Source organism: Channa argus, chromosome 16 (assembly GCF_033026475.1).
Source record: "Channa argus isolate prfri chromosome 16, Channa argus male v1.0, whole genome shotgun sequence".
Lineage (NCBI taxonomy): Eukaryota > Metazoa > Chordata > Actinopteri > Anabantiformes > Channidae > Channa > Channa argus.
This window is the reverse complement of record NC_090212.1, coordinates 3,666,540-3,810,718: the sequence shown is the minus strand read 5'-3', so window position 1 is coordinate 3,810,718 and position 144,179 is coordinate 3,666,540.

Genomic DNA, 144,179 nt, shown 5'->3' with positions numbered 1-144,179 from the left:
TGGTTTGGGTTAAAATGCATTACATATCAGGTGAAAGTAGGAAACAGACTGCTGTCTCCCACTTCAGAGTCCTCTGTTTTGATGCCCACCCATCCATCTCAACCTACTTCAATCGCTCTTTAAAATACATCGTTAACAGACATTCCTGCTGTTATATTTACTACAGTCACAACCAGTAACTCGCAGTTAAGAACATATTGCACTAAAAACAAAACAAACAATGCATAAAAAAAAAGGACAACCAACGCACAGATTTATGATGAGATCCTAGTTGGAGAGGTCTGGACAATAAAAAGTATAGAGTCTAAAGAGGAAAATGAAAACTGGAAAATGAAGCAAACTTCTGTTAAACCTTTAGTTACTGTAGATCTCTGTCATAAATCTTAAATATATTTAAAATATTTCCTTTATTGGAACTACTGGAAATGACTAGATCTTAAGACTTAGGCAGAGCAGCGTTTACAGTTGACTTCACTTTGGTCACCACTTATCTTAACATACTGTACCTCTATCACTGACATCTTTTCCACTTCTACCTACCTGCTCGTCAATGTAAAGTTAAGGTAAAGCGGTATTGAAGTACTTTTATGAGTACAAAAGGGCAATATCAGACATACCTAGCTGATAGCACCCCAGTGAATGGTGTGACAGACAAATAGGACAAATTAGTTGTTCATTTGAGGTTAAACACTATGAGAACATGCAACCTCCACAAAAAAGGCTCCAGTTAGCCATCAAGTTTGAACCCAGAATGAGAATGCTCCCCACATCTCCACTATGATGCCTCGTCACCCCTTGGAGGCTACAGCACATGTGGTTAACACAACATTAAAATATTATCTCATCAACCTCATGAAGCTAACATGCTTTTGTTAGCATGGTCAAATTTCCTTTTGATATATATAGGCTGTGTAAAACATTTGTTATCTTGAGAGCTGATGGTTTGCACATGGTATTGGAAATGGTGCACTGAGGTTGCCTGTGCAATTTAGCGGGGCCACACAGTTGAGCAAACTCAGTCAAATACATTAATTGAAGTCCAACATTCACTGTCCTTACAGTTAAAGTTTAGTTGCATAGAAACATAATTGTGTTTGCTCAACACAAGCATTTGCATTCCTTTGAGGACCACATTATAGTACTCTCAGGGTTTCACTTTAATGACCTGAATGCATACGCACAAGAGTGAGGTTGACGTAAGCAAAAGGTTTAAATATGAAGAAAACATGAGGGCAGAGTGGATAAATAGACAACAAAACACAAAAGTTACTGTCTAGTAAGTAATAAATAAAAACACAGGTCACAATACAGAGAGGAGTAACTTGGCAAAAATACTAAAGGATACGGAGAACAGAGGTCAAAAATAAAGATCTAAGCCCTCGAATAACTAACTGAGGCAGGAATATGAAACCAAAAATGACTCCATGCAGAGGGCAACGGAAAAATAACAGCAAAAAGAAACAGCTAAAACTGGCGAAAAACACAACAAGGCAGACTATGCAGGTCAAAAGCAGGGCTAAAGCTGTAAACCCACATGGACAAAATAACATGAAACATTTTAATAAGCCAAATATAGTAGAAGATCTCAGTCCAAAACTTGTGATTTATTGTTTTAGGCTCAAAACATATTACGCAACACAGATTTACGTTTTTGAAGTATTGCAACAAGATCAGATAAACTTCTCTTTCTGAGTTGCAGAGTGTATTAAAAAATTATCTACAGACTTTATTAAACAAAAATAAATATGGAAGCATAAAAACATCTTTCAAGACATCTACTCTGATCAAATGTTTCATCATTTATTTCACCCAGTAACTGTGTCAAACATTTAACTGTGTGAAACACTGAACCATTTTCATCACAACTGCTTTAAATTGAATCAGTGCTTCAGAAAGCTTTGGTTCCTCCACCCATATCCAGACCAGCTTACTAATGTGCAGTGGTAACAATAGATCCATGACAAAATGTAAAGGCAAACAGAGAGCATGGATTCGGAAAACAATCTGGGAGTTACCTGGAGGTCAGTCCTGTATAAATACTGAGGCCTCAATGAGAGGCTTTATTACAGCTTGACACGGGGTATGGCTCGTGACAAAGCAGGTAAGTGGGGGAAGAGAACATTAAATGGTTTTAAGTTGCAGAGGACGATTGGCCAGATGACTGTGCATGAGTGTGAACATAATGGAAGGAAAAGAAAAGGAAACGTTCACAAAATAGGGCAAAGTTCTTGGTCGTGACACTTGTTCTGAGGTAGCTACAGTTAAAACTCAAATCCTCTTTTACAGTACTGCATGCTGCTGGAAATGAAGGTGATGAGAACACTGAGCACAGTAAAGACACAAGCCATAAACCCAACACAATCAGCTGAAAGATAGTAAACAGCCCCATAAAGCTGACTGGAACCAGAGAGTTGGGAAATAACTGTGAGTTTGTCACAATAAGCACCATTCTCTTCTAACATAGTCATGCGAGCCATCATTAATATGAAATCATTGAAGTTATAAAAGAGGAAACATTGCTGATTGTGGATAAAAAAAACTATAGATCACCTTTAGATGACCCCTCATGTAAAAAAATAAACAACCTAAAAATGTTATTAAAGCCATAGGCTCTGTACAAAGTAAATCATAATAACTTCGAACTGAATATGACCGTAGCGCTGTTTCCTCAATGTATTAGATTTCCAATTACAATATAATCAAAGCACTCAAACAGTAGTTCTGTTTGAGTATGACAGAAAAGAGACAGAACCACCTGGACCACTGCTCATCTTCTCCAGCCATCCAAAATTTCTACCTTCTCATTTCTTGTTTAGGGTCGCTGGGATCTCTGAAGTCTAGGCCAGTAGCACAAGGAAAAGCCTGGGTGTATAGTGAGGCCAGTATTTTAAAGGGCTAAAAAAAAAAAAATATAGGCAAACTAATTCTCTCCAAAATGCACGTCTGTTTCAGTTTAAGGAAACTGGAGCACATATAAAGCAAGATGATCAGAGACTAAAATACTTATAAATCACAATCATTAGAGCAATTACACTCTTGCCATCTCATTCTCTGCCTTTATGTAGCTTGTTTGTCTCCTCACACTCTTTGCTTTCCCTATCCCCCCCCCCCCCCCGCTCATAAACACATGGTGACTGACAAGCTCTGCCAATTAAACACCCAACAAGTGACTACATTTAAGCTCTGAATCAATACATACTGTAATTGCCAACAATTTAATTACCCGCATGGTGGATACACTGACTTTTTTATACAACCAATAAGCAGGCTGTATGTGTAGTTACTGGAGAGGAACATTCAAAGCCAATTATGAACACATTAGCCTAGTCATGCAGGTGGGCACAGTCCATGATGATGGCTCAGCAGGCTGTCCATTATTTAGCTTTTATTTACAGCACACATTCATTCTATTTCATACAGTACCATTTGTAACACCAACAAAATCTTGCAAAATGCATCACAAAATATAATAGTCCTTTGTAGAAAAGATTACACCGAATTTGTCAGATGAGGTGCAGAGTGACACTTAAATCCCAAACACTCCCTCTCTTCTGAGACACCTGGGGTGTTGCAATAGTTTTTTTTTTTTTTCTTCCATACACCAGAAACTGACACTGGGAACAGTTCATATTCATATTGCTACACAGAGGAAGGTTAAATTGTGGAGGATTAGTAGAGTTCTGTTCATTATTTTCCTTCACAATTTTTTGTGGAACTTATTCCACAAAAAATATCGGCCAGAATCCAGACTCTACTGAATCCAGGTGTACAGAAGTCATTTATGAAATTATCTAATGAAATTACAATTATTAGATTAGTTGTTAACACCTCCGCAATGAGTCACTGTCTAACCCATTTCTTTCCTTTCACACACAGCTGATTTTTTTAAATGACTTCATCTGGGCCCAGAAATTGGTTTGTGATGGTGTGATGATGACAAAAGTCTGGGGGGACAGACAAACTGAGCATCAATTTTACCTTCTGCTAGTTTTTTTTTTATTTCATTCCTTTACCCTTATCGAGAACAACCCATCACCCAAACCCACCCTGCCTCCCAAAATTTATGTTGCTGTGAAACTAAACTGCAACTGCAAATATGTTTTCTGAGAAACATAATCACTTGGTGGATTATCTTTCAGTGCACCCAATTTTCTGAATGAATGTAGTGCTACGTTTACTGTTAGAAATGGAGTTGTGGTGGGAGTGGGTGGGGGGTATAAACAACTGACTGGAGCTGGACTCATGAGTCCAGTTCGTGGTTAGGCTAAGCCAATGAAAGCACTCTGATTAAGGTTAGTGAAAAACAGCCCGTTCTCATTCCCATGTGGCTTAAATGAGAAAAAGTCTACGTGCCTGTCCGGTAAAAAGGACAGAAGGAATAAAACAGAACTGCACACAAAATAAATAAAAATAAGACCAAAGGGTTACACACAAAATTTTCCATGTTTTTCGTCTTTTCAGGTGGGACAGAATAACGGCCACAGGCTGCTCTCCATATGCTGCATTTGTTACTGCTCTAAAATAAAGTTAGCTACAGACCCTAAACCACAGGAATAACAGGATAGAATAATAAAATAATAGAATATTAATAGTACTTAAGTTCATGTCAATTGCTTTTAATAATGATCCAGTCATGTTGATGTTCACACTAGAAATGTACCAGCTGTATTTTTTTTTATTATTTGCAGTCTTGTAGTCAAATATAGAATGTAAGGCTGCTTGTGTTCAGTGAGAAACATTGGAAGACAAGGCCATTTAAAAATGTATAAATTACCTCTAATAGATCACTGCAATGTCACAAGAATGTGGGTACTCCAGCTGAATCAATTCAATAAGGTAGTTTTATTCTTTATTACCATAATTATTGCTATAATGATGTCAGTCATTCCTCGAATTGCTTCCTCGCAGCCATTGTCTTTGCCTCGGAAATCTGGCTCTTGTCAAAACAATCCCAGCAGAAGAGCAGCATGGACGAGGGAAATGAACTAATAAGGAATCCAGTCTGATGGCTACAGTACACAGCTGAGTATAATAATCAAAATGGTCAACAATATCATGCTTTGTTCCTACAGGGAGGTTTCTACTCTTGCTAAACCAATACGGTTTCAAAAGCAAGAGAATGCACAATACATATGTACAGAGTACTGATTAACATTTGTAGAAATGCTGAGATGTTCCACCAGGTGTTTTATAGCATTGCAAGTCTAATTCGAATTCAAAGATCAAAGACATCAAAAACACTTCTTTTTCACTTCAACATTTGATGTTTTTGGACCAGGTTTCTGATGAATTGCAAGTCATTCCATTATTTTTCTCCTTTTTTTTAAACAACATTGCGACTTTTTTGAAAAAAATGTGTATTTTGTAATAGAGTTTAGTATGCTCGTAAATATCTCACATCTTAATATGGAAAGACAATGCCATAGGCAAAGACGAGATGTTTTTGGCTCACAGTTTTTTTTCTCACACAGCCCAGTTCTTTATATATTAGTTGGAATGAAATTAAAAAAGTAGGGAAGCTACAAAACCTACAAGTCAGGTAGGACAACTACAGAAAACATTGCATATATTGTCAAATAAATAGATTTATGAGTTATGCAGGAATAAGGGTGAGCCTAGGGCTCAAAAAAATATCAAATTAATCAGAGTCATTTAAATGTTTGTTTTTGAACAATGTTAAATATGCTTAGTTAAAATGTTGTTGGTCAACAAGATGGAGTAATGGCTGCTGCAACAGGTGAAGAAAACAAAGTACAATCAAAGAAAGTTAGGTGTAAATGTAACTAATTCCCCCTCCTCTTTTTCTTTCGCCTTTATGTGCAGACTTCACATTAAAAGAAAGTAACACCATTTCCATAGACGCCATAGTGTTAGATTTGAAGTGTAAAACAATTCAAGGTGCACTAATTAGAGTTTGTATGGCCATTTCAAACAGCATTTTTTTCTAACACTGTTGATTGGGCTGATATGGTCACTTGTTTTAACAAATATACTGAGACTTGTCTTTACTGCCAAAATGATAGCATTGCGTTGAAGTGAATTTTTATTATCACATTCATACACATTTTGTGCACTACCAGTTTAGGTGGATTGTATGCCTCTGCAGACCGTTCAAGCTGTAGTTTACATGCATGTCTGCCCAAACACACATTCTAATGAGTTCATGCATGAGTCCAATGTGCATGGTTGTGTTAGATGTAATGAAATTCCCCCAAGTGACTCTGATGTTTGCCCTTTTGAACACACCTTATGTCCTGCTGAATGCTGGTGCCAGTGATGGAAATTGTGCCCAAAAGTGTTTGGACCTAACTACAGATGTCCACATCAGTATAGTTAGACTGAAGCTTAGCTGAACATATGGAGAAAAAGCAACATAGAAAGCTGTGAGAATCCAGCTTTCTGTCATCTGCCTTCAGAACCCTACTCGTTCCTTTGAAGTGTGATGCTCTTTGTTAAGCTATTAGTAAGACGACTTCAGCATAACTGATCTATATGAATCTCATCTGTCTCGACAATCTGTGACCATGAACATAAGGCTGGCAAAGCAGACAGATTCTGCAGTGGCAATAAATCAAACAATCGGTGACCCCCAAATTCTTCTGACAAGTGTTGTGACACATGCGGATCTGACGTGAGACATCTTTTTGCTTATTTCAATGCTGCAAGGCTGAATGCTTCAAACATATGAGGCTTTGAGCTCCTTCTCCTGTCGCATTTCACTTAGATTTCTCTATTCAAGAAGCCTCCCTGACAGACATCTGATTTAGCCATCCTGTATTCTATGAAAAAAGTTATGACACATATAAGGCGAGTTTATTATTATCATGCTTTAGGTTCACGCCTAAATCTGCCAATTGTCTCATATTGGACACCAGCATTGTTCTTGGAATGATCAGTCCTCTACTTTGGTCTGAACATAAACATGTCACTACTGGATGGATTCTTTGAACATTTAATCTAGTACAATTATCATGGCCAAACACTTTTAAGATCAAATATCAGCACATTTCCTGTTATTTCAATCAACTGTGTTTAATGCTAATTAACAACTGTTTATTTGCTAACACTTTACTATGATGATGAACATTTTATCGTTCTATTATACCAACCTATGCCATTTTAGCATTGTCATAATGAACACATTAGCACACTAATGTTAGCATTTAGCTCAAACATCACACTTGTTGTAGTTTACATGCTGAGGAAGGGCAATCACCCAAAATATTAGGTCATGGTAGTTAAAAATTCTGGACTTTCATTCCTTTGAGTTATTCATGATTACAGCAGGATTTTATTGTCTGCCAACCAAAAACGTACTAGTTCATCAATAATCTAATCTATTTACAGAATGCCATAAAATTCACTATTCCTGCCGTTTATAAGTCTTCCTCTAGTGCCAGTAGGACAAAATCAAATGTGTGGTTTGCACACAAGACATCATATGTATTGGGTAGATGGGTAGATTTCCATCAACAGGTTCAAGACTATAAATAAATGAGCTTACAGTCTATAGTGTCCTCCTGCTTTCTTGTTGAGCTTAGGTGGATAGTTTATAACATTCTGCAATAAGATGTGTCATGGCTGCCATCTAAGGTGCTGATCCTGAAACAAAACCATAGGCAAGGGAGCTGTCCAAGGTGCTAATCCTCAGAGAGGACTCCTACTACTAAAAATACTGGGCTTATGCTACATACACGAATTTAATAAAAAAAAAAAAAAAGTTAAGTCTGCAGTTTTGAGTGTTTATAGTTTCTGGGCACCACTCTGTTAAATTAGACGTGATGAAGATGCTCTCACACTGGGGTCCTTCAAAGTCCTTAATTTTAATTTGTCAACTGATGACCAAAAACTTAGTAAGTAAAACATGTTTCAGGAAAGAATAATAATATTTTTATTATTAGTAGCATTAGAAGTATTAGTAGAGAATATGTTCTAAAACGAAACACTCCCCCTGAATGTGGCTTTACCACCCTGTATGACTTTGGATGCCAGGGTGTTGTCAATAGTGGGTGAAGTTTTTTTCAGTTTTTTATTTTGTCGACATTTTTGGATTAAATAATAGATTAGTTTTTACAAAATGTTTTGAAGTTTAAAGTCTCTGCAGGGCTATTTATTTTGTTAGAAATAAAACATACATTGAGTTGCACCTTCAAGATATTGTCAATTTTAGATGTGGTCAGTTTACGAAAATACAGTGCTACATAAAGGAGAAGACCACTGGACTTTTATGTTTTTAGTGCATATGTAGTACTATGATGAATTTAGAGCCTCAGGATTTTTGTGTCAATGCTGCACAGCGGAACGTGTTCTGCAGTGGATGCTCTTCATGCCACAACCCGCCCATTTTATCTAGGCTCGGGACCGGTACCAAGATCACCCTTGGTGGTTGGGCAGGGCCACACCTGGTCGGGTAGGATTCAAACCCATGGCCTTCTTCATCCCAAACCAATGATATAGCACCGAGTCACCAGGCCCCAACATGTTATTGTCTATAAATGTAATTGCCTATCGTTTCATTGATCCTAATCCAAGTCCTGCGATATACCAATTCCCAAGACAAGGGTAGTGATTTGCAATATTTGTGTTATTTTCAAAGCAAAACATACATAGACTAAACCCAGCAATTACTTGAATTTACTGTCATGTCTCTAAATTGAGAAAATGGTTTAGCTTATACATCATCGCACTGAAACCTGATTTTTTTTTTTTTTTTTTTTTTTGTCCTTCCAGCTTATCCCGTGAGTTCAGTGTCGCCACAGCGGATCATTTGATGTCTTGTCGATTTGGCACAGTTTTTTACGCCGGATGCCCTTCCTGACACAACCCTCCTCTATTTCTACAGGGCTTGGACCGGCACTGCACAGCTGGGGAGGGGATAGTTGTTCAAAAATGATCAAAAAAAACAAACCACACCACTTCACTGGGTGAAACCTGGTCTTTTTTCTGTCTCCGATTAAGCTAAAGTCACATTTGCATGTGATCTCTGCTCTGTACGAACTGCTCAGCTAGCGTCTTGTATTGCACATAACTACAGGTCTTGGACACACGATGTCTAGTGGAAAAGACTGTCAGAAGTGACTGATTCAATGAATTGTACTTGCTTGTACCAGGGGATTTGGGAGAGGAATATCAAGTCGGAAAATTTTAGGGACAGATTAAGCAACAGCCAATATCATGTTGTTGGCACAAAGCTCTATTCTAGAACTCTGGACTCTGACCTGATCAGGTCCCATAGGGACAAGTAAAGCAGTCAGGTTGTATCATTTATCTGCTCTGCTGTTTATTTGTTTGTACTCTAGACATTAAGCCCAGGTAAAAAATAACCACCTATGTACTGCATTTCAATCGTGTCTTAGAAATAAAATAATCCACGGGAGGACAGAGACAGAGACCACAAGAAAAGGAGAAAGTAAAAAAAAAATCTAAAGGTTCAGCTTGAATAGCTGATATTCATCATTTAAGATATGTCTACATCTGCATGAGGAAAAAAAAAGTGATTATCATAGACTGTCCAATCATTTACAACATTGTGTTTGAAATTTTAGATAAGATAGTCATGAAAGTTAAAGGAACGTTTTTTGTTTTTTTTTTTTAAATTGTAGTGTTGAAAATCAGTGTTTGCAATTATTTTTAGAGCTGCATTTTTGAAAATTGTTCCCTTTTGATTCTTCTTTTACTTTGGTGGTTTATGCTTTGAAATATCTTTTACCACTTAAGGGTATTAACCACTGGAGCACCATTAAGTTCTTAAACAAATACTAGCACAGCTTATCAAGAGGAAAAAATGCTTATTGCCCCCATTTTACAGTGAAACATGTCAAGAGGAGACATATTGAACAAAAAGAAATATCATTACAACTATGGCTTGGGAAATGAATGGATACATTTTTGCAATTAATGTAAACACTTTAACATCATCCATTAAAAGATAGCTGCTCTGCCTTCTTATAATGTGAACAGGCTGGTTTTTCTCAGTAGCTTCTCAATGTAAATGAGGACTAGGTCCTGTTGTCTCCAAGGACCTAAAATATTGACTTGCAGCTCGAAAGTAGATGTCTTCACAATTCCAGACGCACGGAAGACGGAGCACACCACAGACTGCTGTGTGGTGCAGCAATTGATATCACATTAGCAGCCAGCAGTTAGAAAGTATTGATGTTTGATAAAGTCCATGGAAAAGCTTTAGTACACTGAAACAGTGATACCACTAGCTGTGTGGTGTTGCTGAGACTCTGATGACCTCTGTCCACTGAGGCGCTGTTGCTAACTGCTAATTGCTAGCTGCTAACATTAGCAACGCTGAGCTATGGGGCACAACAGCGGTCACTGAGTGACAATAGTAAAAACAACAAGTGCATAAAAGTATAGCTAATAGACACAATGAGTGGTTTCTTCTCTCATCACTGACGTGTTCAGTGTGAACTCACCTGTAAATGGTTTACTCCGGCTCTGTTTCTGACCGTTTGCAGTAGACTTTGTGTGGATCTATGGCAAGCTTTTTTTTAACATTTAACAGTTTTCAGTTGAATATTCATAATTACATGTCAGATATCAAAATTTACATTTTGATTAGTTAAATTTACAGTGTGTACAAGATATCTGTAACGGAATTCTGACTAGTAAGAATAAACATTTAAGATATCTACAATTACATTTTGACTAGTCACAATTTCTTTTGGATATTTGTGCAGTATTGCCATTCAGTGGAGCGACAGAAATCAGATTTCATATACCTGACATTTATTTATGAATGTTCAAAAATTGAATTTAAGGTATCTGCAACTTCATATTAACCAGTCAGAATTTTAATTAAAGATATTCGTAATTACATTTTGACTTAAATTACAGCTTTGACTAGTCATAAATATATTGCAGATATCTCAAAATGTAAATCCTGTCTACCTAGTAAAGGTTATAAATGCTTCCCATAGTCGGTCTGGTCTGGCATCCTGGAGACCGAATACATTCGTGGCTCTGAAGTCAGAGACCTGCAGCTACTGCGATTGGCTGCTTGAGCAGCCAATAGAGATGCACCATTACACTGGACGTAAACCTGCAAAACATTTGAACTTGCAACTTTTTGGTTGAAAATACTTTCTTTTTATTGCATGTAGCAACGTTTTGCTATCAAATGTTTTTTTTATTGCACAATATTAAATAAGAATTACCCTCATATGTATCTTAGGATTGAGAAAATGGTCATCAAAATGACAGGATTATACATACATTTTTTGTTAACTAGCATCATACACAATGTTTATCGTCTCAGACCAACACTCGTTCTTTGCTGGAAAAATGGTGTGTCATCTAGGCCTGTCAAAAAGAGCTTTCTTCTGAGTCATGACATGTGGTTAAAATTTGTGACTTTTCATCAGGATCCAAAACTGCACTTGTTTAAATTAATGTTAATAGCATGAATGAATGCATTGTAATTATAGTTTATCACTGGGGGGCTGTTATTTTTCACCAAGTTTAAATGGAAATCATGACATAATAATCGCCTAAGTCCAACAGGAAATTCTTTCTAACCGCTGTTAATGCACCAGCTCAGTTTGCTCCATTTAAAATTTTAATCAAGGTGTCACGGTTTATACCAGAGTAAGTTATGGATGGTTTATTATGCAAACATTGTATGTGGCTCTATTGTTTTGAGGGGCCTTCCAAAAGTAGAACCAACTCATTCTGTTATGCTTAGTGTGACCAGAGGAAACAAAGTTTGGGCGGACTAAAATAGAATCAGTAGATTTGATGGAACTGTCCACTGTGGGAGTGCACAGGCTCTTTTGTCCTTTGATTGTAAGATAAAATGATCTGTGTTTATGCTGATAGTGTTGCAATCCCAGGCCAGACAGGATATAATCTCTCCCTTAAGTTGAGTGCTCTGGATTTACCTAGTGCCTACTTCTATTGGTAAATGTCTAGGAGGCATCACTTGCCTGAATCAATTCCTTTAAATGCTTTGCAGATGTTTGAGCCCCATAACTCTATCCTGTTTCTAAGAAAACAAATTTCAGCTCCATTCATCTCTAATCTAATTTTTTCAGGAATATCCCTAAAAATACGTTTGTACAATAAGTTGTCTAACCATGTCAAGCGGCAATAATGTTTATGCCTGCTCTGAACAGTCTAATTTCAAGTAGCATGAAGTGGGTTTAAAAGTTGAATTGTTGGTTTTACACACAAAAAAGAAATTGGTGGAGTGAGCGGATCTCAGATCTCAGGGACTAAAGATAATTGAAAGAGAACAATCTACATTTTCGCAACAGAGGATCATGGCCTTACACTTACTTACACGCCATTACCTCACACTTTTTCTGTAAATTGTTGAAGTTAATGGAACTATATCATCTGCGTAAAACAGAGAAACAAGAAATACCGTAGTGGACAAGAAGATGATTCCACAAATCCTCAAAATACACATTCTGGATGAAGAGTATTTCTTGCGAGGGTTAAGAGCTGGTCCGCTGTTCCACAGACAGGGTAGAAACCTTCTACATTTACCTTGTGGGAACACAGTAGTTGAATCAAGAAACGCAGCCATTGCCCAAACAATATGCATTCAAATATACTGTGGAAGTAGTCCCACATTGTGCCACACTAGGAGAACTCATTATCATGACCACAAATTAAATAAAGGCTGCAGGGGCTGCAGTGAGAGAAAAAAAATGGTCAATTTATATGCAAATCTCAACCTTTTACAGACAAGAGGCAAAAATAAAAACCCCTTTTCTCACAAATATTTTCTGCATTACATGTAATGATGTACACAACATAATTTGCTTGCCTGTTTGGAAGAGTTTTTCAGTGTACTCAGTAGGCCATCTCAAAAATGTCAACCTTTCCCATTTTTAACCCACTCATGTGAAAAAAACACTAAATAACCTTTCGAAATGATTAACTATATTATGACCTAGTTGACACATGCAAAGGAGGTCTCTCACTCCGCATGGTGTTATGGTGGCACAGAACAACGCAAGAAGTGGGGGGCAACAAAGCCATAGTTGTGTGTCAGAAAGGGTGTAAACTGTGCGTGTGACAGTCAGGTAGGTTTTAAAACTAACAGCTTAAAAAGGGACAAACAACATCAACTAAAGGGCAATCAACTCACTGTATATATTCAAGTGCACCCTATTGGTTTGTCTATATCAACAGTCTTAAAGCCAAGCCACCTTTAATAAAACATAGCCCAGGGCTCTCTGTAATTACACACATATTGGTACTGTCATGTCAATCTTACCACACACCAGTTTCAATTCTGTAGCACAGATTCACTACTGAGGGTGGTGCTACTCACCCTCATACACTCACAACAGATGCAACACAAATCAGCAAACTAAATGTGTAAATTGTTTGAAAGGTCCGACTTACAAATAACAAATACCTGTCTGAAAAAATCTTCACATCACCTAGGGAGAGGGCCAGTACCATGAAGAATGTTCAACCTAGTCGGACTCACTTGTGGTTGTCTGACTTCAGTGAGCCTACATATATTGGCCGCATGTGGTAAACCATATAATGAAGCTTGTTATTAAATGGCTGTGTAAAGCCTGGGTTTTCTTTACACCAATGGTGCATTCATGTCAATATGGCTGGCAAAAATTACATTTTGCTGTGAGAACTGAGAACAATATGCTTGCATAAATGGAGTAGAGTAAAAAGGTGTAGAAAAAAAACACTCAATTTTTTCATTAAATAAAGACTTTCCATTTTCTGAGTAAGTGCAAGAGTAAGCTTTGTACAAAAAAAAAAAATGTAACCTTGGATATATGGAAGAAAATGTATGAGTGATGAAAACATTTTCTTTTATTTTTAAACGTTCAGCAAAAGCTCAATATCAATAAAAAAAGTTTGACATTTTTAAAAACAAACAATACCAATCACTTACAAAAGGCTTTATATTTTAATGATTTTTAACATTTTTACTTAAATGTGAAAAGTTTTGAAAAAACAAAACCATTATCAATACTAAATTTTTATTTTTATTTTTTACAGACTTGGATTAATTGTATATATTTTTTTCTTTGTTTTTGGATTCAGTTTGAAAAGGTGGTATCACAGTCTCCTTTACTTGGGTTAAAAACTATTGTATGTCACTGAAATGTAGGAGAAACTCTGCAGCATTTCTACTTGTACACTTTGCTTTGCAAGGGATCATTCTTGCAAAGCAAGTTGTATCAGGTCCAAGGTTGGGTCAGCCTGAGAACATTGAGGTTATTACTAGTATCAGAGACACCACTGGTGTCACACATAAAAGCATGAAAAGATTTTGGGGATTTCTAAGTGATAAGTGAACAAGTTAACAAGCACTTAATGTGTACCATCTGATATTCAGAGTTGGCATACTGGCAACTTTCATACAAAATCTGTATGATGTTGAACAAACATCTTGTGCTACTGATTTCACAAAGAATCAAAGATCATTTATATTAGATGTGTATTAAACCTATTTCAGTTTATATAGTTTATATTTCACCTCAACAAAAACAACAACTAAACTAACTTCAATTTATATCTCTAACATCAAGGCATAAGGCTCAAAAAACATCAAGATAAAAAACATAATATTCTGTTAGAAGAGTCCTTTATTGTGCTTAGAACCTTTTGTAAAGAACTTTGTGATTGTAGTGGAAGAAGGGATGAGAGACCTTGACGGTCCTTCCTGCTGTCCTCATATCAACTTGGGTCTGTCAGAATCAAGCCATACTTCCAAACAGTGTTCTAAACTGGTGCATTTGTGAGGAAGCACACCATAAAGTAATGCTGCCATAATAAACCTTAAGCACTAATTATGCATTTGCAGTTTATTTGACTTTATCACCACTTGCACTTTTGCAGCATAGCGCATTTCATTGTCCTGAGTGTAGTATTATAAAGATATAACCAGGGAGGACATAACATTAGAAACACCTCAGCAATTCACCTCTTTGAATTTCATGAACCTATATTAGAAGGAACTACACAACTAAAGCTTAATTAATTAATTGATTTTTTAATACCTAATTTTTTTTATTTATTTTTTTTAAAAGGTCTCAATGTTAAATGATCGGTGTTTGCAAGAGTAACATGTGATTTACAAATCATAATATTACTAAAAATAATAAGCACTGAAATTAAGAAAGGTAAGTTCATCACTGAACTGCAAGACAAAGACACAACACTGGCTGGATGTCCACAGAGCTAAAATACACTGCTGACAGAAACCTCGTAGAAACAAAATCAGAGGCTATAATTTCAACAGTTTTAAATGAAGGGTTTGGACATATAACAATTTTTTAGTAACTAAATATTAAATGAACACTGCATCTCACAATGAGTAAAGCTGGCAGCTTATAGTTGTCTTGTCACATGAGTGAAGGACCAACATAGCCAATAACTAGCTGTAACAAACACGCTGATTAGTCGGAAGTTAAAATCCCTGCCCTCTCCATTTATGGACCCTAAGTTTTTGACAAACCTCAGTTTGCAAAACTGGAACACATAGTAGATGTGTCAAACTTTGGTTATGCACAGGGCAGAACAGAAAAGAAACAAATAGCTACCATCATCACAATCACCACTGCCATTATTGCCGTAAATATACATGCACAAAGGCCACAGAAGCACTCTCTGTTTCTACAAATATTCACCAAAACCAGTCCCTTACAAAATGTTCAGATCTGTACAATTTTTGTTAAAAATATGACATCATTTATTGCAGAATTATTATAGTTTTCTTTTCTCTTATGATGTAGAAATTATTCTGAATAAAAGTGATGCACAAAAAAATAGAGCAGAGTTAGAGATGAGCAGTTACTCAAGTAAGTCAATCTTTCACTGATTGCTATTACAGGCCAACTTATGTTATGTTGAGCTGCAGTGATGAAAAAGTGAGTGTTAAAGCATCATATCCATCAATAATTCTTTCAGGAATCAAGCATTATTCAAAATGTTATTTGATGGTGGGTCTTAATTCCTTTTTAAACTGTTAGGTGTTTTTAAGCCGAAGTGACCCTTGGAAAGCCTGATTAAAAAAAAGATTTTACGAATCTATAAATATATCTAAATTCTTTATTGTTTTAATTTTTTGTTCCTGTCAGGTCTGTGCTGAAAGAAGGACTCAGTTTCCTGTATAATGGAGACCTTCAGTCATTTCAGTGAAATTAATCATATTGTCAGCAATGACAACAGAAATACCAGAACCAACAACAAAGCTTCTGTACTCACATGTGGTTAGCTGTCACCTGGCAGCTTGGATTAGCTTGTTTGTCTTGGCCAAGACCTTCATCATTGTCTATAAACAAAAAATAAAAAAATAAAAAATTCCACCAATCACACTTCTCCACTAGTTGACATATTTCAACATTCCAAAATCCTTGGTCTACATACAGTAAATATTTTTCAGGTTGATCTTAATCACTTTAACTCCACCACATATCTCGAAATGAATGCTGGTGGCTGGGCTAAATGCTGTTGTGATGATAACAAAATAAACTAAACACTTGCAAGGTTATGTAGAATATGACAGAATTAGTTTGTCTTAACTATAAAATGTATATAATTACAATAGTTAAACACCTATTTTACAATACAGGAGATAAATCTTAATGCACCTGAGTTCTTGTGACTGACGGACAAAAATTAAATCTGATTAAATCTGGTAATTCTTACAAAAACATAGACCAAATATCTGCATAGGGGGTCAATTGTCAAGTGGCAAGAAAATAAAGACTCCAAAGGCTGCGAAAGATGACACACATTGAAGGCATTCACAGTCACTAGAGGCAGTTGTGGTGTAAAATGCTTTTTGGCCATTATTTTTGTCTGCTTCCCTCAGAACACAGCAGCCCCCTGGGACATGCCCTCAAAGACGAAGCAGGGGACAGTGCCCACTGTTCCTGAAGCAGATATTTTTTTTGCTAGCGTAGACCCTGAATTCGGATCCAAAGCATCACTACAGGCCTGCACACCCTAATGGATCTCCCATGGTGTTTAACAAGCTCGGAAACTAAGCGTGGAGGGATGGTATGCTGGAATGGAGAAGCATTCCTCCTTAAACAGCTTACGAAAAAGAAGCATCACAGGAACTTTTTCAGATGCATTGGGTGGTAGCGCTTTGTGTTTGAGTCCATTGTTCTTGACATTTCTACAGACCCCTTCCTGCTGTTGTAAAGGTTCTCAATACTTCAGAACAAGTAAGACTTGGTGCATGGTGGACAATGTTAAAGTCTGGGTTAAAAACGTTTTATTATCCACTGACTTTGGGCATCCATTTTACATCTTAACCCACATTGTGTTTCTATTGCAATATATATATTTTGTTTTATCCTTGTCATCCTTTGTATTTTTGCGTTGCTGAATACTGTGTCCCACACGTAATGTTGCATTGTGTATTATGAGAAGAACAAAAAAAGTGTTTTCTTTATGAAAGGTGAAACATACACTTCTTTACAATAGTTAACTGTAAATCAGATCCTGCCAATAAGGCATCTCGTTGTCAATACAGCATTAGCACATATCCATATTGGCAAGACTGAAATAAATATCTGTATATAAGAGTACTGTACTGTACTGCTGCAGAAAAAGGCCTTGTATAATTAGTTGTGATCACTTGAAAAACGCTAAATATGTTAAATGGAATCATAGTGATTTAGTATTTGCGCATTGCCATCAAGTAGTGTGACCTTATAATAATGATGCAGCAGAGGATGAGATACAGACATTGCCCTACTATAGTAGTAGATCCTACCATTCCCACAACCTAACCAATATTTTTAACAGGCTATGAGAGAATATAATCAGCCTCATGAAGGAAATACACTGAGTACACTAGAATGAAGCAAAGCCCTGGACAAGAGTGTGTATCCCAGCCTGCATACATATTGGAATTTATTTCATCGCACCATTTTAAAGGCATAAAAAGGATTTGTGTCTGCCATTAATGCTGCGTGTGTGACAGTCACTTCTAAAGAGCTTAAGCCCAATTGATGCCTTCAACATTCAAGGATTTTTTTAATATAAAAAGTGAAAATGTTGAATTTATTTAAGCAGCCCTACATTCAATTATTGATTTTCCTTAAACTCCACAATATTGTCATGTATTACATTCAATTTGACAGATGTTACTACCCAGTGATGTTGTACATGGTCTTAAGACAGGCTAAAATATCTTTGAGTGGACAGTCATACGGCAGCTTTGAATTTAAAGGAGCTCAATCATAAATATTTACAATAATAGACAATAAATACTGTGTGAAAAGCATTTTAGCATTTTCAGCAAAATGCTTTGATAGACCCACTAAATCAGTTGTACGCATTCAAACCCAAATGGCAGGTAAAATTAGCTTTTACTAAAAAGCAAAAAAATAAATAAAAAAAAATCAGTGGGTACTTTAAAAAGCTAAAAAAAAAAGTCGACTATTAAAAAACATGACTTTGTTATTAACTGTGGCTCTGTTGAATTTATAAATAATCTTGACTATCAATTTTAAAAAAAAAAAACTATACGGAAAAAATATATGGATTTGTGGATAATGCTTTAATTAAATATAAATAGTTGAGTTCTTTGCGCAAGTATTATTTATTTTATATTTAATAACAATGAAAACTATTCCAGCCAACTCACTCTTACTTGTCCACCATGATAACTCCAGCTATCACAGAAACATGGTCTTGAGCACAATGAGGAAGGTGGGGTTCCCCTCATTAATGTGCATCTGGTAAACTCAGTGCAAAGAATGGGATGACCCATATTCTTGCCCTGTTATCTCTGATTACAGAACTGTGACAGGAGCTTGATTAACTGTTTTCAGCCACAGTGTTGTGGGAGAAGTGAAGGCGAACATTTCACTTTTAAATGAGCCTGGTAGAGCTAAACTTGGAAGCATATATAGGAGCTATTCCTGAACACTGAAAACCGAAAAAAAAAAAAAAAATAGCATGGTTGAAAGGACAAACATAAACAAAAGACAAAGATGCGAAATAAGAGAACAATGAGTGAGAACTGTGCATCTACTCTGAAAACTTTCACGAGTCAACATGTAAGTAGAAGTCAAAGTGGAAGTTGTTGCAAGAGGAAGGATATTTGCACCGAATCTGTTTCAATAGAATGTGTGTCATTCAGTGTTCTGCCAAGGCAGAGGCTGCACTATTTGTGGTCACCGTAGAGAGGAATGGATTATTATTGTGCATCAAAGTGTGTCAGCATTCAACATGTCACAGTCAGAAAATAAGTAATTGCGAACAACTGCTGGAACATATTTTAACTTATACTATTTGAAGGGAAAAGTTTTGATATTGACACAAGTCAAAGCCTTGCATATTCAAGTGTCCTCACACTCAGGTTTGAGTCAGTAAGCGACAAATTGCTTGGAGTGTTTGAACACCCCTCAGAACCTGTAATGAGTGAGGGCTTATCAACAGGCAATCATCGGAGCATAAAAACATTCAGTGGGAATGAATATTCATACAGTGTAGCTGATGAATGTTTCTGACTGTTGATTGATAAGTAAGTTTTGCAAAGGGTCTCCAGTGCTCTGTGTATGAAGATCCCATAATTAAAATGGGATTGGTGAGGCTGTAGCAGAGGCCAGAAACAAGCAGGTACACTTCATAGTTTATATCTTTGTATCCTTACAAAATTGTATGTGCCTCTGACAACATGCAAAGCTTTTTTTGTTGTGTGTTGCCCTCTGAATTGCACCAGTGGTGGATGTCCTACAATGTGAGCAGGTCCGATTAACGGCGTGGCTGATGTCTAATTGCAAGTTAATATTGTTGTAGCATTACACATTTGAACAGAACAACAAGGAGTCCAGGCCCCTGCAAACCTCCACATAAATAACAGCGCCTATGTTGTCTGAATAAACCAGGCACCATGTCAACATTCAGTGTGAATGTGCTACACATGGCAGTTGATTTTCTTAATCTGGTCATTAACCATTGTCGCTGAATGAAAAGCAAGAGAAAAGAGTAAAAAGTAAGAAAGTAAGTAAGAAAAAAGTAAACAAAATGCATTTTCCATGCTGCATTTGACCTTTCCTGCCTATATTTCTGCAAACACAATGAACTTTATTAGTCACAGGACTTAAAAATAATGATAATGTCTAAATCACACACACACACAAAGAAGTCACATTCAGAAGCATACAGATGTTGCATACAGAAATTCAATTAAATTGTATTTATATGCAGTAGTGCCAAAGCATTACATCATCTCAAGGCACTTTCCCTAGGAAGGTCAAGTCCTTACAGAATTAGAGCGAAATTCTCCTTTGAACAAGAACTAGGTGAGAGTCGACAGGAAAACGTTCCCTTAACAGAGAAAGCCTCCAACCAGGCTCAGGGTGGGTGGTGGTCTGCCTCAACCACTTTGGTTTTTGGAGAGTCAAAAGAACAAACTAAAGAAAACCAACAAGAAACAAGAAAAGCTGGTCTTACTATTAAAAGTTCAGTGAATGACGAAACGAATGATCACATTTGTAACTGAGATGGCCAATGTTTCATTTTCAGTAACGGCCCCTAATAGATGCATTTGAAAAACATCAATAAAAATAGAAAATACGAGCTGGTGATAATACGAACGGTCTACTCTGTGTTGATACACATCTCAGCTGCTCTGCAGATTTAAAGGTTACCACTGAGCTACTGATGTTCTAAAAATAACTGTTTTCCCACTGACTGTGTCGTGCTTGTCATCCTGACATGAACTTGCAAGTAACTTCAATAGGATTCCAGTATAAACTGGCGGAGAAATCCGATAATGCAAAGCGATCATAGCTCAAAGCAGATACATTCACAGGCACCACCTGGCTGCACTCATTATTTTGCATATTATCCAAACATCAGGTGTGATTGTAATTTGCCTACTCCAAATGATGAGAGTAGTCTGGCTCAGAACTAGATCACAGGAAATCAAGGCAAAGTGTCAAAGTGTTACAATCGCAGAGCTTACTGAACACATGGGCCACAAACTGAGTGAATGCTCACAGTAGTGTCAAGATAATTAGACACATTTGTGCCTTTTTATAATCTAGACCAGGGTGTTCCCTTCTCTCTGTGCTCTGAATTCATTCCGAGACAGTGCATACAGTCACACCACAGTATAAAATACTCTGAATGATATTTACCGTCTCTTCATTAAGCCTTCACTGCTGCATTCTCTCCAATGTGACTATGTTAACTGACAGATTAAAGGAACACTTCTGGATTTTGTAACCCGGTCTTAATAGAAACTTGAGTGCTATTTATGCATATGGAACAAGGTGTTGCTCATAAAAGCTTTCATGCTTTCCACATTGTCCGAATTATTCCCACTGTAATGCGACTAGACTCACAGCATTGTCCTCTGAAAAATAGTGTCCATACAAATCTAACAGTCAGCAAACAGTGTATTTATGTTCATTTTGATCACTATTATGTTAATGGGGAATCTGAGTGACTCTTTTAACCATTGCTTGTTTCTTTCAAAGCGTATAGACATTATACATGTTGGCAGGAACAAATCCACATTGTCTAGAAGACAACTGAGGAGATGCTGGAGCGAATTTTATGTCACAAATATAATCCAAATGCAGACTGGCTTTGGATTTTATTAAATTACTTGTCATTAATTTAATAACAAGTTTATAAGAACTTGAAACCTACAGTTTTTAATCTGCAAAGTACAAATTTGTTCCATGTGCACATTGAGTTAAGCCGGTCACCTGAAACAAACAAAACACAACTTCAAAATCCTTGCAGGATGGCAGTTAATAGACTGCAATTTTTTTTTATTAAACCGCTGTATTTTAATAGATTCCTATTCCATTTGGCTCATGGACTGCTGAAATTTCATGTGAGTCTCAGGTGAATCTTAAAGTGCATTTTTTATTTCCATTGAATGAGGACTGTACAGCATGACTTTCAGTTGTTACAGTATAGTTAAGTTCCAAGTGAAAACATTGATTGACAATGTGGACAGCAGGAAAACGTTTACAACCAACAGCCTGTTCCAGAGCCAGAAACAGCACTCAAGTTGTTCTTAAGGCCAGGTTGAAAAACTAAACCTTAAATTTTTTTACCAAACCAGCATTGTATTGCCATTAATATTGTGACCTGACAGATGTCAATTGCTTTTCTGAGATTTAAATGAAAAAAGCTTTCATTCCGTGATGAGTTATTTCAGAAACATGATAGTACTCACACTGAAAACCCTTGTAATCTGTAGCACTTGTAGAATATTTAATACAGTGATACTTAACACTATCAGCCCATTTGAAGCTTCACCGAAATCTAACTCTGCTTTCGAATTACTTCTGAAATATAAACCGCACTCCAGATAAATATATCCTCCCCTCTTCATCAGAAAGAGACTTTAAAATGAGGAAATGAAAAGTTTCCAAATGTACTAGTAAAAATGGAACCCTTAAACCTCACATCTGAATTTCTGACCTTCCCTACTGCACCCGACAAGTTCTTAACCTTGAGTCATTACAGCAGTTCACCATGTTAGATGAACTCTGACAAGTGGCATGGGGAGGTGATCGAGAAGCGTAATGACCGAAGCACCAGAGATGTAGATTACACTCAAATCACCAAACAGCATCTCAGGCAGAAAAGGAGGCCAATTCTTTCCAAGAGCGCTTTGCTCCGCTGCCAAGTGTCATGTGTGGAGATGACAAATCCAAGACTGCCTATAAGATCTCTGATGAGCCAGGAAGTGAAAATGAGTAGAAAACAGTAAACAATACTGGAGGAAAAATGTTCCAGGCCTTTGGCACTGTAAGTGGTTGTCAAGGCAACACCCAATGAAATTGAATGGGAACTATGAGCAGCTCTGACACGGTCCGTTTTGCCTCATCCCAGATTGATGCATACAGTCTGTGTTGGAATGGTTACTGTTTTTTTTAGCAGCTCCAAACATTTGTTATAATACATGTCAGCTGTAGTTATCATTTAATGAGTTATTTCAATTAAAAAAAAAAAAAAAATATATATATATATATATATATATATATATATTATATATATATATATATATATATATATCCTATTATTTTAAACTTGTTATTTACAATAAAATATGAGCAACTAATCTGCACATAGTTGGTCATGCCTTGAGTGAAGAAAGAGCGTTTAAAACTAGTTTAAAAGGCTCAATGCAACCAGTGCATTAAAAATGTGTACAATAGTGTGGGTGTAAAATTTGAAAATAATCCATCAACCCATTAACTCTAACCGCTCATCCTGTTCAAGGTCACCTGTCGCTGGAGCCAATCCCAGCTGTAATTGGGTGAGAGGCAGGGTACGTCTTTAACAGACTGCCAGTCTGACTAGGGAAGTCAAGAGGTACTTTGGTACCAAGTGGATAACAAAAATCCTGAAAACACGATGGTACTTTTTAAAAAAAAAAAAAAATTGGTACCGATTGTACCGCAGTAGTTGTCATACTGGACACTGAATTTCTCCAGCTCTGCAGCATAATACATCTTACGGCTCACGTTAAATGCAGAGAACAAGAAGGAAGCTAACTTTACCAGCACAACTACATGTTGAATGCTCTGTTGTGATGAAAACATTTTGCGTTCAAGTCAGATAATCAGGGACAAGTTGTCCATTACTAATTGCTGCTATGCAAACAAGCCAACCCTATGTGAAGCTTTTCGGAGGCCTGTAAACACATAAAAATAAAAATGTTATGCCACTATAAAAAGGAAGCCGATTGTTTATTATATGCGGCACAATATTGTCTTGTTTTCAATAACAGTAATGCCGTCAGTCAGGCTCAATTAGTCCAAATACATTTTCAAGTTACAAGACGCAAGGTGCGTCATGCTGCCATTTTTTTTCAATAACACAATTTTAAAAAGCTGCATATTTTTATTGTTACTAGGCAACCACCGAATCGCTGTCCTTAGGATAACTGCTAAGTTAAAAACCACTATTTTTGTAAATTTCTGTAAAACTTTCTATAGACATTTATTACTTCTCTAAACAACTGCAAAAAATATAGACAAGTGGAGGTTACCTGCTCTGGCTGCTCTCCATCAGGCTGGACAGAGCAATGAAGATCCATGAGGGCACAGGAGACAGACAGAAGGGTGAGAGTAGGCCAGCTTTTCTAGAAGATTTGCCAGGACAGCAGTGATGTCATTGCTTTTTTTTTTTTTGCTTTTTTTTTAGGAGGAATCAGGACAGTCTGGCAATCTGCTGTCAATCAGCAGATCTCTCAATTCATCAGATGGGACAAAGGAACAAAAAACAATGTTTTTCTACTCAGTTTGTTCTGGTCAGATTTAGGCTCTTTTCAACTGGACACCTTCATTTCAGACATTTTTATTTGTAATAACAGAAGAATACATATAATGAATTCCATTGATTGATCAGTTTTATCCATTTTCCAAGTAAGCTATGACAGGAGCCGAAAACTAAAGCAGCTACATGAAATTCAATCATTTTAATATTTACACCTGTGATTTTCCTTCTGTGGCAAGTCCAAATCATTTCTGTGTAAAGAAAAAAAAAAATTAAAATACAGGAAACCTCACAATTCTTGCACGGTGTTTAGGTTTAGGTTTCTTTTTGTCTTGCTCCATACTAGAAAGTTAATTGCTTTCACCTGGCCTCCCAGGTGTAAATCACTTCCTGATTAGAAGGCTAGAATGAAAACCTGACTCCCCATCCACTCCACCCTCCACCATACCATTACATTCCCTAAACACTTTCCCATGATTTTGACTGACATTCAATTAGAGGTCTTGGTGTGGAAGAGAGGGATGTACACTGGTAAGATGAAGTATGAATTACAATACTTTCACTCTGACATCACTTTTTGCTGAGCATTATTGAAGCAACAGATCAGATTAGCAAGCACACATTTTGCCAAAAGCTTCTGAATATAATTTTACATCTTTTAGTTAAAGTATATAAAAACCTGAATAGAATGATTTGCATCATATACTTTTAAACTTATAATTGATAGAACAGTACAAATACAACATATCACATTTTTTAAATTAGGATTGTTTTTAATACATATGTCTAATTCTTGAAAAGTCAAGACAAGACTTATATTGACCTTTTTTTGAGCAGTAGAAACAGAGCTCTCAGTATGTCTTAATATGGACATCAGTAATACATTGGTCTAATATTTCTGGCTGACTAATATTTCTGACCTTAACAAGAACCATTTCCAAAACAATTTCTCTAACTGAATCACTTAAATCAAACCTCTGCACATACAGGATATTTAGCATTAATGTACAAGTTTCATGACAACAGGGGCAAATGCAAAAATTGATTTTTTGGGGGGATTGAGAATCAATAATGGCATAATTCCAGTCCTATTAATTGCATAGTATAATCAAGAGCCAACTTAACTTAAGCATTATCACATATGTATGATACATTGTTTTAAGTAGTTCACTTAAGGCATCGTGAGATCATCAAATTGTTTTATAGAATAAACTCTATTTCAGGATCATCAACGCAACCAAGCATGACTGCTGTTATTGACATTTCATAGACCAAAACAAACAGCAAAATGCAATTTGTAAGAAGAAGACGAAAGAGCTAGTGCACCGAGAGTGAGCCAGTTACCACAGTAACTAACTAATAGAGCAAAACATTGCAATTCATGGGTGATGGGTTGTTCATTTACGGTCAGCACAGAGTTACTGTACTAAAACCATGACATTGGATTGTGTTTCCATTATGTGTAATACCTCAAGTTTCACAAAGTAGACATTTTATATGTCCTGTAGCCAAGAACCGACAACAAGTAACCATGACACACACAGAACATTGGGTGTAATAGGAAAAGAGGTACACATGCAACGATCAAACTCATGACTTAATAATATTAGAAAATATTATTATGTCCATTACCTGGACATAGAAGTTGTTGACTTACTAAAGGCTGTATAATCTCTTTGTTGCTGTCCTTAAATGCACTAGTCACTCCTCCCCATCTTGGTGAGAGCGAGAACAGCGGTAGAGTGACAGTAAATGAGGACATGGAGTGGGTATTAGCGAGAACAAATCTGTAAATCTGAAAAATCCAGTGCTCTCTTCTGATTGAGACTCAGCAGATGCATTCAAAATCACATCCACACCTCAACACAAGTCTACAGGAAGAATTTTGTATGAATAAAACTGAAGCACACATTTCTTCTGCCTGCTCTTCCATGTCTCCTTTGCTCTGCAGATGTGTGTGTGTGTGTGTGTGTGTGTCACCCATGGTCAGAGAGATGTTCACACCTGAACCTGGATGCATGTAATGTTTTATATGCAAAGAAGTGATATTAGGTGTGGCAAGTCCAAGTATAAGCAACATAAGTTATATTGATGGGCAGTTTAAGTTTGAACCCTCTAATGTTTTTTGGGGGGGAAACACTGGATTTATTCCAGAGCAGTGTAAACATACAACAGGGTGAATACTTGAGGTCATTCTGACATTTTTATATTATAATTAAAAATTTTATAAATAATTTTAATATTACAGGATTGATACATGATGCAGCAATGCCCACAAGATTTCCTTTGAGTCTGTGCACATTAACTGTTATATAACAGATCTCAGTAATTAAAGCAGAATATGTTATTCCAATAATCCCAAGATCCTTTGAGCTACACTGCAGATCACTGTCAAGGATGAAAGCAGCAAAAGCTAAGCAGTGTCAAATTCTTCAAAGGAGTAAGTCATTTTCGAAAGAAGCCCTAACATGTCTCTCTGTGACAGTGTTACAACAGGAAAAGAACTTGACAGTGAGAGCAGCAGCAGCTCAGACAGGTCATGAATGACCAGGTAAAATCCTGATGGATATTTCATAACGTTTCTGACGTTTAGATGAAAAAAAGGACACTGTGATCTTCTCCACAGCACTGAGAATGCTCTTCATATCATTCAAATGTACATGTGCCTCATAATATGAGACATAATCAATCATTTGTCATTTGTCAAAAGTGGGTGGAATGCCTTCCAGAAAAAGCAATGTCACGTTAAGAAGTGTATTAATATGTTCATCAGTGCTTCAATATTCATTTTAATAAATTCAACTGATACAGCTTGGGGCTGCAAGAGAAGTATACAGTATGTCACTATCTACGGTGGCGTACAGAGCTAAAGGCACTGCTACCTATAAGACATCTAACATATGAGAACATTTGAAAGTTGGTGTTTGAAGCCATCAAACTATAAAAATATGCTCCTCTTGAAATAAATGATAACTATCTGTTATAGAGTACAGTATTGTGTTGAATACTAAAGTTCTGTGCACTCCACCTGCATTACAGGCTTTGAAGTTGCATCATGAATCTGCAACCACCTTTAGCCAATGTGAAGTTGTACTTCAAAGATGCATTGTGGTATCTTTGTACTGAAGTTCTAGGTGGATGTCTATTCCAGGTCCTCTCTTGCCTCTAAACCTTTACATCTACTATTTATCTAGTCATATTTAGCTGCATGAATTATACTCAATGAAATGGATAGAAACACATATCTAATGTGATGCAATGCTACATTAAACCATTACTTAAGATTGAACTAACATTTTTCAAGCTGCCATTTTAAAGTCAGAGGCCTTTTAAATAAGATATACAGGAACTGTCCCATTAAAAGTACTGACATGTACTGCAGTGTGAGGTTTAGGACAAGGTCCCCTTCGTTATTCAACAAAGTTTGACACCACAAAAGTGCCAGTGAGTCAGACTGAATATGTCTTGGAGGTGTGAGCAGTGCACATCTGATTTCAGCCATGGCTATTTTTTAGCGGACAGGAAAGAGGGAGACACATTATTGCTGTGGCCTGCACACCTCCATGGACTTGTTAGGCATCTATTTATACGAACACGTCATTATTTCACTACTAACTGGGTCTGAGCTGCCAATGTCTGATTGTTGTTTTTATTAACTTTTTGAAAGTGTGCCAGCTACTGCCAGACCCTAACAATGTGATCCCCTGTAGATTTACTTTGCCATCGCTGCTTTAACCTGTATCACAGGCAAAGAGGCTAAAATCGAATTGTACAAGAAGGTTTTTCATTTCTTATTATATAAAACAATTTGACAATATGAAAGGTGACGTGAGTCTGCACTGTATGATCTGCTTTAGGAAGCTTTACAGCAACGTTGAGCTCCTGTTTCACTGCCCAGGTCACTTTCACTTTTAGCCAATGTACACATGAACCTGCTCGGAACCAAACAGCAAACAGACACAGTCAGCAACTAGCAGATGATCATGGTGGAGCATTTATCAGGTGAAGAGCTCCTGTTGTTTTCCTAACTTTGCCCACAAATGCCAAAACACGGTTATTATTTACAGAAAACACTAGTGTTAGGCAGCTATTCAGGTAAAAATACATTTTTCCACACTCAGCTTGTCAGACAAATTTCTACATCATTGCCCCTCATTTTCCTCAGCCTGAGGTGAACGGTGTCAGCCTCAGCAGTACTTAGACTGACCCATGCTTTATGTGAAATGCCACAATAAACACAGTGACCTGCTCAGGCCTATCAAAAGCATTTTTGGTGTACAAAATCAAGAAAATATGCTTAAAAAATGTATAATGTACTTCTGACTTTTCAGACTTTTGCTTTGAAAGCTTGAGTTATAAAACTCAAGAGAAGATACGGTAAATTATTATCATATACATGTCGAGCTTTCATTCCCTTCTTCTGTCATCTTGACATGACTGTGGCGATCAGCAATGATTACACCTGAGTTCACCAGTAACATACAGACAGATAACTGATATTATTTGCACATAACCAGATTTTCATAATTTCCACTGACAAAGAGTAAATTACTTAGATTATTGTGATATGGGTATTTTTCTAGCATGGTCCTGTTTGTTTACTGTCAGATAATATCGCATTTTATTAGAAACAATAGCATGAAGTACAGAGCAAAATCAAATTATGTTCAACACTGTGCTGCAGAGATAAATATCCCGCAGTCAGCAGCTCTTTGCATCACATTAATTATTTGGCAAGGATTAGTGTTATGCGTGGAGGAAAGCAAAGTCGAGTCGTTTGTCTTAGGATTGGAACCTTCACTATGAATTAATTGTTCTCTATATGTGAAAGAATAGCAAAAGGATCTGACTGTCTGGACTTCATTTGTTATAATTACTGTGTCTGTGAGAATATATTCTGATGTGTGGGATAATTTAAACCATTTATCAGATGCTGTAGTGGTCAAACTTCACCAGTTCTACCAAAACAAGTGGAAGTGAGACTAGAGCCAGGAAGAGCAGGAAGAGCTTGAACTCAACTTGAGAAGTTTTTTTTGTTTTTTTTTACCGGTTGTTATTGCAGCAGTCTCGTTGCCTATGTTACTAATACATGATCAAATTAAAGATTACTAATTGCATGTCACTGAAGTACTATTTTACTAATGCTGGATTGTATATTACAAAAAGAAAAATGGCTTTCGGCTTGTCCGTTCAGGGGGTCGCCATAGCGGAACGTGTTCCTTACGTTTGTTTGGTATGGGTTTTTACACCGGATGCTCTTTCTGCCGCAACCCTCAAATTTTATCTGGGCTCAGGACCAGCGCCACGGTGGCGCTTGATGGCTGGACCACACCTGATGGGGTGGGATTTGTTCCCGCTGCCTTCTGCATCCCAACCCGATGTTTCTATTTACCATAATAGACATATACTAAGTATACACTTTTGTTGTCATAGCAGATTTTCTCCTGATGGTTACAACAAAATACCAACCAATTCCAAAATAGCTAATAACAATGAATAATAATGCATATTTTTGGTATTAGCCTTTGAGGGTAGATTGTAATTAGCATGTCCATGGTACAGCACTTGGGGTTTTGCATGCTAACAAGCTAAGAATTAATCCTTTCATGACATTTCATGATGCATACTAAGTTGTGGAGCTGATATATTTACTAGATGTCTCTATGGGCTCCTCTCAACTTGACAAACAGATCACGGGACCCGACCTAAACAGGAAATTGGACAATTCAACAACTTGATAGTATAGGTAAATTGGAATGTACAATGTTGAATAGAAACAGAGGGAGGTTTTTATAGCCGCGGAAGTTATGGCAAACTACCGTCCAATCTCCAATCTTTCATTCCTATCAAAGGTCTTGGAAAAAGCTGTCTTAGCCCAGCTCCAGGATCACCTCAAAAGACACATCTGTTCAAAAAATTTCAATCCGGCTTCTGCACAGAGACAGCCCTGGTCAGGGTGAAAAACGACCTCCTTATGGCTGCTGACCAGGGCTTCCCATCTCTTCTCATTTGTCGATCTCACTGCCGCTTTTGATACAGTTGACCACAAAATACTCCTCCATCATCTGCAGCATACCGTTCGTTTTACTGGCACTGCTTTGGGGTGGTTTAATTCCTATCTCCCAAATAGAGCTGAGTATGTGGCCCTAGGGGATGCCAAATCTCAGTCGCACTCGGTCACCTGCGGGGTGCCACAGGGGTCGGTTCTTGGGCCGACCCTTTTCAACATCTATATGCTCCCACTGGGCCACGTCATTGGCAAGCATGGAGTCTCCTTCCACTGCTATGTTGATGATACTCAGCTCTACGTGAGAATGAGCCGACCCCACTGACACTTCTGTCAACTCTCACCTGTTGCCTGGACATTAACGCATGGATGACAGAGAACTTCCTTCAGCTGAACAGCACCAAAACCGAAGCCTTTCTAGTTGGCACCACCCATCAGCTTCATTCCTCACCCATTAATTGTATCTCCTTTTCTGGTCACACCATTACCCTCTCCAACTATGTTAACAACCTGGGGGTCAAGTTTGACCCCCCACCTGTCGTTCAAAACACATGTCCAACACCTCTGTAAAATTGTATTTTTTCCCCTCAGAAACATAGCCAAACTCTCTGTCCCTCTGTGACACTGAAAGGCTGGTCCACGTCTTTGTCTCCTCCAGGCTGGACTACTGCAATGCACTTCTCATTGGAATCTCCAGCAGGAGCCTTTAAAAGCTCCAATATGTTCAAAACAGTGCCGCCAGGATCCTTATGAGGGTGCGGAAACACGAACACATCACTCCTGCTCTCTTCACTGGCTCCCCATCCACCTTCGGATTGATTACTAAGTCTGTCTACCTACCCACCAGTGCATCCATGGAAATGCCCCACAGTATCTTAAGGAACTCCTCAGATTGCAATCTACAACAAGACATCTCCGTTCCACCAACACCTATTGCCTCTACCCCCCAGATCCAAACTCCACACAATGGGGAACTGAGCCTTCTCAGCAGCTGCTCCACGGCTCTGAAACGCTCTGCCTGAGAACCTAAGGGCACCACAGACTGTGGACTGTTTTTAGTCAGTTAACAGTTAAAGACTTTTCTGTTCAGAAAAACATTTTAAAGAACATTTTATTTTATGTTTTATATATTTTTAGGCTTTACTTGTTTATTATGTTTTATACTTGGTCTTAACCTGCTTGTGTAGCACTTTGAGATTTGTTAACAAATGTAAAGTGCTTTATAAATAAAATGAATTATTATTATTATTAAGTACGCTAAACAACATTAGAAACCAGAAAAGGCATTTTAAAAAGAAAATGCACTTTGAATGCTACAATGCTTCAAAAGATTTTCCAAGCAAAGCTGCTTTTGCTAAAATAGCTGAAATGTTTACGATACGAATGTTAATAAATTGGGGGGAAAGAGTTACAAATACAGTTGTATGCAAATGTTTAGGACAATGTCCAGGATTTTCATTAATAAATATTTGGGTGTTTGAATCAGCAATTTCATTTTGATCTATCAAAGGAAATTGTAATATTTAACTAGTGAAATTAGGTTTATTGGATGAACAGAAAATGCGCAATATGCATCAAAATGAAATTAGACAGGTGCATAAATTTGGGCACCCTTGGTGAGCTCATTAAGCCTTGAACTTCATAGACAGGTGCATCCCATCATGAGAAAAGGTATTTGAGGTGGCCAATTGCAAGTTGTTGTTCTCTTTGACTCTCCTCTGAAGAGTGGCAACATGGGGGTCTCAAAACAACCCTCAAATGACCTGAAAACAAAGATTGTTCAACATTACTGTTTAGGGGAAGGCTACAAAAAGTTATCGCAGAGATATAAGCTGTCAGTGTCCACTGTGAGGACCACAGTGAGGAAATGTTTGACCACAGGCACAGTTCTTGTTAAGGCCAGAAGTGGCAGGCCACATAAAATATTGGAGAGGCAAAGACAAAGGATGGTGAGAACGGTCAAAACCAGCCCACAGACCACCTCCAAAGACCTACAACATCAACTTGCTGCAGATGGTGTCACTGTGCGTCGTTCAACAATTCAGCGCACTTTGCACAAGGAGAAGCTGTATGGGAGAGTGATCTGAAAGAAGCCTTTTCGGCACACACGGCACAAACGGAATCTCTTGAGGTATGCAAACGCACATTTGGACAAGCCAGCTTCATTTTGGAATAAGGTGCTGTGGACTGATTGAGTTATGTGCTCATAACAAGGGGCGTTATGCATGGTGGCAAAAGAACAACAAGAAAAAGAAAGCATTCCAAGAAAAACACTTGCTACCACAGTAAAATCTGGGCGAGGTTCCATCATGCTGTGGGGCTGTGTGGCCAGTGCCGGTACTGGCAATCTGAGTAAAGTTGAGGATTGCATGGATTCCACTCAATGTCAGCAGATTCTTGAGAATAATGTTGAGGAATCAACAACAATCAAGACAACAAACCAAAACACTGATGACCTGAATGTCATTGAACATCTGTGGGGTGATTTGAAGCGGGCTGTCCATCCTCGACAACCATCAAACCTAACTGAACTGGAGATGTTTTGTAAGGAGGAATGGTCCAAAATACATTCATCCAGAATCCAGACACTCATTACAGGCTATAGGAAGCATCTTGAGGCTGTTATTTGTGCTAAAGGAGGCTCTACTAAATATTGATGTGATTTTTCTCTTGGGGTGCCCAAATTTATGCACCTGTCTAATTTTGTTTTGATGCATATTGCGCATTTTCTGTTAATCCAGTAAACCTCATTTCACTACTGAAATATTACTGTGTCCTTCAGTTATTTGATAGATCAAAATGAAATTGCTGATCCAAACAGCCAAATATTTAGAAATGAAAATCATGGACATTGTCAGGGAGCAGAACTGAAGATTACCTGTTTTGTCTTGAGTAGATGTAACATGAAAAAATAAAAGTCCTGGAAACTGTAGAAATGTAAAAGCTGAGTGTAAAGTTTTTGTCAAACACCTGAAAAATAGTAGCATTTATATATTACTATGACCATTTCAAAACATCATGTTAATGTTGAAATATCAGTAGTTCAAAAGTGTCAGAACCGTATAGATCTCAATGTGGAGAAAGTTGAAAAGATTCTAACAATTGTCCGCTCAGTAAACCTGGACCTATTACTGCAGGTAGACTAAAACACAAACTCATTTTACAATTTAAAAGCAAAAAAGGATGTTTGGGTGTGTGTGTGTGTCCATGCCTGTGCGTATCTCGCCTGTGTATCATTATTTGCAGAGAGCTCTGAGGTTGATCACATGACTTGATTTAGCTGTGTCTGTTACCATGACAACAACACCTTTCAATCTGCTGAGTCACTCTCATTTGGTAAAGACAGATTATAAACTGCTCAGACTTTGACTCACAAAATGTGCAAAATGAGAAAAGGTATTTGTCCTATTAACAAAATTTGAAAAACGGTGATTGGCAGAAGGCTTCACCGAACAATCTATAATTTGTTGAGGAAATATAAAAGTTGAAAAAAGAAGAAGAAGAAGAAGAGAGTTGATAAAAGTTGAAGCTAAAAGCAAAAAAACTGTAAAAGATCTAAAAACGCAGAATACAAGGCTGAAGTGTCTCCTCATTCAATTTAAAGAGAAAAAAATTGCGCAAAAAAAGCTAAATCTTTTAAAAATTCTAAAAGATATAAGGAGCATTTTGCACGCATGTCCTTAATAAAGTGAACGTTTTGAAGCAGTTAAGGGCCAAACAACATACAAAATGCGGTATAGGTATTTCACACTAAACATACAGCACCTTAGCCTGGGTGGAGACTGAAACTGCCTCCCTGGGTGTGTTTAATTCACTACTTATTTACCACTAAAAAGGCATTGTGTACTTTTGAGGCTTCACTGCTGTGTTGACTTCCCCCTTACTTTAACATTAACATTTAACTAATTTAAATCACACAATGTTTATGTACTTTTTTGCTTCCAAAGCAGATTTTTTTTCCCTTTGCTGAGACATTGCTACACGTACGACTGTTGATTAGCAGAATATCTTTAAACTGGTGGCTTTACTTTATTTGTTAATATAAGTAACTTGTACAAAATAAAGTGGATAGGGTGCATCAAATATTTTTGTGAAGTTTTTTAGATGTTTTTTCTTTATTAATGGCATTTATAGATTTAAGCAAACACCCTCTTAGTGGGCACTGGGGTAACACCCCTTTTATTGTATTTATTTTGATTATTTTCATAGCATGGGTCATAAAACCAAGATCAAATACAATATACTGTAAATTGCTTAGCAGTGTCAAATACTGTATAATACTGTATAACCTTAATTTCATTCTGTCATTTTGTAAATTTATTCATGTGGTTGAGCCTGATTTCTTTGTAATGTCAGTAGCTGTTAGAATCTATATTTTCCATTCTCTCAGTATGATGGAGCATTGAGGTAGGTGGGAAAGTTTGGGCCAGCATATCAGGCCCATACTCCTTTCCTCTAACACTCCAATAATCAGGTGACCCATCGCATTCTGTACATTCTCTATGACACTGACTGAGCACTGCAGGGGACCTGAAATCAATGACCCTGTGTTTAAATTATGATCAGCAGCAGACTATTCATAAGCCATAGTCAGAAATCAATACTTTCTCCCAACAGAGATGATTATTGCGAGACAGAACTGAGAAGACTGTATGAGAAAATCATGGTGATATTAAAGGAATTCAAAACATACACATAACTGAGAGATGCCTTTTCCTTTCTGCTAGTGATCCGTAGGCAAAATTAGCAGGGCTGAAGACACAGACTGTTTCTGTAAGCATGTCCTCATTCCTAAAAAACTGCATTTAGTATAATGTGGTATGCAGCAGTTTGCATTTTTGAGACCAACTACGCTACAGCTTAAATTGCATTACACACTGGGTAGGTGACAAGAATGGTGAGATATCTTACAAAAAAAAAAAAAAGAAATTAGAAGCCACTATTCTCAAAGGGGGTGCAGCATGTGGCGGAGAGGGATTTGATGCATTGGTATCTTTGAGTGGTCTATTCTTCACAAGCTCTTCACATCCAGGTAAATGTCAAGAGGGGCACAAACAGATCAGAAGGTATATTCATATATGATGCATCATGTGTTCCCAGTGAAAGACCGGACCCTAGAAATGATCCGTTCTTCCATTTTGTTAGCATGTGTTTGCTTTAAATTTACTTCTCAGGTCAATGTAGAGTAATACATATATTATGTTATTTTTATTTATTTCTAATTGTTTACCACATGTTGGACCATCACATTTTCTTATACACCTGAGACCTTTTGTGCATGGCTCCCACTGTAGAACATCTATTTTCTTGGATAAAAAAATTTTGATTACTCTTTTCCGTTTTCTTTATTTAGATAATCAAATTTCCCTGAGATGGAAGATTTCTTTTGCTGGAGAATGCTGATAAGTTGAAGGTTTCATATAAAAAAAACAAAAACCAAATTAATTTAAATGAATAATTAAGAACAGAAAATACAATTCATAAAAAACATTGAGTCAAAGGGGGAGGTGGAAGAGTGTATAATGCTGTGTTATGGACAAATTACCATTATATGCATGATTTTTAAAAAGTTCTACCTATTGGCACACAAAGTGCTTCACATTCACCCATTGGCGCACGCAACCAAACACACTGATGGGGGAGCTGCTATGCTGCTGGCCAACGCTCACTGGGAGGAACTAAGTTGGGGTTCAGTGTCTTGCTCAAGGACACTTTAACATTTGACCGGAGTAGCTGAGGATCGAACCATCAACTGTGACAACTGCTCTACCTTCCTGCACCACAGTCGCCCAATACTAAAAAGAGGTAAAACACTAGAAAGGCTACAATCTTTTTTACACATATCAAATATTGAAAACAACACTAGTAGCAGCTGTGTAAAATAATAAAAATAGTAATGACAGTAATCATATATTAGGCTCTAAATGCTTTCTTAACCCAAAGGAACCAAACAATGTACTGTTACACAACACATGGTGCTCACAGGTGGATAATGCCATGACTTTTACCTGTATGTAGACACAGTACTATGTATGTCATTAATGTGAAGCTCACATACAGTCGTTTGTTGGCATTTTACTACTGTAGGTAAAATGTTTACCTTTGTGTTCAAGGAAACACTGACGGTTTACTGTCATAACTGCTGGTGCCGGTGTTTCACGTGATAGCAGAGATCACACTATATCAATTTTATTGTTAAATTTGAATCTGGGTCCATGTCTTCGTTGAACTTTAAGTAGGTTGCGTCCAAAATACATTCAGCCTAATTGGGTCTAGGAAGAGTACTGTTTTGATGCTGTGGGTCTGTGGTCTGGCTATCAAAATATATCATTCCCAATTTGATACAGCTGACTGACTATTTCATCTAATCACATTTGAATACATCATTGTTCTCACTGTGGACTACTCATCAATTGGTGGCATAAAACTACTAGTTCTCGCTTCATATCAGTCGCATATTATTGATGTGGTCTGATTAGTTCGGGTCTATTTTTGGCTTGATTTTACAGAATGACAGAGTTACAGAACTACAGAAAGACACAAAACGACTTCAAAGAGAAAGAAAATGACTGCAAAGGCCCGCAAAACAACTTCAAGGGGCACAAAATGACTTCAAAGAGACAAAATGGCCACAATGGGTCACAAACAGCCCCATGCAGTCGTAAAACAGCTACTAGCAGATGCAAAACGACTATAAAGTCATAGTAGATGTAAAACAACTGCAGAGAAAGACATACCAAAACGTAAAATACTGTATAAGAATTGACTTTGTTACTTTGGTGGGGGGGGAGTCTATAATGGAATAATTTATTTTACTTCTGGGCCATGGCTCATAGTAATAGAAAAATAAAGAAATGAATTAAGTTTTATTTTTAAAACAAAAGCACAGACATAAAACATACCACACAACTGGATGTTTGTGTACAATACTGGATCCCACTGCCCTTTTTTTTTTAACACTAACCCAAAATGTTCATTATTTTTTTCATACACCCTCGTCCATTGAATTGTTAAGCTCTGTCAGTTTTAATAAGCTTACTGCGCATAACATTCACTAAATGATGAATAAAGTAAAATAACTCTGGGAAAATCATTTTTGATGATCCCATATTTCAACTGGTGTAAACATACTGCAACAGAGAGACAACATCTTCGTGGCTTGCCACACTTGCTATCTAAGCCTTCGGCTGACCTTGATCCTGGGCTACAGGGTAACTGTAACTGTTCCATGTTAGCCACATTGACCAACAGCAGGTTTGACATTTTCACAACACATTTCATTGGATAATACTGATGTGGCGTGGGCATTAGTTATCCCTGGGTGGGGATATACCATATTTCATGTTGTATATTGGGAAAACTGTTACCCCTGGGCTTTGAGAATAGTAAAGCTGTGGCTAGAATTAATGTGGTGAACTAAGCTGAGCTACTGCATCTCATTCATTTTATATAAGAAGTGGTAAAACCCCCATGGGAGCACTGGAATCTAACAGTCATAGACAACTGCTAGTATTTGGGCCAAGGGAACTCTGGTCAGAGTAAGTGGAAATATATCTTATTCTCTTGCTCTATGATAAGTGGTAAGCCCTGAGGAGGTACAGAGATCTAACATGGGTCTTAACCTAAAGATAGTGTTAAAGGAACTATTCTGTGTCTCTCATCTTCAATCTTACAGAGAATTGGACGGTAATCTTGATAACACCCTCATATCTACCCATGCTGCCGAGCACCATCCAGGAGGTAATTAGCCTTGCTCAGCATAAAAACTGAAGCTAGCTGGTTCCATCCAAAGTTCAAAAATACACACAAGTAAAGTGCATTAATACTGACAATAATTATCTACATCTTGGTGAAAGGGTGGTAATGGTGGACGCCGTGTCTTTTTTCGGATCAACAAAGCAAAGTGAAACACACAGGTTACTGCTGAGGCTATATCAGAGAGAAACAATGAACAACTCCATGTGAGCTTTTGCTGACCCTTCATCTCAAAAAATGTCCAGATGTCTCCTGTTGACTAAAAAAGTATTAGTTTTGTGGCAGTAATGGTTTTGTAATACCTCTCTAGATGTTCACCCATAACCTCCCTCTTGAGTGGCCATTAGAGTGCTGCAGGCCCATACTTAAAAGCATTTTTGAAATGTTTAGAAGCTCCATCTGAAGCATGTGAAGGAATGAGTTTTAAAGAAGTAAAACTATGTACATTGTGTAGAATTGTATTTATTTATTTATTTATTTTTTGCAGATAAAAAATTGGGACATTTATATTCAGAAGCAATTTCAGCAAAGAACATAAACAATTTCAGCTGGGTAAACAAGATTTAGTGCAGGATGCGGCAGCTCCATTATTGGTCTTTTATGGAACTCTGCAACAGGTGTGTTTGTCCAAATTAATTAAGAATTGGCAGTAAAACCATGTTTGTTACCTTCATATTTTTTACAGTTATAGCTAAAGCTTGGGGCATGCGTCTAATATTAAACAGCTTGAAGGCATCACTGAATGAACACATGGCTCTCTTCACTGCCACAGATACACACAGGCCTTGTTCATGCGAGGGGCTGTTTTGGTAAATGATCTTGCATTAGAGGAATTGATTGGTCGGATGTTTTAATACTCCATCAGCACAAGATTTTTATTTGTTCAAATGGTCCTTGACGATAGATGTGAATTGCCTTTTTGATCTTTTTCCTTCTGTCCAGCGACTCTTGCTCTATGACCCCTTTCCCAAGGAAAGACCCCTGCTAGTTAGACAAAATTGCCAGAATGTACAGCTACATTATCAAATTCCATACTTACAGATAAAAGCTTAGCTGGCTCTATTTGCATCATAAAGACTGTGAGATGAGGTTGAGAGCTCTGAATCCTAATGACTGAATGCTTGGTTCATTTTGTTATGAGCTTTATGTCTTCGTAGGTTCGTGTTCTGGGTGAATTGGTTGCATGCTAACTTTGCGCTCAAGGCTCATTTGTTTTCTCCTCAGTGCATTGCTGCCAACAGCAACAAAGCAGGGAAATATTCCATAGAGATGAAACTCCCTCCAGTCTCAACACTGGACACATTACTATAACTGCACTGCTTTAAACACAATCTGCACTTGGTGCTGAATTTAAATCATTTTTGAAGGTCTTTAAAAGCAACGGAATGGAACTATCTATACAGGGTTATATGTGCATAGGACCACTCATGTATTAGATCATTTGAAGGTGTAGTAGGAGAAGTATAGAATAACAACATGCTTCAGTGATGGCCATGTAAAGTTAAAATTTGAAGTTTTTGTTTCAGAAGACTGCAAAACAGAGTGGAAATGGTCCGCACCCACATAATGGTTTCTATCATAATTAATAAAAACGCTGACATTTTGCTTCCTAATCACCATTAACACATCAGTGGTATCTGCAGCAATGATAGGTTTCAATGTCTTGCTCTTGAGGAGGTGGGGTTGAATCGCCACCTCTGCAATTGCTTACCACTCTAATTCTTGAGCTACAGGTGCCATTGGGCATCGTCTACATTATGTGCTAAGTAATGTTTAAGATATTAATTTACCTTCCTTTGTCCAGCCATGTTTTTGGGTCCAGTTCTTCAATAAGCCTTACACTTGCTCCTCATAAGAGACCACATTCTGTACTGGCATATAGAGTATTATGTGATTATTGTCGCTCAAGTGTTGACTTAACAAAATGCTGGTATTTTTTAACCACTGCATAAAGGTGACAGGTATTATTATGCTATATTATTGCTCAAAATCACTGTTCCTTGGATATACACAGAAAAACCCTTAATCATGATTCAAGACAACGCTTGACAAGACTTTTCCCAGTTCTTCAGTGTTCATTCTAACAAGTGCTGTGAAGCCCCTCATGCCCCCAAAGGTATGTCAAAAAAACACACAAGTAATTGCAGATCTGAGCTTTCCATGCATTTAAAATTTTCTATTTCTAGAAAAGGACAAGGACAGTGACTTGAGAACAGAAACTTTGAAGATGAATCACAGCCTTGCTGTGTTTTTTTTGCCTCATTTCCATTACAAAGCTCAGTCACTTTGTTATCACAGTTGAAAAATTGCAGACTTTTACAGAGCAAATCAGTCTATTTTTCTGGTGTTAACAAATGTCTCAAGTTTGGGCAGAAAATAAAAAAAGAGAATGAAGTGAGCACTTGGAACTAGTTATATCGAGACTGAGTGCCCCTTACAGCTAATTAAGCAGATACCATAGAGAGCGACATAAAAATGACAAAATATGAGAAATGACAGCCCCTTGACCTTGGTGAATGTTTTGTTATCTCCTTTAAAGACAGCATTGTTTGAAGCTATTAATTTCTAAAAGGGAAACATCTTCCTTTGCTTTCTGTGGGACTTTGTTTGGTATTCACTTTGAAATGTTAAAAAACAGACTTTGCATTGGTTCTAAAGCTGTACCTTTACTGAGTGAGAAGATTCCCAGCCACTGAGAGACTGACACCCCAAACCTTTAAAATGCTGAATCCTTTCATTCTCAGGCATCAACCCAGTCTCTCTTGGGAAATGCATACATGTTGATTTGAAAGAATGTGAAGACACTGTGAACCGCGTCTGTACAAACTGGTAACAGTTGGAGTTTTAGGAAGATATCACGTCCCAGGTGCCACTGAATTGTTCAAGTATCCACAGACAGCTCTGAGTTCATGTGGAGGGTAGTGTCACGAATAATTATACTCATGCAACAAGCTAGAGGCTACTTTATTTATCCATTTGTTGCTCATTTTGTACAAAGAACAGTAATCCCCACTTAATGACATAGAATCGGTGCCACTTTCATGTTTTTATGGTAAATAAGGTACAGTCAGCAGTTGGTTAGCTGAGCTTTCCAACTGTTGGGCACAAAGATTGGGAAACCTAACCTCAGTAATTTAAATGTTATATCAAGTTAATTGGCTACTGGCCGTGAAAAGCAAAAAAAAACCTCAACATTTGTTGACAAACGATTCAAAAAGATTTGACTGAAAATATCAAATAAGAATTATAAATGGAAAAACATATAATATACGTATGTCTATAATATGTATATATAAGTATTATTCTTATTGGTTGTACGATTAAGATACATGAAAGCTTCAAACAGGATCAATTTCCCTTTTGTTCAACATAATTCATTGCAGTGGGCGAAACAAACAAGAAAATGTAATTCGTGAAATGAAGGAGACAGAGGCACTTCACTGTCAGCGAACCACCTAATGGAGTAAAACTTTGCAGTTCATGGAGGGTTGGGCTGGTCATTTTGGAACAGTGCTGACTATCTCTACTAAAACCATGACAGTTACTATGATAAATAAGAATCGCTGGCTTTCTACACCCCCACCTCCGACACCACATCCTATTTTAACTGAGGTGGATATGTTGTGCTATGTTTAGAAATGACTCATACATAGCTCAAACCCAACAACTACCCAGTCCCCATAGTGGTATAGCAATTATCATATTCTAAAGCTTAGTTATCTGTCAACATAAATGCCACAGGGGCAAAATTAATTTACAAATTCCATCCACAACTCCAAGAGCTGAAAACCACTATTGCCAGTGTACTTTACCGTGTTACATGGGCTCCTGTTGGATTCAGTAAATTAAAATAAAAATAATTTATCCATTCATCCATTTATTATCTGTAACTGCTTAGCCTGTTCAGGGTCGCAGGGTGTTTACGCCTATCCCAGCAGTCATCGAGCAAGAGGTGAGGTACGCCCTGGACTGGTCTTTGGTCTGTCGAGGGCCAGACAGACAGATAGACAATCATTCACACTCGCTTTTACACTTACAGGCAATGTAATGTCATCAATTAACCTGACATGCAGGTCTTTGGACTGTGAGGGGACACCAGAGTACTCTGAGGAAACCCACACAAGCACAGAATAGTCGCAGTCAGCCAGGGATTCGAACCACGGACCTTCTAGCTTTGAGGTAGCACTAACCACTTAACCACTGTTAACCACGCACCTAAAATCATTTAATCTCATGTAACGTATTCACATTTATTTACTTTATCCAAAAAAGTACAAATTGTACAAATGTAGAAATTCTGGGCTCAATATTTTTTACCTGGATTTGTTCATACTCTACTCTGCCTGTCTTAGATAACATAAACACACAACATTTAACTACATGCACAGCATAATAACATCATTTATTGAAAAGAAGGCCAATACAAGATATTAGAAACAGTACATTTATTTATGCATTGCCAAAATGTAGGCCTATTATATGTAAATACAAAATTGACATTGTTTTATCATCAGTTATTGCCGTAACCCAATACTCAAGCATAAACATTTCCAAAACTTACTCTAGCTGCATGTCTTCATTATCTGGTGTACATGTGTCATGCACTTGTTCTGTGCACAAATTATTAAATGAGGCCCTTTTTAAATATCTGCCTCTGCCATATTCATTCTCCTTAATTTCAGCAGGAGTTGTTGACGACAGGTGATGTAAAAACCAAAGAGACGGTTATGATACACACTAGACAGCTTCTGCTTATCTCGATAGGCATGACGCTTTGCTGTCAAAACTGTTTACTGCCTTCTAAATAAATGGACCTCACATGAATGTGGGAAGAATATTATTGACAGAATAAACTGCAAGGAATTTCAATTTTAGTGAACCTCGTCGATGGAAGGTCTATGCTGTGGACCATGCTGTATAATGCTTTAATGTTTAGGTATATCAGTAAACACAAATAAATGCCCCTCTATTTTGTGGCTGCTGTATAAAAAAACTAAAAGTAATAGCAGGCAGCTACGGTTTGTCACTACAAGCCACAACTTTACACATATAAGCACAGGCATTCAAAGTGTCGTACTTTTTCACTACAGCATGTGGACAGTATGTCTACTAGTGTTGTTACATCAAGAGTGCAGCGTGTTCTCACCCTGAACCAGGCTCATAAAATCCAAACTGACTTTCTCCTTCCAGCCATCCAGAACTTCAAGAGCAAGTTGATCACAAGGAATCCCAGGGTAACATCTAGGAAACCAAAAGCCTCTTTTGCGTCAATGTTCAGGAGTCCACTGTCTGGAGAACGTTTAACAGTGGTCTGTGTATCTGTCTGTGTGTAGCAGAGTTGAAAGGATGAACTCAGTACTTTCCAAACAGAACATAGCTTCTTATCTACCAGCTTATTGGAAGAATGTTTAAATAATGAGAACAACAAATGTTTTGGCATGAATATGATGAGTTATGTTTTGGCAATGAGCACTGCACTATATTCTAAGGTATCCAAAGTACATCCTACAAGTGAAGCTGTGGTGTAAGTATAAATGGGCTTAAATCCCTGCAAGCTGCTGTGCTAATAAAACAGTTACCTGCAATGTTTAATAGGTTATTGGTGCAAAAAGGGGTCAAACCACTTACAAAATGCACCCATGTATATGCTTTTCTAATACATGCTGTTTTTAAGATGGGATCATTTTGGACAATATAACATTATAATTTTAAACAGGTCACAAAGTTTCAAGAAATCTGCTATTAATATGGAAATACTGATTAGTGCCACTTTGAGGTATGAATCTCATCTTATGCCACAAGCGCAACAATTATATTGTTTCTAAGCATATTCCTTATTTATAATATAAATCTTATACATATTATCCACATGTTAAATTAAGTATTTTCACTCAACACTGATTGCTTTAGAACAATAGTACCAGGTTGTGTTTTTGAAAAATGATAATCACTGTGATATTAACAATATTTTAATCTCTGTATCTCACATTAAAATGCATAAAAATAGACAGATGGATTTTGGAATAATTCTAGCATCTACTACTACTTCTACTATCTATTTGCTTGCCAACATCCAGCCCAGTCCACTGCACTTTACAGGCAACAATAAAAGATGGCATTCCTGTTTCCTGGGGCTGTGCAAAGTAAAGTATCACCCTCAATTTACAGCTTCCTTTCTGTCACAGCAGGGGTGGTTTGTGCAACATGGGTGAACCTGACAAGCTGCTGAAGTACTTTTGTTCCTCAGAGCCTTTTGTCCACCGAAAAGGAAAAACAACACTGTTTTCTTTAAAGAGCTGGCAGACTACGAATGCACAAACACCCATTCACTCTCACCAAACATCACGTCATATTCCCATCAACACTTAAAAAATCCTTAAATGTAAGAGTTCGAGATGTTTGACTTCTCAAAATGTGGTAATTTTGTTGCATCTTAGAGGTGTTTTTCAGTCAAAATAAAAATCTAACGTTTATAATTGGTTTTCATCTCTTCTTTCTTATATGTAGTCAAAATGTACCTGTGATCTTCTTTGAATCATCCACCCTTCCTGCAGGACTGCGTTCTGTCACAGCTAGAGAGCCAGAGATGGGTGTCAGGACCTTTGATGTTTCTGAAGTTGACAGGAGAGTCTCAGGGCATTGTCACTTCTCTCAATGGCATCTCTGTGCAGATAACAGCAGGATCTGTTAGCAGGTGCCATTCAAAGGTGTGTGGGAAGTATCTGCATTGGGTTGTCAAACCGCAGATGACACTTGAGCTAAATGGTGATCCCTGACAGGAGCCAGATGGGTGCCATCTCCATAAACTGTTCAAAGAATAAACAGAAATATACCGTGCTAATCTATGTTAAAGTATGATTGAAATTGACCAATAAATGAATGACACACATAGAAACTAACACTAAAGAAAACTAGCCTTCGAAAACAAACTATGATGTTTTTTACATTGACAAGAAAACACATGCAAAGTACTGACTTATCTTTCTATCTTTATGTCTCTGTCAACTGTTCTTACCTGGTTTATCGAGTAAAATAATCTGCTGAGAATTAGACAATGTAAAAAATACCTAACAATTCTATGAAAATGCTGCACTTAGCCAACATGAAGAGGTATAAATAAATTCTCACTCTTTGGTCTTTTAGTTTTTGGTCTGTCTTTCAGTAATTTCCAACTTTCCTACCCCTACTTCCAATCCCATTTGTTTCCAGAGAACACGTGAATATTTAAAGGCCCCTCAGACTGTGTTTTCTCATTCACGCTCTTACTACGAGCCTCAGGGTACATCATGAGCACGCATTGTTCTCCCAAAGCTTAAACCGTTTAGGTTATTTCACATGAAATAAATGTTGTTGTTTTTTTTCCTTGGTTTTGTCATTGGGTAATAGTGAGCCGGACTGTGTGGCAAAAATCTTGCTAACATCAGTGCATCAATCAGGTTTTAGGAATATTTCAAATGAAAATGTGATGACAGTTGCTTGGGATGTTTGCTCGTGTTTCCAGAACACTGTAGGTTAGGTCAGACCCAATCCACCATCAAGATGAAACAGATCAAACAGGGTTTTTCAATGTGATACTAAATATTTAATGCAGAGAAATTCTCTATATGAAATCTAGCTTTCAGGAGCTTTAAGGCAGTATTAATTGATTTTTGGTGCTTTGGGGCCAAAAACAAGCTCTAAGCAAAACATCGGGTTGTTAACACCTTTAGAAGTTGATGGATAACATGCTTATTTACACATCCTACATACTAAGATCCTGTTTACACTTGGTTTTAAAATGGGTTATAGTGATCCAAACACAAGTGTATCCTTGTTCGGGTTGCATTGAAGGGGAAAATGTCTTGTTTGTTTGACGTTTAATAAAACCGATAAGGGAGAACCAAAAGCAGCAAAGTCTCGGAAAATAGGAAAAGGCTAAAAACATTCTGTGGAGCTTTTGGAACAATTTTAAGGAATAGTAATTACTAAACTCAAACAGACATTAGTCTTTAGCAAAGGTTACTTAAGCAGGTGTAAATAATACATTTATTTGGAAATATTTTTAGTTACAGAATTAACACTATGTTATGAGCTAAAGTGTTTGTCATTGTGTCTTAATTAACACCTTCATCAGCAACTACCAGACACGTAGGTAATTTAAGATATTGTCATATTTTATTTGTACAGGCAACGTGTTCAATCTAGTTTGTCTTTATAATAATACCAAAAGGCAAATATTTAAAAGAAAAAAAAGTGCACTGTAGCCTAATGTAGCAGGGTGATAACACTGCAGACAGAACATGACTGATCACAAGCTGAAGTCAATTAACTCTGAGCTTTCAGCAGCTGCAGTGTGCAAAGTGCCATTGTATAAATATCCTTTCTGACAAGTGTGTGGGGAAAAGGAAACAGACTAAGCTTCAAAACTTGCCACTATTGCATCAGCTTCCTGACAGCTGTCCAATCAAATGCCATACGGAGAAAGTACACACTATCACTTAAGTTTAAGAAAAAATGGGCCTATAGGTGACAATGTACTGTGAGTCAGGAGTATGTTAAAAAAAAAAAGTGCTCTCATTTTATTTTTGGTTAATATTAAGGTTAATATTTTAGTCTATCAAGTCCTTTTCTCACCACTTCTCTAATCACATTTCTGTCCAAACATGCACTATAATTGTACTTTTGACTCGTTTGCCAACCTTTGAGCCATGTTTAGTTTGAAGTATTACTGGAGCTATATATAAAAAGTATCAGGTTATTCTGTGATACAACAGTCAATTAGGCCTCTGAAAAATTGTTGCCAAGACAGTGTTCGGAATATTGCAGTTTTGCACACAAGCACATCAAGGTGAGCAACATTTCAGAGAATGAAAAAGGCAGAACAATTCTGTGAGCCTGCTTCAGCACCTTCTACAGCTGGGAGCCCAGTGAAGTCTCCCCCAAACATGCTGATTATTTCAGTCACACTCATGCATGGATAAATATGTTTGAGAGGCAACACAGAAAGACAAATCTTATTTATGGCTGTGTATTTTGCCTTTGGGTAACCTACACTCAAGAATACTAATGAACCTTAGTTTAGAAACTACATGATGATTCATTGTGGTAAAGCAGATATCTATATTCCTGCACAGACGTATGGCTTTTAGGATCATTCTGAACAAATTCCTCAACAGGACGCCATTTATCCTCAATCAGCAACAGCAGCTGGAAGCCATAAGTCATTGTCTGAGCTATGGTGAGCACACATATCAAAAATTTCAAGACATGCTTCACATGACCACTGACATTTCTCTGCGGCTGAAAGCCTTCCAGACAACAGAAAGTTCAATATGCTCAACAAGGATGTCTCAAAAATTTTAAAGCTCTGTTCCTGAGGTCGATTGAGGTCCTCAAAGCTCTCCTGCTTCTCTGTGTGATTTGAAAATAACAAGCTTCTCGTGGGTCCTTCTCACAGGCTCTTATTCTGTTTTATGAGGTCTACGGGGCACTAATCACAAGGAATCATTTGCAACAAGGTAATCTCGAGGTCAGGCTGTCTTAAGGCCACCATCTCAGAGGGGTGCTAGGAAGCATAAAGTATTTCCCAACATGGGAACTGAGGATTTAGTTTAACACAGAAGTAATGGGCAGTTCTACTAACCTGTTAGTCATTCACAAAGACATTTCATTTCTGACAGGAACACTCTTACAGTTTGAGGTCAGTAGCACAAATAAATAATTAAACTTTCTTATTGGCCGGTCTGCTTAGTGTACAAAAGGAAATTCTGTTCTTTCTATTACAAAACTCCAGCAACTGCTGAATTTTTCCCACCTTCATAAAATAATAACATACCTATATCAGCCACAAGAATATTACCACATGTTTTGCAAGACAGGGGTCAGCAGTGTCTGACCAGTGTCTTGGTTGTGTTTAATCTCCGTAAATGGTCCTTTAAATTATTTGAAAAGTTTAAAAAGTGTTATGAAGAAAATGATATGAATAGAAAATTTTAAATGAGACTTTGTGAGATTTGTTTTTCCTAGCCTATACGTATAATATGCATCTGGTATTACTAAAGAGGTTATGTAAATTTGCTCAGTCACTCAGACTTCATTAAATATTCCCTGCAGATATTTTCATCCTGGTAAATGAATCCATCTATTTACTTTGTATCTATAGTCGCATGCTAAACCTGTGTTTCCTAATAGCTCGGTGAAACTTATACATGAGTCTTAAAATACTATATTTAATAATCAAATCAATGTCTCAATCTAATGTCACGTACTTGATTGAGATGGAGGTTGGGCATTAGGGCTGATCAGGACCAGGAGGGGTCATTAAAGACATCACAAAGCCATGAAAACTCTCAGTTTATACTGAAATGAAATAGTTCATTTAAGTGTATTTCCACATTTAAGGAAATACACTGGTTTCTTTCTAGACATCCAAATGGTCACAAATACATCTTTGTGTGTAAACAACTCACAGCTTTGTACTGTATGTGTCTGGTACTTTGCAATTCTATTCAGGTAAAGGTGCCCAAATTTTAGAGAACAGCAACTCAGAACAGAACTGAGTCAGGAAACAGTTAACAAGAACCATGCTAGAACATTGTTTTGAACATAGATCACTTTAAGGGTGTACTTGGTGGGGCTGGTCCAAGCTCAAGTCCTAGCTACATACATCATGAGAAGCCACAATGTTACCAAACCTTCCCGTGCTGTGATAACATTTCTGTGCAATCTTTGTGCACCACACTTTTATATCTAGAAGTAGTTCCAGTATATAACTGACCCCTAAAACCACTGTTACCCCTTGAAGATAAAGTGAAGGTGGAGGAATCACTGTTGAAAGAAATAAAGTATTTTATACATATTATATATGTATAGATTAAATTTGAAAAAAATAACACAACAGCTCAGGTATTAAACAATCAAATCACCTCAATCAGGTAACAAGGACACGTCAAGTCCCAGGAAATAATATTGAGACATTTTACATTGTCAGAAAAAGCACAACCACACAATAACATAATGTTTCATTGTGTGTCATCAGAGGTAGAGTAAGTCATGGCGAGTGGAGGAGGGGGCTGCATATCAAATATCATTGAATGGTGCATTAGAGCTACAAAACCTACACTGGTTTGTTTGAAGAAGTCCAGTAAAAAGATTTCGCAAATGTTGCATCACGTCTGTCTGTCTGAAGTTATACACACATATACAGTTATGCACACGTGCACACACACACACACGGTCATATTCTGTATATGTGCACAGGCAACACAAAAATACGAATTCCTGAGTCTCACTCCCAGTCTGACAATAGTTCAAACTATGGTTCAAAAGTTCTGGATCAGTGTTGTTACCGGAGCCAAGGTTGACCGTCATACTCCAGAAGTAGTGTCAGAGCCAGGCTGATTCATGCAGTCTCTTAGACTGCTCCTGTTCCTGAGCTGGTCATCAGGGGTTGAGGAGTGAAGAAGTGAGTGTGGGGTTCTAATGCCATTTATTTAGATTTAGATTATTTGATTGTGAGAGCAGCTACTGGGGCTGTTTATTTACCAAGAATTTCTCCCTCCTACACTAAAGGAGAAAAAGCATTTAGGACATGATTCAGACTCAAGTTAAGCTGCCATGGTTTGTGTACAACATGCTAATTCTGATAAGACTTGGATGAGTTTGAGTAACGTGTTACACCACACTGGAGGAGAAATTAAGCGAGGGACTAGCACAATGTACAAATGGTTGAATGTAGGCAACTTATGAAGTTGGTCAGTTTGTTGGTGACACAGCTGGACCAGTCATGGGTTATTATGCCTAACCAGAGCCCAGTCTTACAACTTCTAAACAGTTACCTCTAGAATTGCAGAAATCCCAGAAAGGTCTTCCTGTTGCTCTTCCAGCTTCTTAAACACATGTTGCTGCAGAAAACTAAATCCAACAAGATGCCTTATGCTCCTATTATACTCAACATTGTTCTATTCTGAATCAAGTGGTAATTGTGTTTAGTGTGGTGGTAAAAGCGTTTAACCACCATTATTGTTTTGAAAGCTATCCAACCTGCGTACTATACATCATGTTGGTGACATGCCTTTTTTGTTTAAGGTGTCTTGACCAAGGGCCAGTTCACCCTCAATGTAGGTTCCTGTTTGCAAAGGGCTTTTGCCCGATTCTCCACTGACTTGCAAAGAAAACACAACCCAACAACAGCACGTTTCCTTTTGGCCTTGAATTAGATATAGACAAGGGAATTCATACTTTGCCAGACATTATTTTGTAAGAAGCACAACACAGCCACATGAGACTACAACAACTGTTAATGATTTACATGATTTTTTTGTTAATAGTGATCCTGACCTTGTTAAAGAAAATTCTGAAAAAAGTGTAAATAGTGGCGTAAACAGCTCTACTATTTATAGTGATCATTATTACTTTGTAAATACTTGAATTAATTAAATGAGTAATTCATTAATTGAATTGATGATCTTATTATCAACTGTCCAAAGCGAAAGATATCGATTACGTGCTTAACACATCACACCTCGAGGACAACAGATTCACCAGAGGCCAGCTACTGCCAAATACTACAAAGTACTATAAAGTACAACAGCACAGACTTCACAAAAGACAGCCTTTACTTTTTTACATGACCCAAGTGCAGACCCCCGCTTCTAATCCTCTATATATAAGAAATTGTTGCCTTGTGTCAAGGTGGCAGATTACACTGCTCCTACTGCCCCCGTGTCCTATTATGCTCAAAATTACTTTCTGGCATTTCATTCATCTTGAAGATAATATAAATTATGTGTGAGCAACCTAAAGACCCCATACGATCAGATTACGGACACATCAATGAAACACATTTCACCTCTAAGATAGTGCCACAATGTGACTCATCTGTATGTAAATACAGCTGTGTGCCTCTGAACACTTTTTTTCTGTCAGACTGATTAATTCAACTAAGCAAATCACAACACAAATTGAGATCACTTTCACTTTTTTATGGCTGAACTTATTTGATGGAAGTAATAACTGTAATTTCATTACATGCCTAAAGAGATATGTGGATTGAATATGGGAGCCGTTCAAGGAAGGAGACGAAAAACCTATAAAGATAATTTCATTAAGTGAAGTGAAGCAGTGAAAGTGAATGAGTGATCTGAGAGACCTCCATCTTCGAGGCGCTACAAAAGAAACTCTGTTCTTCAAAGAGCTAGAGAGTCGCAAACTTACTTGTATCATGAGTGCAGACTAAAATAACTAATCCCCACCCCGTTTTTTTTTTTTTTTTTTTCTTTTTAACCAAATGTGCTTCATAATACAATTAAACAGACTCATAACAGGGGCCTTTTAGTGCACATCTCTATTGTCACTTTGTAACAAAACTGTTGACCTTGGAGTAGAGAGGGATTGCTGTTAACAGCTCCCCTGTTGTGTTTTTACAGCCGGGAGAAGAAAAATAGTCCAGGCTTGATTTGCTTCCATTATTGCACGTATCACATCTCTGCAGTGCATTGTCTGTTGCCAGGCTTGGCAGTGTGTTACATACACAGCTGGGGATTGTCAGTGTACAGCACTCCTGGGAGAGATGACTCTCGACTAACTAAATAGACTGGCCTTTGCTATTATGTTGGTTCCTATATAACCTTCATTATTTAGCCAACCCCTCTTCTCAGCAACACAGACCCCATGGCTTTTTTTGTGCTGAAGGTAAATCACAACTGTGACAAACATTTGGTTGGTTTTTTTTGAAGCTCCCAGGCTTTTGTTTGGCAGGACGCTGTGTCTTTGAGGGCAGCGTCATTATTCAACATCTGGATTTCACATCTAAAGATGGGCTCTACCAAATAAGCAGGCATCATCCTCTGAGCCACTACGGTTTGATAGGAATTTGTTTGTCTGAAGAGGATTAGCTTTCCCACTAAAGGACTAGATCAACATTTCCTTAATATCAAATATCCTTATTTACTTTGTTGCTGAAATCTATGTGAGACAATCGATGGCAGTATCAGATCTGTTCATTAAGTATGGAGCTATAGTCAGTACAGTCTTAGGTTAGACAGTCCAAAACAAGGACCAAAAACTGAGTAAACCTGTCAACTAGTAAATCTAAAAATCACATTTGAACATGATCCAACGCTAGTAAGCTCTATCAGCCACGTTCTACTTATTGCTTGTTCCTTGATTCAATTAATATAAAGATCACAATGCTGTTTTTGTGTTGTGCTCGCGTTTGATCACATTTTAGGTCGGGTCAAATTATCCTCAGGTCTATTTTTTGCTCAATGAGGCATGGTTTGCAGACAGTCACTGTATGTGTCAAGGGTCAATAGCATACATTTATTAAAAGAAGTTCTGAACCACTCATACTGTTAGAGACTAAACTCAGTAGCTTGCTCTAAGAGTTACTGGAAAAAATAAAGGTGAACTACTGTGACAGATGAGCATTAGCTTGGACCTAGGTGACTAGAATGTTAGTGCCAGCTCACCTACTCACCCTTTGTTCAGTGTGAAGGTGTCATTGTTTTCTGTTAGTCCTATTGATTAGTTAGTTGCTGTGCATCAAGAAGATTAATTCTTCATGTTTCGTTAAGTTGCTGAAATAAGTTGCTGCTCACCTGTGACATGACAACCCCGCCTCCTCAAAATTTGATTATTTTTCAACTAAACTGCAAATGCTATGAATAAAGGAAACATAAAGCTCTCTCCCCTTGCATTATGTATTTTTTTTTTCTATGAATAAAGTGCTTGTCCTTGCTGGAAGCAAGTCGTAAGGAGTTAGTTGGTATTAATGGGGGAGTACAAAGCACAGAATTGTCACACCACAGACCTGATTTTCCCTCCAGGGTCCCAGGTGTGGTTGGTTTTATACAACAAAAGCTTGGTTAAGGTTAGAGCTATTATGATAGAAAAAGAAATCTGGTTGCTGTAATGTGTGACTGGATATTTTTGCTGGCAAAATTGTATTAACATGTTCATATTTGCATTTAGGTGAAGTCAGAAGAAAATGTTGGATGTTCTGAACTATAAAGATTTCTAATAAAGACAAATAAATAAAGTATGGCCAAAAGAAAAGTTGGCAGTGTGGTAGGCGAAGGTGGTAGGCTTGGCATGGGGAGAAGTGAGGACAAAGGGGACTAAGTGGGTTCAGTAGTGTTCAGTTTACTAGTATTGACTGTGCTGTGAGAGTAGCCATAAATCACCATGCATCTAAATCTGCACATTAGAATTTGTGCAAATTAATTTAACTTTCTACTGCAATCAGGCCTTCAATCTTATGTTTTCCCTTCCAAGAGTTTCTCTCATTCTCACTACCCTCTGTTCCCACCACTTTGTTTACCTGCTTCTTTGGCTCCAGGTTTTTTATCGTCTAATTTCTCCATCGCTTGCCCTCTCTGCCAGCCAGGACTGAAGCCAGAGTAAACCTCCCTGCAGTAGAATACCTAAGTTACATGCAGGGATTGGCTGCTCATCTCACATCCTATCAAAATGTGATTAAAAAGTGTGGAGAAAGAAAACCAAAACTCTTAGCCCCTTTCCTGCATCGTTCAAAACAAGCTTTGAAAGCCAAATCAAAGATAAGATATGAGCTGCAGCACATAAGGTTCTCATGTGGTGCCTGCAGAAGTAAGAATGGCTGAAGTAAATTATTAGTGTAGTGTATTAGAGATTGTATTATCATTCTGCTGGGTGTGTGCAGAGATTTAAATTCTGCCTGATGGATGGCAGTGATTTGAGTTTTTGTTATGATCCTTAGAGAAGTTCATGCAGGTCATAGCCATTGAAGGTAAACTGAAAATTCCCAAATGAATAAAAAAAGATTATATAATTACTGCAGATGTGTAAGTGTCAGCCTTTGATACATAAAGGCCATTTCAGTTGGTTATGCATCATGAACAATAGTGCAAATACCTGATTCTGCGAATATTATATCAGCCAAACTAAATACTCTACTACATTAAACTTCTCATTAAAGAAGGTAGATTGTGATCCTGAACAATTAACCCACTGTTTTCTTTCAGTTCCATCATCATCCAAGATTGTCCAATTCGCCCCGCAGCCTCGTCCCACTTTGTATTCAGTCTTAATTAGCATCCGTTCACGTGCTGACACCTCAACTGAACAGTGAAAATGCAAAACTATTGTTCTCATCGGCCTGTGTGTGTTGTCAAATGATCCCATGGTGACCGACTAAAATATCAACGTGTCAGCGTGGGAATGTGAGAACGGAGACATTAGCATTTAGCTTAGCATCACAGAGCCCATATTATTAGACACATTGTTGCAAAGATAAATGATTTCAAATTATTTTATGATGTACTGCATTCACCAAATTTGAACAGAATAGGAGTGTTTACACATTATTCTTAGCTCTAATGTTCTTAGAGTCATGCAGAGATAAAGAGTAGAGGAATAAAATTGTTGTTTAAAGCAAATACAGTACATTTAGGGTGTAGCAACTGTCACAAACACAAAAATGTGTTAGTGTAAGATACTGTATGTATTAAGATTATTACTATGCTCTGTCATTCCAGAACTACACTGTGGTCTGAAAGATACAGCGGAATAATAAAATAAAAATCAAACAGTGAATAAAAGTTAAAGCAGTTCCAGTCATTTGAAACATTTGGAAGAATAAAATATGTGTACATATTGTTTTTTTCTTACAGAAATTCTACAACAAATTGTAATCAGTCAGTCTAAATTAAATGCAAATACAAAGCAAATGTGCAGGTCCAACTTGGATGCATGCATTCCATCTGCTTATTTCTGTGTGAAGGTATGATCATGAATGCTGAGTGATTTATTATGTTGTGATAGCCACACCATTAGGATCAAAGAGGGAAAAAACATTTAGATGTCTTATTCATCGTTCCCCCCCCCCCCCCCCCCCCCCCCCCCCTGTGATTCAGCCTGACATACTGTGAATCTTCAGAAAGTTTCAGATTTGTTCAAACTCTCACAAGTTGTGTGATGATCCCAGTTGCAAAAATGTGGATTAATTAGATCTTCATAACCTCTAGACTCGCTGTAGTGTGTGTGTGCTGTTCTATCTTGTTTCCAGTACTAAATGTCACAGGTGGACAAAAAAATTATAGTTCTATTGCAACGTGAACAAAATCCTTTCCTTTTCTTTTCATTAGGCTATTCATTTTAAATTATTGTCTCATATTTTTAATTACCATACTAAAGAGGAGACGGTGGGATTTTGACTGATGTGCTACTGAAGCACACCCTAAATATGCTGTTTCATAAAACAGATGGTAAAAATAATAGAGGGGAAACCACCTAAGCATTAATCCTTTTAGAAAGGACAAATTAATTAGCTTTAAAGGTCTTTTGACTTTGATGTCTTTCTCCTCCAACCTTTCATGCTGGTGAAAAAGACTGATGCACATCCCCTGAATGCCATGGCTTTATGTAACCATTTTCAGATCTCGATGTGAAATCAATATCCACATGTTTGCTTTGATGTAGTCCATTTGACAATTTTAGCATCCAGTCATCATTAATTCATCGGAGTCACATCCTCCGAGCGCTCAGCTGTGTGGACGCTCCACACAGCGGCTGCCTGTTAACTGAAAAGCAGACAAACAAAAAGATAAAACATTAGCAGTGATGTATGTTCTCTATGAAGTCTGGACGAATTGGAGAAGGGAAGTTAAAAGTATTTATTTAACTTTTAATAAATGGTGAATAAGATTGTGTGCAACATGTTCTCTGGAACAGTCAGCTGATGCTCTGAGAGCTACTAATTAGTGAAATATGGATTTACACCTCACAATAACCTTTAAGACTGAATTACAGTGCATTCTTTTACTTATTTTCAGTTTCAACAGACCATAGACTAATTCAACACAGCCACGTCTTACTTAAAGTAAAGTAGATTCACAAAAAAACATACATTTGAAGAGACTGAATATCTCAATTTCCTGCTAAATAATAACACTTCATTCTCTAGTTTTCACTGCACAGCCAGAACTGTTGTTTTCCTTTTTTTTCCCAAAGACATTTACTTTAACGATAAAGGCCTCAAATACTGCGAAGTAGCATAATTTCTAAAGTATTTCCTATCACTGTCATAAATACTTTTTCCTGCTTCCTGTACATACCAGCATTTCCCCCAAGACAATCCTGTGATCCATTAGCTACATGGTCTTCATGCATTTACAGTATAGTGGCTAAATGAAGCCATGCTGATGTATATGATGTAAAATATGGAACAGGCTTTTGAACCCATCTCTGTGAATTTAGAAACTTTATTGGGGGATTTTCTCACCCAATTAACAGCAATACAAAATATAGATTAATTAATTTGTTTCATGACAAAAAAATATTCTTCTTCTTGTTATATTATATTATATATTATATTATTATTCATATATTTAGACCAAAGACAATTTGGAAAAAAAAATCAAAAAAATACAGGACTGTTTTAAAGGAAACTAGAATTCACATCCAGTGTGAAACTAATGATTTGATTGGAATGTGAGTCATGTGAAGCATCTCATGTGTTTAAGTAAAACCTCTACTTTTTTACTAAACCAAACTTCTTTATTTAGTCCTTACACCTAACCATTTGTTGTGTTCCAGCATTTTTTACTTTTTAGGGCAAAAAGAAACAAAACAAATGTATTTCTCCTTCCACCATTCCGGTATCTGCCATCTTGATGCCAAAACTGTGCATTTCCAACAGACGCCTGCCTCCTACATGGGGGCGCTCTTACAACAAACTACCCTGTAGGTCAGATAAAAGGGTAATAACAAACAACCTCTATGGGTGTAAAGGTTGGAGAACTTGCTGACCAGCAGGTAAAATTTCCAAACAATGAATGAATGAAGCCCACAGAATGAATCCCTGACTTTGGTAATCCAGACATTTTCTGATTTATAACCTAATACCTGCAAAATGTATGACATCCCTATCAGCTTCAGATGTACTGCTAATGTATCTATCATGCTTTTATCCCAAACAAAACTATTTTTTAAAATATAACACTTGATTTTTTTTAAACCAAGTTCTAGAAACACGGCACAGCTCCACATTTGTCAGCCAATGAGAGTCACTTGCATTTTACTAGAATCACTTTTTCACGAGCTCTGGTCCTATATATTTATTTTTACTTCCGTGACACACACTGAAAGCATGACTCATATACACACACTTTTACTCACAGTCATATACAGCTGTATTTTGTGGTTTCTCATCCACAGAGTCAACAGTAAATTCTGCTGTAAGGGCCCTACCCAGTCTCTCAGCCACGATAGTATTAACACAATGAGATTTGTGAGCCCCTTGCTACAAGCAACAGGCAGGGGCAGGGGAGAACCAGCCATCCAGATCAAATGACTCACTCTCCTGAGTGCTATGTGCTGTCAACATGAGGGATGTCATCCTGATTTGTTTTGATTAGTGAATATAAATCTAAGGGAAACAAAGCAAGGAGGGAGAGCAGATGATTCCCAGGTTTACACTTGAGTACAGAACGACCCCAGCACAGGGATGTAGGACATGCTTTATGTTGTTTTTTGCTGCGCTCATAGATCATTGACCTCTTCATTGTGGATCTTTCCTCCCCCACAGCGAGAGCTGAAATCCCACTAGACCTGTATCCTAGACCACAACACCTTGAACACTAAGGTCTGTAAGCCAAGACGAATGTGATTTTTATGCAACTTGGGTTTTATGTGCGCCATTAAATCTTGTGACACAATTGCCCAATCCAGTGTTATCTCCAGCAGTAATCACTAATGCAGGTGAGAGGACAGTGCCAAGGCTGGGGAGGTTTTGCAGCCTTGCTCTAATGAATATTCACAGGATCCCAGTGTGCTTTGGTGGGGGGGCGGAGTCCTGTACATATGTAATTAAGTGTCTTTATATTGTAGTCCAACCACCTATGTATAATAATTGTGTTCTGTCTCGTCGCACTAAAATATGAATCAAGACAATTCAACATGTTCAAATACAAGGACTGTAACAAGCAGAGTGCATCAGCACTAACAGCTTAATTTGAAAGCCCAGTGATGAGCTTCCTGTGGGATAATGCTATCAGCTCATTCAGAAGTTGTGAGCTATTTAAAGTGGTCCAGTAATCAATTTTTAATTTCTTGGTTTTACTTGTGGCACATTTATTCTACATTAAGGTTTAGGTCAAGTGTCTCTCTTAATGGAACTGCAGTGCGTCCTCTCTGAACAGCCAAGGCATTGTTTTGTGCAGAGTACAGCTCAGCAGGGGGAGGGAGGGCTGGACACAGGGAATTGATTTCACGTCTCAATATGCTGCTAGCTTGAACTCCTCCAAGTTGCATATTGTTGCTTTAACCGAACCTGTTTCTATTACACTTTGTTGCATCAATTCACCAACTTTTCTACCTAAGCCTAAACCTTGAGATATGTTCATCACTTTTTCTATGGACAAATTGAAAAAGCACATTGAGGTGGTTGGAAATGCACTTACTGAGCTTGCAATAAAGTATCCTGAGGCAATCCTGTTGTCACGACAAAAACAAATATTGTAGGTACCAATAATTACACCAGATTTTTCACAGCTCACCAACCATTGCAGGAGGAGAAATTCCGTCGGGAATCTGAAGTGCAGTTTTCTTAGACCCACAGAGGAAGAGGTACTAGTAAGTTAAGGAGAGACATACTGCGTGGTTGGGTTGTAAGTAGAGGTTTCCTGATCCACGTTTTAGCACAATCTGATCTGATTTTTTCAAAGCTACAACATGTAATATTTGAAAATCCAGCCAGCTGCAGGATGAGGCTCTGAATCAATCCATACATCCTGCCAGGGAGGTTCTGTGAGTCTGTAACACAGCAAGTGCTGAGCTCCACAAAATGATTATATTACTGAACATATTTCAAAATATTTGAAAAACGTGACACTCTATAGTCATAATATTAGGTATCTATTACTAGCAGTGATCCTGTTTACATGCACCTGAGTAACCAGGTTACTCTTTGGTTACTGGAGAATGGTCTGTACACAGCAGAGCAATCTAATTTCTCCTCTACCTCAAACTTTTTTTGGAAGCATGACACAGACATGTATGGGACAGAAAACGCTTTTTGTTTCCTGAGAAAGCTGACAGTAACCTTTTTAATTAAGTTGATGTAAACACACGGAATCACTGTGAGAGTGATTCAGAGTAGAGCGAATGGTGATTAAACATGTCCCAAATACATAGAAACATCAGCTATACTGCTTATTCAAATACACTTTTCAGGAGCTACTTGATTTAAATACTTTAGGTCTTGGTACATTAATATTATAAGCTTATTTTTGATACAAACAAAATAATAACTGGGAGAATGTGACTTCTGTAGCTGACATGATGGGATCCTCCAGAGTCAAGATCCCTTTCGTGAAATTGTACAAAGTGAAGTTACAGAGTTTGTCTCACAATCAATCTTTGATTAGCTTCGTACAGACATCAGTTACAGTTACTCACAGATGTTCATAACTAACCTGCTGCCAGAGATGTTAGTCATTTTAATCACAGTTCTTTGCGATTGCAGCAATCAATTTAAGAAATCGCCCGTGAATTCTGTGCAACCTTGCAATTTAAAACACTAAAAAAACCTAAAAAACATTGCAACATGCCTTAAAAAATAAAGGTCTCCAACTTTCTGTTGCGACAGTAAACAATAAATGCAGCATCAATACAGGCTAAACATCCTACGTGTTTTGTAACCGGTATGTAGAATTAGGACTTAATTCCAGAAAAAAAAAATAAAAATTTAAGCTGACTAGTCAATGTTTGTATATTAACTATAGAACGAAAAAGTGCAATACACAAGCTTCCTAACTTTCCAAAATCTTAAACAAAAAAAATTACTAACTTTAGAAAACTATACTACAAAAACTAAATTTCACTTTTCCCCCACATAGTGTTTGTTTAATCCAGAGCCTGTGGTTTCTCTTTTGTTGCATTTACACAACCAACAAAATTCCAAAAGGCAAAGCCGAATCCCTGAGAGGCACATAGCCGACCCTAATGATGTACAGCAGCTTGATGACAAAACCACGGCCATGGTCCTGCATGATTGTGCAGTTAACTGAGCAATACGGCCAGATTTGGAGAAGTTTAAGTGACAACAGGGCTATTTCTGTTTTTGTGCAACTGATAGATGTACTTTTTTTGTTTTGCCAAAGGAGATTTGAAGTGAAGTGACCAACACAGCAAAGCAATATTTCCTCCCACTGTGTCACACAATTTAATTGAGGTGACAATATAAAAGTTAAAACACATGTTGGATTGACTATCTAGGATAATCAAACCTGAGATAAGGTAGGATGAAGTAAGATAAAATAGGATTCATAAAGCTAGACGTTGCTTGCGAAGTACCAAATTGGGAAAAAATATACATTTTCCTGTACTCTCTGTCCTAAGACTTAAAAAGATCCTGTAAAATTACTCCAGTGAATAAAGGATCAGACTAAGATCTGCTTCACATTAGCAGATCCTTAATTAATTAATTTATTCCAAAATTCCAAATTAATTTAACATTATTTTACTTTTCTTTCAGGTCTATATACAACAAAACACAAAGCAACAATGCAGGCACGTTTTAATCATTTAGTTTTTGGTCCAAAGTGATGTTTAAATAAGGTACAAGCTTATGGAAAGATTAAAACCATCATAGATAAAAAAAAAAGGAGCCTCAGAAATAAAGAGAAATTCACAGAAATTTGTCTTTTTATTCCTATTTAAATAGAAATTCACCTCAGCTGTCTAATATATTTACTACTTATGACTAGATTTCGATCATGTATTTTTTGCTGTGAGGATTATCGAGTATCTGTCACCCAATATCTCAGCTTTAAAGCTCTGACTAACTGACACTGACTCTTATTTGCCAATAAAGTGCAAAAAAGAAAGAATATAACAGTAGTAAAAAGATCCAGTATGATCATAAATTTTTCTGCTTGAAGTTGATAAATGATACTTGTAATTTAGGAATCTAGGAAGAAAAGAGTAGAAAGAAACAATAATTTTTTTTCTTGATTTGAAAACGATTCCGTTTTTAAATATCTAGCAGGCGGTAATGACATTTTGGAACCAGACATTTTGAATAGCCTATGATGTCAACTCCTGCCAATGTGCTGCTGCTTGATGTGTGAAGGATTCTGCATGTGAAGTAAATGCAGTGCAGCACTTTCATTGTGGCAGGAATCTCCTCCTGAACTGCCTCGAGTTAAAGTGAGGCAATTATCTGTTTCCTAACTTTTCCCTAACTATATGTGATCCCCTCACACTCACATGCCTCCCAGTGCCCAGCAGTTATCTGTCAAAGAAACTAAGAAATGAAGCTATTTTTAGCTAAACATTTCAACACGTTTAATTCAGGGGAAGCCCTGCACTAATAGGCTTGCATCTCAAAGGGAATGTGTTACCAGTTTGATTCTTCTGTGATAACCATTAAATTCCTCTAAGGACACTGAGCCGCCTTAGGCTTCTGGGCACGACAGTTCAGTTTATGTAAGGGGCCCATGTCTCCTTTTCTAAATGGCTATATGAAATCATAACACATCTGTGGGGGTTCACTGATTATGGAGTTAGGTGATGAAATGTCTGCAGTCTAAAGCTTGTGTTTCAGCCCATACTCCATCTGGCCCCGTACTATAATAAGCCTCTCTATTGTGACTTTATTGAGTGTGTCAATGACAGGCCACTGTAAGCTGAGCAACAGATCTGCTGATGGTTTGCAACTCACTGGTCAGCATCAGAGGTCAATGAAAGTCACAGTTTCTATAATGGACCTTTAAATGCTCCATCAACACATGCAGTGTGACAGAGTAGTAGCTTCTCTCTTTGGCTGTATTCACAGAGTAGAGGGAATGAGCCCGATCTCATATTTAACCCAGACCACTTTATGTTGCCCTGAACGTGACTCCAGTCTAAACTGGCACATTGGTGTAAAGGGGTCCTACACATGGTTTTAATGTTGTGGCTCATTGGGGTTTTATACAACTAAAACAGTGTAAAACCTCTTAATGCATGGTCCCCAGAAGACCTTTAAAGGGAGTCCTCTGGTGTCTGACACCAAGACTTCAGCAGCATACCTACATTTACATTTAGTCATTTAGCAGACGCTTTTATCCGAAGTAACTTATAAGTCAAGGAGAAAACATCAACGCAAAGGTGTGGAAGGGTTCTGTTTTCAGCAGTTTTCTGAATATTGGGAGCGAGTTTGCTGAGCGTGCACAGTTTGGTAGCTCATTCCACCATCGTGGGATCACTGAGCGGAAGAATTTTGCTTGGTGTCTTATGTGCAGTGCTAAGACCACTAGACGTCCTTCATTGGCAGAGCGCAGTGGACAGGAGGGACTGTCCTATAAGTTGCAATGTCGGGCCTTTAGCACATCCCACAGAAGCACCCTACACAGACAAACACATTTTGCAATGTGTCAGGACACATAATTGTGCTAAAAGAGGTCACTGCCATCCATAAAGGGTCGTCCCAGCCCACATAGTAATTTTGTCATTGATTTGTGCTACAGACCAGATGGGCTGTCTTTCATTTCTCACATATACATTATCAGTGAGCCTAGGGCACCCATGACCTTGTCAATGATAACTTTAAGCATTAACAGTACACTTGCTGCCTAATAGCTTCCATCTCCAGACAAATGCCAGAGTCATGAGACTGTCATCAACATTAGTCACTTCACCTGTCAGTTGTTTCAATGTTGTAATGGACAATACATATGAGTGAGATCCACTCACTACTACATCCTAATCAATTCAACATTAGTCATGATAAGTTCAAGTAGAGTCACAAGAAATTCACGTTTAATTGTAGTTGTAGTCTCAAGTCTTTAAACAAGAGTCCAACTCAGGATCACAGAGAAAAATTCTGTTCATGAGAAATCACGGTGACGATTTCCTTTTTAAATCTCTGCGCTCTGTGCACTATTATTACTTATTTAAAATAGCTGAAACTGTGTCTGTGTCATTCAGGCTTAATGCATAATTCAAGATGTATGACTATACAAGGCCTGCTTCTTAGTAGTTTTGGTAGACATATCAGAAACCCATACAATGTAGTGAGTTTAGTCAGTTATCCAGCTAACTTTGAGCTTAGCTCTGCTTTTCTAGTACCATAATCCCGGCCTGCATGGCTACGCTGCTCCGATCAGGTTAATTTGAGAGGATCCAACACAAATCTGTCAATAATCTGAGCACTGTCCCATCTGACCGGTGGAAAAATTGATTCACAGTAGGATCCTGACTTTAACAAAAGAGTTTAAAATCATCTGATTCAGGGTTTCTATGCGTCAGTCAGGTTTTAAAAACTGTGGAAGGGTGTCTCATAAATAACTAATGAATATTAAATAAAACTTTATTGTTTTTGTACAAAAAGGATTTATTATTATTCCAAGGATTATTTCTGATGGAATTCCTGGCAGTGTCTATGCTTTTACACTAATCACTGAAACTGGGAATAACTGTCCCGTCTGTCCTGTCCTCTCAGTCACAATACACATAGAGTATTAACAAAGGTTCCTTCTCCATCAGACAAAAGTTCAAATCACACTCAGTATGAGGACCAATAAAAATAACCCTGTTCTAATTTAGAGTATATTTTAGCCTTTAACATATAAAAATTGTTTCTACAGATTTTTATATTATATTCTAGTTACAATGTGATCATTATTTATGCAGTTGACCCAATGAAATTTTACTTTTTGCTTTTTGTGGTTTATTAATGCCAAACAGAAGTATGTTACACGGCCAGTACAATCACTGTCCTGTTCAAAAACAGCTAGCTTGAAGAAGGCTGCTCCAGTTTCTACCCATGACACCTGTTTGCGGTTACAATATTTTGGATGTGAACAATGACAGATGGGCCTGTCCCTCTTAAAGGCTGTCACCTCGGCAAAGTTAAGCTCTTTATCTTCTTATGACTCAATTTCTGAACCCCTTGTTGTCCAGCGAGGAGGCGTAGAGACACTCAGTAGTAAATGATTGCTTGGATGACTGTGGACACCTTCATAAAACAGGGGGTGTGGTGGGATTCAGGGAGTAGCTGTGCTGACGGCAAGTTTGAAAATGACATAATCAAAGTTAACCTTTATATTATGGCTCTGGGGGATGTATTTTGCCCAGAGCTTGAAGGCATTTTAAGTTACCATCCTTTTATTTTACCACCATCTTTGCTGAATCGCTGAGTCTATGAGTAACTGCCACATAAAAAAAAAGTGAATAACCTTCACAGAGAGGCAGAAGTGAGGAGTCCATGCTTTATAAAAATCCATGGTTTGGGAGAAAAAGACATTCACAAAGAAAGTGTCAAAGGCCCAGTAAGGTTCTCAATGAAAATATTGTTGGACATCTGCTCAGGGACGTTCAGGGACGAAGGCAAACTGACTTTTCATGACAACACTCAGGAGCTGTGTTGTAGCGAACTCAGGAACATAATCTGGCAGAGGAGATAAAAAGTAAAGGAGAAATAGTTATAAAATAAGCATTGTCATTGCAAGCATGGAAGGGAGGACTGTTTGTAACACAATGAATACAATTTAGAAATCATTTCAGTATTTTACAGTACTCCTGAGGGGGTGAGGTAATTTCAAAGGGGAAATCCATTCAGTTCATGTGAAATCTATAAACATTTCTATTTAGTTATGTGACTGGAAGAAAAGTGCTTTCCTTATTATTAAATCCCTAAATGCGAATAAACAAAGAAAATCTTGTTGAATAAATCACACGGAATCAGCCAACTACCAGAGCAGAACATGAGACTGAAACGTCCTGATGGGCTGCTGGCTACATGTAATGCATCAATCATAACTCTTCACAGGGAAGTAATTTTATTTTGAAATGTCACCTGTGGAGCAAGAGACAGTGTGAGTCTAAAAGTAATCTTAAGACGATAGAGTCATAGTGGTTGGACTGACATGTAGAGATTACAGCTGAGGCTCCTTGATTTCCACTCACCCTGACTGAGCACTTTATAAGGTATTAGCATCTAAATACATTTTCTTATTTTCTGAATGTAAGAGGGGCTCTTTCTCTTCTAGGCTGTGTAAGAATGTAGACATAGGTGCTAATTCAGCCAAGAACAGTTCCTAAAAACTCGTGCACACATATAGCTGGGTGTTGTCTCCTGATGTAGAACAGGTAAATTACTGCACAGTACCATTGTTTTTTATTTTTTATACTGAAATTTGTATTAAATTGCCACCTGAAGGTTTTTGAATGAGGTTTGCCCATCTAACCAATGACACCGGACCCCTGAAGACACTAAAACATGGTTCAACTTCTTCTATTGAGAGTAAAGAGGGAGCCAAGATTTTGCAGGTCATCACTGGAGCAGGGGGACTGGAGCTGGATAGGCAGTGAACAGGCAAGTCTTCCATTGGCAGGGGAGTGAGGAGGTGAGTACAAATTCTCTGCAGGAGAGCAGAGAATGGAGAGTGATGTAAGAAGAGAGGGGTTTCGAGGAGTGGAGCCAAGATGGCGGCAGTCGTGTGGTGGTAAGATGGCATCAACCATACACTTGGCATCTTCACTGCTGAGAGGAAGACTCACAGTAAATTACAGGGCAAAAGTAAAATCCTCTCCATACCCAGAACCATCCATAAGTTTATAGTCGGAGGTCCAAAAAGAAATCCACAATCCCCAATCTGTAATATTTGTCCAAAATCGTCATTCACTCATTCACAGGTCCAAATCCAGGTCTGATATTAACAGGTCCAAATCTGAAATGGAGAAACACAAACGATCGCAACTAAAGGGTCTGATGTGGATCAGGCAAAAGCAGAGGCCGAGCAGGTTTCAGGTCAGGCAGCTTATTAGTGAAGGCAAAAGAGTAAACTGCCTCTAAAACAGGAAATGAGTGAATCATGACAAAGACAGTTGTAATTAATTCTCCCTTTTTGTAACTTCATTCTGCACTGAGAGAAGCAAATTGCGAGGAGAACGTGGGTGGAGCCGAGCACTAGCTTCATATTAGGCTTAAAATAATAAGTACACTCATTAAGAAATTCTTACACTCTAAAATTACAAAAAGTTTTTGTTACAAACTCTATTGCACACTTTTATATGACATATGCATTTAAATAATAAAACAGCTTTTTCTTCACAGTCAGAGAGTTGTTAGTTTTTTTCCCTGTGTGAAAGAACAAGGAGGTGATGCAGAAATTGTATGTATGCTGGAACAGCAGAATGCAGGATGCAAGTCAGCATTTGGCTGTTACTTCTCAATTTAGTGTAAAAACTAGTTTGCTACTGGAAGTGTAACAAGATTTTGAAGATAGCTGCACTGCCCCCCTCTTATGTGTTAGTGTTAGTTAGCAACTTTTAATTGCTGCTGTATGATTGGCACACGAAGTGTTGATACTTGCCAACGGTATATCAACTGATAGGACATGCATTTGTTCAAACACTGCAGACTTTAGAGGTGCTAGAATTTTACTTGAATATCTTATACTTGAGAAATTCTAATATTAACACTACTATTATACAATTATGGAAATGGAAATGGGTGATCTGCTGTGGTGACCCGTAAAGGGAGCGGCTAAAAAAGGAAGAAGAATTTACAATCCTGGGCAAAAGTTTGAACCATTTTAATTTTGAATAAATAGTAAACGAAGAGTTTCTTCATCAATATAATATTTAAAGCACAATTAGCTTTATTCATTTCAGGATCCTCATCATTATTCATTTCAGGATCCTCATCTTTGGTTGTATGTTGCCACTATTCATTATTCAACCCTAGTTGCAATAGAAGTAGCTGATGCTGAACGTGGATTATAAATACATAATAACTAATGAATACCGTCTTGTTGTCAGCATTATGCACATCCTAGTCGTATAAATCTGACAAGCAAATAATCCTGATTCTTTCAAACTGGCATTTGCAGCCTGTCAGCACTATCACATGAAGTAATTACTGCCCTGCTCAGCTGCTGAACTGTATGTGAACTAATGGAGAGGCACATGTACTGCATACTGACAAACTACATGTGTATCATGCACACAGGAAAACAGAGATAGAGGTTAAATGATTTGTCCTTCTGTGACTGTGCAATGTGTTGCCAACTGTCTGAATGTTTGATTACTCATTGGGCATATGTCTGTAAAACTGATTATGCTGCATCAGAGTGAAACTCATTATGAATTATGGATGATTTTCACCCTCATAGATGAAATTCTGCTCAGTGAATCCAGCCAGAATAACATTGTTTATCGAGTTGAAGGGTCCTTGGGTTGTCTTCCCCTCATTCATTGAGCCTTGCAATTATTTTACAATCTGCATAACTTTAATATGAAAGTTTAATTAACACTGACGTAAAAACAAGGGGAAACATTGCATTACCAGCACCACAATGGAAATATGGTGAGAAGTTCCTATGTTAGATTTATTATGCTGGGCCCACTGATGCACAGTATTAACACAGATTACAATCACGTGAAACATCAAAGTTATGACATCATATCCACTTCTGGGATCATGTGAGGGACAATTTCCCTGACGACAGCCTAATGACTTTACTGTTCAGACTACTTTATGCACTAGTTAAAAAGCAAATGTGTTCAAAATAAACCATTCGTAAGACACGGTTGGTTGGTTTTGGGCGTATGAAAAATTTCACAAAAGTTTTCATGTTTTCATTCCATTCAACCAATTTTCACCAAACTATTGTGGTGGTTGGAATTTGTGAACCTTCCGCCTTTTTAGATAAATGCAATCTAAAGTTTGCCCAAGTCTCTAGTCCAAAAACTAGACTAAAGACAAAACAAAACCTGTATTTATTATGGAAAATCCTCATATCTTCAATATTTGTATGTGGCAAAACATATGAACCCATGTTTCCAGTAACTGGCGTGACACTATTTTGCATCATTCATTTCAACTAAGCACCAAATTAGGAGGATTTTAGCCCATTCCCTCCCATGAAAATTCAGATGTTGGTTGGCCTCTTTGCATGAACTGCCAGCTTCAGATCAGATTGAGGTCAGAACTGTGACTCTGCCATTAAAAACATTACAACCTTACTTCTACTTGGGTGAAGGGGAGTAGGTAGAAGAGTGTTCACGGTGGTTTGACTCCCAGTTCCTTCTGGTAACATGCAAGAAACTTAACCCCCTGTCATCGGTTTGTGTGTGAGTGGGTGAATCCGGAGCAACATTGTAAAGTGCTTTTGATAAAAGTGCTATATAAGAGGACCATCTGAACTTTTTCTGTTTTGACCTGTTGAGCTTCAGTGGATACTTTGTCATTTACCTGTAGATTTTGCTCAATGGTCCATCAGTGATGGTGAATTGTCCTGGTGCAGAGGTGGCAAAGTAAAACCAAATCATGATGCTGCCACCATGTTTCACAAATGCTATTAGATTCTTTAGATAGATTCAAATGTTTGTCCGTTCAAATTTAATACAGAAAGTCTGTCAACAAAACATTCTTCCAGTAGTTTTCTGACTAATGTGCATCATCTTGAGCAAACTATGGACATAATATTCCACAATATTCTCTTGATGGTTGATACACGAACATGGATATAAACTTACCACAATACTCTTGGGTTCCTTGTGACATCTTTGAATTTTACAAAACTTCTACTTGGTGTGAACTTACTTCATCGACCAGGGTTTCAGTCGTGTTGAATGTTCTGATTATAATTTACGCCCTCGTCTAAGGGCGTAAGAGTGCAACATACAAGAACAAATAAGACTGTTCCCTCCGGGTCCCTAAACCAGAGTCCAGATTGCAAAGTTGTTCAGAGACACTGGTAACTGATGCTATTTACATAATATACAATAAATACACAAGACTATGGCACAAGGCCCAACAATCCAATAATCCAACTAACAATAATTCAAAATTCACAACAACGTTCACAGGAGTTTGGAGGCCAAGGAGAGAGAACAGGTGCTGCTGCCAGAGAAGCCCGTCTAGCTGGTTGGAACCATACGTTTTTAAACTTCAGGAAGTGCACAATGGACCAACCAGCTTTCGGGACTGCCCCCGAATCCAACCAATCAGACAGGACACCTACAACTCAGACACACAAACAACGAGCACTCACTCTCAATCAGAAACATTCACACAAAACTCAAAAAGAGCAACAATTTAAACAGCCTGACCGATTGTTTTTGGTTTTCCTTTTCTGCCTGGAGAGCATTAAAAAAACATTTTTCTAAGGTCTTCACAAATCTTCTCCATAAAAGCCATGATGTAATTTCATTGATCGAAAAGCCTGACTTTAATTATTCCTCCAATAATTAATAATCCTATTATTCTCTTTCTAAATAAATGAACAAGTCTAACCTCTTTGTCTTGTTTGTTTGACTGGGTTTGTGTTTTTTATCTAGTGTTAAGACTTGCTTGAAATCGATTTACGTCATATTGATGCAGAAACACTGTAGGATCATCAAAGTTTTGTCCTGTATAGTCGCATATTTTCACTATTGAGTGTTGTTTAGCGATAGTCCCCCCACACAGGTGTTTTCACTTTGTGAAGACCTTTTGTCAGGGGTGTGAACAGTGTGTTCAAACAACACAGCTTATGAAGCCAGGAGTAGCAGAAGCTCCTATTCCTTGTATTTGGCTTAACAGATCCAGGCTCAAATGATAATAGTGAGAAATCTGTATATTCTAATCCTGGATCAGGTTATCTGGTTATGTTGGTCTTTAAAACCCATTTAGGAACTGGATTAGAACAGCTGGATTTTAATCATCTGTGATAACTATACTCCTTTATGACATTAACTAGACCAGATATATATAAACACTAGAAACCATTATCAGCTGCAATAACATATTCACTGATCTGACGGTGATTTGTTTCAATAATCTGTAAATCATACTCCAAGCAAGTACAAGCACAACACTGACCCAGGCACAGGTGAAAGTAAAACAAGAATAACAAAAATATTCTGCAAACTGGTGACTCTGTATCACTCCTATACTAACATTAGCTTAATGGTAGTCTGCATTTTGAGTGAGTACATTTAAAATGAGATATTTCTTTATTTTCTGAATTGTGTTTATCTCAATATTTACTTATGCACATGCTGAAAAAATGTGTGGGCAAACAGACATATAAGACATTTATAATTGATTAATATTAAAGTCTTTTTGTGGTGAATTTCATAAGACTATTACTGGTGACAAATGTATACATCATTAATTTATTTAGACAAATTATTTTAGAAACCCTTTCTATAATCGGCCTGGTCAGCAAGGAAGGACTTCCTAGTAAAACATTGTTCAAATCAGAGAAGCTTTATTTTGCTAACACTGACTAAACCAAGATCCGGTATCATTTAACATCAAATTATCCGGCTCACCTGTTAAATCATATTTGAAGAATGGGTCAGACCCGTACTACTGGGTCTATTTATATGCTGTGCATGTGACCAGTCCAAATATTCAGCGTTGGATCGCACACAACTTTGTAACATTTAACAATGGTGTGGACATTAAAATAAATATAAAGAAGACAAAATGGAGATGAAAATAAGCAGATCCAGAAAAGAGCCTGTAGTCACAAAAACATGCAGCACACTCCCTCAGCACTCAGTGATGCCAGTGAGGACCCACGCAGACCAATAACAAATGTTCACAAGACTGAAGCTGCATATTTATTTATTTATTTGTTTGCTTGTCAGGCAGCTCTGTCACTTCTTGAGATAAAGTGATGGAGAGAGTTTCTCTCTGCTGTGTTTATAGAGCTTGCAAAACTCTCCAGATTTGGGCATTGTGCTGTGTGGACTGGAGTGCGTGTAGAATGCTTGCAGCTGTGGTTTCTGCTAAGCTCATTTAAAGTAAAGTTATTATCACTCAACTTTAAAAATTTGTCAGAATATCTCCTGTGTGCATACAGCTGTGTGGAGATAAAGTTTGACAAGATTAACGGTCTTGCTGATTAAAGCACTGGGATGTTTGAGTTTTATTTTTTTAGTGCCATGTTTGCATGTTGGTCATCTATTATAAAAAGCACTTTTAATATTAGTTTGCGCATGGTAATACGAGTTGAGGTTAGATTCACAGCCTTACTGAGCATCCAATTCCTGCAATGACTATTATAAGACAGCAGGAAGATTTCAAAGCTGCAATATTAATATTTATTATATTACCATTGGATTAAATGACCATGTGTAATTGGAAGAGTGCAGTGATGAACCCACTCAGAATCACTCAGAATTCTGCAGGTTCCCTCAGGAATCTGGACGAAGCCTTTTAGTCTATTTTGGCTCAGCGATTAGGTTTTCTGGCTCGCAATCTACTACTCTCATTAACCAGCTTTCCAACAAGTGCATGGCAACTGGCGTACCATCAATATTAGTTTCTAGGTGGTGAACATAGGGATGTATCTAGATGCTGAAATGTCCAATATTTCCCAAAGGAGTATGATGGAGAACAAAACTACGCAAAAAGCAGAGGTAATGATGGGTTTACAACACGAACAATGATGATGTCTGCTCATCGTGCACTGTAACAAATTCAGTGTGTTTTGTTGCCCCCTATGCTGCCTCTAAATGGAGACAACAAAGTAACAAAACCACTAACCAAGTAACTACACTAAGTTTAATTGTGTAGTTACCAATATGTAAAATGCTTAATTTACAGACAAACAATGTGCTTTTTTATTTACTTTGTTCATTATTCACAATTCAAAATTTATTTTCCCCCAATTCCACAGTATTTCATGCAATTACATTGCCTTTAACAAATGATTTTAGGTTACACATGAGTCACTACATTTCCCTCCTCTCAACGGTTCCTCCACTGGATTTTCTACTGGAGAGTGACTCTGCACAATTGTGATTACATGTGAACAAAGGAGAGAGAAGGAAAGAGAAAAAAAAAGGTCATTCACAAGGTCTGATATTACTGATTTAATCAGTTCGGATTTTTAGTAAGCACTTAAAGCATTTCATTTGCTTTGTTGGAATTAAAGTGGTCTTAATATTAAATTGATATTAGCAGACTTATGCAGCAGGATAAACCTGGCATTTGCCTTGGTACCAGCTAATTTTATAATGGTCCAAGGATAGTTAGTCAGTTAACCACTGACTTGGATAAGGAGCCAAATATAATATCTGGACTTTGAATGGAAATGTATTTGTGTGGAGCACTGATAAATATTACATTTAAACATTTAAAAAATGGAAACAGTTACAAATTAAACATTAATATTAAAGATGCATCAGCTTGAGTTCAAATCATGTAAACAGTGAAGGCTGCCAGTTCACAGAAAGGCACATGCCAAGTGGCTGCAGAATCATGTTAAAAAACAAACAAGCAAAAAAAAAAACACAAGTTGTTTGTTTGTTTATCCATTAAACCGTGTTTGCCAGCTATAACCAATTATCATCAGTAGATTAAAAAGTGTGCATGTAAAAGACTGTGGAATAGACAAATTAACGTACGTTTTTAAATGACTTGCCCTTTTTCACCAATCACAGTGATTTAACTACTCGAACTGTTGCAATGATAAGCAGCATTTTACATTTCAGGAACTTCATGTTGCCCAGACAACTCTTTATGCTCATATTTACACCCAGGGGCTATTGATGTACAGCTGCATGTCTTTGGACTGTGGGAGGAAACCCAAGTGATTATCCAATCTCAACAAAGAAAACATCAGGCCAGTCAGGGAGTTTGAACCTAAGCTTTGTCTTGCAAACTATTCTACTACCATGCAGCATTAAAAGACAAAAGCATCCATGCATCGATTATCTGTATCCACTTATCCTGTTCAGGTTCGCGGTGGGCTGGAGTCAACCACTGAGTCAAACCAGCGCAACCATATTTGTACAATATTTGTAAGTGAATGTCTCATGACATGTTTTACCAGCTACTGGTAGGGATTAGTGTTGGATTAATGTTAGTATTAAGTATTTTTCCTTTTAGCTGCTGGTAAAAAGTTGTAAATGCTGTTGTTGGCATTGGTACTTTCTTGTGCATGGACTTTTTAGTCTGAACATCCATCAGAGGGATCTCTCTCACAAATATGTCTGCTGTGAAACATGCTGAGTCAGCTGAAAAGCTGCCTGACCTGGGTTTTAGCTAGTGCCAATGAAGCTGGACATGCACCAAAAGAGACTTCAGAAGCTGACTGATTGCCCTACATTGGTGACTTGGTGTGTCTTGTTTCCTGCTCACCTGGTGATAGACATGAACAACACATTTAATCATGGTAATGCTAACTTTTTTCAAAAGATAAAGATTTTTAGAAGAGAACCCAAGAAGCTCATGCTGCTTGACATTCTCTTGACACTCATTATCTCACAGTAAAGCATGGGAGAGGACAAAAAAGCTGTTCTTTTGTATTTTTGTCCTGTTCTTTCAGTTCTGTCCCTCATAAACTTGTTGTTTAAGAATTCAGAATCAGATTTATAGCGGTCCGTGAATCCGCGTGACAAGGAAGTGATGTTAATGCAATCCCACAAGGAGCCTGGCTAGTGCAGGCAGTCGCAGAGCAGCAGTCTCAAGGTGACCCCCACCTCCCATAAATCTTTAATCAAAGCTGAGGTCCCTGTCACAAAGGATTGTTTCTGCGGGTCATGCATGACTTTTGGAGCAGGAGGAGAGCGCACACGTGTCATTGTGTGTGCACTGAGCACATGTTAACATCCACTCTGACTTGTTATTCAAGGCACTAAATTAACAGCGTGAGTGAAATCCTTAAGAAATAACACCAAGGAGTCCGACGAGTGCTCAATGAATAATCCCAAGGACAATAAGTGAAACGTTTTATTGCTCTTGTGAGTTTCTTTCGGTTGGCAGATTTCATTATGTGTCTTAGTTCTCCCATAAAGGCTTCACTTACTGTAGAGCACAGTCCACTGCAGAGGATTTCATCGCTTCTCTTTATCATCCCAGAAAAGAATTGCCTTTGGCATTTCTAAGTGATGCATGACTTCTCTTGTATTTCTGTCTCTACTTTTAATCTCTGAAACTCACAGGCTGTCAGTCAGCATTTAGTCCTTCTCTGACGTGACCAGAAAATGTCAAATTTGCTGAAAGAAAATAAAAGATAAACTCTGCACATTGGAGTTCAGAAGTTCATGGTAATCTTTGCATCTTGGCAAACCACAGCAGACTTCATGACAGAACGCAAATCAATAAAAAGAATAGTTTTCCTTATGTATTTATCTCTTTTTTTTGCTGTTGTGAGAACTACTCAGATTCGTATTGTGTGAAGCATATGGCAGAATGCTTGTTTGTTTTCAACAGCGCATTTCTTTTGCATAAGTTGACGAGTTTCTATCTTCACACCACAGCTGAGAGTACATTTTGATTTGTACACAGGGTGCTTGGTTTTTAAAACAGATTAGATTTGGTTAAATTGTATGCTTTTATTTTGTTTTCGGGGAAATGTTTGTTTAGATGCCACTGAAATGGATCTGTTGATAGTTTTCAGTCCCTCCAAATGAAAGGTCGACAGTACGTTGCCAAATGTACACGGATTGTGTCATTGAACTGTGTGTAACTCCAAGACAACATGAACACAAAATTCGTAAAGGTGCAAGTTTAGACCATACTGGTGACCCTCGATCCTACTTTTATAATGGCTGGCACACACTTAACGAGTGTACAGCCCATTACGAGTTTGATTTGGATGTGATGACTAGCTGGACCTAGTTGGTCCTGGTTGGTGCTCGTCTGACCTAGTGAGCACTGAAAGATCGAGTGAGCGTGTTGATGTTTCTATCACTCACCGGCTGTTTTTAGTTATGTGATGGAACCTTTTTTTATTAGTTGCATGGCTCCGATGTGCTGTAAACAAAAAACTGTTTCCCAAATTAAAAATTTTATATCATGTTACGCGGATTTTCGGGCAATCTCCAGCTGTGGATAACATGTCTGAAAGGCCACTCCGGACAATGTTCGAGGCTGAATTCTACGAACAACGTCCAGAGCTCCTGTGTGAAACAGGCTTAAGTGTCACCAAGGTGGTACTTGGTGGCTGCGAGGGGGCCACACCTGGTGGGGTGGGACTCAAACCCACGGCCTTTTGCATTCCAACGTGATGATCTACCCATTGATCCACAAGGCTCCCTTCAAAAAAATAAAAGAAGTGTGTTCTGTGAAAAGATTGTAGTTTTTAGTCAGTCATTCTCAAAAAGATTATTTTTAACATGTTTAATATTCACGACTGGTATCAGCAAATATAGTAAGTACAGCTCTACCTGAAATTTGCTTTGTTATTTTACCTTCACTTCCCTCTGTAATCAGCCATCCTACTCATACTTTGCGTCCTTTATAGAATTTACCTGTAAGTGGATTTAATTACCTCAGTGAGGATATGTTGATGATAATGGACAGATAAGGGAAACGTTCCTAAACAAATCATTTTTTCTGCAATATTGAGGGCCCCCTGACCTCGGTGCCTGTCCTGTAGGCCTGTTCGCTAATCCATCGATGGCTAAAACTTCAGTTGTGGAAGGCAGCTGTACTGAGTTACACTGTAGTACATAAATACACATATTCAATGTGCTTGTGATAAAAACCAATTTGTGCTTTATGTGTGGTTCATGAATTTGCCCAAGTTCATGAGGATGCTGTACGTGCATCCCAGGCATTATTCAGAGAGGTACTTTTTTAAAATCAGCATTGTTAATATTGATATCATTAGGTGCAAAAAAAAAAAAAAAAAAAAACACTAACTAGATTTTCAAAAATGTTCATACACTTGAATCAACACCTTTAAAGTGGGTAAAGCCAATGTATCCTAATACTCTTGTATTAGGATACATTGGTTTTTGCTACAGTTTCAAGTAAAACGTCATGTTTTCTTTTACTATAACTTTTATTTCAAGACCAACCAAACTCCCACAGTCCTGAGATCTGTTTCACCACAGGCATTTAATCGATTTGTTCGTCTGGTCTGAGTTTGCTTCAGGGCTTTAAAATTAGTTTTACAAAAAAAAATTTACTTTTGGAAACGCCTCAGTCACAACATAGGATGAAATACACCTGTCTTGTTTTTTGTTTTTTAAAAATCGATGTATTTTCCGTTTGCTTTGTATTGTATTTATCCAGACAATAGTCTCTCAGTTTAATCTGATAGCACTGACTGTACCACAGGACCAAACCGTGTTGCCTATAAATAACCAAAGAAAAATAAGCTGACAGCAGTGTCTCTGTCAGTCTGAGACGGTGCATATGTTCAGGAGACAGCACCAATCAAATTGGTAGCATTTTGAAATGTCACATTGTTTTGATATGTCTCCTGAAAGGATAAGAAAAGAAAAAAAAAAAAACAGCTGAATGACAGGCTGGATAGTTCCAGCAACACTTACCTTTTCAAACAGGACATTTTGATGCAGATTCAGCTTGATTCTGGCAGGTGGAACAAGGGAAATAAAGCGGCATCCTGAATACTTCATTTATCATCTGCAGGCAGGGCCTTATGTTAATGCTTCCTTTTGGCCTCACTGTGGTCCACTTCAATCCAACACACAAGCCAGTGCTTATCAACGGTGGAGATATCACACAGCATCATCTGCACAATATTAACATCATCATCATTATCATGATTCAGTTGGATCCAAGTCAAGAATTCTGAATGACAGCCTGCTTTAGGACCACTTTACAAAAATAGATTAAAAAACATGTAATGGTTTTGCCTTTGAAGAGAGTCACAATAGTATCAGAACACATTAGTCTTCATGGTAATGAAGTGTGTGACACATCATTTTGAGGCTGGGGAGTTATAAATGGTCATAACATGTGTGCAAACAGAACACAGCCAGATCTGACAAGCACAGGAAGCCAAGGTGAGTTTAGTACTGTTGTACTTTTCATGATTTACTAGATTAGATGAGTCTGAAGCACAATACAAAGATATTAATCAGCATAATACTTCCCATAATAAGAGATGCTTTGGATAATAATAAAAAAATCAGTCTGAGGAATTATATTTGGACTTGTAAAATTTCAATTTCTTTGGAAAGGATACAAGTTTGATTAGCTGTCTGTTGACCATATGGAGGCTATAATTTGGTTTTATAGAGTTTAATCCAAATAGCAGCGTTTACATTACCGTTTAATACGTGTTCGTCCCTGATGCCTTTGGCATAAATAAGTCAATTAACAGAATAGCTCTGACTAGAGATTAAGGGAGAGATTTTTCATGCATCGCTAATCGTTTTCGGAGCCCCTTTCCTCATAAGAGGGTTCTCAGGTATGACATTTATATGTGTTGACAGAAAACCACTTCACTTGAGTGACCGGGTTAAAAACCGAGGAGTCTCTGCATGTAAACATAGTCAGTGAGCCATCTGTTTACCAAGTGAAATGGAAGATGCAGTATTTGGTCCGTATTTAAAAGGCACATATTATTTTAGAGATCAACTGCAATTTTTTTAGATCCACAAACAGAAGTGAGGCACTTTGAGCATGGTGAACTAAGACTTTCAAACAAGAAATGTCTTGGTTATTATCTATTTAAACCGTAGGCTACGTATCATACTGGTCAAGACCACAAAGGTGCAATGTTGGAGCCAAACTAGAAAAGACTAAATGACCATCAACCTTAATCTAAATATATGTTGACCGCTTATGTAAAATTAACGATTATGTTTGGTAGCTCCTTCAAAAGTCAAGAAGGCAGAGCTGAGAAACAGAAAGCTTTCATAAAAAACACAGATAAATAACAATGCATGTTTTTTTTTCAAAAATTTCAAAATTTTAGCTCGCAAATTTGGCTGCACTTGTACGCGTGAGTCAGAGTAGGAATCCCAATAACTGGACTGGTTCTTAACCAGGTATATTTTAATTCGCACTTAAAGAGCACGGCGAGTGAGATTAGCAGGTCTTAAAAGGTCGCAGCAGTGTTCAGATGCAGTCTTTCCTCGTTGTTGGCATGTGGCTGAGTTTGTGGTTTACCGTAGCTCCTCCACACACACACAGCAGACAGGAGGCAACAGAGGAGAGGGAGTTCTCATGTCTAGCTTTGTTACTGTACACACAAAAATGGTAGAGAAGTAAAAGCACAATAAACGCAGTTCACCAAGAAGCAGCTGTTGAACAAGCATTAACCTGCTGAAAAACATCCATCTCAGCCCCATCCACTGTTTAGCTGATAAGCATGGTGAGCTACTTGCATTACTTATTGCTATGATCAAACTAAAGTACAAGCTGGCTGCTTTAGTTCAGTTCGGCTTAATTTGTGACATATAATGAAGCTGAGCAAGTTCTTATCCGTGTCCCTAAAAATGAAGTGTAAAGCTCTGTAAAGGCTTCATATCACAAAAGTTAGGCTGAACACAATGGTCATCATTAGTACTCATTTGTACCCAAATAGCACTTTAGTGAACTAACGAGCTCACAAAATGATCAAATTTTATTTTGTTGCATTTGTGAACAATTATTGATCATATCAATTGCAGACCTCTAAAATGACTTGAATTGAATTTGCATCTTGGCATTGTGTATTGTCAAATACTGATTCGTTGACTAAAACAACTCATATAAATATATAACATTTGGTCTTGTGACATAACTTGTAATGTAAAAAAAATACAAAAACATTTACTTTGGCCAAATATGTTTACATTAAAGCTGCACTATGCAACATCTGGGTATCAAGGCAGCAGTCTGAACAAACATTATTTCTACACAAATTTTATATTCAAAAACAGTCTATAAACTATTCATTTCTATTGTGATTTGTGCAGACATCATGAAGCAAAAAACTTCATGCTAATAATTTCTTCCTCTTGGATACTGATTTTTTCTCAAGAGAAGAAGCACACTTTATAGCTTAAGACATACATTTGATTTATCATCAACAGCTGTAAAAACAGTAGCGCAAATTGCATTTGTCAGTGTGTATTTCCTTGTCTGATAATACACATTTATTGTATTATGCAAAAGTCAGTGTAGGTGACATAGATTATTGCATCCAATCCTTCAGTTTTTCTGAAAACTACTTGTACAATTTGTACATAATGTTTGGACCAATCTGTTTCAATATGGGGATTCATGCTTAGGGAGAGAAAACCCTTGAATCAAAGTATAAAGAAGTAGAAAAGTCTCAACAAGCCATTACCTCCTGTAAATAGAACCATCTGCAAACTGTGTGTTGCATGTCCTAGTTTTCCTGGCAATCGCAAAAATGTGAAATGTGGATTTTTGTAGCAGAAAGCTGAAAGTGAGCACCTGCACTGTCAGTTAGAATTAATCCTGAACTTTATCATCCCATAACTCAATGTCCTTGAAATAAATTGCAATCTCCTTTCACAGCCCAATCTTTATGGAAAACAATATACACTTTATGGGTTAAAAGTGCAGAGGTAAAATGGAAAAAGGGAAAAGGACACCTTTTCTGCCTCAGAATTGACTATATAATGATGCATTTCTTTACTTACAGTATTATCCACTCATGGTAATGTTCTGCTGCATCAAATCATAACATTGAACATAAAGTGCAAATGCTTGACACACTGTCTAGAACTGCTCATTGCCATTTTTCCTTCTATTTGATTCCTAACAAAAGCAATAAATTTCACTTCCAAGGGCAGTAAGTAAAGGTGTTTTCCTACAGCCCGTGGTTTCACGCTACTTGTTTCTACTCTACTTTTCAGAGTTCCTCAGAGTCTCAAAGCCACCTAACACAAACCCCTGAAAAGTTTTTTCATCCAGTTCCAATTGTGTGTGTGTGTGTGTGTGTGTGTCTGTCTGTCTGTGGAAGAACATTTTTGTCCTCTGTTTTGCATGCAGAGGCTGGCAGCGTCTGAGAGGGATGAGCAGTGTTGTGTGGGATGAGCTGGGTGAGGAATCCAGCATGTTACCATGTCAGCCGGCGTAAAACTGAGACCAGCAGCTTGTCAAATAACCACATGGTAAGAATTCAAATCTATGAGCATGGTTCTTTTGGGAATAACTATTGTTATCATCCGTGGCTGTAGACTACGGAGACCCAAAACTGTCTAAATGCAGACAGACAGGTAAAAATTCTATATTATAGACAAGTCTTTTTTATGAAATGTTAAAAAATGTGCTTTTAAATTTAGTTTTATATCTATTTTTCCTATGCAACATTTACTTATTCTTACCACATTTCCTATGTGCCTTATGCATAGAAGTTGCACATATCCATTCTAAATGTAAATTGTAAATTTTAATAGAAATAACGAAGCAAGTTTACTAGGTTTTTACAAAAATGGGGAGTTTACTGTCTGGGGTATTGTATTATTATACAATACTGAGAAGCTTGTTGCCTTCTCTAACTTTTTTGACTTGAACTTACCTAAATACATTACATTTTCACTTAGACCACACCCACTGTTGCACTCTACCAGCTGATTGGTTGATTCACTGGTCTCGACATGACCAGAGGTAACTTCATCTTACTAAAGCGTTTTCTGGTCAGCACATTGCAAACAATTTTACAAGACTTTTTCAAATACAATTTTTATATATGCTATGTTTTAAAGCTTTTTTCACAACATGTGTTTTTCTGAGGCTTTTAATTTGAAATAATTAGCTGAATACACAAATTATTGTAGCTGATTAAATTAAGTTTTAAAGTAATAAAACCAGAAGACTTTCCAGCATGCAATTTCTGAGATGTGAAACACTTCAGGGACTCTTTTTGTAGTTTGGAAAAGACATTTTTTTAGTGTGCATTAAGTTGTTAATTTTTAAGACAACAATAATAAGAAGAATACTAACTATGATAAAGGATTGTAGTGAACCAACTCAACAAAACTGTTGGTGGAGCATCAGACAGGTATCTTTCCCTTGTTTGAGCATAAGAGATCCAGTTCATTAAATTTATAACACAAGCCCATCGATGAAAACAGCTCACCTTGCTCATAAGCCAAAAGAGTTTTCTTGCAGATTTGTGGTCCACTGCACATAGACAATACTGTTTCTGCATCTGCCTACACCTGCTTGGTCCTTAAAAAGTGACTTTACTACGCTGGGAGAAAGTTTAATACATAAAAAATGTATTAAAAATTCACGTATAGTAAAAAACAATTTTAGTAGTTTGAGGCATAGGATCCTGGATAAATGGAGAAAAAAACTTTTGGTCAAAGTGGATTTTGCATTGCAGCACCACGAGTGGCTGAGATGCCGCATTTTACCCAGCTCTCTTAATGTGTCCATGCCCAAACCTCTTTAACTAGGTCTCATGCTGAAGCGAACATTTGTCATAAAACTGCTGTAGTCAGGGCACATAATGTGAGCCATATTGTCTGTTAGCTTTATATTGCATCACTGTATAAACCCTTCATTTATGGCTACTTTCAAAATAAAAGGTGGGACATATGGCTCTTTAAGGGGAGCTGGCTATGATGGCTCTGTTCCTTTCCAAGAGCCATTCAAAGAAAATGGCTTATTGTTCATTTACTTTTGCATATTAATTTTGAATATGTATATTCACAAATGTATTTCATGAAACACACACACACAAACACACACGCAGAGGGCTAAAAGGCCATAGTACACACAGGAGAAAGAAGTGTGAGCTTCATTTGCATTGCACAGAATCCTTCCTGCATGGTTGCATTGAAGTGTGACCATGTTTATTCGTGTTTCAAAATAAAACCGCTGTGAAACAATCAGATAAGAACGTTTTATTCTTCTGATTTATGGCTTTCTGTCTCACCAAAGCTGCTCCCAATGCTCTCACTCACTGAGCTGGGGAGGATGGGGCAACTAAATGGTACATTTAGGGACAGTGATAGACTTGCAAACAGCTGGTTTTTACTGTTCACATATGAGGGTGAGGGGTGGATATAGGATGGTGGTAAAAGTTGGGCACAATATTAAAAACGCGCCCACATAGGACTCAAACCTCTTTCTACCCACCTTCGAGCCATTCAAAAGAACCTGATCGTTCATGAACGTACCATCACTATTTTGAATCAATGTACCAAGTATCTGCTGTTACCATATAGTTGTTACCAGTTGAAATTCACAAGCTACTCAGCAGTGCATCAAGTAATTCAAGTTACATGTATAAGGTTCAAAACATGTCGCATGTAAATAGAATACATTCTGTCATTACCGGCTGCAACATTAATGTGTTGAACAAAGTAATGCATCACTAATTAATATAATCCAATAATATATTTATTGATATGAAAAAAAACATTCTCCAGAGCTTTTCTGTGCTACTGTATGGTATTGATACTTCTCAAATGTACTGCTTCCACCACTTAATGCTACACATTTGTTTTCAAATGAAAAAAAAATTAAATAAAAGCATGTTTGGTCATTGTTCTTTGTATTTATTATATAATATAAATTATTATTTATTGATGTATTCACTCCTACTGTAGTTCAAATTACCTAATACTTTTGTAAGGCTTGATTCTCAGTAGCAGACAATACATGTATCAATGTCGAAAGTGTATTTTTAAAAACTCAAATGTGACAAGTAATTACTCCAAAGTTTGTTTTAATGCTTTTGACAGTTACTTTTCATTTCCATTTCCTTTCCAAACACTGATGCTTGATTGTATTAGCACTGAACCAGTCATTGTGATGGCCTACCCCTGACACCTTAATTAAAAGAATAAAAGAAGGTGATTCCACTGGCAGCCAACCTATCAATCGCTGTTTATTCAAGACCGGTCATGGCTGTATAGAGGACTTCAGATCATAATCACCACACAGAACCTGCATTTACATTTTCATGAGCAGAGGCTCTCCCGCAGAGATCAAGTGCTAGCCTTGACTGACATGACCTTGTTCAGTGCTGTCAGTCGCTGGACATCAGCACATGAGAGGAAGCGGATGGTTCTTCTGTGTGGAGTGCATTTGAGTGTGGTCTCAGGGGTGTGGGTTTAGATGAATGATGTTTGTTGGATATGGTCGGTGAGGGCAGGCCTTGCATTTATTATTCCCCTGGCCTCATGCATTCTGCTAATGCTGAATTATTCAAATGCATTAGCATGCTTGAAAATGGCTAATAATACATAACCTGCTCTTCCTTTGTCAGAATCACACTTTTTCAGGTTATGTTGTTTAAAATATAAACTTAAACTTGGACAGTTTTCTCCATGTTCTGAAGATTTGGGGAGGATGATGCATTTTCTGAGATGTTGCTCATGTTTGCATTTAGTGGAGCACAAAGAAAGAAATAAAAATGCTGTTTGCTTGTTTGGATATGAGTGGAAGAGGTCATTTGAAAAAATTAAATTTAAGCTTCACTGTCTATTGGGACGTGTAGGTTGCAAAAGATTTGTTATGGAAATCATAAATAAACTATAAAGCCTAAATGGAACAATGAAACCAAATACATTTCTAATTACATACATGACTCAGAGCCTTCATATCCATCCTAGTTGATAAAATAGACAATGAGCCAATAGCAGAATAGAAAAATGTTACTGAGCATAAAACACAAAGTGCTTTAACTATGAAGGATTTTAATTGTTGTTGTTAGAGCCCAGGTCTGGATTAGCAACCAGGCAAACACCACACTGTGGCCACTGACCTCATGAGGCCAGGTCCACTGGGTGTTAGAAGGTTTGTGGTAATGTGTCTTTGGTTACATTGAGAAGGTATGGATGGATATACTGATCATTTTATTTTACATTTACATCTAAGGATGGAGTGGTTAGCGCTGCCCCTTTACAGCTAGAAGGTCACCGGTTCAACTCCCAGTCAGCTGTGGCCTTTTTGTGTGGAGTTCTCGTGTTCTCCCCGTGCATGTGCAAGTTTTCTCCGGGTACTCCGGTTTCCTCCCACAGTCCAAAAACATGAATGTTAAGTTAATGGGTGACTCTAAACTTCCTGTAGGGGTGAATGTGAGAGCGAATGGTTGTCTGTCTTTGTGTCTCTCTCTGTGTTGACCCTGAGATAGACTGGAGAGCTGTCAAGGGTGGACCCTGCCTCTGGAACAATGACAGCTGGGACAGACTGTAACAGCCCATGACCCAGAAGAGGATAAGCAGTTAGAGGTAATGGATGGATTCCATCTTGAGGAACGAACTACTGGGGCTGGTTGGCATTGTGGGGAGACAAGTCCTACACCGCTGCCCTCCTTGCCTCCCAGTAGATCTACCCCTGACTTCAAAAACACTTGATGGCAAAGCCACACTGACAAGACAGTTAATGACATTTCTGAATAGCTGAACATATTCTGAAAACAGTACATGGCAAGTCCACCTGAGACACATAAAGTACTGTGCAGTAGCTTAGTAAATAAAAACTGTGAAAACTGGCCAACAAGGTCTAGTGTAGATGTTCAGCTTTCAACACACACCTGTTTCCAAATCACTGCTACATTTCTTGCACTGTTATCAAATAGCCCATCTTCACCTAGGAAAGCTACCGAAGGAAACACCATTAGTGTAACCCTAAATGTGCCTCTGACATGAGCCTAACGTGACACAAACAGTGTCCTAAAGGACATAATGCCAATATGAGTGTCCTTCAAAATGTCCTCCTCAGCAGAAGCACATTTGTTTCACGTTCTTTTATGATGCTAAAACAATTACTGAGCCACACAGGGACGGATCTCTTTTTATGTTACTATCGCCTATGTTTCCCCCACAGACGAGTGTTTTACTGTGAAAGACAAGAGCAGAGAAAATCAGCGGGCACACCTGGCCACCATGTACCTTCACAGGTACGGTAGGGAAACAGAGATGAAGGTTGTTTAGCACACTTCAAATAATCCCTCCTCTTTCCTTTTTCTTCTTTTTTTTTCTCTCCCCCTTTTTTCTCCCCCCCCCCCCCAGGCTGATCCAACATCCAGTCGTTTCACTTTTTTTTCCAGGTGTAGGCGAGGTCACTAATGTTGAGCAGGCTCTCATCCCTCCCTGCTGGGCAAGAGCTGTTCTCGTTGGAGGGAAATACTACACCGTACTCGATATGCTGCCCACACCAGCTCACCATGCACGATGCTGCTGCGGTCTGTCCGTGTGTTTGTGTGGAGCCTGTGTGGCTAAAGCACTGCTTCAGGCAGTGAAAGCCTCCAGAGGGCAAGCTGTAATGTAGGAGAAGATTCAGCTGCCTCCTACTGGCACTAATGAAAATCCAAGGAGAAACGAAAGAGGTCCAAGGGTGCATGCAAATCAATATACACACATTGAGTCAACGGTATAAATTTGTTTCCATTAGCAGTTGCTTCTTTTCACCAGCATAATATAATGTTTTCTCAGCTGCTAGCAAAGCAGCGTTTAAGTGCATTTAAACGAAATGAAAGCTCATTTGAATTAGTCTGCAGCATCGCTTCTTCCATTGAACATCTGTTCTTATTTAGATTTTCCACCTGGCAAACGCAGGACAGGTCCTTAGTTAAAAAGCCCCACAGCGTCTATTCAAAGCTCCCCTGTATGATCCCAGTTTCAGTGTTTAATCAACAACCTCAACGCGCTCGTTGATATCGCTCATCTGTTTCATTTGATAAAGACCCAATGCCTAACCAATACGAGTTATCAGGCAACACATCATCGCACTCATTAAGGCAGACTGGAGGACTCTCGTTTTAAACCAAGGAAGGTCTCACGAGCAAACGAAAAATCATCATATCATATCAAACACTCATCTTGCATGCAGAGAGAATAATGGATTAAATAAACCACAAAGGCCTTTGTCTGGCAGTTGAAAATGTAGTCGGATGATCTGAATCAGGAGTATAAAGCTGTGATGCCCCGGTGACCTTTTCCTTTGTTCTGTGTATGAGCCTTTTGCAAAATGAAACATTCTCTATAAAAATGAAAATGAAAACATGAGTTCAGAGGAAACACATTTTATATGTGTAAACTGCAACAATTAAACAGGACAGTTCTCTGTCAGATTATCGTATAACATATATATAGTGTCCATTAGTTTGATGGATGGCTAAGCTCACGTCTTGGAAGAGAATTCTGAAAAAAAAAAAGAAGCTTCCTCTGTCACTTGAAATGGATCCAGCAACAAATCTACTTTTGTCTGAAACCTGAACCAACAAAGCATGAAAACACACCTCCAACACAAACAGTATATATAAGGAGCAGATCATAGCAGATGTTAGAGCAGCAACAGTAGAACACTAATTAATTTGATAATTATGTGGTGATAATTATCGATATCAACAGATGGGGAAAATACTATATTGTGATTAAATGTTTTTCCATGTTGTTGCATCATTTTGCATTGGTTGCATGCTGCAAACCCTGCAGAACGTGTTTTTTCTTTCCATTTTTTTTCTGTCCTTTCCCATTGTTCAAATCAAATCTTACTGACCTCTCTCGTTTCTTATGCTTCACTAGACAAAACTTTTATAGAAAAGTGCTCCTGTCACATCAGTCAAAATACCAGTGCACGGCTGCACCGAAAATCTCCAATCTGTAGATTCTACTTTATACCTTTAATTTCAAGTGATGCCTGAGTGTAAACTGCAACTAATGGTTATATTACTATTAACCATTTGCTGATATTGACGATTTGGGCTCACCAATCAACCTAACATGCATTGGACTTTGGGAGAAAACCCATTCGAGCATGAGGAGCACATTCAAGTGCTACACAGAAAGGAATTGAACAGGGAACTTCTAGTTGTGAGGCTGCAGTGTTAATCACTCCACCACCATGTTGCCCCCTGTAAAATCAAATAGAATCTAATAATGCAGCTCTGCCATGAACTCTACTTTTACAAACTGTCAGAAAGATGATCCTTTGACTGTGCTTATTTTTGAGGTCATGGTGTGTGGTGGAGTTGTACTAATGAATGAGGTGTATCTAGTGACCAGTATGTTTTACTCTCTCTTTATGCTTATCACACTTGATGAACTGATGGCCGATGACTCACCAGCCACTGGTCTGAGAACCCTGTTTCAATTATTGGCTTATGTAAACCAAATCTATAAAAACATGAGTAAATTATTTATGAACAATTAATTAAAGCTACAATCTGCACATTTTGCAAATCCAGCTAAAATCAATGCACTGTATCCAGCACCATGCCCCACTGCACTCCATCCAGACAGGTAACACAATATTCTATTTGATAGCACTACAATATTTCCTAGTCAACCAGAAATAACGCCAAATTGACATCTGGAAACAATTCCTCATCTCTCCCAAATGTATCTGTTTAAAGCAGTGCCAACATAAGCTAAAAAGAACTCTGCTATCATTGCTTTATTTTTTTTTTCTTCCTTTAATCCAAGACCTTGCTAGACTGTGATTCAGACATGGCACCACCTATAGCCTTGGTGTGAGGGAGGTCCCACTCCTAAAATTGGCCTTTTCAGATTGACTTGAGGGCAAGCTTCACATGTTGAAGTGAAATGCTCTGCAAACAAATGAATTTTAGAAACAGCACATTTTACTGTAACAGAAGCCTTAAAATTGAATTTCGTCTGCAGCCTTCCCTTCACATAGTGCTGCTACTGCTACAGAAAACAGATCTCTACAAAGTAAGATAAATTTATTAAAAATAAATTCACCCGATTCAAAATAACTCACCTAAATGGTTGGCTTCAAAAGTCCAAAATGGTTCATTGGCGATTACCCGCTACATGTAGTATGGAAGGTGCAGTTAGTGGTTAATCAGTGTCCTGGCCGAAAATGTTACCATGATCACCCCAAGCAGCATCATGCTATCAGGATACTTCTCTGGAGTAGGGCCCTGGAAAGCTTGAGCAGATGTAGACTAAAATGAATACAAATATAGGGACATCCTGGAGGAAAACCTGGTGCAGTCTGCAAGGGAACTGCAATGTGGAAGATCTGACTGCAAGCGTGAGATTAATGTTCTGGAGTATCCAAGCTGCGTCTCACCTGCTAAATGCATTCTCAGTACAGTAAGCATACGTGTGACTGTGCACATGGTCAGCTTTGGCATATTTAGCTGTCATTGCTGTCAACCACCTTAGAAATTAAAAATGAAGCTGATGATTAATTCCTTTGCATGCATAGAAAAAAAAATCTGGTTATTCAATCCAAATTATGCTTGTTTAAAAAACCGATTTCCATAATAAACAAATCGATATGTTTGGGCTGTTCCGCTGTGTTTATATTGAAGTTGAAATCTCCACAAGAATCCTGCTGAAGTCCTCAAATCCGGAGGAGCAGACGGATGAACTGTCATGCGAGACATTTTCAGCTGCAACATTCAGATATCAGTCAGATCTCACACACAGTCCACATCACTGCATAAACTATTCTGTATACACTGTCAACAATGCTGAATCCCATTTTCAGGCTTTTGTAGAAGCGTACATCATGACAATGCCCCCCCATCCACAGCGCTGGCAATTTTCCACACAATGCTGCACATCATGGTATTGAGGACAACAATAGAGCGAGGCAACCTTTCTGCTCCTTGACACTGCTGTGCAGGACCAACAAGTGCAGGGATGGACTCACTGACACAACCTAAGGCTCTCACACATTCCCTGCATAGAGAATGAAACATGACCTGCATGTGTTTATCCTGTGTATGAGCGTGGCTGAAATACAGTATGTGTTTCTGGGTTCAATGTAAGGCATCAATGCCTCCTCCTTTTTTATTCTCTTTGTGTCTCTTTTTTCAGAAGGAAGTTTGATATACTGCTTACCTGGGTAAGGGGTTATTCCTAGTGATGTATCTACACAGAATTATCTGACCTGACTGTCCTTACAGAATTTTATAGCAACGTTGAACTTGTTGCGAAGTTCTTGTTCCGAATTTTGCTGCTTTGGGTATCTCGTTGCCCTCGTCATCAAGAAACAGCAGGCTCAGTAGTTGGTGGAGGACAAAGAACAAAGAACGTTGAACATATATTTACTCCGTGGCCTTAAAATAATATTAAAGGCGAATGCAAAGAAATGTTGATGTTGCATCATATCTGCTGGCTGTCTGAGATGGTTAGCTATGATAGATTTAAGATTTTAGTGTTGATTGATTTAGTGACACCTGCTTTTAATGGTCTATTCAAATGACTCACATCCCAGAGTTTAGTTTTAAACACTGTTTCCAATAGTGAGGGGGCCTATGGTGTCTGTCAGGTGCCGTGTAGTTGTCTAAAGCCTGTTTCACATATAAAATCTGGACAATGTCATCCTCACGGGAGAAGCTCCACTTGATTTCAGTGTGTGATCAGCATGCACAGGAGGCAAAATATGATACTTACGTGTTTTGTTTACAGCACATCGGAGCCGTGCATCTAAAAAAAAACAAAAAAAAAATCAGCAGTCGCTTTAAATCCTCTTTACAATTTTGGACAAAACAGTGTGCTGCACGCATGGCCTCAGGAACGTAATACAGACATTGCCGTAGCGGGCTAAAAGGATAAAGTCCTGATAATGTCGCATTACATCTTACTTGGACATTTGTGTTCTCCTTTACAGGATAATATATAAAAGGATACACTCTACTCTGGATGGTCTGCCTGACAGTAACCTTGCAGAGTGTAGAGAGCCATCAGACTGGCTGCCTCAAGAGAAGAATAGGAGAGATTGGAATTCTTCCAAAGGCACAGAGATATTATTAGTTTATATCGTTTGTTCAGGGTCACCACAGCGGATCAGTTCGCATGTTGATTTGGCACAGTTTTTACGCCGGATGCCCTTCCTGGCGCAACCCTCACAAATTTCTACTGGGCTTGGGAGTTCAGTTTCTTGCTGGCATGTGGTTGGGAAGACTGGGGCACGAGCCTCCGGCCCTATCATCAGTAGGCAGCCACTCCACCACCTGTGCCACTGCCACCCCCACCTTTGTTACAATAATGTGACAACAACATGGAAGTCACCTGTTTACTTAAAATTTAAGTAATACAAATGTAACTGTAGTAGTCGACAAATGTGTCTTTTGTCAGGTCTAATCCAGCCAAGACGCAGGCTAAGTGAGAGTGTCATCAGCGACGTCTCTGTGAATTCCTGTGGCTCGAGGGTCTACCTCCTCACTGTCACTGTCAGAGCAAGGCAAAAAGCAGCCATTACTGTCCCCACTGAAGGGCTGACCTGAGCTCCTCACAGTGTCTCTCCCCATGAGTCCATTCAGTTCCACTTTATGGCATCTGAGGGACATCATATCAGTGTAGTCACCATCTTTCACCAACCAGTGGGTTGGGAAAGCTGAAGCCCCTTTTACCTGGGAACTCCCACTTATTTAAATTCATTCATTGGCAAACTGAAATAAAAGGTGGAATAGGTCCCCTTAAAAAATAATATGCATCGTCCTGGGAAAATTAAGGTTAGAGATTTTGATTCTTGTGTTATTGTTTATTTTTTATGTCTCTTTGCTATTAGTTGAAATGAAGACATATCTAAATCCTATAGAATGGATTTAAAATGCAAACTGATCTAAATTTACTCAATATTAACAGTAAATAATATGATCACATGTATAATGTGGATTTATAGATTATAACAATTGCCAGATTCTGCAGTTTACCTCAACTGTATAAAACTTTTTAGCTCCTTTTGGCTCATTTTCCTGCCTGCTTGACACCATGTGTGAACATGGGAATATTCTATTTTTCAATGATACATTTGTGATATCCGCCATAATAAAATAAATAGAAATAATGTCAAGCTTAAAAATATACCCACTAACAACCAGAACCTAAATTAACCCTGTCTGCTGAAATTTTCATATATGGTTTTTGTAAGGAAAATAATTGCATCGGGATTATTATTTTAATAATTACATGTTGACAATTACCATAAATGGAAAGTTGCAGAGAACATTTCATTGCAGTGAATAATTTTTGTTTTATTTATTCAAGTAATATTTGCATCTGAACATAATAATGCCGCTAAATATATTCTGTACAAAAACATTTCATTTTAGTTGCAATGGAACATAATTTTTAGAAGATAGGTTAAATTAATATTTATTACTATTATTCAGTATTATTTATTACATAGTTAATAAATGCAGTCTTCAAGTAGTGTTTTGTGTAAAAAGAAGAAGTAGAAATGCAAAGCAATAGGATTCTTTAAATTCAAAATGACAAGACAAGATTCAATGATTGTTAGGTGAATACAGCTTATGTGAAAACAATTTGAAAAAAGGTCCAGCTAAAAGGATGCAGCAGGCACAGATTCTGTAACCATTCAGTGGTTTTCAAACCAATAAAAGAATCTGAAGATGAATTCAGTGCACTTAGACACTATGGAACACAGAGTGCTACAACAGCCCAACCGACGGCAAGTAAAACCATGTAATAAATGTTCTTTATCAGCCTCAGAGAGAAATGTGCCGTATTCTGCAGGAAACACAGTGGCTGTGGCTGTAAATAATGAAATACATTAGATCAGCACATAAGGTGTGAGCGAGTGAGTAAGTGAAGGCAAACAGTGTTTAAAAAAGAACAAGCGCCAGTGTTATAGAATTTGAGCCCGACTACAAGGCACTGTGAGAGATTTGGCCTTTAGTTCATAGCTATAAGCTCGATCTTTTATGTGCTACCTGGAAAAAGGGTTATGTGAGTTATTGCTAAGTTAGCTGTGCTTCAAATCCAATATTGATCCGGTGATGTAGTGTATCTTTAGCTCCCCAGAATTTATTAATGTTTATTGCTGTTCTTCACCTGTGACATTTGGAGCTGCATATTGGGAGAGTGTCATTGTGTGTCTTCATGTAGCTTCTACATTTTCACACGTCAGATGTGCACACACAGTGGAGTTTGCCCTTTCAGGAGGAGCTCGCAGTGCAGGGTTTCCTGCAGCGCTGTGTAAACAGTCAGGGCTTGATGCCTGTCACACTAGTCATTGTGCATCGCAGGTTTTATTTATGTATTTATTTTTATTGTTCCCATAAAAAAAAAAGAATAAACTGACCACCTCACATTTGATCATTATTTTTGGGCAACATTGTAGTTTTGTATCATTCTCTTCAGTTTTGTTTAGTGCGATTAAAGCTACAATATGCAACATATGTTAGTGTTATCATGAGACTTCAATTTGATCTGCTCCGTCGCCGCCACCCTCACTCCCTCTGCTCTGCTACAGTCTGCTTGCACTCTGTTATATTCCGTCATTCAGTAATTGAAGTTCTCTGATTAGTTCCAAGGCTGAGCCTCAACCAAAAGCTTTTTAGACAGCAATATATCTGCCACTGACAGTACTGCTCAGTGAGTGTAGATCATTGGAGGTGTCTCTCAAAAATAAGATATACAATGGGTCACGTTTCTAGTAAAAGAAATTCCTAAAAGTTAAATGCGGTAGCTTTAGTGATAGCACTTTAGTGATACCACTGAGCCACCAGGGCCCCAGAAGAACAAAAGGCAGAAGCACTGTGGCAAATGTGCAAGTACCTTCCTCAAAGGATAACTTGGGCCATTTTCCAAATCAGCACTTACTTGTATTTCAGTAGGTGAAATGCACATGCACAGCATTTAAAATGGCATTTAAAGTGGAATTACGACACACAAGAGTGTGGAAAATACTGTATTTCCCCAGTGGAGCGATGCGTTTTTAATAGTTTTTATACAACAACAGAGGTCTGCAGCATCAACGAGCAAGTGAATCCAGGCTTCAGACTGACAACTAACCCAACAAAAACACAGAAGATTCACTGTTGGCTTTAGCCTATGTATGGTGATTGTGGACAGTATGATTTATTTAGAAAATGACCAAAGGTGCAGGTACTTGCACATTTCAAGTACTCTGCAACAAGTACAGTAGAAGTACCACTTGACACTCTATGGTCAAGTTGAATGACTAAATTCATACTGTATATTTTAAAGTACAAAAGCATCTTTACTCCACCAATAAAAAGGCACATTTTTTTAAACACAATAGATTTTGATCATGTTTGTTTAATTAATGTGAATGTGCAAGACTAGCCCAGAGGTGTCTGATAAACACAAAAAACTTTGGCAAAGAAAACTTTTTTTTAAATAAGTCAGATCCGTTACTGATCTGAACTGCTGTTGATTAATATTAATAATAATAAAGTTAATAATACAAAATCATTCAGTTATTATATTTATTACCAATCTATATACATATATAAAATTTTCTTACTTTTCTTCACTCTGCTACATTTCAAAACATTCTGCTCAGTTTTCTTCAAGTAGCTGTGATTATAAAGCTGCTTTCACACATGCACTGCCACCCTGAACTTCTCCAGACTTTACCTGGAGGAGCAATGCGCATATTTTCAAAGTTTTGCTACAAACAACACACTGTGTTTTCTGCAGCAGACTTTCTATCATGTTGCACCCTCACTGAAATCAAGGGGAAATTCCCCCAATGTGTACACACTTCTGCCGCTGACAGTCTCCCAACAGCATTGGGCAATGCCCAGACCTAATTCTCTGGACATTTTCAGGGTTCATACTGTATGTACACGAGACTTATCTGCACCTCTCCACATGATAGGATTAGCAGCATATTTCTAGTACATGAATATTCCAAAAACAGTTACAATGTGTATTTTTAACTGTAGTACTTGAGTACGTAAAGTTACCTTCAAAATGTGGTAAAATCCAAACAGTACAGCACTTTCTACTATGAGGTTTTACTGTCTCATTTCATCCATTGATGAAGCTGCCGCTGATAAGTCATCTACAAATCCATGAACTATTCAACAAAAGTCAAAGGAACATTTTGTTATTATTCCAAAACTAAACCACTCACATCACATTGTAATACCATGTGTACATTGAATTTCCAACTCAGTAGAAGATAGTTTGTAGCCATTAAACTGATTCAGCAGATCTTTAGCTATATTCTTTAGCTATATATCAGGCTGTCTAGCCCGAGGCCAGCCTGTTGCTGCAGACAGAATGACCATTTGTTTGCAGTTACCTCGACCCTCAAAGACATTAAAGCTGGTCAGTGAACCCCTCAGGGCTCTGTATTTATCTAGGTGCCATTTATCCTACGACAGTATGTACCCTCCCAGGTTTATCATCAAGACTAATATCGGCCATCACAGAGCCATTAACAAGCGACTTTATGTAAGGAGGGCAGCTAAGGCCCCTTTGGTATATTCAGTGTGTATTTAAGGAAAGTGAGAAAGGTCATGAGACTACAACTCAGCCTCAGACTGTTTGAAGAGCAAACAGAGCACAGCAGAGCTCTTAATTCAAGGAAGGAGATCAAGTGAATCATGGTAAATAAATAGCAGCATGTCCCAAACACTGATGCCACAATCATCTGCCACTCAGACAGGCTAAGTAGAGCAGAAATTGATTTCTCAGAACTGGTAAAACAGAGAGGAAGAAATTTTTTATATGCAGTAGGTCAAAATATCTACAGACTGCTACATAGAATATTTGAGAAAGAAATAAACATCCTAAATATTTGGAAACAACAAATGGATCAGAAAATAAAATGTGTGCACTGCAACACAGTAAAATGTACTCTAACAAATGTGAATAATGTTTGCGCAGACTGCTCCAGTCAAAAGCAGAGTAAGTTTGTCTGGATTCTCCACATTTGGTCCATCAGCTGGGATATGTTTGTTGTTTGTTGTTGTAGACTCTGTCAGCAGTGATGGGAGCGTCAGTACAACTTTGGTCAAGAGTAAAATACAATACATTATCAACAATTAGAGGGGTTATAATGCAGTTTTGTGCATGTGACATTCATGAGAGCCAAAGTATGACATAAATTGGAGCGCGTTATTTTTATTATTTGACTGATGCTGGAGTGGAGTGGACAGCGCTGCAGCCACACAGCTAGAAGGTTGCAGGCTTATACCCTGGCCTATCTATGTGAACTTTGCATGTTGTCCTTGTGCTTCCGTTAGTTTTCTCCAGGTTTTTCTGTTTTTTCTGCAACGCCCAAAGACATTGGTTAGGTTAATTATGGACTCTAAAATGCCTGTAGGTGTGAATGTGAGTGTGAATGGTTGTCTGTCAGTGTAAGTCTCTCCATGTTGGCCCTGAGATAGACTGGAGACCTGTCCAAGGTGGATCCCGCCTCTCACCCTAGGACAGCTGGGATAGGCTCCAGCCTCCTTTGACCCTATGCAGGATAAGTGGTTACGTGTAATGGATGGATGGATGCTGGTTATTGGAGCTTTAGGTTTCGTTGTCTTCGTTTTTATGCATGAATCACTACAACCTGAAAAAGCTGCATAGCTGAAGACTTTTAAACAACGAATTAGTATTTGAAAATTGCAGCAATGGATCAGATATTCTTGGCACCACCAAACTAAAATAACTAACCCATCCAACCATTTATAAACCAAACCTTCAGCCATGGTTCTATATTGAATCTCTCTGCTCAAAATTCTCCTGTATATGTTTCTTTGGTCACCCAGTTACAACGTGAACTGCTTGTGTGTACTGAAATCCTGGTTAGCAGGGCCATTCAGCTATCAACACCAGCTTTTCTGATCACTGTCTTTAGCTGCTCAAGATGTTGTAAATGGTTGGAGACATGGTTCAAGCTATAGGGAGATGGATAAAGCAGATGTTGAGGGGATTCCAGATAGATGATAGGAGAGGTTAGAGGAAAACGTGTGTGTTTTGAATCATGCATTTCTATACTTCAGCGCAGCAGGTGGGCGATAAGAATTTCAGAAGAGCGCAGGGTGGTTTTCCAATTTAAATTGCTGAAAGTCCGACTGTCATATTTAAATGTAGAGAACTCCTGGACGGAGACATAGTTGGTGTATTTGCCGTATATATGAGCATCCTACCAGATGTTCTTCAAAATCGGAGAAGTAAGTTCAACAATTTCCACAAGTCTGCAAAGAATGTTTCAACCTCACACTATCCATTATGGCACCAGTGCAGAAATGACATTTTGCATGTTAAAGCAACTTATCGTAGAGTTACTGAATCCAATTTCCCCTAAGTAGATCAGGATAATCCTCTGCTGAAATGACAGAATAAGTAAGTCTGGACATGGATAGATGGATATATAATCTTCTTATGTTGCAGCACAATAGCTGCAACTAGAAGCTCCATAGGTGACCAGTCACCTTTGCTGATGTCTGTCAAAAACCATGACAGTACTTAACAAGATGTGGGATCAGAGAGTTTTACCATCTGAGTGGCACTGAGGTAGATAGCATCAGACACAGACGACAGGATGTCACAGCAGATTTCACGGCATGGAATAAACAGCTGGTTCGTTATTCTTTTTGGGGTAAGTGTGAAAAATATCAACGTTGTGCTGTCGGTTTTTATGTTCGTTAAAGATTTTTTTTCCATGTACACTGGAGAGATATTTCAGGTTTTATCTTTACCCAAAAAAGCTCCAATTATAGCAATTTTAGAATTTAAAAGAATATACAGTGTGCAAAAATGATACAACAGGATTTGTAGGTTTCTGAAGTTCTGTAAAAATCCATAGTAAACAGGCACCTGGCTACAGAAGTTGAGTGCTCTATAAAAGCCTGAAATGAACCAGAGCACAGTGGTGGGAAGGAAATCTGATTTAGACCAAGAGCCAAAAATACAGTGGCTTTTCCTGTCATGTGGGTGATCTCTACTGAAGATGTTAGTCATTGGTAGTTATGAACACCCAGGAACCTGTGTAATGTATCCCTCTAAACAATGCTGCAGCAACATGTGTGCTAATGTGGTTTTCCATCATACTTATGTCTGTCATACAAAATAGGAAGTAAGTAAATTACTAAATAATTGCATACAGGCCGAGAAGGGAAATACTCATAATTAAATTACGCAGAGGAAGGACAAATCACTGCTTGCAACACTGTAGTACTGCATCAAACCTCTCAGAAGTTGTTAAAGTTGTCAAGCATTCTATTCTCAGACAACACACATGATTTACAGGGATAACAGGTATCTGCCACCAAACCTCGTAGTACTGTTTTAAACAGTGAGACCTTGATTTCAGGGGCAATGAGTGACCTTCTGGGATCACACGCGGCGCCTGAACTTACCATAAACACTACAGGATCGCCATTACAATCGTTACAATTTAAATCCAAACGAGCTTTAAACAGCTAAAATAGCTGCACCCACTTAGCGTTGATTAGCTAAGCCGAGCAGCCAATCAGAGTTGTCCCCCTCGCCAATGAGACTGCTGCAGATTCAACGTGCTGAATGGATGTGCTGTAGGGCATTTAGATGCTTATATTGTGCAAGTTTAAACACAAAGCTTTCTTCTTCCACAGCAGCTTTCCTGTGTGCACTGGTCCACAAAGCCCACGACAGAGTCAAAGAGTAACGACACAAACGGGAGCACAGCTCGTGCACATCCGACACGGGGAAAGTGTGCACACATCCGCTGACAAGCTCATGCACAGTCTCCCATAGGAAGCATGTTCAATGCTCACTTATGATAAACACAGCAGGAAAGAGCCTGCTAGCTTCTGATATAGGGCTTTTTTTGCTGCAACCCAGTAGATGACGAAATTTGGAAGCTGTGGCCTTGGATCAACTCACCACCACAGGCAATAATCTAGTTACCGTAGTTACAGTTGCTAAGCTATGACAGTTTTGTTTGGTGGGGGTTTATCAAATGGTCATTTTAGATTTTATGTTGTGTTTACACTCCAGTATGTTTTTTTCAGACTGAGGTGTCAGTAACAATCCTTTAACGTGCAATTTAATATTTGTCAAAATGTATTTTTTTTGTTGTTGTTGTTTAAGCTTGAAGGAGCTTGATGACTGTCCTCACTGCAGGTTCATGTCTGCTGAAAACAGCAGTCGTAGCAATTTTTGGAAAATTAGCCACTGCAGAGACAGATCGAGGCACTAACATGGGCTGAGGGCCAGACATTGCTGCATCGATTAATTGAATAGTCACTGCCAATAGCAACAGCTGTGAATGTGTGTGTTTGTGTGTGGGGAAGCTTCCTTGTTTGGTTAAAGCTGGATCAGTGGCAGCTCTCTGCAAGCACAGATGTCAGCTTCCTTTCTGCAATTTATTTCATCCTTTTATAGTCTATTGGCTATTAACTCATGTTTACTAGGATTTGCAATTAGTGTTAACATAACTAAATAATATTGTTTTGTACGTTTTGCATCATATTAAGGACTAAAAATAGAAACCATTTTTATCTAGATTGTCCTCCGCCATAGGTCTGCATGTCTCATCAACTAACTAATGACAAAGTGTTGGTAAATGAGTGGCCTGGGCTTTGTGACGTCCATGCACACACCTTTCCCTACATCTCGAACACATTTCACAACTCATCAGTGGAGCCGTGAAAGACAGAGATTATTCCAGTGCATTTATGAGGATCCTCAAAAGCGCCGCTCAGTTGCCTGGCAATCTGAAAGGTAATTGTCTTGTCATACACACTCTTCCACAAGGCTGTACTCACTCAACAGTGCACCAATCAATTGTATATAATGTCTCCAGAATAATCCAATTGGCTCAAGGACCCTTCATGATGCTGAAGATAAAGGAGGATAATGCCTTTCCAGTTCTCTCTGTCTCTGCTGCCCTTGGGCGCCGTGTTCCTCTTTGACCGAGTAGGTGTCACGCCAAGCCCTTCAAGCATAATCATTAGTGTGTTATTATTTATTATTATTCATTAACCTGCGGTCAGGAGGGGGTAGATAAACAGGGAAAGGGACTGTCCTCTCTAATGAGAGCAATAACTCTGGTTAAATGAGATGATTCTGACACAGGGAAACGTGGGGGGAGAATTCATTTGTAGCACAGTTGAGTCAAACTTTTTTTGCTTGAGCAATCATGACAAGACTCTTGGCAGATATGCCTGACTTGAACCTTTTAAATTTCGTTTTTTCGTTTTCAGTGATAGACTGTCTCAGGTTTGACATTTGCTGAATGTGTCCTAATAAATCAATTTATATCTGCTATATTAGAATCTGTTTCAGACTGGAATCTGTTACGTTTCATGCAGAAGAAGAGTAGTTTATGATACTCAGTCATTGTGAGAGCACTCATACCATTGTAAGATACCAGTAAGATGCCTCTACATGTCATTTGTACTAATATGGAGTCAGAAGGAAAATATGAAAAACATCCTGGCTACAATGAGTTCACAAACCAATCTCTCATTCAGTGTCAAGCCACTGATTACTATGGGGTCTGGTCTTATAGGAGAAGACAAAAGTAAAAACCTTCATGGAACATTCTTTTGCAATACGTGTGGAAATGTAATCTAGGATCAGATTAACTCCTGGATCATTTCACTTGATGATGTGAGCCACATGCTGTCTGTTTGGAATGCAGCATTTGATGCTCAGTGCTTTCTCCAGAGCACACGATAAGGAGTTTAAAGGCTACATTATATCATATCACTGATATGCAGATGATATCCAATTGTACATGTGTTTTAAGGTTCTTAGTCATGCTCAGCCAGTCTTGTCTTTGAGTAAGACCTTCGACTAATACCGGTCCATTAGCATTTCCAGTTACCAGGGTAAATGTATTATTGAATTCATGTTAAATTATTTGCTTGCATCTTTATGTATTATTGGTATTTACCTTTATTGCTTCCCCCTGGGGGTCAGTGTTTATGTCCCGATTTTACAGTCTGCATATCATCAAAAACACCATTATTTGTGAAAACATTCAGATGATCTTTTTATTTTTAGAAACCAGTCAATTAGATACCGTGCTGTGAAGAAAATATTCAGCCACCTTACATCACCTTTTCGTTTTGAGAATATTTCATACTTTCAGATCTTCTAACCAAATCCAACGTAAACAAAGGCCACCTGAGCAAACACAAATTAAAAGTTTAAAATGATAATTGCATTTATTGAAGCAAAAAGGGGATGTAAAAGAATATCGACTAGGCCTACAAGGGTACCGGACAGGAACTTACACACAGAAAGTGGTAAAAAAAACTAAATCAAAACTGTAACTCACAACCTCAACCAAAATCCAGTAGTGGGGGAAGATAACTAAACTAAAACTGTGCTGGGAAAACAGGGAAGCGGGACACATACATACAGGGAAAATGTTAAAAAAAATAGCAACTAACCAAAGAGGGGTGCACACATACTAAACAACCAGGATCAGGACTAGACAAAAACTAAAGGTTGTGTAAACACAGGGATCAGGCAGAACAGTAAGTAATATCATCAAGACACACTAGTGCAAATGCGACTTAACAGGGATAAATAAACAGAGCTGTAAACCAGTAGCACAGTGACGACTCATCCAGAAAGTCACATAAGATCGAGGGACAACATCCAAAGAATTTTAAGTCCCTCTTACCTTAACAAAGGTCAGTTTTCATGACTGCACTATCAACCATAGACATGGAGAGGGGTGAGGATCAAGCCCCTGCTACCCCAGAAGAAATTAACATGAGTTATTTTGCCACAACACACCTAAACCCCTTTCATACATGCAACACTTTACCTTAATCTGACAGCAGGTGAACATTTTCTTGTCTGAGTTACCACCCTAATCACTACTTTGTAAAAGTTGCAACAGCAATCTTACAATGTGGAAAATATGCAGAGAAAGAGCAGCAAGGGAAATCTGAGTGGATGACCAGCCCAATAAACAGTAAAACACTCGTCAATTTTATTGCGACTCTATGAAAACCAGATTATAGTCAATTTTTCTAAGAATTTAATTCTGCAATTTCAACATTAAACTCTGAAGGCTGAACGCATGAGTTCATTTACTGCAGCTCAGATCATCTGTGTGTTTTTAGTTAGATACACAGAGCTGAAACAAGTAAATGGCTGAAGTAAAAGGCTTGAAAATTCAATCATAGTCTGTGTGAAAGGCTTCTTCAAAGAAACTGAGCCCATTGTGTATTATAATAGAGTTTACTTTCTAAATATTGGTTTTTCATTAAGGGTAGATTATTTTTCACAACACACTGGTCCTTGGTTAACTTTTATCCTCCACTAAAATACCGTAAGTAAAAGTAAAACACAAGATCAATGTCTGAATGTGTCCTTTTAAAACTAATGAAGGCAACAGCGTTGTGAATCTAACGTCTAAAAATGACACCAGGTTATCACTTGTGTGTTGAGCAGCAATAACAAGACAATGATCCCAAGGTCTGCTGCCCATTCATTGTCAATGATAGGCCAGCTGTGCTGCTGAGTACCACCTGCTGTGCACTTTATGCAACAGGAGTCCAGCTGCACGACAGGGAAAAGTTGAGAAAAGGTGAACGTGTAGGCTCTGATTCAGCTTTATTTGGAGCATTTTGATTCCACTGGAAAATTAAGCAGAAAGTCCGTTTAGCACGTGATATGAATGAATTGTAAAGTAAAAGAAGGAAAAGGTGATTATCGTAATATCTAATATTATCTAAATAACACGCTCAGCATAACAAACCCCCAGAAGTGCAGAAACAGAATGTCTGGATGCCCGCTAAGACTCGACTTCAGCTCAAAAAAAATTAAATGAAAGTTTTGGAGCAGCCTCGACAAGTTTGGAATGGAAATAGCTTTAGATTCAGGGAGCGTTTAGATTTCCACTGTGCTTTTTGCCTCAATAGATAAAATCAAAAACTTATTTCTATGTGTTTGCTCAGGTTAGTTTTGTTTGAGGTTAGATTTTATTTGAACATCTAACTTGTTCAGGATGAAAAAAGAGAACAAATGAGGTGGTAGACAATTTCTCACAGCTTTGTATCTGTCACTGTGTCCTTACCTGCTTATTGATTTGTGACAGCACCCCTGATCTTCATCTGACCGTTCCTCGGTTTTATGACCACGTTTGAGCCACAACATTAGGTGACTTTTTACACACGTCATCTTTGCCATTTACAGTTTACATTAACACACAGACTCGACACCTCATTAGCGTAGACCTATGCTTAGAAGAAATTATTTAACATGCAATTTACTCAAGACAGACATCACTTTTCACATATTTGTTCCTATTTCTAACAAGTGTTTCTCTCACTACAGCAATATAGTAATTACATGACATACTTTTGACACAGTAGACAGCAAGTATTTATCTAGCAATTAGGATTTTTTTAATTTGTTAAATCATGTTTAAATCTATAATTACTTACTCAGAAACAAACAGACTTTGGTGATACAATTCTACGCCTATAATAATATTTTATTTCAAAGACCATAGTCAAAATTATTCAATCCCATTGAAAATTGGGTGTTTTTTGCAACATTTACCAACTTCCAGCAAGTGTAATTTAAATTATTCAACTCCTTTATGACAAGCATCTTCAGTTCTTAGTTCAGCTCCCTTTTGCTGTTATTCTATAAGGTAGCTGTAATTAAACCACTACTTAAAAAACCCTGTCTTGACCCAGGTGTTTTAGCGAATTACAGACCAATATCTAATCTCCCCTTTATTTTTTTTAAAATCCTTGAAAAAGTAGTCACAAAACGATTATGTGACCACCTTTACAGGAATAATTTGTATGAAGACTTTCAGTCAGGATTTAGATTTCATCATAGTACAGAAATAGCTCTGGTAAAAGTCACCAACTTCTCATGTTGGTGACTTCTCATGGCCTCAAACAATGGGCTCGAACTTGTTCTGTTACCTCTTAGTGCTGCATTCGATACCATTTAACACAACATTTTATTACAGAGACTGGAACATGAAATTGGGATTAATAGGAACTGCACTATATGTCCCCTTTAGGCAACATTATTAGAAAACACTCCATAAATTGCCATTGCCATGCTGATGATACCCAGCTATATTTATCTATGGAACCAAATGAAAAAAAATCAGTTAATCAATCTTCAAGCATGTCTACAAGACATAAAGCGCTGGATGTCCCACAATTTTTAACTTCTAAACTCAGACAAAAACTGAAGTCATAGTATTTGGGCCCAAAAATCTCAGAATGTTGTCCGACCATATTGTTACTCTAGATGACATAGGTCTGGGCTCCAGTACTACTGGAGAACGCGAAGCAGCACACTGCCTCTCTTTCAAAGACTTCTCTTCTCAGTTAATCAGTGTTTTTGATCTGGTGGCTCCCCACCGTACCGCAGCCTCCCAGCTCCTCAGACTGTCCCAGGCAACTCGCACGGTCTCTGACTACACGGTTTTATGATGGTTTGGCTGGTTCCATTAAGGATGAATTGGGAGGATTTGGAGAGTCTTATTGAGCTGGCCGCGTGGATCGATCGGCGTATAAGAGTGCGAGTCCGGGAGCGCCGCAGCTGTCATAATGTGGAACGTCGCTCTCCGCCCCGACCAGCGGGAGCCTGCATTACGTCCGAGCCTCCCCACCCCCCGGAGCCCATGTAACTGGGCACATGCAAGTTGTTGGCATTTGAGTGGCAGAGGCGCGTGGAGGGAGGTCTTTGTTTTTATTGTGGAGAGTCCGGACACCTCATCAAGTCCTGTCCGGCAAAAGACGGGGCTCGCCAGTGAGGGGGCACATGGCGAGCCGCAGTTCCCTACACTCATAGACTCTGGGTCAGATGGGGATTTCATGTCTTCGGAGATTGTGCTGAGATTAGGCACTCCTACTATAAACATTGACTCCCCTCTGGTGGTCAACACAATTAATGGGTCCCTTATTCACCGCATTACTGCATGCACGGTAGCTGTTAAATTAACTCTGTCAGGAAACCACTGTGAGACTGCCTCCTGTTATGTGGTCGATTCTGTGCAGCCCCCTGTAATCTTGGGCTTCCCGTGGTTGTGTAAACACTCCCCCCACATAGACTAGTCCTCTGGTAGAATTCTCTCCTGGAGCCCATACTGTCTGTTAAACTGTCTGCATGCTGCTACTGTGTGTTCTCCTTTGCCTAAGTCTTCTCCAGCTCCTCCGGACCTCTCTACTGTCCCTGCTGAGTATCATGACCTCGGTGCCGTCTTCAGTAAAGCTAAAGCACAATCCTTACCACCTCACCCGCCCTACGACTGTGCCATTGAACTCCTTCCTGGTGCACAGCCGCCTAAGGGCCACCTCTACCCCCTCACAAAGCCAGAGCGAGAGGCAATGGAATTGTATCTCGGGGAGGGCCTGGAGGCGGTTATCATCCGCCCGTCCTCCTCCCCCGCGGGGGCTGGCTTCTCTTTGTCGGTAAAAAGGATGGAGGACTCCGTCCCTGTATTGACTATCAGGGTTTAAACCGGGTTACTGTAAGAAATACATACCCTCTACCTCTCTTGCACACTGCTTTTGACTTGTTAAAGGGGGCTAAGATGTTCTCTAAACGAGATCTCCGCAGTGCCTACCTCCTGGTGCGCAATAGAGAGGGAGACGAGGGAAGACGGCATTCAACACTCACAGTGGGCATTTTGAATACTTGGTGATGCCTTTATGCCTCACCAATGCTCCTGCCGTTTTTCAAAACCTAATTAATGATGTACTCAAGGACATGATCCATCGCTTTGTTTTTGTCTACCTGGACGATATTCTTATTTTCTCCCCAGACTCGGTGAGCCATGTGCAGCATGTCAGAGCTGTCCTGCAGCGACTCCTGGAGAACCAGCTTTTCGTCGAAGCTGAGAAGTGTGAGTTTCATACCACCATGGTTTGGGCATAGGCTCACCTCCTCTAAGGTACGTTTTGTCTGGGATGAGAGTGCTGCTAAGGCATTCTCAGAACTTAAGTGACGCTTCTCTATCGCCCCCATCTTAACGAAGCCTGACCCCTCCAAACAGTTTATAGTGGAGGTAGATGCGTCGGACTGTGGGACGGGGGCGGTGTCATCTCAGAGGGCATCCGATAACAAGGTACACCCCTGCGCATATTTCTCCCGCAAGCTCAGTCCTGCGGAGAGGAACTACGACATAGGGAACAGGGAACTCTTAGCAGTCAAGCTCAAAATCTAGAATATATCAGAACTGCGAAAAGGCTTAACCCTCGCCAGGCTAGGTGGGCTCTGTTTTTTGACAGGTTCTGCTTCTCTCTGTCCTACCGGCCTGGCTCTAAGAACATCAACCCCGATGCACTCTCCCGGCAGCATCAACGTGGGGAGGACACAGGGACCTCCCCTGTGCCCTCCATCGCACTTTCTCGGCAGCATCAACGTGGGGAGGACACAGGGGAGGTGTCCACCATCTTACCACCGTCCGTAATTGTGGGAGTTACCTGCTGGGCACTGGAGTGCAAGGTCAAGGCTAGTCTAAACACTGCCACTATTGTCCCGTCTGGGTGTCCTACAGGTTGCCTTTTGGTGCCGCCTGCCTCACTTCCTCAGGATCTGAAGTGGGGACACTATTCCCGTCTGGCTTGTCATCCTGGGGCCACTCGCACCGCATTCCTGGTGGCACAGTGGTTCTGGTGACCCACAGTTTTCCTGGACGTTAAGGCCTTTGTGGGGGCCTGCCCAATCTGTGCCCGTGTAAAGATGCCACTGAGACCCGCCGCAGGTTTCCTACATACTCTGCCAGTATTTTCCTGGCCATGGTCTCACGTTGCCATGGACTTTATCACTGGGCTCCCTCCTTCTCAAGGTAACACAGTTATACTAACCATTGACGACAGGTTTTCAAGCTTGCCCATGTTGTGGCCCTGCCTAAGCTGCCATCGGCCAAGGGGTTGGCCTTTATCCTTTCTGAACATTTGTTCCGTTTACATGGTCTCACTGTAAACATTGTGTCTGACAGGGGTCCACAGTTTGTTGCTAGTTTTTGGAGGGAGTTCTGCAGACTCCTGGGAGTCTCCGTCAGTCTGAGTTCTGGTTTCCACCCTCAGACCAACAGTCAGATGGAACGATATAACCAGGACCATGAGACCGCGCTGCAAGCCTTGTGCTCAATGAACCCTGGCTCCTGGTCTTCTCAACTACCCTGGGCTGAATATGCCCATAACTCCCTCGTCACCTCATCCGGTTACTCCCCTTTCCAGGCTGCCTACGGTTACCAACCACCCCTCTTCCCCCACCAGGAGGTGAGGGCGGCCTCTTCTGAGCCCACTGCCTTTGTGCGCTGTTGCCAGCGTACGTGGAGAAGGTTCCGTACTCTTCTACTGAAGCGCTATAGACGCCGCACTCCTGCCCCGGAGTAACAGGTGGGAGACAAGGTGTGGCTGTCCTCACAAGATGTGCCTGTCAAGGGTGGAGCCACGAAGCTGCAACCCTGCATCTTCGGCCCCTTTCTTTTCACCAGGGTCATCAATCCCGGTGCTGTCCGGCTGGGGATTCCCCCCTCTCTGCGGATACGCCCTGTGTTTCACGTTTCTAAACTGAAGCCTTTCTGGGAGAGCTTCGCTTCTGGCCCCTGTTCTTGACCCTCCTCTTGTCTACACCGTCAACCAGCTCCTCGCCTCCAGGAGATGGGGTTGGGGACTGCTGTACCTGGTGGACTGGAAGGGCTATGGTCCAGAGGAGCGCTAGTGGGTTCCTGAGCGTCACGTCCTTGATAAGGACCTACTACCTAGTTTCACTGGGATCACCCTGACCAGCCCCGTCATCCGTATGGAAGCCGGACGTAGAGTGGGGGGTTATGTCAATGTCTTGGAGTTTTGTGCTTTTGTTGTTATTGTCCTAACCCTGTCACCCTCTGTGCAGAGTGGCCGCTCTCCTTCCCTGTCATTGCCTCATCCTGGATTGGTGCTGTGGAGGGAGGCACAGCTGCCGGCACTTGTCTCTGATTGGCAGTAGCCTCTTTAAGCCTGCCAAGGAGCTCAATATGCGTTGGTTCGTCTTGGGAATTCTTCTGCCTGTTCGGAGTCTCGTCTACACGTCTGTCTGTGTTGGCCCTCTGCAAATACCTAGTCTGAATTGTCTATGTTCTAAACGTTACTCTCCTTGTTTTGTTCTGTCTGTTTTAGTTAACTTTTGTAAGAAATTGGCGTCTTGTGTTAAGTTAACGTTATCCCTCTCTCTCAGAGGCGCTTTTTGTTTGTGAGACCAGTCTACGTTATTCCTAGTGCTTGCGAGTCTCCGGGCAGTTATTAAAACATACTTACTCCCTACTTTAGCCGGTGTGTGTATATTGGTTCTGCTTTTGGTTCAAAGTCAGACTAAACCGTAACAGGTAGAGCCTTTAGCTATCAAGCTCCTCTCCTGTGGAACCAGCTCCCAGTTCAGATTCAGGAAGCAGACACCCTCTGTACTTTTATGTCTAGGCTTACCCCCCAATGCACTGAGCTCCTTTCCTCCTCTTGACCCTCTCTCCTCTCACCCCACAATTGTCACCACTGTATGACATTAACTATGTGTGTTTTCTCCCGTAGTTGTCTTTGTCCTTCTGTGTCTCCCTCTCTCTGTCCCTTTCTGCAGGTGTCCCCGGGCTTTGGCGCTGTGTGTTTTCCACACCTGGTTCTGCTGGAGGTTTCTTCCGTTAAAGGGAGTTTTTCCTCTCCATTGTTGCCTAGGGCTTGCTCACAGGGGGAATTGTTGGGTTCTCTCTATACATCTTTGTAGTCTTGATTTTATTCTCTAAAGTGCCTTGAGATGACTTTGTTTTGAATTGGCGCTTTATAAATAAAATTTAATTGTTATGTCCTGCTGCAAGGGTGATGCATAGCCAGAGACCAGCTTCTTTTCACTGTCCTGTTCCCTGTGTTTAGTTTGTCTGTTTTCCTGAGCTTCACTTCCTGTCTCCAGCTTTTCTCTCGTAGCCCTTCAGCCTACTTCCTGTCTCCAGCTTTTATTTTGTAGCCCTTCAGCCTACTTCCTGTCTTTAGTCTCATCAGCCCTTATTATTTTCCCCAATCCCCTGTCCTTTTAAACCTGGCTTTCCCTTCAGTTGTGTTGCATGCCTCTGAATAGGAATCCCCCAGATCATTTTCCTCATTTGGACTCTTGTTTCTTTCTTCTGCCCATTCCCTGTATTTGTACTTGGGTCTGAGGTTTTTTATTTGTTTGTCACTGTTTATCTGCTTTTGTTTTACACTTGGTTTAATTTAGTTTATTCATATTTATCTCTTTACTGTTAGGCCAGTGCCTGTATGCGCCCACCTCTCTTGGTTTAGTGTATTCATATGTACAGTATCTCTCTTTAATGGTTCACTTTCCCCCACTGACCTGAAATGTCTGATTTGTTGTTTTTCATTTGGTTACTGTGTTTTTTTCCTCTAAGCTTAATATTGACCTATTGTTTTTTTGCAGATGTAATTAAGGCCTTAACTTTAACCAGTTTGAAAATAGGCAGCAGGGTTGTGCATCCAAATTGTGCCATGTGTCCATGTCATTGGCATAGCCAAACAGAGTGCTGTAATTGGGTAACTTGTTCCTAATGCCTCTAATGAACTCTGCTCATTTGCATGAATGGCATGCATGATACACCAAGTCATTATCATTCATAAAGCACCATGAAAATTAATGCACAGTAACTAATCTGCAGCTATGGTGTGTAAAATGATTGCACAATATTTGCGTCAGCACTGAAACCAAGAGCCAAACAGCAACAATGACATACTAATCACAACACTTAGACATGACTGATTATGTTTCATTTTTTTAGTTTAAGCAACAAGGACACACACGTGGGGCTGCTGAGGTCTTTGATTGGAAGCTGCAATATTATAATGAAAAGCCTTGATTCATTGTGCAGCACTGTCTGTCATTTTACTGAACTGAAACCTGAGCTTGCAAGAACAAACATAAAAATCATAATGTGTCTTTGTACAGCGTTTCAAATGGCAGAATGTCTGCAGCTCTTTTAGATGTTAAAAGAAAAACAGCTTTACTGTTTCAAAAGGAGTATCTGTTCACAGATCACATCCATTTTCAACACCAGTGGAATGAACTCCAACTCCACTAGAGCCCATGGTGCTACACAAAATCATATGAGCTCCTCCTCCTGTGACTGATGATCAGTGACAGTGTCTTCATGGCTTTGACCGGCTATAGCTATGGATGACACATGAAAAATAACTGTAACGGTACCTCTTGTATTTATAAAAGGACCTTTCTCTTAACATTTTCACAACCACATTTAAAACTTTTTGTCCTTATGCACTATAAAGTGAGGTAGTAGCAAGCTGTTCACATTGTGCTTCACTTTTAAAGAAGGTGTGAGTCTTCAGTATCAGCTTGATTGGTGCAAGGACAGGGTGCCGGACCAATCAGAGAGGGAACTGAGACAGGTGGCTCACAAGATGACTGGTTCTCTAGGCTGGATGCCAGACCAATCAGGACAGAGTTGGGCTGGTACAATAAGCCTTGGCCTCCAATCCTTGATAAGGGTTACACTTAAGGTTAAACTTACATACACACACACACAAACACGCACACACACACACACACACACACACACACACACATACTAGCTGGTAGGAGAGAGTCCAGGCCTCAAGGCCATAACAGTTGGGGGGGAAAAACTGTCTATGCCATATACTGTACAATACTAACTGTGTACATAGCAGAGAAATAGTACAACAATGTTATAGAGCCATAGAATGAACAGAAAGAAGGGATACATGTACTTTAAAACAGACGGAAGCTCCTGCTCAATGCTGGTTTCTTTTATCAATGGCAATGATTATTCCCTGACCTTAGGGATTGTGGACATTCTGATAAAGTATACGATCAATAACATTTTGCTGTGTCCTATTTGTTTCTACCTTAGAGCTTGCTACTGTGTCTTTGGTTGCTCACTAAATTTAGATAAATTCAGACTTTTCATTTCGATGAAGATTCTCAGTTATCCAGGTTATGTTAACCGAAGATTGAATCGTATCAACTTGACTTATTTCTTGGTTAGAAATGTTCTGCTACTTATGCAAGCAGCTTCATCAGTCTGAACAAACTGGTGAGGGAACCCAGTTATATCCTCCATTGTAGGCCTTTGTTGTGTGGATTTCTTACTCTATAAGTCGTTCACTCTACAGTCCAGGAAGGCCAGTCTGTTGTCATTGGAGTCCTCCCTGGTAAACTTGTTGTTGAAAACATCCGCACCTCCTCTGAAGCCCTCTTATTCAGATTGAAGAAGCTGCTTGGATAAGTAGCGAAACATTTCAAGCCGAGAAGAAAGAAGTCCAGTTGACATGATTCAATCCTCGGACAGACATTCCATGTTAAATTCAAGGGGAGTCTGTTTCTTAACTCCCTGGGTTAACATAGCAGCTGACACACCTCAATGGCAGTGTTCAACCATACTTTTGTGCTACACCAGCTAGTGCAATTTTGCAGCTTGGGAGTCTTTTAATTGTCCATCAGTTTTTGACCCCATCTGGAATTTGATGAGGTGACAGGTGGCACACTCAAGATTTCTTTAGTCACAGGCTCAACAGTAGGCCTATTGGAAAGATTGAATGGCAGAAACGTTCAGAGACACCTGGGACACAATTCCAAGGAATGTTAGCTGAAGAGTGAGCCTATTATGGCAAAAAGAAACATATATTTAAAGAGACATACTTCATTTTTTTCCTTGTTGAAATAAAAAAGCACACAAGTATTATCATTTAGAAAAAAAGATTTCTGCATACCTTGTCTTATGCAATATAGTGTGCAGTGTAGTCTTTCCATTATTGAAAGAAACCAATGTGAAAAATTGGAAATAAAAAGTCAAGAGTCACCCCAGTCTGACATTTTGTTTATACATGCATCCATGCATTGTGCATCCATCCTCTAACATACTGTAGCATGTCATCATTGGGCATTAGCTAGTCCTCGGGAGAACCCTGCCCTTTCTTTGCATCTGACCTTCCTCATTGAAAACTGTGATTTTGTTATTTTAAACTTCTGATATTTGGATTACCAGGTGGTAGGGTGTACCCTGCCTGTTGACCAGTTTTAGCCCCCATGTGGTCCTCTTAAGGACAACCACTTAATGGCTGATTGATGGATTCACCAAATGCTTATTTCTGCCCTTTAAGACAAAAATCTTTCGTTTATGTATTTTCTCAATGTTAAGTTGTGAAAACGAAATTGAAGATAAAATGTGTCCGCTGGGGGTACTGTTTAGCAACGAACTGACTGAATGACCATATTGTTTGGATGTTCCTTTTGAACTATTTTATGGTCATGTAAAAAAAGTTCTGTTGGCGTTTACTACACATAGATAACATAACATCTACTGGTATGATCTAGAGGGTTATTGGCCTTATGAGCTTCTCTGCTTTATGAATTAATCTTCCTAAATAACTATGATATTCTTATTTTCTGCTATAAAATCATATCTGTAAAACACTTTTAGAGTTATTGTTCGTTTGGAGACATGACTACATTGATGGGGCATATTCAGGTCATTTCAGCTAAGTGCTACATCTACAAAATAAGGGGAAAGTCAGATTTTTTTTTTTTGATTTTTTTTACATGAATGGAGATGCACACATCCCGCACCGTGGCTCTCTGTGGCAGTTAAACATTGATCAGGAGGAGGATTAGTGTGGACATAGTGAGCAATCTGGGATGTTGAAGAGGCTACATCGCTCAGGTTAGACAGGGTGGTGTTTTGGCAGTTTTATGTCATTAATGAATGTCCTCCTATTTCTGCAATGCACTCCCATTGTGTTATTGTGCACTACTTTTTCTATCAGCCTTTGAAAAAAAATCATCACAAAACCAACAAAAGGACCACAGCTTCTTGTTACTGGCTCTTAGCAGACTTGACAACTTGTCTGTCCTTAAATTTCACATATACATTAAACATTTATCTACAAACTTAGTTGACTTGTGTTTTGGACATCATACACAAAAGCTACCTCAGACAAGTCCTTTGTTGCTTAAAATTAAATGTTTCCTTTACAAGTACCAATGAAGAATGACTGACTGTGCCACGCAGACTGATAAGGTGAAATGATGTACACCGTCAGACAACTTGAACTTATTTAGAAGCTGTGATTATTCCTTCTTTATTCGGACTTTCTACAACAATCAGCCATTAAAGAAATGAATTGTCAGTCCTCTAAACAGGCAAGGGCACTTCATACAAAAAAAGATGACTGGTGATGTATGAATTCAATAAACGGCTCCAAATCAACATTGGTTCACTTTCTGTGAGTTTTCTATATAAAACGGGCAAGCGTCTGTTGAATCAGAATATAGCTACAGTGACTCAAACATCTATTATGCCTTACAATGGCTGAACAATTTGTAAGCAGGTTTCACATTTATTTTTGTTGCCACTGTGTCTCTTGATGTTTAAATTCCATCATTAAAATTTCATGTCCTTCCCACAGAATGCAAGGCAAATGTTGACATTACGCAGTGCCAGAGGATGAAGCATGCTCCAACTGGGTCTTTGCTTGAGTGACAGTCCAGCATTGATTTTTGTGACAGTGAGATAGTAGAGAAACAGTCTCAACCCTTCAGAAACCGTACACACTCACACACACCTACACACTAGTGATCACGGTTTTCTACTTTGATGGTCTTTACCAGCTAGATGTTCCCCACCAGCCGTGAAGGTCAATGGCCTTTTCTCCTCATAAAAGTACCGGCCAGATTTCAAGATGTTTGTCTCACTATTCGACTGCCTCTACAGGGGACTTTTAAAGGCCAAAAACACTGAAAATTGATAAATCTGTCTTTAAATGTATGAACTCTTTCAGAGCATTGGAGATCGTTCTCAGGCTGTGTTCCTGTAATATGTATTTTGATTATTTAGGATGAAAACTAGTGTTACCTGCCGTTTTGGAGCTTGGGGTTTAAAGGCGAGCAATTTCAACAGATCCCTGTTGGCTTGGAGGGGCGCTCTTTCAAAAAAGTGTGGGAGAACTAGTAAGGTTTACTTGTGATGGGTCATATATAGTTACGATGAGCAGTTTGTGCTGCTGTGCTTCATCTTATTCAATTTACCCCAAAATTCATTAAAGAAGCAAACAGGGTTTTCTAAATGAAAAGCTTTTAACAAAAACTATGCCTGTTACACACCTGAGACAACATTGCTGCTAACAATAAAGTTAAGGGGCAGTCAACTGGTTAGTTATACTAATGTTATGCTGGGGACACATCTGAAAACCAGCAAAGATTGTGAAAGACTGGACGGTTAACACATTAAACTGTTTCCATTAACTATGACAGATTCCTGGTCTCTGAGAGTGTGAAAGTGACACAAACCCAACGAGTGAATAAACTGAGGGCAACGCTCTTACCGACTGGCCAGTTAGTCCAAGACACAAGAAAACACAAGAAAAAAGAAAAGCTGCAAAATTATGAATGTGATGTGACGACGGACAAAACTCAAGGTAAATTACTTTATAAAACAATGCAAATTTCAGGTAAAGCTGTAGTTACTGTAGGTCATTGGCTGGTCATATTAAACCAGTTAAAAAACTCTGAGAATGACTGGCAGTAACTGGGGCTTAAGACTAAACACCAGAATCCTTACGCAGAAACAACTTACTGACACACTTACTTTCTCTGCCAACTGTGGGCACCAACTGAGCCAGACTGGCACTTACCAGGACCAACTAGATCCCACCAATCAGCCCAAAAAATTTTTACGATTGGCATGTGTTCTTGTTGCTCACACCATCATCTGAACGCCTAATGATGAAAAAGAAAGAAAAAAAAACTCCTCCAGGTGATGTCATCTGGAGGAGTTTTTCAGACAGAAGCAGAGGATTATTTTAATATAGTGAAGTCAGAGTGAAGTTTTGAAACATTAACGTATATTTACAACCTAAACTAAAGCCATAGAAAGAAATTTGTGAAGTCACCCTTTAGGTGTTTGCCGACCTTAAGCTGCTCATAGACGTTCAATATGTACTGGCCCCAAACTCCTGTTGTTGGAAGGCAACTGCTGGGGGACAAAACTGTTTTATTTACAAAGACAAGAAAATATCTTCTTTATGACTTCAACAGATTTACAATGGGAGTGATGACACTCTCTCTTTGCTAATGGATACTATTTTCTGGAGTAAAATCTATTTAGTATTTCACATATAGAGTACAGTAAATAAATAAAAGTGTTATATATTATATGGACTTATCTTATAATCAAAGTCTGACTTGAACATAGTTGTGATTCCAAACTGCCACAAATTAATGTACTTAAAATGTGAGTCATGTATATACAGTAAAATCATGCAGCTTCCTCAAAAACGGATTGTTATATTTTCCCTTCAGATTGGCTTGAATAGAAGCGTGTAAATAAAAGTCCAACAAATCTAACATTTTCCCATTGTCTCCACTAACCCTCGTCTCTGTGAGGTGTCAATACTAAATGATGTTGACAGGCCACATGCACAAGTTCACGGATGTGAGATAAATTATAAACAGATCTGAGTCACTTAGGGGCAAAAAGTTCAGATTTGGACCAATTTGGGGTTTAACGTGAACGTAGCCATACTCACCCCTAACTAAAAGTAAATTATATAAGCTGTTCTCCTGTTACATGCTTTCAGCTCAGTTCAAATCCTCTCATATCCAGTTTGCAGTTTCACTGTGAATAAATTACGCTTCCGAGAAAGTTTTGACAGGAGAACAGATTGTTTTAGGAAGTAATTAACTTTGATTCTTGAAGGGCATGTGATAGATTTTTAGGATCTAAGGCTAAAACGATGATTAAAGCCCTTACACTGATACAATGCTAACTCAAAGAGCAGTCTGCTCCGTGAGTGTGTATTGGGGTTGCAATATACCATTTAAGCTTGTAGAGTGACCCTCAGCTAAAGAGGGTCAGCTTCATTATGAGAGGTCATGGAAGCCTGGTTTAATGAGACCGTAATTGGAGAGAGTGCAATGGTATCATTCTTTGGTACTAATCCTAAATTACTGGCAGAATATTGAAAGTAGATCACTCCATTATGACCAGGGGCAACTGTGGCGTTTGGCAAGAATCTGTTTAAAATGCAGTTGGTATGTGGCCTACTGAAAAGCTGCAGACTCAAATGAATGTTAATCCTATGAAACATTTTTGCCTCCATTTCCACGGCGGCATCCGTCTCCCATCTATCTGTATTAAGGCTTGATCCAAAGGTTACCAGTGCTGGAGAAGCCTCTTGTGTTAGCTGGAGCACAATATGGACTGTATTTTACATGATGCAGAAGATCTACAGTAATTAATCTGAAGACATCTGAAGAGTTCATATTTAAACTGAATCATCATGCTGTAACGGAGACCTGTTTTTCCTCAGTGACTTAATCTGAGATAGAAAGAAATAATAAACAATAATCTTTACTACACTTACAGGATTTTGCAATATTTTCATATAATTTAAGTAGCTCAACTTATTTCTAGGAAAGTGTTGATATCTGAGATCCTTATTAATTCACATTAAAGAGGATATCACATTCCATTGTGTCCTGAGTTGACAGCATTGTCCCATGAGTAGTTGTCCGTTAATCATAGATTCATTCGTTAATAATTCAATAATACACAGTTACCAATTTTCTATAGAAAACATGACAATAACCTGTGTGTTTGCTTCTGGAGCGAAGCTTATCTCCATCAAGGTGCAATGTCAGCTCCATATGTCTGTCAGCAACCCTCACACTTTTTTCTTGAACATAGCAGCTTTCAGACACTGTCTCAATGTCACGCCTTTTCTTTGACTTTTTGAATATGTGTACTGTCGCAGAAGCAGCAGTTTTATTGCATGTCTCCAAATTGAGAGAAGCAACACAATTTATGCATATGGCACAATGTATGGTAGATGTAAACAACATTTGTATTACTGCACAGCAGACAGGTGGGTGCTGCACACAGAAGTTATAAAACAAGTGAATTCACGCTTCTATCATTGTTTTTGTGATAGTTACGTATTTGGACCCAGAAACACAGAACACAGGAAGAAGGTTTACGAATGTGTGCCAATAAGATCCATGGGTGACAAACGGTGATCTGAAGGTTGGTGAGTATGTTTTCAGGATGGCAGTATCCTGAGTGGTTGGCAGGAAGACTGGACACCCAGGACAGAGAGAGGCAGGTGAGTATAATGTTTTCTTCAGAGGCAAAGATGCAGATAAAAGGGAAAGGATGCTGAGTTCAGCTGGAGGGAGACTTGAGTAGGTCAGGAACCAGACAAAATGGAGGAACCAGGAGAGGGGTAAGATGGCATACTAGAAATGAGAGGCAGGTTTCAGGTGAGTTTCTGTGAGAGGGAAAAAGCATACAGCTCTTTAACAGTTTGTTAATTTCCATGTTTAAAACGCGACACCACCAACATTGTCAACTTGCTTTCTATGGCTTTAGTTTAGTGTGTAAATGTTTATTAATGGTTTCTAAAATTCAAATGTTTCTCGGCTTCTAGTTCATACGTTTTTCATCGTTGGGAGCTCAGATGATGTCATTTGTAAGAGCTCTGGAAAAGCAAGTTGACCATAATTACAAACTCCACAGCGTGAGCAACAAGATGACATAGTCGAACCTGAAGGTTCCTCCAAGTGATGTCATCTGAGGGTATTTAAAGCAAAGCAAGTTAAATATCAGTGAAAGCGTCCTTTAACTGATTTACCGCCACGTGACTCAAGTAAAGAGCACTCATACATGCTAAATCCCAATTATTAGTCTCCTTCTTGTTTTGATCATTTACACAATACACAGTATGATGTTAAATGGAACATACAGCAACATCAGTTTGTACTGATGTTTGTAAATGTGAAATATTTCAATTTTCCCACAGCTGTCCATGTGCTGCTTTGCTTCCAGGGACAAAAAATTAAAAAGACATCTTGAGGGACATGAATAAGTAGCTTGCAGAACAGATTACATCCCTCACACTGTTCTGACATCTAAAGGCGAAAACAGACAGAGACAAATCTACCGTCAAATCACTGACCTCTCGTTTCCCTCTGTACTGCCAGTCAGCGCTAACCAGCTGAATTTTAATGCGTGTTATATGCTCGCCGCGGCAGAGGCGAACATACCTTGGACGATGTTGTAGATATGTAAGCCGCTCGCTGTCTTCCCGATTTTCATGTTCCCGAAAATGCAGGCTCGACAGAGCACTGGAGGTGTACAGAGGTAAGAGATGTAGCTATCCGAGCACAAACCGCCTACAAGGTGCTCTGACCTGCCCTCATGTCAAATCCATCCAACACCTCAATTTGTTCTCACAATTTGTTCATATGCTTCAATGATTCATTTTACCACTGACCTCTAATTTTAACTGTAAACTACAGGTCAGATCATATGATCATTTCTAACTGTGGTTTGAATTTACACCTTTCTTTCTCCCCAATATATAGTTACACTTACAGTGAGCAATAACATGAAAACCTGTGTATAGAAATCAAATGCTTTGACACTGGCATTGTGCCGGAGCAGTGTTGAGCCCTGTAAAGAGCATCTGTTGGGTTTTAATTATGCAACATACATCACAGCGCATCTGTGAGCTCTTCTCCACGTGTCTTTACGTTACTAATTTCTGTGCTCTGTCCTGGACATTTTTTAAATAGTAACAGATGTTTTAGGTGTGATACAGCCATCCATTTTGAACCGAGCCAATCTGTGTGCGACAGCAAAAAGTAAGAAAGGAACAAAACCTTCCTGCTGCCTATAAGTGCCGAGCATGAGCGGCATTTCGCTTGTTTCCCCTCTTCTGATTTATTTACCGTAGTATAGTGGACGGTAATATGTATCAGTCTAAATAATACATTGCCCTGCCCACGACTTTTAGTGGCAATCAATTATTCAATGTTGTTTTGCTCCCACTCCCCATGTTCCATAAGAGTTCAAACTACTATTATAGAAAAACTGACTCCACCCCCAGATTTTCTACTTACTCAGGTTCTATGCATCACCAATGGAGATAATACAGGAGAGGATGATCAGGGTATAATAATGTATTTTTCTTCTGCTCCTCATTATCTGCACAGAGATTTTAGATGGAGGCTTTAACGCAGGCTAAAGGGGACAAATTAATATTTTTGTTTGTTTTTTTTTAGACCTGATTAAGTTAAGGCAGACGAAAAGATTGAAAGATGAAATCTAGGCATACGCAGCATGTACAGTAATTGCACCAGGATTAAAATTTCCATTACAATAATGAAAATATATTGACAATTAACATAAATGGCAACGCACAAATATATTGATATTAAACATTTCAACAAACTACAAGAGTACGATATCTAGTTTGTCTGAGTGCAGTGTTATTACACTTGGTTGTGTTTAGGCACTCACAGCACAGAAAGATTGTCCTCTGGCTAAATAGATAAAAGATAAAACATGATTCAACACACAAGATGTTTATTAACCTCTAACAAAAATGCTTTTATTGCCTAAACATACGCACACATTGGACTCCAGAGTGGCTCCAGTCTGTAGTGGGACATTCCTGGAATTTATACACCTACCAACTAATACCTTCCATTCATCATCTGCAACCGCTTATGCTGTGTAGGGTCGTTGCAGGCTGGAGCCTTTCCCAGCTGTCATAAGGGTGAGAGAAGGGGTCCACCCTGGACAGGTCTCCAGTCTATCTCTGGGCCAACACAGAGACACATACACAGACAGACAACCATTCACACTTACATTCACACCTATGGGCAATTTTAGACTCACCAGTTGACCTAACATGCACGTATTTGGACTGAGGGAGGAAACCGGAATATCCGGAGGAAACCACAACACAACTCCAAACAGAAAGGCCACAGTCAGTCGGGGTGTGAGCCTGCAACCATCTGGCTGTGAGGCGGCAGTGCTAACCTTTTCACCCCAGCATTAGTCTAATGATAAAAATAATTGGAGCTTCAGTTTATGTCATACTTTGACTCCCGTGAATGTCACATGCACAAAATTCCATTGTAACCCCTCTTTCACTCTTTACCAAAGTGGTGGGGGGACTGACGGTCCCACCACTGCCGACAGAGCCTACTACTGGTGTATTTCTAAAACCAAACATGTACTTTAAACATAAAGTCCCCCATAAAGTCCCCAAAAAGAAAGGCCGCAGTTGTTCTGGGACATGAACCCACAACCTTCTAGCTATGAGCCTGATGACTCACCTTCGCGTACCAAATCTAACACTTTGAGAATTGTTTTTACCCACTGTCATCAGACCTTTAAATTGGATAATAAAAACTACTTCAATGACCACAAATAAACCTTCAATGGAAAACAGGGAACAAACTTGTGAAAAAGCAAATGTTTTAGGTCTTTATTAATAAAAACAGCTGGTTAGACAATTTGGACAGCTTCGAATTGAAAAGCTCCTCCAGATGATGTCATTTGGAAGAGAAGCATAGAAGCATAGGAGTATTTTAATGCATGAATGCAAAGGCAGAGGAGAGTTTACATACAGACCAAACTGTTTTAATCTAATGTGTCACAAAAACCTCAAGATTACTTGGATTAATACAGTTCATGCAACAAAACTAACAGTGAAGTTTGCTGAGCATATGCAGGGTAGCCGTACAGGTGTGCTGGGAAGGTTGGTTAACCTTTAGGTTTTTAAAATGCACGTGGTTTTGACGAATGTTGAAAGAGTACATGTAGTAAAAGTAGGTGGAGACTTCCAACAGAAATATCCAGTGCGCTCAGCAGTGGCTGGTAGCCAGAAGAGGGAATGAAGCCAAGCGGGACAGAAGTACAGAAGCAGAATACCAAGTCATGCTTTTTGAAGTACTCCATGATGAGCACCCTCAGTGATAACAGCACTCTGTCTTACTGAGGTCAGGACGAAGGCATCTGTATGTGATCTTGCTATGAAAGCACCCTGTACCCTTTGGCCCCCTGAAGATTTGTGAACTGCTGTATGCAGTAAACTATCACACAGCATAAGGCTGAGGGTAAAGTAAATCACCGCCTTCCTTGCTCTTTAACACAGAGTCAAGGTCAAAGGTCACAGCTATCTGCATTTTGAAAGCTGATTGAATCAAATATTCATAACTATCTTGCAGGCAGCTTAAGTCTCACATGTTTGTTTATTTAAGACTGCATTGTGAGCATAGTGCGAGGTTGTGCATACAGATCACGAGTGAATTCATTCAGACATTTGCAATGTTAATGCGGGCATCGAGCTCCTCCGCTCTTCTCCTCCCGTCTCTCAGAGGAGAGCGAATCAACAATTGAATTTATGTTGACTTAAGATTCGTTTCAAGTTCATCCAACTAGGATAAAGAAATAACTACAGATGTGAAGAGCTTACAAAGTAGAAGAATATTATAGTCTCTCCTCTTCTCTTTGTTTGAGGATCCATGTGTTCCTGCTCCCTATTGTGATTCTGGAATGACTTCAAACACTGTCTCTTGCACAACTACTCACTGCTTGAATCTACTTCCAAAATTAATATTCACAGGCTGTGTGCTAAAAATAAGGCTGTCCGGCTTCTTTCATGTCCTAAATGTCTTAACAACAGCAATTAATGAAAAATTATGTCAAGCATTGTTCGATACACTCAAATGTCTCCACCAAGCTAACTAGCAATAAGAACAGAATTCAGATATTATTTTGCCAGGTTGCCAAAGCTTTTTCTGTAGCCAAGGACTCAAGCTAATGGCCTGGTGCCCGAGACATTTTCCACCTCCTCATGAAGTGAAGGTGAGAGGAGTGGAGAGATCCTTCACAGCAACGTCAGCATCCATTTTGCAGCCTCGCCTCGTGTACTTTTGAACAGAGGAGGGTGAAGTATTCAAAATCTGTACTTAAGTAAAAGTACAAATACACAAATAAAATGTATCTTTATGAAAGACTTGAAGTATTAAAAGGAAAAATACTTTTACTCTTTACTCTGTAGGTAAGTGCTGCTTTACCTTTTGTTGTTAAATATCTGTAAATCTTTGTGGTTTTCTACTAAACTCACTGACCATCATAAAGTGCTTTTGAGCCTTACAGATCATTTCATGCTGCCATATGCCATTTGTGACCTCTGCTATGCATGGAGCACTTACAGTTCCCCACTGACTTTTAGTTTTCTCAAGGTCAAATCTCGTTTAATGGCTAAAACTAGTTTAGATGTCAGCAAGACCAATTCCCTGTAGCCTGCATTTCTACACGCTGTAGGGCCATGGCTTGTTCAGTGGAGCGGTGGAAAAGCTAACTTCATGGCTTTTTTTTAATAAATTTCCCCTTGATCTCGTCGACAGCGTCACACCACTGGCACTGACGCATATTATGGTCTAATTTGGACAGAAAAGAAATCACAGAAATAATCCGTAGTTTGAATGTTGAGCATATTTTCTAGAAACCTTGCTGACCTATTTATGAACTTATGGAAAGTGGGCTGTATCTCAGATGTTTGCAATGTCTAAAATAGAGGTGTAGGTACAGACACAGCGTTGGTGTTCTGGCTATGTGTGTTATACAAAAAACAAAAAGAAAAAACAGCAGTGTACCCTAATGAGCCACAAAATTAGTACCATCTGGTGGTCTTGTTACAGCAGACAGGGGTCAGCTTGTGCACTCTGACTGGTCTGCGCCATGTGAAAACTGTGATGCACTGCAGGCTCCAACACATGTGAATCAGGCGGTTGTATGTGAGATAAACCTGGTATTGCTTTCACAAAGGTCTTTTTTTTCCAGGTCACAGTTTGATGATGTCTTCAACTGCTTTTCGGACTCTCACTAAGCTTGCTCACTTTTATATCCATCTGTTATTATTGTCCAAAGGAGAATAATAACTAATTGCTCTACTCTGTTGTGGCCGTCAATGCCTCAGGAGTGAGTAGTTCCAGTAACCGCTTGCTTTTTGTTCAACATCAATTTACCACATCAGTCCTGGTTGGGGACACATATGAGAGAATCAAAATCATTGCTGGGGAAAACAATTCCCTCTGAATGTCTGTGATGGAAGTTGTGGTGCAATTCTATTATGAAAGCATTTTTAAAATGACTTCTCTTTTTGAAATGTACGACCCAGGTGCAGAAAGCACAGAAATTTGGTCCAGCTCAAGCTTGATTCTTTTTTTTTAGGAAAAGGATCAAGAAAATACAGACATGAAAAATCAACATGCCAGCAAATCTAATATTATTATTTTAGTGTTTCAACATAATAAATGTTAAAACACAATCTGCGTTGAAGCATAAAACAGGCCAGCGCAGAATTTGGTGAGTTAACAACAGCTGATGACCACTGCTTTAATCTACAACATAAATGTCAACTGTATAGTGTCTGTTTAACTTTTTTTTATGTTTAAGCTTCAACTGTTTGGTCAAAATTATACAATGGCAACCAAGGTAACTGTTGATGTATTGATGTATTGCCTTAACTTTATTCATATTTAACATATTCCCAAAGTCAAAATTTGTATGACCAGTGTTATCCATCATTAAAGCTATATTATGTTGTCAGCAGTAAAAAGAAAGCAAAAATTAAGCAGAAGGAAAAAAGGTGAACGCAACTGTCTCAGTTTACTAATTATGTTCATAATGGAGGTTTAACTTCCCCACCTACTTTGCAGAATACCTGCCACTTACAGTAGTTCCATACTGTAAATATCTGAGCAGCATCATCAGAGGAATGCAACACCCCGACCACAAAATTCATAACCATCTAAAACAAGCCTGTGCTGCTTTTGACATACGGACACATCTTTCAAACTCTGCACCTCTACTCGCAGTGGAGGCTGCCATCTATAAAGCTAATTATACAGCTGTGAGGACTGGGTCGCATATACAGTCACCACCTGGCTGCTGGTGCTTACAGAAGGTAGTTGCTAGGCCACAGTCATTGAACAGCAACTGCACCAGTTTGGGCGTGTTATCAGGATGCCATAACAAGTCTTTATTGTACAACTCCATCTGGGCTGCCAGTTTGTAGTGGGGGTCAAAAAAAAAGCAGTAATGTCACGTGTCTTTGTCTCTCATGAATGGAAAAAGCTGCCATTAACCCTTCCACTTAACAGCAGCTCTGCCACACAAGTACAGAGCAGAGGATTATGAAAAAAACTGCAAAAAAAGCAGACACAGCCCGACCTGACCCTACTAATCCAGAATTCACATGCACAAAATGCAATAAAATCTGTGGATCATGTAGTGGACATAATAGCCATTAAAGAACACGCTGTAAATAAGGAAGACAGTCATGATCAAATGTGATAAACTATTGAAAGAGAGTGCGTTAGTATGCAGATCTACATGTTACAACTCAAAGAACATTGTAGCTGTGTGCTTGAGGGCAAGATTGTGAAGTTGAAGCCATTCCAAGACAAAATGTGACCTCTCACTGACCTCTGCCTGTGTCACAATGCATAATTCTTGTTAGCTTACTTATTACTTGTTCATCCATTTGTTGTTTTATTTGAATGCACTTAATTCTTCGGCCTTTCTATGAAATATTTTTCAAAAATGAATAGTTACTTCCATTTCAGTTCAATGTAAATACCAAGTAAATTTTTTTCAGCTGCATGGATCTTGTGCATCTTGGTAATAGATGTTCACATTTAGAAAAAGAAATCTAGGAATAATGGTTTTGTCGATTATGAGCAATTAGCTGTGCAGGTATGACAAATACACTTATAGTGATTTAATTACATCAATTTAATGTTTCAATGGAAACAGTGCTTTACACTTTTTGGTAGCAGCCCACTCTGCCATTGTTAAGTGCTTTGGTGTATTTGTATTATCCACTGTGTGTTCTGTGCCATCAATTTCAGGTTAATAAGCTCACTGAGGGATTGTCCATCTTTCCTCATCAGAGAATGGACTCTAGCCCTCGGTTTATGTGGCAGTTTCTCTGTTCAGTGCTAATGGCAGTCATGCGTGGGCACAGTAAACATCTCATTAAATTCCTGTTTTCAGGATGAGAGCCAAATGTGTGTGCGCTTTAGGTTCACAGGCCTCCAGCGATCCCCGACTGATATTCTCCCTGAAGGACAGGAGGGTAGAAAGTAGGTAGTCCTCCCCGAAAAAGTCTGGTTGCTTCACAGGTTTGCAATGGTAATGACTTTGCTGAAATGTGGATAGATGCACAAACGTATTGGCTTCAACCAGCAATGCTTGCCTCTTCCTCATCCTCTTCCTCCTCCTGAGTTCTGCAGCTCTCAGCAAAGAAACAGGGGGGAGGGAGCCATGAAGAGACAGCCATCAAAATGAGTGCATCTCACCGCACTGTTTGCTGATCGCAGTGTGCACATCAGCGTGCCCAATCACACTGCAGTGAATCTGTGCGGAGGCCTCAGTGTGGAGCGGTTTAAAGTAAACAAACACCACTCGCCTCTAGCAGAGACTGCTGGTGGCTATGTACACCTGGGATGTGTGCCAGCAGCACTCCTCTGTGTCCACAGTTGCCTGCTGCTATATTCAAATGTCTGTTGTAGGCTGCTCATGACATGCAGATATTAGCTTTTGTTGTCCTGCCATTATTATACGTACAGTAAGAATGAGCTGGTTTGATGCATATCGGCAGACAAAGCCAAAACGACAGTTATGGCATTGATGGGTATGATGTTGTTCCCAGTTGCTCCCATGCTTCTAGGATAAGGTAAGCTCCCAGTGTAAGTAAGAGTTGGCCCATTTCATATTTCATGAGGCTGACAGGTACATACGGATATAATTTTGTCCTTGGAGACATACACACATGATTTATCGTTAGGTCACTTGCAGGGCTCCATGGTGGAGATGGATGAAGTGGTAACCGGTGACAGCCTGTGAAGTACCAACAGCTGTGGTTATGAGCGTACTTGTCGATAAAGTCCTCCACAGCGTGTTGACGAAGCAGGTCAGCGACCGTGAACAGTCATAACCGACCGTGAGGGCCAGCGTCGAGATGAAGGAAGCCCCACGTTTGAAGACAAATGGAGATGGGTGGCAGATTTATTCTGCACTGGGGTGAATTGGGTGGTCATATTTGAACCACTTGTCAAAAAGATTGGATGCGATGACAAGAAAAAGTGGGATGCATATTTGCTCGTGAGGGACGGTGGCCATTTCTTTGCATTAGCAGGGAACTTGCAAGGCCTTGTAAAAATGATGCAATTTAGTGTCACGCCTCTTTGAAATGAAGGTATGTGTTTTAGCTGGCAAGACTGGAGGATGAGACACTTCAGTCTGTTTTGCCTCATGCAAAAATGCCCTGAGACATTTTCCAAACGAAAATGTCATCCCATGTGAGCTGGCTCCTGAGGACTGCAGGATTATCATCGCATGCTAAAGCTTTGGCAGCATTGCTGAGTCAGACGTGGGGGGGGCTCTGTTATTATAAGGATCAACAGCGTTAGACCCCTGGCTTCTGACCACTTTGATATCCTTAAAACCTGCCAAACAGAACACCACTCCGTCAGTACATTGTAATGCAAAGTGAGAAAAATCAATTTGTTCTCAACTACATTGCAATCAGCATCATCAAAGCATCCATCCCCAAGAGTTTGAGGACCATAGAGAATTGGATTATAGTAATTAAATCATTCGGACAAACATGGCTCTGCTGCTCCGGAAAAAAAAGCCTTAAACATTATGTTATAAATGTCCCCATGGGTGGCAGGGGCGGGGGGGGGGGGCAAATACATTGGGATTTTAAGGTGCTCTGATCAAATTAAGCCACTCTTGATTCACTCATTTTATAACCAATGTCCAGCAGTCTCGTGAGACGGGAACTCCATGGAGATGGATACTCCAAAATAAAAGATAATAAGGCCTGTTAAATCAGGATTATCCCCCTAATCTGGTTTGTACTGGCCAGGGAGAGCAGTGTCCTCTCAGCTGAAAAGGTTGCATGCATTCATTTACAGACACACTCTGACATACACAAGACGGCCGTGCTGCACTGCCACCTAGCAGCCAAAGAAGACATTTTAGTTCACTGCAGGAAACTGTGCTCTGTATCTGAACTTTGAAAAAAAAAAAAAAAAGAGTGCAAATAATTCCTTTTTAAATCTAAAACCAGCTTTCTGATTGCTGAATATAATAATGAAACTCTTGTTTTGTGTCTCTTCTTTCCTCACCTTTTTTTTTATCGCTCCTGTAGCTCTCTGCATTTGACACACACACACACAAACACACACACACTGACACATACTCGACAATCAGTGGAATTCCCCTTCAGGGATTTTACTGCTATGCTGATTAAGTATGCTGCAAAGATCAAGTGGGCAACATGGCAACTAACATGACGCACACTTTGAGCAAGCCCCTGCTTTGACTCACCAGTCATGCTCTGGGAGAGGTTATGTTTTAAAGGGGCGGGTCTGGGCTGCCCTCTCTGTAGGACAACATTGTTACCTTTTCCAGTCCAACAGTGGCCGCTGCCCCGGGGAAACAGTCGATAGCAAATGTTCAGCCACTTATTCACTGTTGTCAGCTGTCAGATACAGCGGATCAGAGCTAACAGGGCTGCACATGGCTGACATATCTTAAGGACTGGTAACGGGTAAAAATGCCATGGTCCAGGTTATGGGAAGGGTGGATGGACAGAGGGCAGTCAGACAATAAATAAGTGTTGATGATGTTTAACATGCAGATCACTGCTGGCTTCTGTGTTTTACTATGTGATTGATGGAAAATCAGGGGAAAAAAATAACAGTTTTTTTTTAAATTACATTAAATCTGTTCCATATTTTTGCTTCACTAATAAGACAAATGATTACATGTAATGTAAACTTGTAATAATAAACGCAGTTAAGATCCTTATAATGAGTGTCATTCAAATCAACAGTCAGCGAATTTGTGTGCAGTTTCATGTTTAACAGACAAAAGTAGTATGTAATGGTTTAAATGAGGAGTTCTCTTGTCAGACCAGCAAAGTTAATCACCTGGTGCAGCTCCACAGCCACAGCTGCAAGGAAAACTGAGCACTGGCTCTGTACATAGTGGAAGTTCATGTTAAACCCAGGTCTCAGGCTCGGTTTTTGTTTCTACTGCTTGTTTTGAATATGAGTTCAAGGGTTTGGCAAGTTCCTACTGAAAAAGGCCCATTAGGTTTAACTAGTTCACACCAGGCATGGTAATGCTTTTCTAGACAGAACTCACCTCCTGAAGATCCTGCTCTGCTTTCAGAGCAGCTCTGAGCTCCTGATGGCAGCTAATTGCTAGTTTTTAGAACTGGCTTGTGCGTGGGCGCGACAGTTGGTCATAACGTGTGCTTGTCTGAGTGTCAGTTAAGCTTGTGTTTTTAGGTTTGTCAGTGTTTGAGAAAGGGATGAATGTGAAGAAAGAAGAGGAGGAAAAAAAAAACTTGACAGGAATCCCAAGCTGTAGACAGTTTCTCTGGATAATGTGATGCTGGAATGGTCTGCATTAGGTATTTGGGGCACATCTGTGTCTGCATAGACCAATGGGCCAGGTGCATCATTCAGTCCCTCTGTTTGATCCATTCCCTTCATTTCTGTCCAAACCAGAGCGGCTGAATTTGACATGCGGACACTTTGCATGGTGCTACTGTGTACGAAATAAAAATACCAAAAACTAAGGAGGCAGCCATCGCATTTCCATGGAGTGCATCATGGAAACATGGCGTGATACAGGAATTACTTTTCATTTTGTGAAATTGCACACATTTCCTTCCACTTCTTTCCCTTTCTACATAAAATATGAAAGCCCATCTGTTGTTACTGAAACGCAGTGGAACATAAAATTTTATGTTATGTGAAAAAACAGTCTCACATTTGTTTGCTACTTTCACCATTTAGCTCATTAAGGTCATTGCATGACATTTAAATAATTAAGATTTGAATCTCAATATACTGCTGCTATACAGTCATCAAACTCAAATTTATATTATATTGCAGACATACAGTCAGTGCAGGTCTTTGCAATAAATATTGAATTTCCTCTAAAACATGAGATTTTACATTTGCAAACACACTCATTGTTTCCATGTGGATCCTATACCAGCTGTCAATGTCCAAGAGGCGGGACACACTATGGACAGGCTACACAAAGACTTACAACCAGTAACACTCACACCTGGGTAATTCAGAATGATCCGTTAAGCAAGCACACAGAAAGGCTACATTCGGCTTGTGGATTCAACTCACTGAACTCATCAGTCAGTCACAAGTGTTTCCAAAGCTCTTTTCTCCATTTCTCCAATGCTGCCACAATGGTTCATTACTTTTCAATGCCCTGAATTTTAAAGTAACGTATTTCAACATGGAATATTTTCATTGGAGGAAAGCACGCTAGAGCACTAAAGCAAGGAATCATTCCCAAAATGTCTATTCTTTAATTATGAGGTTATGCAGTAAAAGTTCTTGAAAAAGCCCCAAAATCAACATGCATACATAAAAAAAATTTAAAAAAGAGAGAAAGACACCTTATCTGAGGGAAACCTGAGGAAAGCTGGACATGAGAATATTTAGACCTCAGAACAGTGGCAACAGCTTCATGTGCTAATATTTATTTAGTTGAACTAACAAACAGTCGCAACGGACAATCAGCAATATAATGTCCAAAGAACTGATGTCGAATCCTAAAAACGTAGGCAAGTCTTCAGTAAAAAATGTTGTACTTATAAATATTCCCACCTGGTGCTTAACAAAGTATCTAGAAGTTTACGGATGTTAAAAAAGATCTCATGTTCTTAAAATAATGGGCTTCAAATCCCTCGTCGGAACAAAACCCAGCTGAGCGGTGAAGTTTAGTTTCCATTCTCTCTTCAGTAAAGCGTAGCTGATGCCACATATGCTTGGGTCCAATCATATTCACTTGGGTATTAGACATATTGGCACACAGACCCGACCCAACAACCGCAGCAGTAAAAATAGACCCAACCTGACCTGATTTAACTGAGCAGAATTTGGAACTTATCTGGCCAAAGAGGAACCATAGCGACCTCTATTACACAGTACACGCAGAGTCTGTGTCAGAGCAGTGAAGTAGAAGTCATTGTTTGGTGCATTGTGTATTATTGGGTTTCATCTATGTAAAACAGTGAAAACATACAGGTTGTACTGTTTTACTGCGATATCCTTACACTTGACATATTGCAGCACTGTCAAACAGTTTGTACAAATGTGTCAAACTTTTTAAAGTATTACACTATACAACAGAAACGCAAACTAATTTCTCGATTTCTGTCTCTATCGCTCTTTTCCTAAACAGGCTTTCTGCCATTTCTTCCATTCTTTGAGTTCTCTCACAGTGTCACAGGCTCCCCAGTGCTGTCTTGCTACATGTGCTGGAGTATGATTGAGCAATACTTTCCTTCTCTTTCACCCCCTTCTCTCACACACACACACAGACACACACACAAGCCCGGCGTATGCATCACCTGCATACCAATTAGAGTTCAGATCCCACGTGGCTCATATTCAGGAATGAAAACCAGCAGGGCTCCAGGCACATCAGCGCCCTGGAGTTGAGATCTATCCTTACTCCTTCTCTAGAGAGACCACTTAACAGTCAACACAGGGTTTTTTTGCAGCCCCCGGATGGCATCCAATGTGGGGCACTGATTTCCGTCACAGCTTAGTCATCCAGAAACCTGTGCTCTAATGTCTGCTCTCTCCCTCTCTCTTTTTGAGAACTTTAGTTAGACCTGATCTAGGAGACCATCCCACTGCTCCTTGAGAGTGAAAGCCCGGTGATTGGAGTGGCTGGTGTGAAGAGGATGGCCTGACAGTAAGACTGTTGAGGTAATCATCACTGGCACTCATGCACCTGGGCCCGAAGTAAGTTGAGACATTTCACATTTGACTGAGATCATGCTTGGTGTTGCTTATCAGTCTCAAACTCTAAGCTGCAAAAAGAACTTCTATTTAAGGTGAATAGAATTCATATCGAAGGAAATAGTAGTAGGGCTGGTGTGTGTGTGAAAGTTTTCACCATTTACAACGTGGATAGACACACGCATACACACACACACATATACACACATACAGTAGAATCACAGTTTTTAAATTTACATGTAAAATCTCTGTGGACGTAATAATGATGTGGGTCAATATGATCGACATATTAACATGTACTTAATTGTGCAATACACAATGGCCAAGACACAAATGCAGGTTTATTTAAAAAATAAATATTTGTTCTTACTTTTAGGTTTTAAGTACATCATGCATGTTGCAGATCTATGTGAATCAGAACCTGTTGTCTCTGAACAGTTTATTTTTTATCACCTAGCACAGATGCTGCTCTGTGCTCACATATTGACAGTGAGATCCTTTAAAACAAAAGAAGCAAGTCAAGGATTTAAAGGAGAAAACGCAGATTGTCTCTTTTTACTCTGTATTTTTCAAAGGCTTTCTAGAGCATTTAAAATGTATTGCTGTTCATAATAATGCATGGTAATTAGACCTAGATTGTTTTAGTTTTACTGTCACTGCTGTCACATGTAGTGGTTCTAAAAGATCCAGTTTGCAACTGACTGGTGGAAATATTGGAGCATTTTGCAGGTAAAGAGGCCAAAATAGAGCTAAAAGAAAGCAAATATCAAAAAGTTGATGGCATGGTGGTGCAGTGGTTGCTGCCGACCATGGCCTTTCTGTGTGTGAGCCCGCTTGCGTGGGTTTCCTGCGGGTGCTCCGGTTTCCAGTCCAAAGACATGCATGCGAGGCTAATTGGTGACTCTAAATTGCCAGCAGGTGTGAATATAAGCGTGAATGGTTGTCTGTCTGCAAATGTCTCTCTGTGTTGGCCCTGTGATACACTGGAGACTGGTGAACATTTCGCCCTATGTCAGCTGGGAATAGCCTCCAGCCCCACTGTGTCAGATAATAGATGGATAGATTAAATATACTAGTTGAGGAGATATGATGGTGCAGTCATGTAAGGATGCTGATAAAATACCATTACACCAATAATATATCAATAAGCACATGAATTAATGAAACAAAGGTTATTTTTTTTATATTACTTTTAAGACTAATTTGCTTCATCAGGACAGACTTCAGATTTAGATCTGAATGTTGCCAGATCCATGATTCCAGACCAGGAGCACCTTTTCCCAAATGACTAACTTTGCCTACAGTATGGCTTTTTCCTGGGGCACCACCCTCAGGTAATTTCTCTCCATTTAAGAATCAAATCCATTAAGAGATTTAATTTCATGGTGCTTAATGAGCATCACAGCCTGAATCACTGTAATCTGCCACTGTGGAATTCAGTACATACCACAGTTCATCATAGTTTACGCATTGTTCTCTGTTAAACAATTTTTGATTCCTTACACTAATCCTGCCTCTTCTCCGTATGTGAGAAACATTTCATTGGCACACTCTCACATGCAAATCACAAACCGAGTCTTAATGAATGCTTGATTAAAGGCAGGTGCAGTGGGAAGGTCAATCAGCAAGAAATGCAAGACAATGCTAATCTGTTGTCTGCTACAGGTGCCTAGTTAATGTGATTACGCTCAAGGCAATTTTCCTATTAAATACATTTTAGTTCTAACAAAATAAAACATCTAACTGTAAATCTAAGTTAATATTCAATTCACAACTCCATTATGTAACAGTTCAATAAAAGCTGCTAACATTTAAAGCTAGAGATCCACTGCTGCTTTGTAAAACACAGGCTTCTAATTAACTCGAACATTGTTTCCGTTGCTCAAAGCAAATAGAATAATGTAAAGTTAATTTAGTAATAAGTTGTTAATATTTCTTTCATTTATTATTTCTTTTAATTGTGCAAGAAGTTTAGTTTTAAATGTTTTCTCTTGGAAACAGCTTGATATTTCCCCCCATATTTTACACACATGAATAAAATGACATGTATTTTATAGGCTGAATGCAAAAAACATTATTATACTCATCTCTTCTGATGTAACTGTCATTCCTGTTGCAGCTCTGGTCACACCTATGGTATGCAGTATATTTCTGCTAAAAATATATCTAAAAGAAGTACAGAAATGTAGCGTTAAAGCAGCTAATTTACTGAACATGTCAACATGAGCGCACATAGGCTGGTAATAGAAACATAATGTCAAGTCTTCTTACTGGGTGACCTTTTTCTGCTTTTAATTAAATTATTGTACACTTTGGCTGTGTTTTTTTTTTTCCTTCACATCAATGACTATATGTTTTCAAAGATACATGAGGAATAAGATGCCATACTGCCTTGTTTTAGCGTGTTGGAGAATCTCCCTTTCTCTCAAATTCTCCCCTTCAAGTCAGTACCTCATCACGCTGTGAGATGATCAGGATGCCTGTGTGACAAGATAAGCATCAAAACCAATGATGGCAAATGATGCTTGAACAAAAGAGGGCCTTTTCACACATTTGAAGACGAGATATGCACCACATTTCTACGCAAAGTCACTTTTTTCCCGCCCTTATTTTTCGGAGGACAGTTAAGTGGACCAGTGGTTCTGGCCTTGCCTACACACAAAACAATAGTGGACAGCGGTTGCTGATCATGTCCACTATAAATACGACTAACAGACAGATTTTGCTACACGGGGAACTGAAATGATGTCCTAAAATGTGTTTAATGGCATAATCCACACCTTTCAGTTCATGGCTCATTACAACAAATGAAAAAGAGGTTTGTGAATGACTTGCCCCCCATTTCTTTGTTTAATTCAATAGAGCAGCGGTACACTGAATTAAACTCAGAGAGAAGTACAAAGAGATACATTAGTCATTTAAAGCAGCAGTCTGGATGCTCCACAAAGTCACTTCTCACAGCCTGTTGGCAGCTTGTTATTCAGCCTTTGTGGAGCAAAAGAAAGCTGCACTGGGACTCCCAACTGGCACATGTCAGCTGAGGAGCTCCAGTTTACATGCTCTTCTCCTAACATGACAGAAATTTCTGACTTCTTCTGTTATTTTGAACCTCTTGTTATATTCCCATGTTGGTGTAATATTTTCAACGTCATTTGAAAGGCGGCGTGATTTGCATTCATTGCAGGCCTGCTCCTGTGAGAATGTGGCAACAGTTGCAATACAGTGGACATAAGATAAGAAAATTCATGAGGCTGAACTTCTATGTGTCTCCATGAGCATCAAACCATCACAGAAAATTCATGCAAGAAGCCCCATCACATGCATCTGACCTCATGAGGGTAATACTGTCCCCTCTTCTTCGGTCTGCATTGCAGGAAGTTCCCTCATGGTAATGGAGTATCATCATCAAAACCATATTTAATTACTGTATATTTTTTAATAAGTTGCGATTGAAATTTAAAAAAAAAATAAAATCTGGGAGACATTTCTTTGCTCTACGACTGCTTTAAACAATTGGAAGTAGAAAGAAAAACAAACTCTGCTTAACTTTATCAAAGTTGGTTTTTCCCCTCACATTTTTCCACTAAAAAGTGTCAAATGTCTATGAATTGAGAGTTTTGCACACTGGGGAAACGACAGCAGGAGCAGAGCAAACCAAAGACACTCTTACAGAGACCTCCTGTGGTGACAGGTGCGCTAAAAGAGGAAGCGCACGTTTTCTCCACTGTCTTAACATTGATGTTACAGCATCCTCAAAACTATTAACATTCAACATTCACCTTTATTTAGACATTTACATGCACTTTGTTTGATAGAATCATATATTTAGGGTCCAGCATATGTCTTCCATGTCCTCCGCTAAATGTAAGAGAAGCTAACACTTGTGTCTTAGCAGTAGTGGTATTTCTGTGTATGGAGGATAACAATGTGGACCCAGTTGGGGTCCAGTGGAAAAGCCACATGTGAACCATACTCAAGGTGCAGCATAGCAAAGGGCCAGTTGGTACATGCTCTACATGATACTAGGCTCAATAGATCATGTCGTGTGAAATAATGTGTACGTTACAGAACACCTCTTTTGCTCCAGTCATATTTACTATGGCAACTATCTGCCTCCTGTCTACTACATTTTTTAATTGACCACACCACTGGTAGCTGTGTGATAACCACTGAAATCATGCCATTTAATGTTACGTTAAAACATGAATCAGCTGCAGATTTTTGGGCTGCATGTTATGGATTGTGAAGATACAAAAGAAGATACAAAAAACAAATAATACCAAACCACCTCTCTGTTTTCGCCCTATCGCTAGAGTGTCATGTGTATACAGGAAAATACAAAGTAAAGTGCAAGTGAAAAATCTAATATTCAGACAAAGATTAAAACTTACAGAGCTGCAAATGTAATAAAAATGTGAGATGGTGCCATCCTAAACCATATCTGTATCACTGCACACAAATTTGATTATCAGATGTGTTCACCATATTCAAAAAACATCAAGTTTCAGGCATCTTATCTCCCAGAAACAAAATGCACTTAAATACATCACTGTCATAAGGAGCTGCAGTGAAGAAACAAGATAAACTCACTGATCCAATGCAAACACTCAGAGTAATTGACAGAATTTGACTCAGAACTTCCCTTGCTCCGCTTGTGATGTATGGAAATGTTTCATATTTTTCCAAGATGAAGTCCCTCTTCTCTGCTTGATATCACATATAGGTTGAGTCTCATAGTGTGTGTTTTTTTTTTTTTTTTAATCTCTGCTGCAGTTTGTTTCTTGGCACAGGCTATCTTCTTCCAGCATATGAAGAGCACCTCTAAACTGTCTGAGAGCATGCCAGACATTTGGACAGGTGCCTGAAGTGGCAGCATGCCGATTCCAGCCCCCCCACTCCCCATCCCCCACCCCCCCCAGAGGCCTTGCCTGCATTTGATGTGCTACATTGGACGCCATGCAGTCAACCATGCGTTCACAGGCCAAGCTTTGGAACCAAAATCGTCCTTCCTCTCTTCTGAGGAGGAATTCCTCAGGGCCGGTAAACAAGTCTGCTTGTTAGTGTAACTACTGCAAGCTTTCTGTCAGAGATGTAGGAAACAAAAACTTGCTCCCACCTCCCGTATGCCACAGGCGAGTCTTTTCACCAGGTACGTGCGTTCTTAGCAGCTTCATTGTGGTCTAATTTATAAAATCCTGTATTTCTCTGTGGAAAAAAGTTTATCATTCGAACTTTTCCTGCACAAATGTCTCTTCTGCTTTTCGCATCAAACCGAAGTCTTTTTTTTTTAAGACCTAAGGGAATGCACCTAGTTAGTTAAGAGCAACATCGAAATATGCGGCTTCTGCTTTCAAATAAAGCGAAGCTTTCTTCTGTGCTCCAATTTAAACTTCCATGAATAATGGATATATTTATCAGGTAACTTCAATTCTGAATGCGTGGAAATGCAAAATAGTTTCATATACGGTACAATGATAATAGATGGATACAGTAGATATTTATAGTTCTAACAAATGTCCGAACCTAAATGCCGACATTGATCATTTATCCATATACACTGGTACGACCCACAAAAGCATTTGTTGAAAAGAAACCCCCCATTCTAGCAGACGCCTGTTAAATTTGCACCCCTTTGCTGTCAGGCACCAAAAAGCAGCTGACAAAACCAAATTTTTAGTTCTAAATATTCCAAAAGGTTGAAATACAACTGTGCAAACATACCATGTTTTAATTTTGTTTAGGCTCAAAGACACGTGTTAGGTTTAAACACCAAATAGATATTGTTAACTTTTAGTTATTCCAAACAGACAAACTCCTGTTCACAGTGGAGAAGTTGTCTGCTTTGTTGACCCAACCATCCACCATGACCACCTGCTATTTTATTAGGGACACCTCTGCAACTCCTCCTTAATCTTTCCTTTGGGCTGTTCCCTTTCAGGGGTCGTCACAGTAAATAATCTGCCTCCATCTAACCCTGTCCACTGCATCGTCTTCTCTCACACCAACTAACTTCATGTCCTCTCTCACTACATCCATAAATCTCCTCTTTGTTCAGCCTCTAGACCTCCTGCCTGGCAGCACCAACCTCAGCATCCTTCTACCGATATATTCACAGTTCCAAACATATTCCAAACCACCTCAATCTGTCCTCTCTGACTTTATCTCCAACACATCTAACATCAGCTGTCCCTCTGATGTCCTCATTCCTGATCCTGTCCATCCTCGTCACTCCCAAAGAGAACCTCAACATCTTAAGCTCTGCCTCCTGTCTTTTCTTCAGTGCCACCGTCTCTAAGCCGAACAACATCTCTGGTCTCACCACCGTCTTGAACACCTTTACTTTCAATCTCGCTGATACTCTTTTATCACACAACACACCTGACACTTTTCTCCACCCGTTCCAACCTGCCTGCACTCGCCTCTTCACCTCTTTGCCACACTCTCTGTTGCTCTGAACCTTTGACCCTAAGTACTTAAAGTCCTGCACCTTCTTCACCTCTGCTCCCTGTAACCTCACCGTTCCATGGTCCCTCCCATTGACACACATGTATTCTGTTTCGCTGCGAATAACCTTCATTCCTCTGTTTTCCAGAGCAGACCTCCACCTTTCTAGATTTTCCTCCACCTGCTCCCTGCTCTTGCTGCAGATCACAATGTCACCTGCAAACATCATAGTCCATGGAGATCCCTGTCTAACCTCATCTGTCAGCCTGTCCATTCACCAGAGCAAACAAGAAGGGGCTCAGAGCCGATCCTTGGTGCAGACCCACCTCCACCTTGAACTCCTCTGTCCTTATTGATACAAATATCTAATCAGGCAATCACATGGGAGCACATAGGCATATAGACATGGTCAAGGTGATTAGCTGTTTAACCTGAGTATCAGCATGGGGAAGCAGGGTGATTTAAGATACTGTGAACATGGGCGGGTGGAGGTAGTGTAAGGGTTTGGAGGATATTTTCTTGGCACACTTTGTGCCCTTTGGTATATATTGATTATAGTTTAAATGGCCCTGCCTAGCCTGGTACTGTTCCTGACCATGTTCATGACTTATGACCACATATCCATCTTGTCGTCTTGTCAAAATGTAGTCAAAATGGTTTCTTCAAAATAACAATGAGTTCACTGTACTCAAATGGCCTCCATGGTCCCCAGATCCAGATCCATTGTTGCAGTTTATAGTTTGAACAGCCTCACTGTTTATCACTATGGCTGTTGCAGAGCAAAACAGGGTGAATGCATTTGCAAACTTTTATTGTGAAAAACACAGTCGGTTTTAATGTTGTTACCAGCATTAGCACTGCCAACATCGGTTTATTAAAAAAGATTTAGCAAAACTTTTCAACAAAAAAAATTGTTAAACATTTCCTTGATCTCAGAATGCTTTCTGTTTCGGACATAAGGCGACAGAATACTGCTAAGCAAAAAATCCAAAGACAAACAAGCTACTTTTGAGAAGAAAGTAGCAGTTTTAGGCACAGTATATGTTTTGTAGGACGAAAATCAACTGTGTTAACAATTTTAAAAGTCATTTATGATAAGTTACAGCACAAAAAAAATAAATAGAACTCCAATAGTAATTCCTAATATAGTAATAGTAATAATAGTAATTCATGAAGCCAAATAAAAGATGGTTAGAGGAGCCTGTAACTGGTTGATCCACAATTAGCGGCATTGTTATTGCTTTTTCTAATGGAAATTAACTGGCTATTGTGGAAAGTAGCAGAGAAAATGAGACTAATTGAAAGGTGAGGGACACAATAAGGAATATTATGAACTAAATGACTTCATGGCATGTGGAAATATAGATTTTTGTAGCTGTACTAATAATGATGGGCGTAATTATTTCTTTTACACCTAATAATTGTAATGATTTATTGAATTTTTTTTTTTTATGTTGTGCACTTTGGGGCTTCAAGAAGTGGCTATTGGTTGAAAGAGTACGGAAAAGATCCTAACAAAAATAAGGACAGTTGTTATCTCTAAAATTTTCCCTAAAAGCTTCTATGATTTTGAATCAGCATGTAAGAGATGAAGCAGAAACCCCCGAGGGTAGGGCGGATGCGTTCTCCAGATGGAGAAATAAGGGGAGACCAGAGGACAATGCTTGAAGAGTCAAGAAAAATGAATACAGTCCATTTCACAAGGTGCTGTTTATTACCAATTACTGTGGAGCACTTCAGCCGGTGAAATGTGAGGGCTGTTTCATCGCAAGCACCATCCAAGATTCGCAGACTTAGTTTCAGTGGCCTCCAAACATATTTTCTGCACAATTTGTTTTGCTTTTCTTTTGTTTGTGACAGGATCAGCAGTGTGTGAACCTACGCAACAATATTTTGATGTTCCAACCATGAATGCATAACAGAATGTTACTGTTCCTTTCACCGAGCCCAAGTGGTTTTTCTTTTAGACTGGATGGCTCAAATGGCTACTGAGACTTTTTTTTTTTTTTGACTGGGTATGACTACTGACTGTACTGCACTGTTTGAGCAATGTTGTATGAATCTACAACTGCATTAAAAAAAAAAACCATAATGCATAAAGCATCATGTCTCATTACTTTAAGCCACTGAAGTAAAAGAAATAAGTAACAGCCCACTATGTTTCCAGTTTAAGTGCGGCAGGTAAAACATAAATCAAACAAATGTATTCACCACACAGTACCATCCGTTGTTGGCTCTGATCTGAGATCCATCTTGGACAAACTTTTTTCCGTCACTAAAAACATACAATTTTAAAAGGTGTTGTTGTGCAGAGAAGAAGAATTTTTTTTTTTTTTCAAATTTAAAGTTTGTTATTATTGTTATTATGTTTGTTATTTTAAATTAAAATAATGCTACAATAATTTCTTCTTTTCCTTTTACATCCTGACCCCATGAAAACATCACTCTACCTCTTTGACCTATTTATCTATTCATTCTATCATCTATGGATGAATCTGTAATCCAAAATTGAATGGTGTTAATCTGTTTTTGCAAAAGAATTTCATATGTTGTTGACAATAAAGTCTCAGCCACAGTAATGCTTCCTACTCTCAAAGGTTTTCACTTGAAACACTTCTGTGCTGCAAGTGTTAGGGATCTCTGGTACAGCTCTCAGCTGGCACAGGTCCTACCTATCTGGGCGAAACATCAAAGTATCTTGGCAGAGGGAAGTATCCAGCTCTCATTGCCTCTACACTGAAGTCCCCCATGGCTCTGTTCTTGGCCCTCTTCTCTTACTTGGATAAAATGTCTGTCAGTCACCCTGTACTGGCTGGCTGTTTACACTGAAGAAGTGTGGGTTGTTCCAGTTGACTAATTGGTCATTTCATTGGGTAAATGCCAACTAATGACAAGGTGCGACATTACTTCACATTCTCTACATTAAATCCTTGGAGTGTATGATCTGCTACACAGCGTTGTGGAGCCTTAGTGGGATAACGAGAAGAGGTGGATGACAGGAATCTTCAAACTTTTGCTGAAAGCTTCATTTTCTCTCTGACTTTGCTATTTTACTTACTTTGCACCCATTTGGAAGTTGCTTTAGTCTAAACAACAGTGGCAAACTGCAATTTTACCCCAACTATTGAATCTGCAAAGTAGAAATTTACTTCAGGTAAAACTGAGTTAACAGCAACTAAGCTACTTGTGACTATGAGAATATATCTGTCTGCTGAAGCTCGGCGAGAAAGGAATAAGACAATAAGGTTAACATTTATTTAAAAGATATATTTTTAACATTCAGACCTTTCTCATAACAGCCTTCAAACCCCTGACCCTTTTTGAAACACATTTTACTCAAGAAGGTTAAACAAAAGTGATAGCTTTGTCTATTTGTGTCTCCCCTTGCCCTCAAGGTTCAGTATTGTCTATTCAGGTTTTATCGATTCTCCAAATCTAAACTCTACATTCACGTGGATACATTTTAAATTCAGACATTGGGCCTCTCTGCTAACTCCACTCCAAGACAGGGACTTATACAGAACCAGAAATGTCCTTATATTGTTCGAAAGCTCACCAGAGTATCTGTCTGTCCAGCAGACATGTGAGTACCTTAAGTACCTTAAGATGACTAATTAAGTGTTTAGTATCTCAAATGTTAGTATCAGTTGGGTAGGAAATATCAAAGGTCTACTTACATGCTTGTTCTAGAGGTTTTGACCATATCACAAGTAAGTCTTCATCAAAAGTTTGTTGACTTGTCATGAACCTTTAATACATTTTGAATTTCTTTGGTAGGTGCTGTTATTTCAAAGGATAATAATAAACAGAGAAGCTCAAAAATGGTATTCACTGCTTCAAAATCCAAAAGTATTTTGCAAGTAGACTTCCAGTTGAGTTGCTTCGGACTGGGCTGCTTCACTCCTGTTTCCTGTCCACACCAGGGTCACTGCAAAGAAAAAGTGAGCAGAACACAATGAGCAGAGTTGTAGTTCAATACACATGGAGTATCTAGCTGGTAGCACTACTGGAGGAAGCTGAAAAAGAGTGTATGTGCAGGTGAGATGTGAGTGGGACATTTGTAAACTGATGCCAGCATTTAAATTTTAACAGTTATTGTGGAAGTTATTTAAAGTCATAAAAGTTATAGATGTAACAAGAAACATTTAGAAATATGGTGAATTTTGAATTTAATTCACTGTACAGTGTGGTTTGCCCTTTACATCAGCCACTCGCTTTAGAAGTTCAGCTCTGGGTGTAATGCTACTGTCTCGATCACTGCCAGAAACTGACATGCTGTCAAGTGAGGCAGCAGTTTGGCATAGCACACCTGTGGCCTTTGATTTATAAGTGCTCATTAAATGGTAAACATCCTCTAGCTGAGAGAATGAAATGGTCTTAGGCAAACATCTTTTCTTTAAATTTCTTCCATAGTTGCCCGGGAGGATCTGATCGCATTAAACAGCTCCTTCCATACATCTTTTTTGCTGCGCCATAATAATACTGCTGTTTTTTTTTTCTTAGCAACGCTGTGTATCATTTCGATTTCTTTTGCCTTTTACTTTATTATTCCTCTACTTTGGTCTCGAGGATTATGGAGTTTCTGAAGCAATGCCATTATGCTAATTCATGTTAATTAAAGTTCAGTGCACACATTTGCCATTTATAAGCAACTAGGATTCATCAGCATCTGTATAGGGCTACTGCACAATTAAATATAATGTTTCCATTTTTCAGTCTAAATATTGTATGTCCAAAAATGTGCACAATATTATGAATGTTTCCTTCATAATGATTTTCACATCCTATAAAACAGTGCATGAAAGTCATTTGCCCTGCTTCCATCATTGTAGGAAATTTAGAGAATAAGAGTAAAAAAATATTTACAAGAGCATGGAAATTTGACTCAAACAAGTAGATGAAACAAATATAGCAAAATGCAAATATGTGGCATGGTACATTATGTAGAAGAGGATTTTTGTCTTCATTGTCTTCATTTTCAGACTTATTGGTCATGTGCAATTGATAACAGACCATAGAAAAGCTTAATACCCTGTGAATATTACACTTTTACATACATATTAGGAATCAAATATTTTAATTTTATTGGTGAAAAACCCTTTCCAGAGAGGTTGGGATGATGAGGAATTTGTTTTTTAAAAAATAATTGCTTATTTTAAAGTTGATGACAGGAACACATTTAACAAAGCTGGGAAAGGAAAAACATAAGACTGAAAGTTTCTGAAGTTTTGTAATCCAAAAAAAAAAAAGAAAAAAAGAAAAAAATACATCCATGAGGTAAATTGGCATTGGTAAATTGCTCTTGCGTGGGTTTTTTCCAGGTATACTTCTGTCTCTCCATTTTAGGTTAATTGGGGACTCTAGAATGCCCATAGGTGTTAATGAGAGTTTGAATGGTTGTCTGTCTGTATATGTCTCTCTTTGTTGGTCCTGAGATAGACTGGAGAAATGTCCAGAGTGGACCCTGCCTCTCGCTCCATGACAGCTGGGATAGGCTCCCGAACACATTTTGAATTGTCTCTGGGCAAGACACTGAACCCCCAACAGCCCATTCCCAGCTGTGCAGTGCCGGGGAGAAACTGGGGAGGGTTGCGTCAGGAAGTGCATCTGGCGTGAAAGCTGTGCCAAATCAACATTCGGACAAATGATCTGCTGTGGCGACCCTGAACTCGGAAAGAAGGATAAGCCGAAAGGACAAAAAAAAAAAAGGTGGACTGACTGACCTCACATCTTCATAGAACCAAAAGCATGACTGGAAATTATGACACTTTAGAAACGGTTCCATCACTTACTGCTTACTGCGAGACTCTTTCAGCAAAATACAACTGCAAATTCTGATCTTAGGAGACAGATTTTCTATTCCATGTTTAGGATCACGATAAGTAGTGCGGATTAACATGCAGTTCACTGGACTATTCCTTCCAAAGCATATTATACGCCTGCATGTGCATGTCGCCATACATTCTGCACATGTATTAGCAAATAATCTTTTACTGTTAATACCTGAAATTCAATTCATTTCATGAATTAACACTCTGATTTTCTACATTACTAATTTTGGGTTTACCATTACCACTTAGTTATTTCCAGTATTTACCTAAGACAGTAATTTGCTACATAGCTTTAGAAATGAATGTAAATGAATGTGTAAATGATTGTAAGTTGGTGAAGCACTTAGAGCAAATAGAAAATGTTGCCAATGCTACTTTGCACTGCAATTCATAAATCTAGTCCAGTGACTCATTACCATCAATATGCATGTACAGCATTAAAGCCCTTTGAGATTTATTAGCATAGTAAAATTACATTAACCACTTTCGCTTGAGACTTTATTTATCCCATTAATTTGCTTATTTTTTTCTTATTTATTTCTGCAGCTCAGGGATGTTTTCTGCTAACTTCCTCCATATGGCACTTTATGCTGACATCCTACCTCAGACTGAGTCTGTGATTTCCCCTGCTACATTGGTGTGCAGACTGATGACCATCTGTTTTAGTTAAATAATGATGACATATTGGATATATAATATATGGGATCAAATTCCAAGCTAAGATCTGTCAATTGGTGAAGCTCTGAACTACTGTGGGAGTTTGTTCTTATCACTAGAATAAATAGCCAAAGAGTCATAGCAGTCTGTTGAAAGCAGATAGGAGATTTTGCAGAAATCATGCACAAGCACAAACACACAGACAGATGTCTAAAGCATTAGCATTTACATTGTTTGCTTTTTGTAGTTATGTCCAAACAAATGTATGTTAATTATATGTCACTTTTAACTCTTTTTTGGTCTCCTCCCACCCATTAGGGAACATTTAGCATGTTTAGTTGAGCAGAGTCAGGATTTATCACCCTAAACAGTGTCTAAACAACACTGGGAGTGAACCAAACAATAAAGCTGCTGGTCACAAAACAAAAACAACGACCTAAAGATGCTAAAGTTGGTATGTGACTAAGAGTGATAAGTTATACATTCTCCTGTTCATCTACACTATTGTTTACTGTGTGGAAAAATGTTTTAGTGTACCTTTAAAGTCAGCTAGCTACCTGCTGCAAAATTAAATCTGGTAAAATAATAAAAGCATTCCTTGATAAAATCTTGCCACTTCCCCCAAGATGTCAGCTATTGTTTCATTGACCTAATGTAGTGACGGTGTTGCAAGAAACTTGGGAACAGACTCTGTGATTGCATGGCACACTTTGGTTGAACGGCTCAAATAAAACTAAACACCGCTGTAGATTTTTTCAGTCTAAAACACACTGTATTACACTGGCTTAGCTCTGTCTGTGAGTGAAGTATTTTTTCTGTGTCATAAAAATGTCAGGACGACAAGTTCTGCAAAAAGGTCAGAATTTCAAATTTATAATTCCTGGAAGTCTTGCGACAGAAAGATTAATGTTATGCCACGCTGTCTTTATACAAATGTCAATTTGCTTTTTGTGGTGGGAATTACTGAGCCAGTGCTGGCAGCACCATTTTACTTTTTAGTCGTGTTCTGTCACAGCCACATGTGTGTGTGTGTATATATATATATATATATATATATATATATATATATATATATATATGAACATTAAATTGTGTGGCAGGTGGGAATATGAAAAGCCAAGCCTGCATAAAGAAAGCATGCAGAGTAAATGGTAAGTACATCTCAGTCTCTAGACTGTATGTTTAAAAACTCACTCACCATAGATCTATTTGTATTGTAAATTCAATTATCAGGTTTTTACCTGTTCAGCATATTTATAATGTGCTGTACAAGCTGCCCTGCAGGAATAAACTTGGGCAATGATTTAAGAATGTCATGCTACATACTGTGTGTGTTTCCCCTTCAAGTAGCTGCTTCGTACATCAGTCCCTGTAATTTTGAAGAAAACTATGAAAAATAAGAAAAATCTAAAAATGTCATTAAAATAATTGACACAGTCTCACATTTTATGTTTGGTCAGAGCAATGTGTCTGATATCTCTGCGGCGGCTGTGGCAGCTGAAGTAAGGACTTTGCTGAAAGAAAGCTAAAGTTTCAAGCGGTGAGTCCAGCTTTCGGTTTTGAAACACTCCCAACAGGGTTAAGAGCTTTTTAGTGCGCCTCACTAAAAATGTCGTGCCTGCTTACTGAAGGCAGCAGCATTACACAGCAGCATTTATTGGATTGCAGCAATACAAAAAATAAATCTAATCTATTGCAGATCGAGCTAAATTCTTTGTATTCTAAAGTGTATAATAAATTAAATTACATGTTTTAGTCCAGTTGACGCTTTAGTTCAGACTGAAATGTGTCCTGAGTGGAAGTGAAGGTTTGTATATAGTTGGGGATTAATCCTACTGAATCTGATGATCTCCTGACTTCACTGTGAGGCCCAATTTCTGTTTCATGAATAGTGTAAACTGAATTATGTTAAAGCTACTGTATGCAACTTTCTTCAGACTTCTTTAGTGGAATTTTGCTCCAAAACATATGTTAATGTGGAGATGTACTGCAGGGATATTCACTTCTAAACATTTATAATCAATTAGAAAAACTCAATGATTTCTACTTGATCAATACATTTTGCACCTTCTTATTTATTGTAGTTTAATGAAACTTCAAGAGTTGTGCAGAGTGAAGCAGATAGTAGAATAGCAGAGCAAGGAGAGAGAGGGCAGAGCAGAGTTGAATGATTTAGAGTCTCATGTTAAGTTAAGTCACATATTGCATTTTTTAACATTTGCTAGATGCAATATCACTAACTTTTATGACGTTGGTGCTACATAATGGTGGAACTTTATAATTGTCACAGTAAATGCTGAGCACTGTGACACACTAAG